The sequence below is a fragment of the Momordica charantia genome, assembly GCF_013281855.1.
Source record: "Momordica charantia cultivar OHB3-1 chromosome 10 unlocalized genomic scaffold, Mcharantia_2.0 BLBB01000010.1, whole genome shotgun sequence".
In the NCBI taxonomy this organism is placed as follows: domain Eukaryota; kingdom Viridiplantae; phylum Streptophyta; class Magnoliopsida; order Cucurbitales; family Cucurbitaceae; genus Momordica; species Momordica charantia.
The window spans coordinates 20275012-20410268 of NW_028275158.1; the positions used below are offsets into that span (position 1 = coordinate 20275012).

The 135257-nt window shown below is 30.4% G+C and overlaps 9 protein-coding genes and 1 non-coding gene across 15 annotated transcripts; 4 read left to right on the forward strand and 6 right to left on the reverse strand.

Moving 5' to 3' along the window:
- Nucleotides 1-28093: 28093 nt before the first annotated feature.
- Nucleotides 28094-31166, forward strand: LOC111021374 (uncharacterized). Its single transcript, XM_022298321.2, is given in 2 exon segments — nt 28094-29171; nt 29173-31166. Coding segments are annotated over 2 exon segments (2328 nt in total). The 5' UTR covers nt 28094-28587; the 3' UTR covers nt 30917-31166.
- A 6967-nt stretch (nt 31167-38133) lies between these two features.
- Nucleotides 38134-41754, forward strand: LOC111021388 (Heavy metal transport/detoxification superfamily protein). The gene is made up of 3 exons (XM_088118934.1): nt 38134-38646; nt 38957-39038; nt 41441-41754. Exons 1-3 carry the CDS (start codon nt 38602-38604, stop codon nt 41599-41601), a joined length of 288 nt encoding a protein of 95 aa, XP_087975060.1. The 5' UTR covers nt 38134-38601; the 3' UTR covers nt 41602-41754.
- A 1878-nt stretch (nt 41755-43632) lies between these two features.
- LOC111021369 (Tetratricopeptide repeat (TPR)-like superfamily protein) lies at nt 43633-50685 on the forward strand. Its single transcript, XM_022298316.2, is given in 8 exon segments — nt 43633-43784; nt 45822-46642; nt 46644-48140; nt 48142-48949; nt 49025-49117; nt 49696-49791; nt 50045-50124; nt 50284-50685. Coding segments are annotated over 3 exon segments (2766 nt in total). The 5' UTR covers nt 43633-43784; nt 45822-45883; the 3' UTR covers nt 48652-48949; nt 49025-49117; nt 49696-49791; nt 50045-50124; nt 50284-50685.
- A 4900-nt stretch (nt 50686-55585) lies between these two features.
- LOC111021390 (small heat shock protein, chloroplastic) lies at nt 55586-57146 on the reverse strand. 2 transcript variants are annotated; one of them, XM_088119276.1, is made up of 2 exons: nt 56860-57146; nt 55586-56298 (listed from the first exon to the last, which is right to left on the reverse strand). In XM_088119276.1, exons 1-2 carry the CDS (start codon nt 57080-57082, stop codon nt 55880-55882), a joined length of 642 nt encoding a protein of 213 aa, XP_087975402.1. In that variant the 5' UTR covers nt 57083-57146; the 3' UTR covers nt 55586-55879. The 2 variants fall into 2 exon arrangements, with proteins under 2 accessions (XP_087975402.1, XP_087975403.1); XM_088119277.1 differs by having other exon boundaries at nt 56863-57145.
- A 1657-nt stretch (nt 57147-58803) lies between these two features.
- Nucleotides 58804-65534, reverse strand: LOC111021387 (Sec14p-like phosphatidylinositol transfer family protein; the record flags this gene model as incomplete). Its single annotated transcript, XM_022298340.2, has 11 exons — nt 58804-59158; nt 59297-59338; nt 59435-59476; nt 60489-60572; nt 61134-61242; nt 61921-61970; nt 62068-62169; nt 62891-62968; nt 63131-63397; nt 64245-64344; nt 65068-65534. Coding segments are annotated over 11 exons (1386 nt in total), but the record flags the coding sequence as incomplete, so codon positions are not given.
- Nucleotides 65535-75587: 10053 nt separating this feature from the next.
- On the reverse strand, nt 75588-77423 carry LOC111021391 (Eukaryotic aspartyl protease family protein). Its single transcript, XM_022298344.2, is given in 2 exon segments — nt 75588-76070; nt 76073-77423. Coding segments are annotated over 2 exon segments (1431 nt in total). The 5' UTR covers nt 77241-77423; the 3' UTR covers nt 75588-75807.
- Nucleotides 77424-87628: 10205 nt separating this feature from the next.
- LOC111021370 (uncharacterized) lies at nt 87629-95354 on the reverse strand. The gene is made up of 7 exons (XR_015788403.1): nt 95180-95354; nt 91117-91259; nt 90794-90849; nt 89509-89632; nt 89306-89413; nt 88865-88934; nt 87629-88777 (listed from the first exon to the last, which is right to left on the reverse strand). It is a non-coding gene; the product is annotated as an uncharacterized LOC111021370 (transcript).
- Nucleotides 95355-102515: 7161 nt separating this feature from the next.
- Nucleotides 102516-110101, reverse strand: OWL1 (DNAJ heat shock N-terminal domain-containing protein). 2 transcript variants are annotated; one of them, XM_088119030.1, is made up of 13 exons: nt 109821-110101; nt 108730-109016; nt 108224-108421; nt 108026-108140; nt 107590-107676; nt 107046-107134; nt 106390-106474; nt 106058-106111; nt 105137-105217; nt 104819-104896; nt 103947-104179; nt 102889-103003; nt 102516-102787 (listed from the first exon to the last, which is right to left on the reverse strand). In XM_088119030.1, the coding sequence occupies exons 1-13, from the start codon at nt 109965-109967 to the stop codon at nt 102731-102733; spliced, it is 1626 nt and encodes a 541-aa protein (XP_087975156.1). In that variant the 5' UTR covers nt 109968-110101; the 3' UTR covers nt 102516-102730. The 2 variants fall into 2 exon arrangements, 1 of the variants encoding a protein (XP_087975156.1); XR_015788477.1 differs by having other exon boundaries at nt 102747-102787; nt 102889-102996; nt 103939-104179.
- A 4479-nt stretch (nt 110102-114580) lies between these two features.
- PGSIP7 (Nucleotide-diphospho-sugar transferases superfamily protein) lies at nt 114581-124292 on the forward strand. Of its 4 annotated transcripts, none has more exons than XM_088118957.1 (6): nt 114918-115048; nt 116046-116207; nt 120057-120315; nt 120409-120610; nt 123290-123437; nt 123524-124292. In XM_088118957.1, the coding sequence occupies exons 2-6, from the start codon at nt 116173-116175 to the stop codon at nt 124065-124067; spliced, it is 1188 nt and encodes a 395-aa protein (XP_087975083.1). In that variant the 5' UTR covers nt 114918-115048; nt 116046-116172; the 3' UTR covers nt 124068-124292. The 4 variants fall into 4 exon arrangements, with proteins under 4 accessions (XP_087975081.1, XP_087975084.1, XP_087975083.1 ...); XM_088118956.1 differs by having other exon boundaries at nt 114919-115059; XM_088118955.1 differs by lacking the exon at nt 116046-116207 and having other exon boundaries at nt 114581-115059.
- A 5120-nt stretch (nt 124293-129412) lies between these two features.
- On the reverse strand, nt 129413-133366 carry LOC111021404 (peroxisome biogenesis protein 19-2). The gene is made up of 5 exons (XM_022298359.2): nt 133170-133366; nt 133027-133075; nt 132661-132937; nt 130018-130334; nt 129413-129697 (listed from the first exon to the last, which is right to left on the reverse strand). The coding sequence occupies exons 1-5, from the start codon at nt 133207-133209 to the stop codon at nt 129652-129654; spliced, it is 729 nt and encodes a 242-aa protein (XP_022154051.1). The 5' UTR covers nt 133210-133366; the 3' UTR covers nt 129413-129651.
- Between the last annotated feature and the right edge of the window lie 1891 nt (nt 133367-135257).

Here is a 135257-nt window from a genome sequence, read left to right on the forward strand (position 1 = left end):
CGATTTAAAACATAATAGTCCCCACCACAAGATGGATGCACCAAATTCAATGAGATGATTTACTTTTGGTCACTATAATGAAAATTACACTACTCGAAACTTCAAACAAACTTGTTACAATCGTATTCGTAAACTTTTAATTTGAGGGATGGTATTTTTTTTGAGTTGACGATAATTCTGATAATAGAAATTAGGGGAAGAATGAGTATTATTTATAGGATTAACGTCAACTACTCGAAGATGGGCAATAAGAAAAAGGGGGGTAAATTTAGTTAGTTGTTCTCCAATTGAGAAGATTGCTTAAGATATAAGACAAGACAATGGTAATTCGAGCTAAACAAATGGAAATATAAGGGTGCGTTGTTATGACATATTTGCGTTAATGTGACACTAACTAAACATGACATTATCGAATAGAAATATATCTTCAAGAGGTAAATATCTATTTTTATACCTAACTAATATAAAATTGCAAAAGTTACTCTTTGTGTCGTTAGGGTTTTTACCTTGTACCCAAAGTTTAAAATTTTTGTTGATTTGTTGATATATCTATGAGTCAGGATTTATTTTCGATATTTTATATAAATAAATATATAGATTAATGAGGGAAGGGTAGTTAATCAACTAAAATGATTTTAAAAAAGTAATCTAGAAAAAAGTCACCCGGCCCAATGGGCCTTTTATTTTGGGTATGTTCAATTTTGCTTGCTTGGGCCTTACCAAACGAGCACAGAGATCTTCGGCCCACAAGAAATAAACCTTCTTAATTAACATATGAGCTCACAAGAGTCCACTTGAATGAACTTTTGCATTTGGATACAAAGTTTCAAAGATGCGCATATAAGTTATCATGCTTGCATATTCACCATTTGAGTCTCGATGTTCACGAGCGATGATGACATTTTTTTTAATACAATAAGGAGTGGGAGATTCGAACTAATAACCTCTTAGTCAAAAACAGATGTCAATTACCGTTGAGCTAAGCTCATTTTGACGGTGACGATACCTTTTTGGTTTTGAAGTATGCACCATTTTTTGTGGAAGTTTCAATTTTATTTTAATATATCAATTTTTAATCAAGTCAATGATGACCCTAATACCCTTCATTAGTGAGATTCCATATTTTTAAAGATTTGTAACTAGCTATGAGTGTGAATGTGTGGAAAAGATAATTCAGGTGTCGAGTACTAGTTCTTCTAGTCGTGTTGGTCTTTAGTGAGGTTTGGGTATTTGAGATGGGGTTTACGAGTTTTTTCAATTGCTTGATTTGTAGCGATGCTTACTTTGAAGTTGGTTTTAATTATTTCTTAATTTTGTGTGACTAATCCATGATCATTTTTCTAATTTGATTTTATTTATACACAAACTCACTAGGTATAAAAGTTTAAGCTTAAATTTGAGAATTGAAAGTTTAAGATAAAAATTGACCCAATAAATTAAATACGAGAGGGTAAAAAATGATTTTTTCCTAATCAGTGAAACAACAAAATCCAAAGAATTTATAATTTTGTATGTGTTTGTAAGGATGAATTGTACAAATTGGATGCTTGCATTTCCCCCTATTCAAAAACAAAGCCACAAATGTTCATTTTCTATGCATATAGATAGAACTATTACTAATTTTGTACACACATGAAGGAACATGTAAAGAATTTTGCTCAAACAATCATGTTTTAATGTCCTTTCCCATTTGGAAAATGAAATTTTTATGATCATATCATATGTTATATTTTATAAATATAGATCCATGGATGAAAAAAAAAACCTTAATTAGACAGACCAACATCGTCTTTTAAAGCACAATAGCCTCCAAATTTGATGTCTTGTCTCAACCCATTGACGACAAACCCTTAAAAAATATAAAAATAAATAAAAAAAACCCAGGCGTAATTTAACTCATATCTTAATAATCTCGATTTAATTTAAATCATGCCTCTAATGGTATCAATTTTTCTTTTCTTTTCTTATATTATTTTATTTATTTAAACTATTTTTGAAAACCACACCTGCTGTGACAGGAGAAAAATATAATCAAAAGTATGTAGCATACAACTAGAACAGGAGAATTAATTATTCCATATGTACACTGTTATTTATATTTAGTCATGTTTTTGTTCTATTTATGATTTTATGCGGTGGGGGGGGGGGGGTCAATTTTTTTTTAAAAAAGATTATTAATACCTTAATTTAGCTAAATCACTTATGCTCAAGTCTACCATAGCAATAATATGTTAATTCGATAACAACATATTAATGCACTATAATATATATATATATATATATATATATATATATATATATATATATAAAGAAGGATCCATTTTGAGTACCCATATAAAAATGGACAAATTTTAGAGGTTGTTGGAAGTTCTTTATAAAATTCATATTGCTTTGTTTTCAAGACAAAAAAGTCAAGTAAAAACATGCTTTTGTAAATTATGTTTTAGAAGTTCATCTTTCCTTTTCCTTTTTTTTTTCTTTTTTTTTCTTTTTTTTTCCTACTTCTAGAACCATAAAAAAATTATTCTTCACTAAAAAACAATAGACTTGTGCTAATTAGTTATATGATAAGGACCTTTTTATATTTATCAATAAGTATATCATAATAATTCTTAAAAAATTGTTTTATTTAGAACTTGGGGTAATTAGGGTAAGAAAAAGAAAATTTCAATAATTAAGAAAATTTAAAAAATATGGGCTAGATTGGAACATATATATATACAATGGTGATGTGTATTTGCAGCCTAGATTTGAAACATGATTCTCATGCTTGTCATGTGTTGATCCATTCACCTCTTGTGATGGCCAACCACTCATCCAAAGACCCTAATTACCCTTCTTATTCCATGTAATTATCATGTGAAATTGTCAATTTATTGCAATTTAAATTAATTTTATCTACAACCCTTCTTTTTTTTCTTTAGGAAAAAAAAATCAAATGGAAATATGTAACCACACCTCTCGAGACTGATGTAAATTAAAATAATAGATTTCATTGGGGTGTTCAAAAAAATCTGATGACCCGAAAATGGATCAATCCGACTCAGTCGGTAAAATTTGGATTGAGTTATAAACTTTTTTGGATTAGATTGAATTTAAATAACTGAAACTTTTATGGGTTGAATTGGTTCAAAGATTCACCTAAAATAAGTTAGGGTTGAACTCAATCAATTCGGACTTATTATTAACTTCAAAACTATTTATTTTAGCCAATATAAAAATTATATAATTTATTTTAATTTTATTTCATTCAATAATTGTTTATGTATTATTTATTTTACCGCGCCTTTTAAAAACCACTTTTCATCGATTTCTGAATCTTGATTCAATTAATGTTAGACAATATATAAATAAATGTTCAATATTTTGAATAAATGACTCGAATAACTCAACCAATCCAATTAAAATATTTTATAGTTGGATTGGGTTGGATTTATTATTTAATAAAGATTGTTTGAATTAAATAAATTTATAATCAACGATTTGGGTCTCAAAAGTACCAGCTTAATCCAAAAATATAAGGCACATGATTTTTCATTTTCTTATTCAAAAATATTTTCACCACTTTACTCATTCTTTTGATCCATATTCATGGAAAAATTATGATATCATTAAAAATAACAATTCAAAAATATTCTCATTACTCTAATCATTCTTTTTTCATTTTCTTGCATAACAAACTATACATTTCATGAACTATAAAGTTCAAATCCAATCACTTATTAGAAAGGCTTATTTAATTTTTTTTTTTTTTTTAAGCATTTGATCCTATGTTGCTTCTTAACTCTCTCCCTCCAAACATCCAAAAACACATTAAATATATCAAGCATTAAAGAAATAAATTAGGGGAATTTTTTTTTTAAATTACAAAAAACCCCACATGGTCATGCCATTGCATGCACTTCTTTTCATATTTAAACATTGAGAGAGTGAGAGAGAGAGAGAGAGAGAGAGATTAAAGCTTCTGACTTTAAGCTTTCATAATATAACAAAATAAGTAAGCTTTCTCATATTGTCTGTTTTTTTAATACTATAATAAAGGCAAACTAAAACTGATTAGACAATAATTTAATTATAATTTAATTGGCTTTTAGAGTATTTGGAGGGAGATTTGTTTAGGAAAAGGGAAAACGCGTCATTAAGATTATATTAATAATCAATTTAACAAGCTTTGTGGAAATGGGTAAAAACTTTAAAGAGGGATTGATTTAAACAGCTTTTAGATTTGTGTTTAACTTTCTTTTTTATTCCACTATTGAGAGGTCGCATCAAATCATCGACTTCTAGAACGACAATAGATCATGCATTATTTATTTAGCTATACAGGAAAGAATGGGTCAAAATATTAAGATCTCCAAGAACATTTTGAAGATGGACGATAATACTGCAAAACAATGAGTTAGCACCCCGAAGTTCTTGTCAGCACACGATTATCAAGAGTAAATTCACAAATCAAAATGTTTGTGTATCTTCTTCTTCCAGTTTCTGGGTATTTATTTGAAAGGAGAGATAATCATTGGAATCGTGTACTCAACTCAACTGTTACCTTCGTGATTTCAAGCATGAGATACGCTGTGAGTCAGGTGATACGGTTGAGCGACTACCATTCAAATATTTTTACTTAGTTCAGTAACTTGTTAGTCGCCCTAGTTCAGAAGTTTGGCATTCATCGCCTCCGAACTTTCTCTGTGGAAAACCACACGAATGAAGTATATTGCTACCTTAATGATGATGTGATCGAGTTCGGCCCTCATTAGTTATCATACTAAAATGGGTAGGAGGATTTGAACTCGTGATCTCTGAATCAAAGCAAATGTAAATTATCGTACATTTTGACTTATATATAGTTTTTTGAATCTAAGTCTTATCATGTTGGTAAAGTTTTCCTACATGACGATGCTTCAAAAGGAGAAAATGAAATTAATTATTTACCAAAATCTTTATGCTTTACAGTTTGCTGATTAAAGTGGTTATGGATATTTAACATTTCATTGAAATCCAGATCGAAATCTATAAAGTTAACCTCAGTTAAACTAATTAATTAGAAAATGTGTAATAAAAGTTACATTAAGCGGTTTTCGCTCGATGCGATGAGATTCTCTCAGTCAATTGATTCCTCAATTTGGAAATGTATAACTTTGAGCGAGCCCTAACAACTATCGAGCTCTTTTTGCCGAAGGCCAAAGGCTGTCTCAAACTGTTGAATTTCACTTTTAATGATGGGGATCAAATATGAACAGTGACATTTTCCAATTAATATATAAGTTTCAAATCGATTTTGTCATGGGAAGAAATACATAGAACGGAGGACGAGAGAGAAGCGTGTAGGTAAGCACCGAAGACCGTCGGCCCGAGCCAAATGGCCGAGAACCCTAGCTCATTCGATTCTTTTCGATTCCTGTGCAGCCCGATCCGAACCCTCGCTTGATCTCGACCCTCGATCCGACGTTAGACTCATAATGAAACACATAGGTCCAGAAGTCCAAATCTCCTAGAGATGTGATGGTTCGACTTCTATAAACCCTAGGAGATTAGGATTCGACCTCTATAAATAGGGGAGTAAGTCACACCCTAAAGATACGCCAAAACACCTTACTCTCCATACTCGACTTCTCCGATACTAACTTAAACATCGGAGCTCGTGTGGCAAAAATCACATCGGTCCTAGTGCTATTCTACTTTGCAGGTCACTCGATCTCTTTCATACTTGGAAGATTGGTGTAAATTTGACGATATGTCATGACACCAAATTTCTAGTCTTTTTATGAAATCTTTTTTTCTTGGGTGGATGGTTGAGTGTAACAACCACTAATATCAAAACGTAGTTCCAGTGACGTTTTTTAATGAATGAAAGTTGCTTTCTTATGTAAAATTAACAAATAATAGTAATAATAAAAACATTAAGCAATTATTTATTTGGATATGTCTCTAACTCAATAACTATTAAATGTTTTATTAATATTAAAGAGTAAACTAATTAAAAAAAAAAGCTTATATTTGAAGAATAACAGCTTCTAGTTCAATTATTTGCCATTAATTTGATTCTTCAATGAAAAGCTTCCAAGTGTGCATAAATCAAGAGCAATAAATTAAAGTGGAAAGAAAAGAAAAAATCTTAGAGAATATATTTTGGTTTTACGTTTAATATTTTAGACATGAAATCAGTAGACAGAGACAATATGGCGGCCAACATGAATAGCATGTATGATGTCATATGAATCAAAATTCCAAGGTTGTTTCAACTTTTAACTAAAGATATTTTTATTTATTTAAATTTAAAAATAACAAGAAAGATTAAAAACATGCAAAAATGTCCATACAAAGATTATTTAAAAATTTTCAAAAGAATATACATGTAAGAGGACTAATCCCGCTATCAACAAAAAAAAAAAAAAAACTAATCCCAAAATAAAGATTTTATTTTATCCCTTTTAATAGCTACCACTAATTCGTGGATGAAGAAAAAAAAACTAGCAAGAATTTAAGAAGTTAGACATGTAGTATGCAAATTTTGTAATATAACGTTGGCTCGAACAAATAGATAATTATAATACTTTTTATCAATGAAATCAAATATGTATGTCAACTTGAACCTAACTTAACTGATTAAAGTGTCTATCTCCGATTAAAAGGACGTGTGTTTGCGAATCTCCACCTCTCACACGTCGTATCAAAAAAAAACAAACCAAATATGCTTTACAACAAATAACCCATATCTTATTAGTAACGACCCTCAAAATGCCCGTAAAACAATCGACGTGTTACACCTAGAGCGTTGATTCTAATATGTGCCACCTTAAATACTTTGGAAACTCATTTTACAAACTTTCCAAATATATTTTTTTGCTAATTAATTTATCCATCTCTTTAAAATTGTATCAAAAAATCATGTTTTTTCCACTATCATGTCTTAATAAGACATTATTATTTGCATCCACTATAAGATTACATTTGCAATTGTATTAGCATTAATTTAGTATATAAATATGTAGAGAAGAAGATCTGAACCTTTGATTCAAATGAAGGGGTTAGATGTCATTTTATGTTGGAATTGCATTATATTCATGAAGATTTTCTATAAAATATATGTGAAATATAAGATAACAATGGGGAGAGAAGTTGCACAGAAATGGATAAAAATAAAAAGTTAATATTAATATAGTCGGTAGTAAATGATCCCATATTAACAAGTTCAATAGTAAATGATATCTACTCCTTCTTCTCTTAAAGTTGGAGGTTCAAATCTTCGTTCTCTCATACTTATTGTACTTTAAAAAAATCATAATAAATAAAAGAGAATTTAATGTTAGAATTGGATAAGTACACGTTAGGTTATATTTGACACGAAAAAAGAATCATAATCCTAATTATTCACTTGAACGATAAACTTATCAATCAAGTTTCAAATTTTTGGTCTCTTTCTTTCTGTAGCTTTTTTTAAGAGTAGAAATTCAAACTCACGATCTTTTACTCGAAGATAAATAACTTGACTAGTTAAGTTATACTCAGATCGCTTTCCTTCTATCGCTAATCAAAATCGTTCTTTATTATTGTTCCACTATCTTTTGAATAGTATTTTCATGTTAAAATTTAAACGTAAAAATTTTATTTTTATTCCTAAACTTTCAATTCCATCATATTCTTCTTAGACTTCGATGATTATTACAATTTTTCCCTTTCATTTAAATTTTCACTAATTTTCCAAAAATTGATGTAAAAATCTCAACAGATTCACTCATCTTAATGAAAATCAAATTTTTAGGGAAAAAAAAAGATTCCATCAATACATAAAATCTCAATCATTGAGTTATTTTATTGAAAACAAAAATCAAACGAAAGAGGGTGACTTGGCATGATCTATTAGTGATAGAGCCAAATGCAATAGTTCCTATGGTTTACCTTGAGTAAAGCAACGGCAGCAATACCAAACCAAATACCACGACTAGTGGGCTTTGAACCATTCTTGATTCTGTTTGTCAAAAGATCCCTATTCTTGATTTTAATTTTTCCCAACTTATAAAGTTAATACTAATCTAATAAGTGAAGCCGTCGTCAGGTCAGTTTGCCTTCGTCTACTCGACGATCCACACTTGGTAGCACCAAAATAACACACTCTTATTTACTTTTTTCTCTAAAATTCTTTCGATTTTCACATCAAAACAGACATTTATATATTTCCAACAAAAAAGTCGTGAGTTCGAATCTCTACCAACATATTGTATTAAAAGAAACCTTTAATTTCAAATATCGAATTAAAACGTCATTTCTTCTTTCTTTCTTTTTTTTTCCTTCAATCCGTTTCAAGATTCAAATCATTGAGAACTCATTTGTGTTACCATTGGATTTTGGATATCCATATATTTTGTAGGCTAGTAACCTTGAGATATATCTTTTTGGAGGCATGCAGGTGGTGAAAAAGCAATAATCTTAAAATAAAAATACATAGAATAATGAGATGAACTTTTTTATTTTTATTTTTATTTTTTGAATAGAAGAACAAGAAAACAATAAATAAATAAATCTTTTAGAAAATGGTTTAATTTGTATAGTACTAAGTCTTACTCCTAAGTGTGAATGGTTTAGAGGTTTTGTTATGGTGGTACATTTTTGGTAAAAACCTATCATCAAATTTTATCAAAGTCATTTGAGTGAAAGAATTCTAACCAAACAACACAATATATTGATCGTCGTAAATGGTATATATAAGGTTGATGATGATTACCATGACGGAAAACTTTTACTAATTTTTTTACCCTTCGAATGAGGTATGATGGGTCACTAGCATGTTCATCTACTCTGTTTAGTGGCGTGTTATGTTGTACTTGACCTAAACAAGTGAACTTAGTCACAGTCGAAATGAAGGTACTTGTTTTATCGCCTAAAATACGTGTTGAGTGGAGAAGTAAATTGATCTAAATCCAAGAATAAATTAGGAAAATACGAATACTTTTGTCAGTAGGAATACGAAATATATTTTTTTAACCTTTTTTCCTTAATGTTACTGAAAGAAAGGGGGGGGGGGGGGGGGGGAATTTGATGTGTAGTTTTGATTGTTACATGTCAACTAAACTGTGAAAGATTTGAGTAGTAGATTGCTAGGCACAAAAAAGTGAAATGAAAAAAAATAAATATATATTCCTTTCCAGAAAAAGAAAAGAAAAGAAAAAATAAATAAATATATATATATATATATCTTGATTTAATTGAAAGTAATTATCATTTTGTGGGTCCCACTTCTCTCCTAATTGAATCACCATTTTCAAAGAAGCATTAGAAAAGGGGGAAACTCAAAAGAAATGTGCGTTTCTATTCAATGGAAAAGATATTTAGTTTTTGTTAAATTCAAATATCGGTAGAAACTTCGAACGTCGAAGTCTTAGTTTAATCAAAATGTCGATATTTATTTATATTTTTTAGAAAATAAATAAAGAATTTCGTTAAAAACAATCATTATTAACTATTTCACGCTTTCTTTTAATAAATTAAAATTTTTTATATTAAATATTGACTTCACCCTAGAGTAAATTTTTGGAAATGAGAGCTTAAACCTACAACTTCGAGAAAATGAGAGCATATTCATATTGATCTAGTGATTTATTGACATTTTTTAATATTTCATTGCCATAATAAAAAATTGATTAATCTTTTATGTGGGATGTCAAGCTCGAAAATATATAGAAAAGCTAAAAGAAATATTCACATGTCACCATAAATTTGGTATTGGCATTAAAAATTTTACATAAGGGATATTATTAAATTTTTATTTAATTTGTGTGTTTCTTTTTATTTTTCTAGATATTGCATTACTCTTTATTTTTAATGTAAAAAATTTAGGGAGGGTTTAATTGGTGATCTAAAACAAAAATTTGGAAACAAAATTTTAAAAAAGAGTTGTATATTTCTTGCTTCCATTTTTTTTTCTTTTTTATAGATGTCTGGCAACAAATCTAGAAATTGAATCTTAATTTAAAAACCTATTCAATATGTGTTTAGTAATATATTTATACGTTAGTGATAGATATCAACAAAATCTATAATTCAATTTTAAATAATATTAATTAATTTATTAATATTTTTATTATAAATTTTGTAAAATCACTCTGTTATAATATTACATAATTTATTTAAAAATATTTTGTATATTTCAAAATTTGTCACTTATTTTTTAGATTTTCAAATATAGCAAAAAATTTCACTTATATCAGTAGTATATCAGATACTCATATCAGTATTATATCAGACACTCATATCAGTAGTATATTAAATGTATAACATACATATTGCACAAACAGTAATATCAGTAGTATATTAGATATAGCAGTAGTCAAATATATTACAAATTTATTACAGATATATATAATATTTTGGTAAAGTTATCATTTTAAAATTGGGCTTTCATTTTTTTTAAGTACTATATTTGATAAACTAAGTGTGGTTGCTATTTTGCTAATTTTACTAAATATTTTTTACATATTTATAGCTGTCCCCATATTATATTTTGCATGTTTTAATTTTAACTAAAATAAATGAAATTAGTTTATAATATGTAATAATCAAGTTTATAAACAAATTTATCAAAATTTTTATTTTTTAATATAATTCGACATTTTAGAGTTTCAAATTCAAAAGCTGAAAATAATTTTTTACTATTTAGATCACGGTATTCGAAAACGTTATTAAAAAACTCTTAATCACTTGTTGCATCCACCTATAAATTTGTACATATTAATATATAGGAAGTAAAGATTCAAAACTTCTACCTATACAAAATATTACTAATTCCTTAATTATATTGAGGTTTAGATCAACTAAATTCTATCCTTTAAGATTTTGTTCTAAATTATACCTGCCCCTACTTTGTTTAGAAGACGTTTTTTTAAATTATTAATTTTATTAGACTAATTATTTTGATGAGACATTAAAAAATAATTTTAAGTTCTTCTATTATTTATGTGGCAAAAAATTATTCTCTTAATTAATTTCTTTTCTTATATAAAACACCAAAACATCTCAACTAAAACCAACACTAAAATATAAAAATCTCTTCATCCTCATCCAAACTTTTTTTATTTCCCCCAAGCAAGAAATTAAAGGAAGAATTTTCCGACCACTTAAAAATTTTATTGATAGATATGTCAATTTTATAGGAATATCGATAAATTTTAAAATTATAAAAATTTATAAAATTTATAAAATATATTTAAATTAACTAAATATTTTTTAAATAAATTTAAAAATTTTATTATTTATATTATGTCAACATTGTAGTTCTAAATATCCGTCGACACGTCGACATTTCCATCTGACATATCCATATTTCCATGGATACGACATCGATATGATGGGTGAATCAACATTTTCATCATAGTACAAGAAAATTAACAAAATATGAAAAAATATCAATAAAATGTCACTAATATATATATTAATATTAATATTAATTATTTTAACTAATTTAGAAATGGGAAAACGTTTATTTGTTAATTTAAATATTTTTTAAGATTTTTTAATTTTTCGAACTTTTACAGAAATATTCATCGACATCAACATTTTATCGATATTTTCATCGATATTTCCATAAAATTGAGACCTCGATATTTTCATCGACGTCAAAATTTAAACCTTGGTCTACATAAATGATATTTTATTATTTTTTACATCTGATTGATTTTTTTATAATATAATATAAATGTTGATTTGCTTCTTATGTCATTACGAAACCTAAAATCATATGAAAATGTCAAAACGTTGATGGAAAATTAAAACATCAATCGGTCAAACCATAAAAATTAATTTCTTGGAGTGTTGTTCATACTCTCTCCCTCAGATAAAAAATAATTAATTTACCACCCTGGTCGAGTTCTAGTCTCCTTCCACTGCTTCAAAGCTGGACTTTTAATTTACTACTTAATCTCTAAATTTTGGATTAAAAAAATCGTAAATTGTTGTTTGTTTTTATTATTTATTTACATCGTATTTTAAAATTTCATACTTAACCTATTCACAATATATATCATCCATCTACTCATGCATGGAATAGATGAACAAAATATGTGTGTTTGTGTAAATATTTTACTAATTTTACGCTGAAATTAGAATGATTGTTAATGCAAAATTTTAAAAAGTAGAACAAAATGATTGAAAATTTGTGGACTAAAATAAAATAATTTGGACAAAATTAGTTTTAACCAACTTTTTTTAATATTTTATGAATTAAAGAGAACTTTGTGTATTGGGTTTAATCTATCTTGGTCTGTTTCGATTAGTAAGGAAATATATATAGAATCTAAAGTTTAATTTGACCTATTTTTCGTGCAAATTTTGGGTAATAAAGTATAGTATTTGTCCTATTTTTTGGCAATATCATAGAGTAAAATCTTTTCGACCTAAATTTTAGAGATTTAATCGCATTATTTGAAAGTTTAGAGACTAAAATATATATCACGTAAAATTTGAAGACTAAAATAAAATATTTGAAAGTTTAGAGACCAAAATTAACAAGACCACAAACATTTAATTAGGACTAAAATAAGATTTAAACTACTAATATTCGAATTAGTTGATATGATTGCAGTCTTGAACTTCCAATTTGAGAAATTGCTTCTTCAACTCATAAAATCATTGTAATTAGACTATTTTGCTATAATTTCATTATCCACAACTTATAAAAAAAAAATTTAAAAGTGCAAACCATCATTCAACTAAAAGAGAAGGTTTCTAGCATTATTGTAGTATATGCATCATCCATTCACAATGTGCCACATCATTAAGTGTTATGCTTCTCCCTATTGGAACAAATTAGAAAACTTAGAAACTAACTTGTAATTTAATCTTATTAATATGATCTTTATACTTGTTTCTTTAGTTCACTTTCGTCACTGTATTTTTTTAAATTTTTGTTGTGGTCTATGTAATTTCAAATTTTGTTCATTTTAGTTCTTGAACTTTGAAAACGTTCATCTCTATAATTTTAAAGAATGACAAATTTGGTCTTTATTTATAAAATTTTATACACAATAGAAAATGTGTTGATACAAATTTATCGCTACATTTTAAGAAATTTATTGAGTGAAGTTTCATGCTAAAATTACTATAAAAAAGACAAAAATGAAAATAAAAGAACCCAAATAATCGCTTTTCAAAACTACAAGAACCAAAACAGACTTTCTGAAAGTAAATCCTCTAAAATGAAAAATAAAAAGAAAAGGGTAGAATGTACATGAACCAAAATAGACATTTTTTTTTATATATATCCGTGTGTCCAAGTCAGCATGTGCATACCTGATCTAATCACATTACAACCATATGACCTTACTACATTGAGTTGTCTAAAAGACTCGTTGGATATTGAATCCAGTTTAAATGTGTCCCTCTGTACTATTCACTGCTCCCACAAACTAGACATTTTGAAATTGAATTTTTTTATAAAAACCAAAAGATACATTTAAGCCAAGGGGGAAAGAAGGGGGAAAAATATATTTGAATAAAGTGGGTAAATGAGGTTTAGAAAGGAAAAGAATTACAAATGAGGGACTAAGGCTAAGAGAGGAGATGGTAAAGGTGGCAGGGCATAGGCCCTCTTATAGTTACAGCCCACCTAACCCTAAGAGAAAGAGCCTTGGTAACTTTTTTTTTACTTTTTTACCTTTTCACCTTTTTTTTTTTTTTTTTGCCCTTATTGTGTAGGACACAGATCTGAGTTAAAAGCAGAGAGAGAGAATGATAAAATTTGAAGTTTGTCTCGAAATCTTCGCTCTGTTTCTTTTATTTATATTTTTAATTTTTTTACCCACAAAAACAAAAACTTTCCAATCTATTAACTTCACCACACATGGCCTTGGGTAATACGCCACCCCTTTTTATGTCTTTTTCCTTTCTTTTTCCTTTATCTGTTTTTCACAAAATTAACAAATAATAATAACAAGGTTTAAATAATTCTTTTTGATTTTGATTCATGTTTGATATCTGCACTCTAAAAACGTTGGGTTTGATCTTTATATTTTATATTTTTGTTCATTTTAATCTCTATACTTTCAAATTGATCATTTTTGTTCATTCATTTAATCTCTTTTATTTTTCCAACATGATTTTAATATAACATCTTAGTCGTTAAATTTCTTGAAATGTAGTCATAAATTTGAATTAAGGAAATTAATCACTTACCTTGTTTATTTCTGTTCATTTAAAGGAAAAGTTTTTAACCACCTAATAAAAACAAAATAATATTTTATTTTAGTTCAATTATCCATATATGAACATATCAAAAATAAGTTCTCAAAATCTAGACAATAAAATGTAAACCTATCACAATAGGCCTGTAAGTCTCAACAATAAAATGTGAACCTATTGAGTCCACAAATCTCGACAATAAATTCGAAAAGTTAAATTTTATAAAACCACGAATAAATAAGTACTGCATATCACTGCAGCTATTTTATCCAATTGCCTCACTTCTTTTTATCGTTTTTCTATTATATCATACAGTTAACATTCGTCCATCTAGTAATCAGTAATATTAACACTAGATACGAAATAGAAACATAATTCAAATAGTAATATAACTCAATATTATAATTTAACCTAAGTAATATTTGTTACCATTTTTGTTTTGAATATACATACCTTCCCTTGTATTTACCTCATTTATTTTTTAACAATATGATTTTAGGCAAACAGATTTTAACCTTTAATAGATTCTCTTTATACAAACTAATTTTTATGAGTTGGATTATTCTCATATGCTATGTTTTTAGTTACTATATACACAAAACAAAATAAATTTATGCCTGCATATATATTAAGCTCGATATGCTAGCAGCTCTTTCTCATCAATAGAAATTTTCTTACCGTCCTGGCTCTTCAATGTGCATATAAAAACTATAGTTGTTTCATTCGTCCAATACTATCACTCAAAACCAGACTTCTACCCAAGATTGTATCTTTGTATCAACTCTCGAGAACAAACTAAAAGAAAATTAATTGGCAGAATATCAGAGATAAGAAATATAGTTACACATTTATAATGTGCAACGAAAAAAAGAGATTCCTTGTAGCCACAAGATATTAGGAATCTCAACAAATCCAACATAATTATTGATGTACCTAAAGAAGTTTGATATTTAATAAAAACTTTGGTCCCATGTGTTATTAAAAATTCTCTAAAAAAATATTGCTTTTAGTTTAAGAGAATTTCATGGTTAATCCAAATTTGGTAACAAATTCCACAAGGGCCTACAAAACAACCTAACTCTCCAAAGGCTCTTTCCTTTCAAAACTTAGCCATTCCCCAATTGCTACCCATTATAATATATTTCAATTAAGTACTAACTTAATCAAATATGTAACATAGGATAAAAATATTCTAACCAATTTAGGTATTGGTTGGCATATATCTTGATGGATAGTGGCAAATCTAACCTAATTTTGATAGAGATATTGTGAAAATAGTGGCTAAAAGATTAATACAAATATAATAGAAATAAGTATATTGTAAATCAATTATTGTAATTAGTCTATGTAGATTAATTGGGTATTTTTATTATTACAACTACGGTATTGAATATTCGTTGACACGTCAACATTTCCATCGACATGTCTATGTATCAATGAGTTCAACATCGAAATGAGGGATAAATTGAAATTTCCATCATATTACAGAAAAAACCGACAAAATATGAAAATTTTACTACTACATACATAAATAGAAAATTTTTTTATTTGTTAATTTAAATATTTTTTACGATTTTTAAATTTCTCTAACTTTTACAGAAATATTCATCGGAATCGACATTTTATTGATATTTTCATAAAATTGAGACATTGACGTTGACATTTAAAACTTTGATTACCGCTAATCAATATCTAGACTAATCATCCATTTGTGTTGGTCATTAAAAATTACATAAAATAAAAAATGATTACTATTATTATAGTTAAGTTTATTGATGATTTATAGATTTAAGAAAATGTTTATTTTTAATTGCGGTAGATAATTATATTTTTATTTAATTTTACTAGAGTAGAGACATTTATCAACATTAAAAAAACAATGACACCACTACAAAATCTATGTCACATTTCTTAAGGTCACAGATTCGATTTTCCAATCATATGTTTTGTTGAACTTAAAATTAGAAGAAAAAAAAAACACACACACAACTTCTCTAAATATAATATATATTCCATATTTTGTCTCATATAAGTAAATTCATAATATGACCAATTTAATTTTTTTAAGAAAACAATAAAAGAAAATATTTTCACATGACACCCTTCAACATGGAAGCTAAGAACATGCTAATTTGATCATCATATAGAAGTAATCATAATTAAATCAAAAGCTAGACTAAAAGGGAGCCTCTAATACCAAATATTATAGTCACCTAATTAATTAATCTCAATAAACAATTAAAACTTTGAAATCTTCAAGACTTCCCCTCTTTAATTTTGACCCATAAAATAAAGTTTCATATTATATTGTCTAATTACATCTTATACACACGTCATTAGTGAATTTAATACTTAAAATTTAATGTTTTTATGGAGAATACAATTCCTTTTTGTAAAATTCTGTACCCTCTATTTTCTCAGAAATAGGTATAAATTTTATAAGAGTTATTATAAGGTAGAAAGTTATAACATGATCAGTGGCCACTTAGTCTCAAATTACCAAGCTTAAATGTGTAATAAATAATAAATAATAAACCAACATTGATCTGAATAGATTAATAGTAAAATTCGTTACCATTTATGTTTCATATACTCAAAGATGACATGTATGTTTATATCATGTGTTTGAGGGTTGAGTTCAATCTTTTTACTCAATCCAAATGTTCCCTAATTCCAAAACAACTTACATAAATTTATTTGATATTTCCCAGATATCCATTCTTTTTTTTCCCTAAGATTTAAGGTCGGGTTGGGTTGGGTTAAGAGAGGTTTTAGGACTAACTCGAAAATATTCGAGTTAGCCATATATAGAAACCGTCGGGTTTGGATTGGATTGGATGGTTAACCCAACTCAATATTTTCGATTGGGTTGTCATGTTGTTGTTTTTTTTTTTTTTTTACTTTTCATTATTGCGGTGATGGAGAGTTGGGATCAAAACTAAATAGACGAATGAGATTAAGATACAAAATAGAATAAGGTAATATGAAAACCTTAAATGAAGGGTTAGGATTAAAAGTAAATGGACGGTTGACATTGAAGATAAAGATATTGTTATTATTATTGTTGTTGGTGTTATTATTATTATATAAAATTAAAAAAAATACACATATATGCATAAATTGGGGTTGGGTTGGGTTGACTCGATTTTTTAAAGGTTGAACCCGAAACCCAACCCAACCCAACCCGAAACTTCATCTAATCCAATCCAACCTTTACGGTTTGGGTTAGATTCCTCGAATTTATCTGGTTGTCGGGTTTTTTGAATGCCTTAGTATGATTTGCAAGATTTACTTGATTTGTAAATTTTATTTATTGTTAAAGTCTCTCGACTTATACCTTTTAAAATAATAATAATAATAAGCACAAGTTAGTTCTGGGATAACTCAAATAGATAAAATATTCTTAATTATTGTTAAAATATATTCACAGGTTTTTGTAGGTATGTCACGCCCCATGTCTATCGAACTAAAAAAATCATAAAAGTTTACATTTATTTTATTTCTATTTTTAATATTTTGAAACGTTTTGTCTTAATTTCTGAACTTCTATAAACAAATTATTTTCTTAATTATTGTTAAAATTTGTACTACAGTTAATAAAAAAATATTAAGCATTTTTTTTATTGATACTAATCTCGATACACGATATACTAATTAAAATCTTTGTTGAATAGATTACAAAAATATAATAATAAAGGCTAAAATGGATTCTTATAAGTAAATTTTATGGACCAAAATCAACTAAATATTTATAGAATTTGAAAACAATTAAATATGGGCTTGGATGAGAAATTTTTTTCATCCTTATTCATAAAATTAATTTATAAAATATATTTTATCATCTTCAATCTTATCTATCTATGATTAAGCTAAATATATATTTTTTTAAAGTAATATGTAGGATGTAGACCTCCAATCTTTTGGTCGATAATATATTTTAACTAGTTGAATCATGTTTAGGTTAAAGGATTTCTATCTCATTTGGTCAGATATCCAAAAGAAAATTTCATTCTTTATAAATTCAAATTATTAATGTTGTAATAGTAGGCACTTGTCAAAAATATTGTTACCTCACCGATTTTCATGCGTCAAATATCATAAAGTCATAAATAAATATAATTTTAAGTTAAATATACGTTTTAGTCTCAAATGTTGGAGTATTTTTTATGTTTTTAACATTTTTCAACTATATATTTATTGTCCGTGAATGTTTACATGAGTTGGTGTAAGGTTATATGGTAGGACAATTAGTGAGTTACATAAATTTTAAAATGTAATTAGGCCATCTAAAGAGAAAAGTTGAAAATTATCTCAATTCATACAAATTTAGGGGATGAACTCAAAACAACTTTCCTTTTTCTCTGATCCAAGTTCACCAAAGATATGTTTGTGAGTGATTTTAGCATGGTTATGATTACTTTTACTCGTGCCAAAATCACTTTGGTTTTAAAGTAGAATGTTGGGTAAGAATTATCCAAAATCACTTTAAGTGATTCCCGGTCCGAAAAATTAAAAATTAGTTTTAAATGATTGTTGTTTTAATTTTCAAAAATTGTATTTCTATTCACCTTGTTTTCACCTTAAATTTTTGATAAATTTTTTTCTCTCCACTTGTTGCTCTCTAACTTTATTTATCTTTAATTTTGTTTTCTCTCTAAAATTTTTTCTCTAAAATTTATGTTCTCATCTCTTTCCTAAATTTATTTCTCAATCTAAAATTTTGTCTCTCACTCCCTAAAGTCTTTCTCTCTAATATTTTTGTTTCTCTCTCTAAATTAATTTTTTTGTCAAATATTCTCTTTAAACTTTAAATACTAACCATTCAAAGTCATTTTTTATTATATAAAAATCACTTTCACATCATCCAACTATCATGAAATCTCTCTTGCTAAAAGACTACTCATTCTAAAATCATTCTCCACGTCCTAAGTATCATGACATATAAATTTATCATCAATCAATTTTAACATTCTCCATCAAAAAAATATAATATATTGAAAAAAATAATTAAAATAAAGAGATTAAACTAAAAAAAACAAAACAAAATATTAGAGAGTAAAATATATATAGACATTCATATATATTTAATTAATAATTTATATACATGATATTTTTAGTTGACTTGGTAATTCTTTGGCCTCCCCATTGAATAAGACAAGGAAAAAGATGATAAAAAAAAAAGAAAAAAGTAGGGCCCACTTAGTGGCTATTTGCTAAGCTTGAAGATGAAGGTTCCATGTTCCCCCGGTGCATGTGCGATCCACTAGATCCGACCCCAAATATAAAGCTATGGTTAATTTAATTTTATATAATATATTTATATATATTATAATATATTTGTTTTTATTCCATGGACCAAAAACCCCCTTCTCAACACACCCACATCTAAAAGTGGATAACTTTCTTTAAAAGCAAAGAATTTCCCTCGATATTTTCCATCATTTTCTAAAATACTCATCATCTCAATATTATCATTTTTTTTTCAAAGGGTTAAACTTAAATACTATGTGATGTATTTTCAACTTTTATTTAATTTAGTTATATATTCAATAGATACCATGTAATACAAATTTATTGCTACATTTCAAGAAATTTAATAGTGAAATATCATGTTAAAATTATGACTGGAATAAATGAGATAAAAATAAAAATGAATATATTTAAATTGTCGTTTTTTAAAATTATAGGAACAAAAAATAGACGTTTTGAAAATACATGGCTAAAATGAACAAAAAGATTAAAGTACGGATACCAAAAATAGATATTTTAAAGGAGCAAAAATCAAAAATCAAAGCCTAAAGTATAAGGACCAAAATACTATTTAAATATTTTTTGATTAGTTAGATTAAAAGTTCGATCTCTAAGTCAGTTTGGTTGGAATCTGATTCTATTTTTTATGTTTTCATTGTTTTCAGATTCAGAATTTGAAATTTTTAATGAATAATTACATTAAAATTTTTTTTGATAAATATATTACTAATTATATAACGTTGTAAAATAATAATTATATAAAACTTATAAAAAATGTTAATAAATTAATTAATATAACTTTAGATTAAAATAAATATTTAGTTTGTAACTACTCCTAATTTACAAATATATTATTAAACACATATTTTTTAAATTAGGATTCAATTACTAAATCTGCTACCAAACACATTTTTTAAAAATACAACTCTGGTTTTCATTGAATCTCTTGTTTTCAAATTTCTGGTTTTTGATTACCAATCAAATGCACCGTTAGAGTCTAATATATTCTTAAGACTTTTAATTTTGTATTTAATAATTTCTCTAATTTAAAAAAAAAGTATCTAACAACTTAAAAATTAGACACAAAATTAAAAGTTAAAAGAAATTTATTAGATATTTTTTAAACTTCATAAACCTATTTTATACAATATTAAAATTCTAAATTAAAATTTATTAGACATTTTTTAAAGTTTAGGAATATATTATACACAACTTTAAAAAGTTTAGAAAAAAGAATGAAAAAAGATGGATCATGCTAGATTCTTACTAAATGATTTATATGGAATTAATGTAAAGGATGTGAAAAGTTCAAGGATAAGAAAAGTGTGTTTTCAAGTTGACAACCGAGAAATAAAAAATAAAAATAAAAAAATCATGTTTAATATTAAATTTTAACATTTTTTTATTATAATATCTAGTGGTGGAGATTCAAACTCACTATTTGTTTCGAATATAAATATTTAAATCAGTTGAGCTATGCTTAAGTTGGTAATTTTAATCTCATTGGATAAGCAATGAGAAATTAATACCTCTACAAACATATAATACAAATATGCTTAAAAAAAAAGAAAAAGGAAAAAGAGGATCTTTCGTTTAAGAAAAGAGAGAAACTGGATAATTGAAGAACTACTTTCCCTTTCCAAGCTTTGAATAAGTCGGTTAGGGAAGTTACAAGTCCAAGGAGAGGAAATACAGCTATGGAGACTGTGATTTGCTTCCCGATGGGCATGCATGAACACACAATCGGCTAATAGAGGAAGTAGAGCACGGATGTCATGTAAATATATAAAAATAAAATAAAAAACAGCAAAATATCTAATATCAAACACTTACGTAAATACTCCAACTTAATCATTGATATAAAATTATCAACATTAACATACTTCCACAAAAATTTAAATTATCATCTTTACATTTTTTAATTAATAAAATTTTATGGTTAATTTTTTTGACTTGTGGATGACCATATGAGCAAATGTTTGAAGTTAGATATAGTGGATTATTGCAAGTGTTAAAACGAATCATGATTTCTTTTAAATAATTAATAGAACATTACTTATGGCACTAAATTAATTTTGGGAAAATATCTATTTTATAACTTTAACCTATGCAGGTCAAATAAATTAAAACTCTAAACTAATTATTCTTTATAAATTTTTAAAATATCAATTTTAATTTAGTTTTGTTATTATTTTGTTGCCTAATGTGCATACTCATCCAATATGCCTTTTCAAAGATGACTCTAATATATGCTCACATTAGAACATTAATAATTCTCTCATTGATTCTTAACCTTCTAAAATTCTCAAATGTATAATTAATGTGTAAATAATTCTCAATAAGGTTGTTTAATAAAAAAATTTGTTCAAGGTTGATATGTCATTCAATTATTATTTTATTAACGTATTCGACCTAGTCATTTGAATGCTACTTGACACATGAAATTCAACTTGCCCATTAACAAAATCAATTTATTCCAAGTGACACGTCCAAGTATTATTATGTTAATAAAACAATAATCTAACGACATATCAACTTCCCATTAACATATTTGTTAATGCAACAATTCAATTGAGAATTTTTAATACAGTAAATGTAACGCTCCAGGTCCAGGATTCGGAATAGGGTGTTACATGAATGAACCGATATCACATTCGAATGAGAGTGATCCTGAGATCATGGAAAAATGGTCAGAAAATGCTTAAAAGAATTGATAGTCACTACCTATACCAACAAAGTGCACATTGCTTTTCGACGGCTCAATCATAAGAACTCTAGAGTTAAGCTTGACTGGAACAATCACTTCATCCTTTTAAAAGTTTAGATATCAAAATAAGCATAATAAAGCAAAATAGAATTGGGTTGAATAACTATTTTCTATTTTTTATTATTTATTATTTCTTTTATATTGACTAAGAAAATAGAAAGAAAGAAGTCTGGTGCTCCTTTTTCTTTCTTATTCTTTACCATTTTTATTTAAAAGAATAAAAAATTATGCATGAAAATAATTTTGTTTTAATTAAATATTCAAAATCTTTATATTTTATTTATTTATTTGAAACCTTTATCCTACATTTTATAAGTAAAAAAATAATAAAATAATACTTTTATTCATATTTTGAAATAAAATTTAAAAAAATGCATATCTTTCAAAAATTTCTATACAATTTTAAATACTTTTTAGTCGTAAACAAAACATATATGACTTTTTATGCTGATACATTTTACCATTATATCTAAACAATTAGTACTCAAAAAGAAGGAAAAAGAAAAAAAGAAAAATAAGCAAAAAAAAGGTGGGGCCCACTGAATCGTCAGCTATATACTTTTTACCCCTTTTAATTATTACCCTCTTTTCCAACCCCCAGTAGTACGGTAAAAAATAAATATATATTATATATATATATAATAGAATTTAGAAGAATGTTAAAAAAAAACACTCACAGCTACAGCCTTGCCGCCACTTTTAACAAAACGCTCAAAAAAAAAAAAAAAAAAGAGATCTGTGTTAGAACCAGTCGCGGTCTAGGGCCGTGTAAAGCACGTGCTACACTGTTGGTGTACAGTAACATCATCGAGGTGGGGCCCACTTGTCTGGAGTGGCCCCCTCCTATTGGAGTGTCGTTTTCAATCGCCTTGAGGAGCGTCGAGCTCGGATTGCTCAATTCCTTGTCTTTTGTTTTTTCTCTCTCCTCCCTCTCTCTCTACCGATCTTTGATCTTGACCACACATCTAGATCTGTGGCTTCCTAATCATATTCAAAATTTTTCTTAAATTTCTATTGGTTAATTAAAGCAATGTTTGAAAATGGAATTCGACCCTTTTGATTATTTCATTTTTATTTTTTTTATCTCGTGTCCCGATCTCACGACGTTTCACTCGTTAAATTATTGAAAATATTATCATAAATTTGTATTGTGTGGTTTTCGTTGCATTTACTTTTTGTTAGTAGAGACCAAAATTTTCATTGTCTGCTTACCATGATGAAAAAGAATTGAAAGTATAGGAAAAATGGATATTTTGAAAGTAAAATGATCAAAATTAATTAAATATATGAACTAAAATAATATTTAAACCTCAAAATCAATTGGTCAACGAGTCAATGTTGACATTTCTACTCCCTTTGTTGAACTAAAAAAAAGTAATAATAATAAATAAATAATATAAAACAAAATTATATCTTACAACATTTTAAATATCGATTAGATTACGACTTTGGTCCCTTAAGTTTTGAGGTTGGTTTGTTTCGTCCTAATACTTTAGTAGAAATTTTTTTAATATGTTCTTAAACTTTCAAAGTTCTATCTCTCTCATTTTTTAGCTTTAAAAGGTTCTTAATAGGTCTTTATTATCAACTCCGTTGGTTTAATATTTTTGTTGAGTTTATTATTCATGAATTACGTAGTTGGATGATTTCGGGCAAGTTTAAGCATTTGGGTAGGTGGCATGTTTGAGCTCGAAACTGTCAAGCTCGGATTAACGTTGGATCGGAACGTACGGGATGACCTATTGGCCGCTGTTCCACACCTTCTCAGACCACTCATGAAACCTGCAAAACAAAGTTAGCACTCCGACGAGCAAGTTAGTTCTAGTCTGAGCTAACTCGTCGAGTTTATCTAGGATTGTGTACCTTGCATTTAAGACAAGGGTTTCTATTTATAGAAATTGAGCCCGACAGGAATTCTGACACACCCTAAAAACGCGGCGTGTTGTCGGGTTCGGAAGAGACCGCGTTACGGACTTTGTCATAGGTCGGCTCGGTGTCCTAGCTCATACTCCATCTGCCGACCTAAGTGTTTTGGTGTCAATTTTCATATTTTGTGTACGCGTTGGTTCTATTCGCCTCTTCGAACATAATACGTGGCAAGCCAGGATTTGTATCCAACATGACATATTTATTGAACATGAAACACAAAATTAAAAATCTTTCAAAAATATATTATAAATCTTTTAAAGTATAAGAATTATACAAATATAACTTTCAAATTCTAAATACATATTAGAAACTTTTTAAACTTCTCATTTAATCATGTTTATTCTTTAACTTGCAATTTGAATTTTTATTTTTATTTTTATGTTTATTTTAGTCTTGTTTGTTAAATATATTTTTGTTCTAGTTATGTTGTCAATTTTTCATTAATGAAAAAAAAATTATTTCATTTTGAACTTCGACATTTTACCTATTAAACATGAGTTCAAATAAAGGAACAAACGTATGTCTTACCCACATTCATGTTAGGTATTCTATAAAATTAAGAACAATTAATACATTTTTTTACATGGACCAAATATAGGTTATTTTAAAAGCTTAAAATTTAAATGATAAAAACTAACATAATCTTATTCACCATTATTTTGAATAAACTGTTTTTTTAGTACGACATGTAGGGTGGGGATTCGAAGTCAAGATCTTTTAATTGGAGATAGGTAATTTAATCAATTGAGATAACTCAGATTGACGAATAAATTGTTTTAATTGTATCAAATTTTCTACCACAAAGTTAAATTTCCTCACATTATTTGATTAATTATATTCATCTAAATATTGGATTTTTTAAATCAAATACCTATTTGACAGGAAACTCCTTTTTTTTAGTTCTCAAATAAAGTGTGTTTTTTTTTTAAATAGAATCACAAAAATTCTTATAACAATTAATAAGAGAGAGGGGTCATAGTCTTAATATATATATATATATATATATATATATATATATATATATTTTGATACACTATAATATAGATAGTGTAACTAAGTTTATAGATAAAAATAAAGAAAGGGCTATTTAAGATCAATATTTCAAAATAATTTTTTAATACAAAAGATTTTTTTATTATTATGTATCATAAATTTTGGTATTTGTTAGTTTTTGCACTGTTTTTGTTGTTCCTAAAATAATTGCTTATATAACTATTGAAAAATTTTGATTGGTTTTAAAGTATTATATAATTTTTAAAATTTGTAAAAGATGCAAATCACAACACAAAATAGCGAATTCCTTACAAACCAAATTTTAAATTAAAAGCAATGTAATTTTTTTCTAGAAAAAAAAAAAGAGAAAAGTTAATCTTTACCCTTTTAACTTTTAACTTTATTCAACAAACCCCTAGACATGAACGAGGGGTGAAATTAAAATCTATATTTCGAAATCAAAGTTTTAGGGAAAAGAAATTTCATATTTATATTTATATTTAAACATTTTAAAATTAAAAAGTAATTAAATATTAATAGAGATAAATATCTATTAGAAAAAGAATAAATTTTACATCAAATATAATAACAATGTTCAAGACAAAATATTAAAAAAAAAACTTGAAAAATCATATAAAACAGCATTTTAAAAACATGAAAAAAAAACTATTAATTAAAACAAAAACAATATTTTCAAATCTAATGATTAAAAAAATGTTGTTTTATTAGTTGGTATTATTGGCATATGAATGAGTACTCGTAGGCCCTGGATTACCAGTTAAGGCTCCCATGTGTAACACATTAACGCTCCCATGCGTAACATATTAAAATGTCAATCAGAACATACCTCAACTAGTTAAGACTTACATCAGAAAAAAAAAAAATTAGTTAAGACACTTATTTTTGATAAAAAAAAATCATGAATTCGAATCCACATCTATATGTTATACTATAAAAAAAAATCCGTTAAGATGAACAAATAAAAAAAGAACCAATGTAACAAAGATATGTCTTATATTTCTTATGGATATTATTGAATTTGAAGTTTTCTTTTTTCTTTTTATATAAATATTTTCTTATAATTAGAAAATATGTCTAAAATTAAAAAACTAAACTTACACAAGACATTTCGATTTAAAATTTGGATTAGCTCATGGGAAATTATCATTAAAAAAATTAACTAATTTACTAAAATTTAAGATTAAAAATACCCCGGATTAGATTGATGAAGTGATTAAAGAACAATAATTGAGCAAATATTACATAAAAAATTGCAATGTTTCTAGTTAAAAATGATAGTGTAGGTTAACTTGTCCAGTATTTCATTATGATTTTGTTTAAATAGTCAATTTGAACATCACTCAATAGATAAATATTATACTTTTTATCTTTGTTAAAATTGAAGGTTCAATCTCAAACCGACATTATTACATTAAAAAATATATTAATTTCAATAAAGTAAAACAATGCAAGAGGTTGGAAGAAGTTAGAATTTTTAATCAAATATATTATGATTATTTATGACTTAAAGTGAAAACTTTAGGCCAAATTATGTATATTTTTTAGTACAACATATGGAGCGAGGGATCGAACTTACAACCTCATGTTGGAGAGATATGTCTTATTAAGTATCATTGTTTCTTTGAAATTCAATTATATAATCTACATTTTTTAGATATTTTCAAAATACATTTAAATTTAAGGTTCGTTTAAAAAGCATCAAATAGATTTATAAAATTTTTTGTCTCATAGATCTGATCTAGACGTTTTAATCTTTTTCCTTTTTTTTTCTAACGGGACTATCAAATTTTAAATTTGTGTCAAATATATTTATGAATTTTAAATAATGTCTAATAAATCAGGTACCAATTTAAAATCTAAAAGCTATATCTTCCAATAATTGAAGGAACTAAACATGTAAATTAACTAAATAATTTACTACACAAATGAAAATTTTTAAACTTTACCGACAAAATAAAGAATTAATCTTAAAATTATAAATTATATTTTAGTCACTAAACTTTCCTAAGTATTTCATTTTAGTCCCTAAAACTTTTAAATATATTATACATCTAATCATCCTTCTAACCACATCTTATATTTCAACATCTCAACATTAATGCGTGATAATATTTCTGTTTCTTATTTTTAGTTTCATCTCTGTCAATTAGAAAAAAATAGTTTAATAGGCGGTTTTTGTTTTATTTACTGTTCTTTCTTTTTCTTTTTTTTTATTGAAAAAGTGGAACTATTTTTTGTTTTTTGTTATCTAAAATTTTAGATTAAAAAAAACAATAAAAGTTCCCTATGAAATTTAATTTTTCAAATTACATATTCAAATTTTTAATGTTATATTATTTTTCTATATTTAGTATACATTTTAAAAATAATACTTCACTCTACGTGTTAGAAAAAACGGAAAACATGAACAAGAAACCAAAAAAAACTTGATTTTATTGTTAAAAAAAAAAGAGAGAAACAGAAACATGTACCAAATGCTATGTTTCCAACGAAAAACAAGAAACAAGCAACGCAAATTTTACGAATCGAGCTCTGAGATGCTCATGAACATAACTCAACTCGTCAAGACATCACTATTTCACGTCCGTGAAGGTTCGAAAGATTCAAATTTCGAGACGAGTTACTAAAAAATGATGAAGTCTCTAAGGACATCCACATTAGTATTTTCCAAGGGGAAAAGGAAAACAAAGACAAAACCCTCCTAAAGCATAGAAATGGGAGATTTGAAGTGGAAGTATGAAGCAATTTGGTGTGGTGGAGAAGTGAGAAGAGAAGAGAAGAGAAGGGAGAAGAAAGTGGTAAGAAAAAACATTTTGGTCTCTTCTAATCTTCAAATTGAGAGGCAGTGGAGCCCTCCCCCTCCCCTTCCCCCTTCGCCTGGTTTTGGGCTTTCTGAAATTAGCGAGAGACAACAGTATCCCACTACAAGGGAGCGAGCGAGTGACACAGAAAAATAAAAAGGGCCAACATTTTAGAATTCACACTAAAAAATTGAAAAACAAAAAAGAAGTCCCAAGAGAGAAGAGAGAAGAGAGAGAGAGTGAAGGGCGTACACTTTATTGCCTTTTTTTATGATGTACGCATCCATGGCAGAACAGAGAAGGCCACAGACCACTGCTACAACACAAGGCTAGAAGAAATCCAACCCAACTCCCCAAGTGATAAGAAAAGAGAGGAGAGAGAGAGAGAGAGAGAGAGAAATAGGAGCTGAAAATGGAGTTAGAGAGAGAGAGATGAAGATGGAAGCGAGGAGGAAGAGGAGGTTCTGGGTTTCTAGTGAGAAGAAGAAATGGGGAATTTGAATCTGTAGTGAAATGGGGTTTTGATTTTGAAGGGATTGGATTCGATGGCATGCAAGGAGAAATGGTGGGTTTCAATTTGAAGAACCCTTTGAGCGAAACCCTGTGGAATTTTGTGTTGTGGTTGTCCGACGACGGCGTTTTTAGGGCGCTCTGGGTATGAGGGGTAGTATTTCGTTTCACTTTCAGGGGAAGAAGAAGGGGGAGTTTGAGATTTCACCTTCTTCTCCGATTTGCTCTGGTTTTGCAGAAAAGTGGGTCAAGAAAGGGCAGAAGCAAGAAATAGAAGACAAAGAAGAGGAAGAAGAAGAAGGGGTTTCTTATTTTCTTTTACCCAACAACGAACCCACCTCCGTTCTTCATATGAGAAGCCCCAGCCCTCCCACATCGGCCTCCACTCTGTCTTCTTCCTTTGGCGGCGGCGGCGGAGCTTTGACGGAAAACACCGGCGGATGTGTTCCTTCTCTTCCCCCGGAGACGCCTGCTACGTCGGGGATTGAACCTCTGGCCGGTGGGACGGCGATTTTTTCCGGTGCGTTAGAGCGATGTGGGGTTGGATTGGAAGATTTGGAGAGTATGTGGTCGGAGACGGCCGGGCCAGAGCAGTCGTTTCTCCGGTGGATCGCCGGGGATGTGGAAGATCCCACTCTGGGGATTAAGAATCTTCTGCAGAATGGGAATCTGGGGTTTGATTTTGAGGGCAATGCTGGTATCGGAATCGTCGATCAGGGTTCCGAATTCGACCCCCGGGTCCGGTAATGTTCTTGCCAACATCAATCCTAATTTATCGTTTCCTCTTCCTGTTTGTACTGGGTTTTCGGACGTTAATGGGAACAAGTCTTTGAGTAGAAGCTCTTGTGGGGTTGTTAATTACAAGAGTTCTAGTTTGGGGATGAACAATCGCCATGGAAACTTTAATGTGCAGAGCCCCATGTTTTCTGGGTCTGTTGAGAATCTTGTTGTTCCTGTTTCTGGTATGGTTTATCCGCAGCAGCTTCAGCCGTTTGAGAGCTTAGATGAGAAGCCTCAGAATTTGAACCCTCAGGTTATGATGAACCAGCATCAGCAGCCTCAGAATCCAAGCTTTTTTGTGCCGTTGATGTTTGGTCAACAGGAACAGCAGCAGCAGCTGCAGCAGCCTCAACTGAAGAGGCACAATTCGAGTGGAGTCGACCTCCCGAACGGGCAGATCCCAAAAGTTCCGTTTATGGATCCAGGGAATGAGATTTTTCTGAGGAATCATCAGTTGCAGGTTCAGCAGCAGCAGCAGCATTTGGGTTATCCGCCAGGGTTGCAGTTTCTTCCTCAGCAAAAGGCATTGTCGCCGAAGCCGAAAGTTGTTGGGCTTGGCGGTGATGAAATGACGTATCACAATCCCCCACAGCAACATGCTTTGCTCGACCAGCTCTACAAGGCAGCGGAGCTGGTAGGGACTGGGAATTTCTCACACGCGCAAGGGATATTGGCGCGGCTCAATCACCAGCTCTCACCTGTTGGAAAGCCCCTTCAAAGGGCTGCTTTCTACTTCAAGGAGGCTCTTCAATTGCTCCTCCTTATGAACAACCCAGTTAATCCCCCTCCACCTCGCTGCCCGACACCGTTTGATGTGATCTTCAAGATGGGTGCTTACAAGGTGTTCTCGGAAATTTCCCCGCTCATTCAGTTTGTGAATTTCACCTGCAACCAGGCACTGCTCGAGGCCCTTGATGATGACGATCAAATTCACATTGTAGATTTCGATATTGGTTTCGGAGCTCAGTGGGCTTCGTTTATGCAGGAACTGTCCTTGAGGAACCGGGGTGCACCATCGCTAAAAATCACTGCTTTTGCCTCTCCCTCCACTCACCATCCGATTGAACTCGGGCTTATGCGCGAAAATCTTACTCAATTTGCTAATGACATTGGAATAAGTTTTGAGTTCGAAGTGGTTAACTTTGATTCTTTGAACCAGAACTCCTTTTCCTTGCCATTTTCTCGAGCAAGCGAAAACGAGGCTCTTGCAGTAAACTTCCCTCTATGGTCCACATCAAATCAACCAGCACTGCTACCGTCTCTCCTCCGTTTCATCAAGCAACTCTCGCCAAAAATTGTGGTTTCCTTGGACCGGGGGTGTGATCGAAGTGACCTCCCATTCCCTCAGCATTTGCTTCAGGCACTTCAGTCCTACATTAACCTCCTGGAATCTCTGGATGCCGTTAATATGAATTCGGATGCTGTGAACAAGATCGAGAGGTTTCTTCTGCAACCAAGAATTGAAAGCACTGTTCTGGGGCGGCTTCGGGGACCTGAAAGAATGCCCCTTTGGAAGACACTCTTTGCCTCAGCCGGGTATACACCAGTAACATTCAGCAACTTCACCGAAACTCAAGCGGAATGTGTAGCAAAGAGAACTTCTGTGAGGGGATTTCACGTCGAGAAACGCCAGGCTTCCCTAGTCTTATGCTGGCAGCGCCGGGAGCTCATCTCTGCTTCAGCTTGGAGGTGTTGAAAAAAGGGGAGATTGGGGTTCTTACCAACTCTTATTATGGCAGAGGTTCCGATTTATCTACTTCTATAATTAATCATCAATAATATTGAACTGTTTTGTGGTATCTCTTAAGTAGCTTTAACTTTCATTACTTGTCATTCTTGCTACAATTTCTGCCCTCGATTCATTTGAGTCCAGACAGACTAGCTTCCTTAGTGTAACTAAAAATCTAACTACAAGCATGTTAGTAGTATATTATTTCTTTTGCAAACACTGGCATTGTTGCTCTGGTATTTCGTCTTCTTCGTTTCGTGTTTTATTGCTATCAAATGCACGTTTTTCTGGCTATGTTGGTTGCTGTACTTGTTCAAGGACAAACATGGAACCTTGTTTGAAAGGAAAAAGAAATTATCAAGGTCAAGAAAGGAAGTAGCGGTGACGACGTGCATTCTAGAAGTGTTCTGTTTTATCGGGTAATTATGTGCTCTTAACTTTTGGTGTGATAAATTTAGTTCTGCATTGGTCTCTGGTTCTCTTTAGCTGCTTTGAAATTTCTCATAAGTGAATAACTTGTTAGAAGATAACATTTGCAAAATCACTCTCTTTGATGATGTGAAGGTGTAGTTAGAACTCAGCTGAAGATAAAAAAAAGTGTAGTTTTGGCTTTAGCTTTCTAACTTGTTCTCACTCCTCACCCTATGCTCATGGCCCACCCTCCCTGGCCATCGGGGAGGCTTCGTCCGCCCCAAGTCTAGTTCCAGGAGATAACAATAGTTTTAAACGAGTAGGTCATCTCAGGTCCTTACTAACAGAGTGTAGCGTCGTGGGTTCTTGCTTGAACTTAGAACATAGAGTCTCCTCTGAACGCAAAATATGAACATGGGCAATCTGCTAACTGGTTGCTTAGTTTTAGTTCTCAGGAGCTCAGCCCCAATGTCGTCGTTTCGAAGGACGAAGGCATCAAATCCGAGTGTATTCACTATAAGTTCATGTACCTCCCCATAAGATGCACTTTTTCTTTCGATGCTGCATATCTTGTAGCTTAGATTTTGCAAACATTGCTAGTTTGGGATCACTACTCCTTAGGGTTAAAGATGACTTAGAATCACTCCAAACCGCTAAAGCGAGTATAGTTCAGCAGTAATTGATGTATATCTCCAACCAAGAGGTTGTGAGTTCGATTCTCCATCCCCACATGTTGTGTTAATTTTTTGATCGACCGGCACACACAATCTCGACTGTTTTGTCAACACAGTTGGGGGGATCCAGTTTCAACTTTAGCCTACTCGTCCTGTTCGGTCGAAACCCGAAAAGCTGATAAACTATAGTTTCATCTCATTCACACTGCTGCTAAATTAGTTAAATGTATATATATTGTTTTTCTAGTTTGAATGGTGTTATAAATTAACAATATTATTCTCTCAAAGTGGTTGTCTTTTTGCACATTGAATATGAGATTTTTCTGTATGGTTATGGGAACAGGTACTAATCAAGCCACATGGGTCTTGTTTGGATGAAGCCTCCTTCAATTCTTTACTCTTTTTCTTTAGTATGTCACTTTGGAGCCTTCCAAAAACACCCTAATTTTCTATCCCCTCTTTTGCATCTTTCTTAATTCTTAAAGCTTAAAAAAAAAAAAAAAAAAAAAAATTCATGTAGCTTCATATTTTATATACATAGCTTCAATAAAGAAACAAACAACTTTATTATTGAAGGGAACATGGCATGTTTGGACAGTGACAAAGATTAATCACATTTTTATTTTTATTTTGCTTCCCTCCCTTTTCTTTGTTGTAATATTATAATTTGTGTTTGGTTTCGGATGTTAGTCGTGCGCTTATTTGGACACCGACTTATCGTCTATCTCTGTCGTGTCCAAAGAAAATGTACGAGGTAAGAAAATTGTTTACGTTGTTGAATGTGTAGGGATCAAATTGAAATTAGATTGTTTTATTTATTTATTTATTTATCTCATTTATGTTTTTTTTTTTTTTTTGGTATCAATCATAACAAGATGTGATACAATGATTCTGTGGGGGAAATGTGGATGCTGTCTAGAGTTATGTTGTGATCAAAATTATAGGAATTGGATAAAAATTTGATCAGTTTTCTGAGAGAAAATGAATGGTTGTGATTTGTTTTGATTATTTATTTATTTTTTTAATATGATTTTTAAAAATAATAGATTTGTTTTTAGATGGTGCAAAAGTACATAGATCTGCACAAGAGAGTTGCTTTCATGAGCCATATATGATTGAGTTTCTTGGGGGGAGGAATGTGACAAGGAGTGATCAAAATGGAAAATATTTTTAATTTTTGTTTCTTTTTCAATAATGAAATATCTATTATTTTTTGTTGCTCTTTATGGGTTTTAATTATTTAACTAGAAATAGAAATGATAATCACTTTTTTCATTTTCTTTTCTATTGATTTTTCAGGATTGCAAATCGAAATCCAAAAAACGAACTAAGTTGAGTCGGTCTCAACTAGTGTCATTTGGTATTTTTTTGCACAAGGTTACGTGGATGTATATTTCTAGAAAAATCATAAAGATTAAGAAATTCATAAAATATATTAAAACGAATCAATAAACATTTCACCTTTTTAAAATAAGATAAAAATTCTTATTTTTTGCCCACATTAGTGATATTTTCTTACATGTCGTTTTTCAATATTGAATATGGGATTAAAAAGTCGATCTAAGCAATACATGGCTAGTGTGGGAAAAAAACGAGGGTTTGCCATCATTCAAACTTAGCTATACACACGTTGAACAAAAACGCGGTAAATCTTGAAGAGTTAGTAAAAGAAAAGTCGAGACTCGATCATATAAAACTATGGGTAATCTTTAGAGGTTGAATTTAAATGTTGAGGTTTAGTAGAAGGGGGAAGAATCCAACCCAAAAATATGAATGTCAGTCACATGAAAGTTTTTTTATTTTTTTTTGGGATGAAAAGAGAGGGGGATTGAAGATGGATAGAGTATGGGATTGGGTGAGCCATTAATTTTGTTGGGTGGGTTTGTGGTCCACTGGGCCACCCATTTGTGAGCACAAACTCTTGGCTTATTTGAAAAAGGAAAAAAAAAAAAAAATTCAAACTTCCACCCTTATCTTCTTGGGCCAATCAGGAAAATAAACAAATATATATATACACCCGCACTATTTTGGTTGGTTGGGCAACTCGAGCATAGTTTAACTGGTTATGATATTTATCTACAACTAGAAGATTATGAGTTCAAATCCTCACTCCACATATTGTACTAAAAAAATATATTTTGATTCATCTACTCTTAACTTCAGTTCGTTTTTATTTAAAATTATGATTGAAATAAATGAGATAAAAATAAAAATGGATGGAATAAAGTTGTCACTTTTAAAAGTATACGACCAAGATAAACCTTTCAGAAATATAGGGGCTAAAATGAACGAAAGTTAAAAATATATGAACCAAAATAAACTGATATCTTTTTTCTTTTGAAAAGAAAGATAAAATTATAAATGTTGGGAGGAAGTTCGGGCCTACAACCTGAAAGAGAAAACATCGGTGCTTGACTATTTGAGTAGAAATTCACCTTTATACTTGGCAAGGTGTATCAACAAATTGAACTCTAGACTTAGATAAGTGTGGTAATTTTTATTAACCAATTCACCTACTAATTTTACCGAAAAACAATGTAAAAATCTCTATAAATTAATCAATTTCAATGAAAATCGGTTTTGTATAGAATTTAGTTTGATCACTACACAAAATTGACCACCGAATAATTCTACCAAAATCTACAAGTTTCAGCAAAAAGAATCACCTTTAGTGTCATTCTTCTTTGAACCCACATGAGAGTATTTATCTTTTTCAATTTTAAAGTAAAAATTGCAATGCTTATCCAAGTTTTAGGTGCAAGTGGCAAAACTGAAAAATCTAAGGTAAATTTGATACACCTTATTAAGTTTAGGGGTAAAATTTGATTTCTTTTCTTTTCTAAACCTTGCATGTACCAGAGATAATTTTAAGGGAAAAATATAATTGGTACTCGAGATTTGAAGTAGCTGTCTATTTAGTTCTTCAAGTTTTAAAATGAACAGTTTTAGTTCTTGAGATTTGAAATATATAAGTTTCAAAAACGACATTTTCTATCCGTGAGGTTTGAGAATGGTTCTAAATGGTCATTTGGCCGTTTGTGGTTTTCTCTCTCCCTCTCCCATCTCCAGCTAGCCGTCACCGCTGACAAACTGCTCGCTGACACTGCACTTTCTCTGTCGTGTCGTTGATGCATCCGTCGATGTCGTTGCGCCATGGTTGTTCTTTCTCCTTTGTAATCTCTGGTGAGATCATGCAGTCTCCCTCTCTCATTCGTTCTAGATCTTGAACGAATGAGAGAGAAATGTCCCCTCCGCTTTGCAGTCGTCGGTAAGAGGAGGAGGTCTCCCTCGTTCAAAATCTGGAATGATAGAGAGAGGGTGATCTCCATTTCCCTTTGCAGTTGTCGGCAAGAGAAGGTTGTCTCCCTCTCTATCTTCTTGTTGGTGCGAATGGCACGGAACGACGACATATGGAGAAGTGAAGTGACGGTGGCGGCCGATGGTGGCAATGATGTTGGTTGGAAATAGGAAAGAAAGAGAAAAGGAAGAGGGAGAAAATCATAAATGGTCAATTAACGGTCAAATGACCATTTAAAACAATTTTTAAAACGTGAGTGAGAGACAAAAAGTGTGCCTTTTCTAAGGTCAAGGTCTAAATAGACACATATTTCAAACTTTAGTTACAAAAAATGTACATTTTAAAACTTCAGGAACCAAATAAATATCTACTAAACCAAAAGTTTATTTTTCCCTCATTTTAATTATAAAAATTTGATCTTCTAAATTTGAGTAATTGGTGGAAAAGTAATATTATATACCCCTGGAAATTTAATTACATAATTACCATAAAATTTAATTAACCAAATCATCCATAAATAATAATAATAATAATAATAATAATAATAATAAAATTAGGATTTAATTTAACAGAATTAAAATTTGAGAATTTTTCATATTTTACCTTTGTACCGGGTCGAATGATTTAATTTTAATTTTTAATTTTATAAAATGGAACTTTAAACTTATAATTTTTTTTTCTATTTTACTTTGTTTAAATAAAAAATCTAAACAATTTTAAAATAAAAATAAAAACTTTTTTTTTACAAATTTTTTTATCTACCTGTAAATATTTTTTCTCTTTTAACATATATCAACCCGAATCTAGCTCAACTAATTCAGGTATATATCACTAACCAAAAAGTTGTGGGTTCGAATCTACACTTTCACATGTTCTTGTACTTAAAAGAGAGAAAACAAAACTCGATTACATGATTTAGTTCCTTAATTTGGTGGTTATGTATCCATTTACAAATGTTGGTTGATTTGGCCGCATGACAAACATATAACAAGGAAAAGTGGACAACTAGGTAAAATAAAGTGAACATATTTTAAAGAACGAAAGTTGACATTCGAACCTCCTGACCTTTAGTTAATTTTAACCATTGATGTTAAGCTTAAGTTGAAAACACTATCTTTGAAGCAACATATCAAATCTCATTTTTTAGGTCAACCACTCAACTGGTGAAAGCATATATCATCAACCAAAAAGGTGGAGTTCGAATCTCCACTCTCAGATGTTATTGAACTTAAAAAAATCTAATTGTTACCGTACAACTGTTTACCTAATTTATTCACTATGTTTAAGTGGGTGGTAGCAACAATCCACTAAATTAACTATCATTAACCTATCTTGAAAAAAGAAAAGGAAAGGAAAAAAAAGTTGAATATTTGATCTCAACACATTCATTTTTTTTCCAAGATCATCAAGTATGAGTGGGTTGAGATTTGAACCTCTGATATCGGAGAAGAGGATTACTTTATATCTCAACTAATTGAGTTATCCCCAATTGTTTAACTGTTTTTTTTAATAAAAAACTCCCATTAATTAAAGTATTAAATTCCCCATACTTTGATTTTTTTTAGTTCCTACCTTTTTGTTCTTTAGAAACGAATTAATATTTTTATAAACCCTAATTTAAACCCCAATTATATGGTGTGGGGGAAATAAAATATATATTGAGGCATGAGATGGAAGGGATGATAAGAACATGAACCCACGATGACATAACTTAACATAGCAATTTTCTTTATACTTTTTTAAAGTTAAAACCCATATCTCTCCCTCTCTCTGTAATTTTGTTTTCATTACATTAAAATGATGGTTATCAAGAAATTTTGAAAATTAACCAATCCCCTGAATACGATAGATTCAGAGGTGGCTAAAGAAGTCGAAGGAAGAAAGAGGAGAAGAATTCAGTTGATTGGTAACCAGAATACCCTATTCATAATACACTTAAAAATATCACAAATGTCAATTCGAAAGACACGAATTATGAAGGACTCGACCTCTCCCCATTGTATCTTTCGTGATTATATATTGAACTTAAGAGAAAGGGTTATGATACAAGTATTTCTGAATGATACAAATTTTTCAGATTAGATGAGAATTTGAGAGTGACGTTGATAATCTATAATACATTTCAATCTAGGTTCATAAATTATTTGTACTATAGTTTTATAATTTTTGTAAATGTTTCCATGATATAGGAAAAAATTAATTAATAACTTCAATTTTTAAAATATTAGCAACTACTCATTTTTATTTTGGAAATAGTTACAAAAATCACATTTAGAAGCAAAAAATTAATTGGTCTCCGGTTGACTTTAATAATTATGACTAAATCGTAAGTATCACAGTAATCATTTTTTTTTTCTTTTCGACATAAATTATCATAACAATCATTACTATCTGACAAACATCGATTAACACAAATTAAACTTAGTCATAACCTGAAAAAAGGGATAAGAAAAGGAAAATGAAACTCAAAAAAAGAAAAAAAAAATATATATATATAGCCTTCATTATTATTCTTGTACGAAACCACGAAAGATGGGTTGTTGAGAGAGGAATTGTTCTTTCTTTGGATTATAAATTTAGAAGAGAGTGAAATTAGAAAAATAAAAATAAAAATAACTCAAGTTGGAATATATTAAGAAAAAGAGATGATCAAAGATTGTGAAAGAAAAAAAAAAAGAAATTTTCAAAAGCTTCATTGGAATTTAAGGCTTTAAAGTAATTGATTAATTTAATATTATTCCATCCCTAGGATTTAAATTAGGCCTTAGAAAAACAAAAAGCAAAATTGAACTGGTCTATATAATTAGGCTGCCTAACTAGATAGAGAAAGAGAGAGAGAGAAGAGAGAGAAGAGAGAGAAGAGAGAGAAGGCTAAAACTTGAAGAACACACTTGGAATTTTTCATCATCTTCTTCACCATGAAAAACCTCCATGGCCTCTTGAGAGCGAGAGAAAGGTGATTGTGGTAATGCGAATCCACCAGGGTTGGCGCGGTATCACTTGTCGATCTTGGCCCAAAGAAATCACGAGATCTCTAGAGCTTGATTGTGGTAATGCGAATTCACTAGTACGTGTTGACGATATCATTTATCAACCTTGCTCTAAAGACCAATCACGATATTCCTAATCCTGACCTTGCCTCGAAGACCAATAACGAGATTCCTGATCCCAACCTTGTCTCAAACAACAATCACGAGATTCAAAGCTAATCCACCCGTGGCAACAATACCAATTATCGATCTTTCTTTACCACCATTAACAAGGAGCGAATGAAGCAATCACTTTTATTTTATGAGAATCTAACACCTCCTTTGGTAAGAATTTCAAATTGCTTTTACTCTCACACACACACACATATATATATATTATTTACTCTCTTCGAAAAATAGATTTATGTTTTTGTGAACAATTCTAATAGAAATGAGTTCGTAATCTCATTGCAACAAGTTTGGAAGAAATACTAACACGATCCAACCGAAACAAAAAAAAAAGTATATAATTTTTTTCTCCTACTTGTTAAAATTTTATTGGTGGTCATTAAAAGACGGTGTTGACCGATAAATACTTAAATTTTTTTTTTCGAATTACAAGAAATTAATTTGATTTTTTTGTGTTGTTTGATAGTTTCAGGTGATTGTTATAAATGCAAATATGGGTTGCAATAGGTGTCGCCAAAGAGTTTCTCAACTTCTTTCCAAAATGTCTGGTAATTAATTAATTATTCCTATTATTTTTACCCATGCCTTTTTTTTTTCTCTTTAAATTTTTATAATCATTACACATTATAATATATATTTCCCCATAATTTTAGGTCGAAAATATATTACACCCACATGCATGCTTTATGTAATTTTCAATCTTTTTTAAACAAATTTGAGGTAGCTTCAATTATAAATTTAATTCACGTGGTTTGAGTATTATGTATATTTATTAGTCTTCTAATTTTAAAACGTTTTAACTACCTTTTCAAGTTGGATTATGCTTCTATTTGATCCGTTGTAGTCAATGCTATTAATAAAACATATGTTGCTACGTCGACATGTCCATTAATCGGTCTAAACTATTTGTCACGTCATATCAAATTCAGCCAAAATAGTAAACATGTCATATAAAAATTTCTTTAAGGAGCTAATTGTTTGGTGGGAGTCCAAGATTCTCATCGGTCGGACATTTGAATTTTTACGTTACAGGATACAAATGGCATCTTGAGATATTGAAATATCTTAGAATGTCCAATCGAGAGGCATCTTAAAGAGTCTTTGATGCTCTCTCTTGCGACATGGGTTAAGTTTCTAAGATTTCTCATCACATTTTTACCTTTTTTTTTTCGTTTTTTCATTTTATATTTTTTCATCAATTTTATATTTTATATTTTATATTTTATAATTGAATTAAATTAATGATATTTACGTATAAAATAAACTTCATTTAAATTTATAACATCCCAATTTTGTTTGAATGGAAAGTTTAGAGTGCTATCTTCTATTTGTTTTACCTTTTCCAATAATTCTTCAATATTTTTGTACTTTTGTGAGTTTCCCCTTTACACATCTATTAGAATTGATCTTGTTTAGTTATTTGGTTGGTAAATTCTCTTAAAATTTATATATTAATTATATATTTCAAAACCAAAATTTTACGAAAATGAATATTGTAACTCTCATTTTTTTCCTTTCTAATTTGATAATGTAGGAACATATAATCCAATAAAAATATCATCATTATGAGTTTCTTTTTTTTTCTTTGTGAAAAAAAGTTCAAGTTCAAATTAAAATTAAAAGTAATAGTTAATATTAAATATTTTATAAAAATCTCAACTTAATATAAATTAATTTATTCAACAAAATAACATTTAAAACCAATATAAACTAAATTGATTAAAAGAATGTTAAATGAACAAAAGTATAAATTACATGAATATTCGTAAATTTTCCTTCAATATAAAGGTTTTATTGGGAACCACGACCCTAGTTATTCAAATATTTTGAGATATCATTATCAATTTTTTTCAAAATAAATATGTCTATTTAAAGTTGTAGGACATCCCCTACGTTATTGGTTATTTTATAAATAGAAATATTTATAAAATTTAGGAATATTATTGAAATTTTTAAAAGCCATAAACTAAATAGTTAGTGCTGAAAGTACCTAGACTAATTTAAAGTGTGTTTAGGGTGAGTTTGACGTACCTTATAATTTAATTATTTAAAAAAACGTATATCCTTCCTAAAATACTTTTTTATAAAATGATTTTAATTAAAATACTTGTGTGTTTGTTTAAGTTTTCTAAAAAGTAATTCTAGTCACAAGTTTGTTTGGTTACACTACATCTAAAAAGTTATTCTACAGAGGTCAAATTACCGTGAAGTGATTCTCGGTAAATCAACTTTATATAATCATTTTTTGGGTAATCAACTTTAAAGTGATTCTTCCAAAAATTATTATAAATCCATTTAATTGTTGTAAAATGATATTTATTTGTTATCAAATACTCTAAATTTTATTAATAAACTTTTTTTTGGCCCTCCACATACAAACACACTTTTATTAAGTTAAGGTGACTTAGATAACTAAAAGTGCCTTTAAAATTTTTAGAATATTTGATAATAAATATTAAAAAAAATAGGATTGTTTTAAAACATTTTCTAGAAAATATACTCGAGAGATGTGTCTCATCCAAAAAGTTATTTTAAGACAATTGACACACTTACAGTTTAAGCATTCGACAGAAGCGAAAAAAGTGCTTCAATTAAAAGATATACCAAACTCACCCTAACTTAGATATAATTTGAACCTTAAACTTTATTTTGAGCACGAAAAATGAAAATTATATGCTAAGAAAAGGTTAGATAAGTTGATACTTGCATACGCATACATTCTCTACGTACATGTATATATATACATACCTACCATATATACATGCATTTGCACTCATTTTTCTTTATCAATTTAAAATTTTAATTCTAATTTATCTCCTTGATCTAAATTTATGTACATCACATTTTACTATATGCTAGAAATGGGGTATTAATTTTGTCTTTGAACTATACATAAATTGCAATTTTTTATTAGACTTGGTTTTCTAAAGCATTTTTGGTAATATGCAGAATTTAATTGAGGTTACCATAGATGTGACAAAAAACCAAGTGGTTGTCAAAGGGAATATCAAGTTTCAAAGCAAGAAAGAAGAAATTAATGTTCATTATTCCCAAGTGAAGGGTGGTTCTCTAAAATCCATCTCTCTCGAACTTTCAAACCATTGCTTTTAGATTTGATATTTTTCTTTATTATATATATATATATATATATATTTTTGGCTCAAATTAGATATATTGCACAAGTGTTTGTATTCAATTTGAAACATTAGGCTAATATTCATCGTTGTTGGAATGATTACCTTATCTAATTTGATATTAAACCTACATTAACTCTTGGTGTGAAATTGTGAGTAGTCTTTACGAAGGAAGGATGAGGGGGAAAAAATTCTCTTGATTGGAGAGTTATGTTCCGTTTGGTGTTTGGAATTGGTAAAAAATGATTTAAAATTCCAAGATTTTAAATTAGGAATATTATTCAGAATTCCTAATTCCTAATTTCCACGATTTTAAATTGAAATTAAAATTTTTTGTTTGAAATTTACGAGAAAGGTAAAGAAAGTATAACATTTTAATATTATGCTCTTAATATTTACCGGATATTATATTATTAATAATATAATATTTTAATAGAACTATTGATTTCAACCTGGAAAATAAAAACAATTCAATCAAATCAACCTAACAAAATTGAAACCAGTCAATATCACCTTTATTTTAAAACCTAAACTAAAAAAAACTTGCAAATGTATTGATTCAAATATTAAACAAAAAAGAATTAAAATCAAACTATTTCAAACACAGCAAGGTGTTTTTTTTTTAATCATAGCTATTTTACTGCTAAAAAAACAAAAGCAAAACGAAAAAAGAAGAAAAATCTATTGAATAAACATAAACATATAAAATATAACAATATTGAGATATAAGGAAAATTAAAAACAAAAAAAAATAAAAAATGTACCTTAATTTATTTGGATGGTAATAAAAAAAAATGTGGAAGAGTCAGTTTATAGGTATTAGAATAAATAAATAAATAAAAAATTACAGCCCACGGATCAAAGTTTGAAACTAGATGAGGTTAGAGTGATAAAGTATTTTTTTCACCAAAAAAAAAGCAAAATAGGAATTTATTACGTTTAAACTTAAAATCCTAGATCCAATATTGGTATAAAAACAGAATTTGAAATAGATTTGAAATTATTTTTTTATTTATCCAAACACGTAAAATGATTTCAAACTTCAGAAAAGGGGTTAAATTGAATATAAAATTATCAACTCCCAAAATGTAGAGGAGATCAAACTTTGACCACATGCCTATTGAAAACGGAGTGGGGATAGTGTTTATAACTTGAAGATGAGAGCACGATACTACAGATTTGAAGTCCTAGACTCTCTCTAATTAAAAATTTATGATGAGCATAAGAATTCTTAAAGTACTACGAGAACTTAGAGTGCAATTTTTTTTCTTAAGATGGAATGAATGGTATATCGTAGCAAACTTGATTTGAAAAACGAGCGAAACGTGATCATATTAATTTTATATTCGAAGTTAATTTTTCAATATGTGATTTGTATGTAATGATCGACTTAATTAACAAAATTTAGTCCATTCAAATATATTATTTTAATTTTTACCTTTTAATTCGATAATTGCAACTTTTAAAAATTCTAATAGATTCTTTTATTCACCAAGCTGTTATCTACCCAAGTTTCACAACAAAATCTTATTCATTATAGAATAATAAGTAAAAAAATATTGCGTTTTGCTTCTGTAATTTTTTGAATGGATAAAAAGTTTTTACTAGTCGAACGTTATCTTAATCTTTTAAGAGTAAAGTTGAGAAAAGAATGTAGGTTTGGAGGAAGGGTAAATAAAGTTTCATAGGAAAGAGAAGTATCCATGCTACTTTGATCAAGGGTATTTAAGCAAAGTCAAAAAAATCATTTTTTATCAAAGGTTACTTAAAAACCTTGAAAAATTTAATCTTGATATAGTATATTTGAGTGAGATTTTTATTTATTATTATTGTTATTTTTTTGGAAGATTGAAAAATATCTTTACTAAGGTTATTAAACATTAAAAAAAATATCATTTTTCCTTTCTCTTTTTTTTTTTTTTAAATCAAAGGTGGTTAAAAACAGTCGGAAAAAAAAAATTTTGTTACAAATAATAATATATATTTTTTTGAGAATACAAATAATAATATTTCTATAATTGTGACTCTAGTACAATCGCCTGCCCCTCTTTAGCCACCCAGCCCTAGAGTCACCGCCGCCCACCGCCCGTCGCCGTTGAGCCGCCGCCGTCCGTTGCTGTCGAGCCACTGCCGCTCGTTTCCTAGTGCCTCATCTCTCAGGTATCTGATTTTCCCATTTTCTTCTCGCAGTCCCTTCCGATTTCCGATTTCCATTTTCATCTGGTTGTTTCGTTGGGAGTGTTCTTCTCAGAGCACGTTCTGCGATAATCTAGGGCGTTACGTAAGTTTATATTTCTACTCTCTAAATCCTACTTCTCGATGATTGGGCCTTAAAACCACACTCCATTAATGGCTGTTTTTCTGAATCTACTTGCCGCCTTCGACTCGACGGTACCACTCTCTTTTTCTACTTCAGTGTCTATGGACGAATCTCTCTCTTTGTAATTCTCTCTTTTCGAGCACTGCATTCCCCTGTCTTTTTTGTTTGTTTCGAACAATTGGGTTTTTTGAGATTAGTTACATCTTTTTTTTTTTTTTTTTTTTTGGGCGATTTTGGTTGAAATGGGACGATAAATCGACCTAAGCACGGAAAGGAGCTTAGAAATTTAATGAGGTTTGAAGATTTTATTGGTTTGTTTTCCTTTTCTTAGTGTTGTAGACAAAGTTCCCAGCGCTGTTTTAGGTTTCTATAATCCGTTTTATATTTACCGTATGATTGCTCAAGAACTTTAGAGTTCTATGGATTTAAATTGGAATACGTCTCAAGCATCTGAGTTAGAGGAAGATTTTGTTGCTTTGAAGTAGTTCTATTCATACTATTTGGTTTATTTTGGCTAAATGGTCTCAATAGAGGTAATGGGAGAAAATCTGGGAGAGTTGCTTATACCTCTTCTTGTTGTAGTTTATCCAAATTCTTCTGTACTTATTCTATCTCCTCTAACTTAGCCAATTGAAGAGAATTGAAGGGTATTTTGTACATTTAGTTCTTGTTCAATGCATATAACTTTTATGCATTCTTGTTCAATACTGTCTTAGTATCTATGATCAGTCCTCTTCCTGCTTAAAAATTCTGCAGGAGTTTCTATGTTTGCCCTGATCTCTGTATGGCTGTAGAGGTGGCTTATATATATATGCTTATGTATCTTAGCTGGACTCTGAAATTCTTTGGATTTAGAACCGAAGGTCGACTTGATGGATCTTGATCCTTAACTATATGTGGAGAGGTGAATTATTTTTATGCTTTATCTTAGCGTGACTTTGATTTTATGGTTTTAGAATGAAATGTGGATTTCAGTGTCATAACGATCATACTCCTTTTATTTTATGAGGTTATATTACTTCTTCATTTTTGCAACATTCAGATTTGAGAAATGGTACCACTTTAATGAACTGCTTGCTTATCAGAACTTTAGTATAATTTGGCATATCAGATTTGCCTTAATCTGCATTGATATTGCTATAAAATTGTGAAAGTTCCTTTCTAAATTCTTTGTTTAACGATCTACTTGATATTACTCTTGTCTTACTAGAAAAAATATTATTTTTGTCTTTAAACTTTTTTTTTACATTTATAGTCAGAACTCAAATCATATGCCTCTCAAGTGATTGATGGTACATTTGACATGAACGAGAATGAGATCTTGAGCGATGTCTTAACTTCAAGAATTTGAACGACAAAGAATAGTTGAGGTACAAGGATTCAAAAATCAAATTATTGAATTAGAAAATCGTTTTGAGTATCGATTTCAAACAATGATTGTTGAGATGATGTGTAAAGTCTTAAAGTAAGGTTAGAAAATTTAGGTGTAATATCAAAGAAACGTGAATATATATATATATTTGTTTCTAGGACTTGAAATATTTGTATTAGTTGAATTAGTTTTAGAAAGACCGTGACGATTTACGTATTTGCTTATTGAATGCTTTTGCAGGAACTATTTAATTATTTTGCTTGTGTAGATATAGTCTAAAATTTATAAATTTTAACTAGGTAAAGTAATTTAATTGTTCTAAAAAGAATTTAATATTAATTTAAAATGCTATTGATTCTACTTGATCTTGATCCTCTTCACTGTCAGTTGTATTTAATCCCGCATAGCCATTATTTGAATAGAATATTGGTGTTGTAATTTCATCCTGTTGGACCATGTCTTTTATGCTACTTCATGTTTCTGAGTCCTCATTGTTCGTCGCCAGGTCTACTACATCAACTCAGTTTGGTTTTAATGCCTTGCTGTCACTAGCATTACGTTTTAAACATGATATGGGGACGGTCCTGTAAATTTTACCTCTCGCTGAAATTCAAGAGATCGGTGACTACTTGTACTGTGCCAATTGATGCTCCAACTACTTTGAGTTCCACTTGTGCTAGTGAGCATAAGACTTTATGCTATTCCTTAGTAGAGCAGCTAATTGGTCGGGGCTTGTTTTCGTCGGCGCAACAGGTGATACAGCGAATCATAAGGCAATCTTCTTCAGTTTGTGAAGCTATTTCTATTGTTGATTTCGCTTCTGAACGGGGTTTGGAGCTTGATTTGGCCAGCCATGGTGTGCTTTTCCGGAAGCTTGTCTATTCTTCTAGGCCCCAGTTGGCTGAAGAGCTGTTTTATAACAAAATTATAAGCGGAGGTGCGTATCCAGATCCTTTGGTTTTGGATTATATGGTCATCTGTTTTTGTAGGCTAGAAAAATTTGAGGAGGCACTGGCCCATTTTGATCAGCTCATTTCATTAAACTATATCCCAAGTAAAGCTTCATTTAATGCTATTTTTCGGGAGCTTTGTGCACAAGGAAGGGTTTTAGAGGCATTCAACTATTTTGTGCGAGTGAATGGAGCTGGTGTTTACTTGGGGTATTGGTGTTTCAATGTCTTGATAGATGGGTTATGCTATAAGGAGTATATGGGGGAAGCTCTTCAATTGTTTGATATTATGCAAATCACGAATAGGTATCCTCCGACACTGCATTTGTTTAAGTCACTGTTCTATGGTCTTTGTAAGAGGGGGTGGTTGGTGGAGGGCAGAGTTGTTGATCAGAGAAATGGAGTTCCAGGGTCTATATCCAGACAAGACGATGTATACTTCTTTGATTCACGAATATTGCAAAGAAAAGAAAATGAAAATGGCAATGCAAGCCTTTTTTAGAATGATAAAAATAGGTTGTAAGCCAGACAATTATACATTAAATACATTGATCCATGGATTTGTTAAGCTGGGTTTAGTTGACAAGGGTTGGTTGGTGTATAACCTGATGGAAGAGTGGGGAGTCCAACCTGATGTTGTAACTTTTCACATCATGATAAATAAATATTGTCAAGAAGGGAAAGTTGACTCTGCATTAGCAATTTTTAATAATATGGTCAGCTGCAACTTATCACCTAGCTTGCATTGTTATACAGTTTTGATCAATGCACTTCACAGGGATAATAGGTTAGAAGAAGTGGATGTATTTTCTAGGAGTATGTTGGACAGCGGAATCGTACCTGATCATGTGCTGTTCTTTACCCTTATGAAGATGTATCCAAAGGGACATGAACTTCAACTTGCTTTAACAATTTTAGAGGCAATTGTAAAGAATGGGTGTGGGTTTGATCCTTCTATAATCTCATCCTGTAAGAAGTTGCAATCATCGAGCAATTTGGAGAAAAAAATTGAAATGCTGCTGCAAGAAATTTTCGATAGCAACTTGAATCTAGCAGGTGTGGCATTTAGTATTGTCATTAGTGCTTTATGTGAGATAGAAAAATTGGATTGTGCTTTGGATTACCTGCATAAAATGGTTAGTCTTGGATGTAAGCCTTTACTCTTTACTTACAATTCTTTAATTAAGTGTCTTTGCAAGGAGGGGCTTTTCAAGGATGCCATGTCTCTAATTGACCTTATGCAGGATTGTGGTTTGCTTCCCGACACTGCAACATATTTGATTATTATAAGTGAACACTGTAGGCAGGGTAATGTAAAAGCAGCATATTATACTCTGGAAAGGATGAGTGAGAGGGGGTTGAAACCAAGTGTTGCTATTTATGATTCAATCATTGGTTGTTTAAGTAGGAAAAGTAAAATTTTTGAAGCAGAAGGTGTTTTTCAGATGATGCTTGAGGCTGGTGTGGATCCTGATAAGAATTTGTATTTGACTATGATCAATGGATATGGTAAAAATGGAAGGCTTCTTGAAGCCCGTGAATTGTTTGAGAAAATGGTTGAGAATTCTATTCCACCAAGCTCTCATATTTATACAGCACTAATCAGTGGCTTGGTTAAGAAAAATATGACTGATCAAGGATGTTTATATCTAGGAAGGATGTCAAGAGATGGGTTTTCACCTAATGTTGTATTGTATACTTCTCTTATCCATCATTTCCTGAAGATGGGGGAGGTTGAATATGCTTTTCGACTAGTTGATCTGATGGAAAGAAGCCAGATTGAACCTGATGTTATCTTCTATATCACCTTGGTTAGTGGTGTTTGCAAAAATTTAATTGTCAACAAAAAGAGATGGTGCATGCTAAGGGAAGAGAAATCAGATGGCAAAAAGTATGTTGTTCCATTTGCTCCATGAAACAACTCTTGTTTCAAGGGATAGTAATGAAATAGTCTCTGCAAATTCTATTGAGAAAATGAAATTCTTGGCATTGAGACTTCTCCAGAAGGTTAAAGATGTAAGCCTTGTGCCTAACTTGCATCTGTACAACAGTATAATATGTGGGTATTGTAGGATGGATAGGATGCTGGATGCCAATCATCACCTGGAATTGATGAAAAATGAAGGGTTGTGTCCAAACCAGGTTACTTTCACGATTCTTATGGATGGGCATATTCATGCAGGTGATGTTAACTCTGCCATTGGGTTGTTTAATAAGATGAATGCAGATGGGTGTATTCCAGATAGAATTGCATATAACACTTTACTAAATGGCCTTTTGCAAGGAAGGAGAGTACCTGATGCATTGTCCCTCTCATATTCAATGCTTAAAAGAGGGTTTTCCCCAAGTAAACTAGCTTACCATAACATACTAAAATATTCTTGAGCATGTGATTCAAGTGGCCGTGCCTTCAAATTTTGTGAAGCATTGATATATATGATAATCTTTCACCTCATTGGTAAAGATGCAAATCAGCTGCCCACATCCTGTGTGAAGAAAATAATTGTATGCAGCTTCTTGTTTTGCCTTTAATTTAAAGGTTGAGAGGGGCAAGCATCAGGACACTAAACAAAGAGGCTTTTGGCAGAGTCATGGTTTTATGAAGAGATGAAATTAGATTGCTCGTCCTGGTATACATGCATATCAAGACAGACTCATGCAGGGAACAGTCATTGAAGTGGAGGTTAGTGGAGGATTCTTATTAGTTCTCTTTAAAACTGTCCTTTTCTCTTTCTAATCACTATTTATGTTATTGCAGATGTTTGGTCATAGTTTCTCGACTTAAGCGTGATCCTTATCTGCATCCCTTTCCCATGGAAATCTTGAAATTTTCAGTGTTTATGATGAAAAGGTAGCTTATTCAAAGCTTACATCTATCAGGCAGTTTGAACTATTAATTTACTTCAAACATCGAATTAAGTTTTGTTTACCAATGTTTGCCTTATTACCTTGTACATGATGAATGGAGTCACATGCCATATAGATTATCTTTGTTTACCCTTGCGCTTAGGTTGTTCTTTTTGTGAGTACTAACACAAGATCTCCATTGTTTCTTATAAAAAAAAGATTATTTTTAAAAAAGAAACAAAAACTCGTCTTTTGAACTTTACACGGTATTAAGTACTTGAGTTGAGTGAAGCTTGCAAGACCCTTCCAGTAATTAGATATATTGATTTACATCTATAATTTGAACAAAAGTAAGACATTGTTACCTGTATTTCAACGGTTAGGTCGGATGTCCTTCATGAGACAGAATGACGTGTTGAAAATTTTAAGAGGGTTTTAGAGCTGTTTGTCATCTCTGTATGAATATCCAGAATTGATGGCATTAAACTCCTTATAATTCTTTTGACATCATGGCTCAATTTGAATTTCTAAAATTGCATACACATTAAAGAATTAAATGATTTTGCTATGTTTATTTTGCAGGAAGAATGAAGTATTTATATTTTGGTTCAAAAAGTAACTCAAGTGCTCTGCATCTCCAGGAGACAAATAAACTTACAAGAAGGAGCATATACACTTGTAAGATATATAAACTATTTAAATATCTGTGTTGCATTAAGAAACACTTTGTTTGAATTTATTTGTTGGTGTTCAACTTGGCATCTATTCCTTCTTTTTGCTGATATATTTTTGTCAGAATATTGAGAAGGTTTATATTTGGTTATTCTCATATTTTAGGATACTTTGATTTGAAAGGGCAGTCCCTTTTTATTTTTTAAATGTCTAGTATATTTTCTTACTTATGTTTTGTCTGATTGTCGAGTTTGCCCAGCTGCAACCTTGAAGTTAAGGTATGGGACAACACTATATAGCAGACATATAAGATCATGCAGCTGGAGTTGTTAGAAGAAGGTAACTAGTTTTTTGTCCATTATATATCTACAGCTTGTGATTGTTTTATAATAACTAGGGAAAGGTTAGGAAGATACCCTCTTTTCTTTTAAAATATTTGGATTTATGTAGCTCGATTATTGGTAGTTGATTTTTGTCATGAACTATATTAATATACAGCGCAAGTAACTTTGGAAGGTCTATCGTGATGCCAAATTTAAAGCCACCCATCACTACAACAGCCGCTGGAGTTGCTTATCGAGATTATTTCTCGAAACCAGTGTCATCTAGTAGCAACTTCATTCCTCTTATTACCCTTTATTTGACAGATACAATGAGCCCTAACAAGATCAAGCTCGCAAGTAAGTCTTGGCTTGTAACATGAAATGAATTAGGGGAGGAAATTTGCTATTAACTTTTTACTATTTTTTTTGTATAGTTGTATCTAACATCATATTTAGTTATTCTTTGAGGTTGTGTTCTATTAGTTTAACATGATGCTTTCACAGGAAGAAGTGGGGCTGTTTATGTTGTACAATTGTATCCTGTTGGTATAAGATCGTGTTGTGATTTATTATCGAACCGATTTGTCTGTTGCACTCACACTGCAAAAATATTGCCATCGAAAGGACTATGATGGATCATTTACGTCATTGTCATCACTTTCTAGCGATGTAAGAATAATGTGAAAAAACGATAGTCCTCGACACTGTTGGATAACGATGAACGATGATGACTATTTCTTCAAACCTATAAATCCATTTGTGCTAATGTTACTGAATACCAGATTTGGAACAATGTCTCACTTTCTCTAATTGTCATGTCTTTGCCTTTACTAAGTTTACTACTAAGTTTTTCTTCTTAAAGGACAAATGTTTGATAGCTTGATACAGTATATGGTCTAAAGTGCTCCCCTTGATTAAATTATTTATGGTCTTGTCATTGATGAATGACAATAATCTCAATGTTATAATTAGTTGATCATTTTCACTTGTGTTTTCTCTCAAATGTTACAAATTGCCATATCTTCCTGTGTCTTTCCTTTCCTTCATTATCTCAAGGGATCAATACTATTAGTGTTAACGGAAGATGATACTTTATAGTATTTCATAGTTTGATAATATGAAGTTGCCTGTCACGAGTTCTACTTTACAATGTTACCTATTTCATATTTAGATGTCATGGAAGGTTTTGGTTGATACTTATTATTATTATTTTTTTGATGGTTAAGAGAGAAAATAAAGTTTTTATGATGACTCATCCCTCACCAACATGTTTAACCAATATGATGGTTAAGAGAGACAATACAAGTTTTTTTGTCCATTATATACCTACCCTACAGTTTTTAACCTAATTTTCTTTTTTCCAATTTATATATATAAATTACTTGTCACTTTAATCTATTTAGTGCTGGTAATTTCAAGACTTTTTTTTATTTTTTAATTTATATGTTGTCGTTAGTAATATTTTTAATATAAATTGTTATATCGTTATCTTTTTTTATTATTTATATATCATCAAATTTCCGAGATTCGACTATTCTTATTTTATACAATTTTGAATTTGAAATTTTGCATTGGACGGCCCACGGTTTTAGTTGTTCAGTGTTGCGGTGTTCTGATTTTTCATATCAAATATGAATAAAAATTAATAAAAAAATATTTTTAGGTTTTTAATAAATAAAAAAATTAATTACATAAAAAACTATAATTCTTATAAATAAAAAATTGTATTTGCTATTTTTGCTAAATCTTAAACTAAGCCCCCTGAATGAAAATGTTGTATTGCCCATCGTAGTGGATAGTCATTTTCTAAGTTATTGGGGATTGTTAGATCAATTAAAGGGTGTGTTTGGGAGTGATTTTGGTCATGCTAAAATCACTTTTACGATTGTCAAAATAATTTCCCTCTCCATTAATCATGTTTGACAAATTAAAAAAATTGATTTTTAAGAAAGCTTGGAATCACTTTAAATTGATTAAAGTATCATTTGGATGGTAATTTAAAAAAATCAATTATACTAAAATCTCTTTTATTAAAATCACTCATTCTACTATCATGGAATGCTAACAAAGATTCATTGGCAAATTTATTTTTCAAAAGAGTTGTGTTATAGACTTATGATTTATGTTCTCTTGTGAAGTTTAAAAACAATAGGAGGCTCTCATTCTTATTGTGTATGAATTTTGTGAAGGATGGTGGCAACGCACGTGTAGAATATGCTTTGGTCTTACCCCAAGTAACTTATATAAACCCGTTAAAAGACATTAGCATATAAAGCATCCTCCCAAATCAAAAACTTTCCATGTGGGACAAGGGAATTTACAAAACATTATTTTTTCTATTGTCATTCCTTAATATTTGTTTTTTTACAATCTCATGATTGGAGGTATATGTCAATTACCACTGAACTATGCTCACTTTGGCTTGAAATATTGTTTATTGGTAAAATTAGAGCTTTACCATCAATGCTCCATAAGAGTGCATGCTGCTAGATTGAATTGGTTAAGGAGAAGTAATTACCGAAGAAAGATGGTCGATTACATTTCTCTCGATTGATACGGTAAAAAAACCAAATTCGTGTTTATGGAGGCTTGCATCCTAGTTATTGAGGATGTCATGGGTATTACGATTGCATGACGCAAGCAAATTTCTTTTTGAATTTAATTTTGTTTATTTTTCATGGTGAAAACAAAAATAAAGTTTGATCTTTTACATATATATATATATTTACTTGTTTGATTTGTACTTGAAGTTTAAAGATATTATATTATACGTATTTTAAAATTTTTAATATTTTGTGAGCGTGATATGAAGTTAGATTCCTTCATGCTTAACTATGAAAATTATCTAAAATTATGGTCTAAACACTATTAAAATGATGGTCCTAACAATTTATAGCTGCTATTAAAATTTAATAATAGCATAATCTAATTTTAATAGTATTAGCATAATTGTAAAAAAGAAAAATGCTATAAAAAAGTAAGTTATTTTCCATAATATCGACTGAAAAAATGCTATGCGATTTTCATAATAACATTTATTAAATTTAAGCTATAAAATGTCTTTCATAGCCTTTTTTTTAAAGCTATAAACGCTTTTGACAATGCTATGGAAAGATTTTATAACATTGATTAACATTGAAATTATGGTATCAAAAACATGCTTTTCATAACATTTGGCATAACATGAAAAAATATTATTGGAAAGTCCATTGCCTACCACCGCCTCTCGAAGACACTATGGAAAGTCTATGATAGGCTTTTTTTAACACTATTGTATGTGACATTTGTTGTAGTGGCAATTGATGTTCGCTATTTAGGGCGTAATCTTTTGCAAACTCATCTTTCTCCTCAAGGTGGAAACTTATAGCAGTTGTAGTTTACTGGAACGAGTTATATGGTTTGGATAGGTCTAAGTATGGCTGGGAAAGATTTTTGAGCTTGCAAAACAAATGAGGAGGGGTAAAATCTTGAGATCTTAATTTTCGACTCAATTATTGTCATATAATCAAAATAAGAGATGAAATTCCAGATTGAATAAATAACCAACCTACAATAAGACGCAAATGGAATTCTTAATTCCATTCTCTAAGACGAACGAATGACTTATACAATTCATACAGACAAGCATGAAAGACGAGCGAAAACCGATGAATTTACCTTCAGCCGCCGACCGACTAGACCCAGTCAACCACTTATGATGACTTCGCCCTTACCTACCTTTACTAGAACCTCTCCTTCACCTTGTAAGCTCGGTAAAGCGGTTGAGATTACCTCATTCACCCCTTTCATTGTTATTTATTTGGCGTGGGACTGAAATGGATGTAAGGTAGATAACTATTTCAGTGGAACTGAGATCTTCCTTCTTGTTGATTAAATTCAATCTTTTCCCTAAACCTCCAATATTTTGTTGCTGCTAAGAAAAATCTTTGCTCTTAAGCGCACTGTTCGTGCAACTATCACAGGCTTTAGTGATGCCGTGAGAGATGATTATTCTCCCCAATTGCTTGATAACTCAGATAACCTTACGACAAATGCAATACATTTACCGATGTGCTCTGATGAATCTCCTGTCTAAACGTTATAGGAGTAACGTGTCTTTTCCCTACCGATAAATAGTTTCAATTGAATGACCATGACTATCTTTTTATTTCGTTTTTTCATCGTCCTTTTATTTAGGATTTTGGTTTGAAAAATAAATGATACCCGTCACAAGTAGTAAAACAGAATGGATATTCCGAGTATTGATCCTCGGAGACAAAAGAAGTTTTTTTAATAAAATGATGTTGATCAGTGACTTTGCAATTGAATTTGGGGTAACAAATATCAAGGATAATGTTAGTTTTGGTATGTTAGGACTCAATGTAAACCCAGTCCAATTACCTCGAATTAGCTAAAAATACGACAACTTCTTCCAACTAGGCGCCTCTATTTTTCATCGATTTTGTTTCACCATCTTCTTATGTCTTAGTGATTTTGAAGGTATAAGTTCATCCCTAATATATGTCTATTAGAAAATTGAACTTAATTTAATAAAATCCAACTGTAACCTAGGTCGAGGTCCTATGTTTAAGCTACCCGAGCGAAATATTTCTCTCCAAATTTAAATCATTAAAGTTGTAAAAATGTATCAACCCTTCAATATTGATCATTGGTTAAAACATTAATTGGTCAAATCAAATTTTAACTTTAGAAAATAACCTTAAGTGATAAAAGAAGAGAAAAACGCGTTCTTGAATGGTTCAAAACATATACTTATATTACATATCCAATTCCAAGAGTTAGGCAGTTTAAAATGTATTTCAAGGCAGGTGGAAGTACATTCTTCTATCTTCCACAGGTTTTGATATTCAAATATGAAGTCCTGTGACTTTTTTCAGGCACTTTTCAGTTACTTTGTGTTTTAGCCTATTACTAGGATGTTTTTATTTTTTTTTTAGAGTTTGGGCCTTTTTCTTACCACAAACTGTTAATTATTTCATTATCGCTATACCCATCATTTTTCTTTTTCTATTTTCTTGGTGGATCAAAGATGACAAGTTATTATTTTATTCTCCATTTTACTTGAGAAAATATTGAATGAATTTATATAATTTTTTTTTCTAATAATATATTGAATGCTTTATTTTATAATGTAATAGATAATAAAACTTTGTTTAATATTATTGCTGTAAATGAATTTATATAACTTTGTTTCTCTAATAATAATATTGAATGTGATGTAATAGATAATAAAACTTCTTTGATGTATGTAATGATATAGTTAATATGTCAAGTTGGTATGTTTTTTTATATATTTATTCAACTACTAACAAAATTTCAAATAAATTTGACTGAAGAAATACAACTAAATGAAATTTTTATACTTCTAAGAAATTTATAATATTCAATTCGAAAATAGCTCGACGAGCACCTAAAAGTTGATAGTTGATTGGGATCTTACCCATACTAACTAACTAAATAAAACAAAACAAAAGTAGTAAATCTCCAATAATAAACCCTATAACTTCTGAAATTTCTGCACTCTGCAAGAACATTTGCTTTTGTGTTACATCGTCAAAAATACCACAAAGATCACTCAGTTACAAAATCCAAATTCTGTCATTATATTTTCTCAAAACCTTCTACACTACAACAACTTCCATGGAAATTCTTACATTTTATTGAACAGTACCGATTCCCAAGTCAGAAGATGGAATGCTAAAAGCAAAGCAAAACCAGAACAGAGATCTCCATGAAACAGAGTTTTTTTTTTCATCTCCTTCTTCTCAATTTCACTCCACAGCAACATGCTTCACATCCTTCCTCTCTTCTTCCTTCACCTTCGGCACAGCCACTTTCAGGACCCCATTCTTCATCTCTGCTTTGATCGAATCGAGCTCGTAAAGGTTTGCTGGCAGATCGATGCGGCTCGAGAATCTCCTCCGGTCATCTTCGTTGTCGGTTTCCTTCGCGGCCTCGCCTTTGATGATCAGAGTGCTCTGCTCCACACTCACCTTCACATCTTCTTTGCTCAGCCCAGGCATGTCCATTCGTAGATACAGAGCGTCGTTGTCTTCTCTCACGTCCCATCCCCTCCTTGAACCTGCTCCTACGCCGCGTGAAGCCGCCAGGAATGGATCCTCCATGAACTGGTCCATCAGATTCAGCACCTGGCTCAGGCTCCGGGTTGGGGAAAATGGATCGAATACATCTGTCAAATCCGCAAACAAGGATCCAGTCAACCATTAACAAACAATCAAGATTTTCTCGCTAAAACGCAACCGATTTCACGTCGACATTTGCTAGCAGAGTGAACAGACAAGGAAGGCTCGTCTAAACAAACAAGCAAAATTTCGTGCCGATTTTTGTCAAGCAGAGTGATCAGAGCAAGATTCTCGGGGAACAAACAAGGAAGATTTCTCGTTCGAACACATTTCAGATTATTTCAACGCTTGCTAGTAGTGAGATTCCTCGCTAAAGCACGACTAATTTCAGATCATTACATGCCGACATTCGTTAAGCGGAGCGATCAGAGCAAGATTCGCGAAGAACAAACAAACAAGCAAGATTTCTCACTCAAACACAACCAACTTCAGATGATTTCATGCCAAAATTCGTCATTCAGTTCGACCAGCAAGTTTCACAAAATCACTTCCACGACTCGAAACAAATCAATACAAACAACAACATCCGAGCAAAACCTAGGTCACAACACAATCAATCAAACAAGAAACCGCAAGATCGAAGTTGAAACACGGAACGAGATAACAACTACCTGCAAAACCAGGGAAGCGATCACGCGAACGAGAGAGAGAGTGGGCGGAGCGGCGATCGACGTCGACGGAGCGGTCGTCGTCGTCGCCGTAGCTGGTCATCTGAGCGTTGGTGTTGAAGGAGCGAGCAGCAGAGGGAAGAACAGAGGCAGAACGAACAGAACCGAAGAGCTTAGCCGTGGAGGAAGCAGCGAGCCTGCGGAGAGCGAGTGAGGAGGCCATTAATGGAGAATTCGGAAGCTCAAAATCAGAGAGATTCTTGGAGTTGGGGTTTATGGAGAGGAGAAACTGGGGTTTTATAGAAGAAGAAACGAAGCGTGGGGAAGGGAAAAGAAGGTTCTAGTAAGATTTAATGGAGGTTTCTAGCGCCACCCCCCCCCCCCCCCCCCCCCCCCCCCCCCCCCCCCGGGCTTTCTAGAATCTTGCCGTTTTTTCGTGACACCCTTTTTTTATTTTTAGCTCAATCAACTTTTAAAGTGTAACCTTTTTTTTTTTTTTCTTCTCAGTTGGGTGAAGTTCGAACTCCTAGATAGATGTCTTAACCACTTAAAATATGTTCGGTTTGACTTTTAATTCGTAACTATTCATTTATAACAATTTAATTACTAAATATTAATATGTAGCAATTTAATTTTTATAATTGAAAATTTTTAACGATTTAATATCTATTATTAAAAATATTATCAAAATTTAATGGATTTCTATGTAAATTAATGATCGAAGTTCAATTGTGTTTAGTTCAGCAATAATTGACACATATCTTTAATCAAGAGGACATGAGTTCGATTTCCTCACACCTATTTGTTGTACTAAAAATATTTATAAATTAAGTTAGTACAAATTAAAGTTGAGGAACTAAATCATTACCAAATTTAAAAGTGTGTAGAATAAATTGAATACATGGATGTGCAATTTAAATATAGCCAGAAATAATAATTTTACAAAAATATAGTGTAATCCAAATCAAATTCAAATTTTAAAACAAAAATCACATTTATCTTACATTTTGGAAAAATAAAAAATTGCGCTCAATTGTCAAGACATATCTCATTTACTTCATAGGTTCAATCTTATCCCGGACAAGTAAAATTTTCAACTACTAAAAGTGCTCCTTATCATGAGCTCATGAGCTCTTGACGGAGCAACTATTTCAAATCAAAATACAAATTTTAAGGTACCATTTTAATAATATTTTATTTTATTATTTTTAAATTCGAAAATAGACTAAAAATTAAAATGTCAAAAACATAAAAAAAAAAAAAAGAAATGGTAAGGAAGCGAACCTACTTTTTATAAACAATAAACAAAAAATATAATTATTATCCAATTTGGAGAAAATATATTAAAGTTGTGTATTCAATTCATTCTATATTTATCCACTATACTTCTAGAACTTGCATAAAATATTATTAATTAAAAATCCAGTATTGGTCTATCAGGACATATATTCGTTAAATAACTTATTGAAGAATTAATGGTAAACACTATTTTTTTTTCCTAAAGGCTAAGAATTAATAAAATGAAATGTTTGGAAGTGGAAGAACTAAAATATACGTATAGCGTATATACATACATATATATATATAGTGATATTGATTGATAAATTTAGATAAATATGTATATAGATAGTGATATTGATCGATAAACTTTGACAAATCACAAATTACCAAGTAACAATGACAAAATTATATGTTATTAAATTAAGACTAATTAAAATTTGATGTGCTTTAAATTAAATTAAAATATATTAAAAATTAAATCAATGAACTAATTAAAATTTGATGTGCTTTAGATTTGGTAGACAATGCATAATAAAAACTATTACTAACCTTCGCATAACACATTGAATAAAGTATCTCTATCTCCACTCGTTGAATCTCCACCTACATTTTGTTCATATTACTAAAAATTAATATATTACACACACGAAACTACTAGTTAAATTTAACCACATCAACCAAACCAAAATTAACTTAATTACAATCAAGAGTTAAAAGTTTTGTTTTCAAGGTTATAAAGTTACAATTTTTTGCACATTATATGAAGAATAGACCGAATGAATGACTTCATATTTTGCACGTATATGTATGTATATTGCAATCCACGTCTATATGAAAGTTGATGAGATAAAACCATCAACTTTTAGATTTTTGTTGACGTAGATTCCATAATTTTCCATTGTCTCCGCCTTTTGATTTTGGACCATTCGGTTTAAAATATGGAAATCCATGCAATTCGATTGGATTTTTCTTTTCACGTTCTTAAGTCGTCTATATATTGTGTAACCTCTCTCAAAATCTGTAGACAAAAATTAAGAGAGAAGTAACAACTGAAAATTTTATAATTACAAAGATTAACTTCTACGTATTAAAATTTAAGGTCTAAATTATTACTAATTTAAAAATACAATAACTAAATCGTTACTTCAAAACTCACCACTTTGGTATCTTCAAGTGCTGTTTCTAATGCCTCAATTTTCTGCAATTTAAAGATGGGAGATTTTTGTTTTCTTATTTTTCATGTCTAGAATTTAATAAAGAAAAATAAATTACTAAATTAAACCATAAAACTTACTGTCTTAGTCTCTGCTAAAGCTTCTTCCAAGGCTTGAATTTTCTGCAAAATAATCTCATCAACATGTATTTAAAGATGTTATGAAGTTTGGATCCGGTAGAATTAGATAATAATTTCTTTTTTAATTTTAGTCCATTGTTCAAGTTGTAAATTTGTCAAACACAAAAGAATCTTAATTAAACGATGAATGTCCTGCCCAAATTGAATAATAAAGTATTTGGTTCGAGAAAGTTAAAATCATCGAGAGTGATTTGTTTAGAATTTTGTTAAAAATATTTAATTAATTAAGATCGGAATTCGAAAATTCAACGTGTCATTTTTTTTATGAAAAATCATAAATAAAATATACTCTTAAGGGATTCAGAAGGAATATTTTCTGAAAATTTTTAGAGTAAAAAATATCAAATAAAATGAAAATCTTATTTATTTTTCTTATTTCTCATTTTCAGAAACATTATCGTATAAAAATCTTGAAAACAATAATGTTCTTATTTCTATTTCCAATTTGTTTTAAAATATAAATGAAAAATAATTTTATCATTCTTGAATCTATGAGTGGTGGGGATATGCATCTCTATTTTTCTTTAAAAAGATAAAACAAAAACAAGAAACGATAATATTACCAAACGAGAATCCTAGAGATCTGTTCGATAACATTATCGTTCCTTATTTCCGTTTCCTATGTTTAATAAAGAAAAATAAAATTTTATGCCTTTAATACCCATCCATTCAAGAATGATGAACAATATTTTTATTTATATTTTGCAATAAATTAGAAATAAGAACACGATCAAACAAAAAACTTATTTTTGTTATTTTCAAAATTTCTATACAATTTTGAGAATGTTTCTAAAAAAAAATGAAACAATTTTTTTTTAAAAATGAAATAATAAACATCAATAGTAATCAAATATTTATATTTCTTAATAAAATTGAAAACGAAAAACAAAATAAATGAAAATATTACCAAACGGGTCCTAAATTTGTTGTTTTCTTATTTTCGTTTTCAATTTTTTTCCAAAACATAAATGTGAAAGCATTAGAATTTGCTTACTCTATTATCTAACCAAGCATCTTCCGAAGCCAAACCGCTTTCTTCTTCATCATAATCACAAGCTTCATCTGCCGAAGAAATAACCTGCTGAATCAAAGAAAATTTTGGTCCAAAACCTTTCTTTTCTAAATATTAAATTCGATAAATTAGAGTACGGTTTAAATACTATTTTAGTTCTTATATTTTTTGTTTTGATTCGTTTTGGTATCTCTATCTTTAAGTTTTATTCATTTTAGTTTTTGTATTTTCGAAAAAAAAAACCATCAAATTTTCTATTTATTTTTAAAAAGTAATCATTTTGGTCCCGTTATTTTTATCTCATTTTTTTCCATCATAATTTTAGCAAGATTAAGGAGTTTTTATTGTGTGGACAACATTAAAATTTTATAAATAGAGACAAATTTTGGTCCCTCCACTGCAATCCCTGTACTAAGGAAAAAAAAAGTTAAAATTGATTCATTTTTATAAATACATTGACCAAAATAGTTTTTTTTTTTAATAGAAGAACAAACGGGGTGAAAGATTCGAACTCATGACTTGTTCTCAGAAACAAGTGTCAATTACTGCTGAGCTAAGCTCGAGTTGGCATGACCAAAATAATATTTAGACGTTACGATAATCACCCATGTCAAGAGGAAGAATGACCTGAAGCAAGGCTAGAATGTCAGGATTGTTCCAAGGCCCCCTATCACTTGATAGGCAACCTCCATATTCAGAACAAACACAATTTCCACCTAGGAAACTTGGTAAATTACTGCAAGTTTAATCATCAATCAATTTGTCAATTAATGGATTTCTTCACTCACTTTGTCAAAAACTAAAACAAAATTGAAAAAAATAGAAATGAGTCTGTCTCTCATGATTTCTATAATGATATAATATTATCGATTTTTGGCGGGTTCCCATAAAAAATAGACCATAATATTTAGGTTTTTTTCAATTTTGTTTTTAATCTTTTAAAATTCTCAATTTTATCATTCACCTATTAAAAATTGTGCGTAAGAAAATTGTAAAAATTTGTTAACAAACCAGTTATATATCATTAAATTATTGTTTTATTGACCTACCATTCTTAAGTCTAACCAGCTTTAATTTATGTCCATTAATAAATTTTATTTCTTTCAAGTGGCATGTCTAAGTAACATGGCCCATGTGTCAAATTATGTTAACAAAACCCTAATTTGAGATGACACATCACTTTTCCATTATAAATTTTAAACAATTATTTAAAAGAAAAACTTAATTGAAATTTTTGAAAGATAAAAGAACAAAAATTCAGAAACACCTTAAAAGATTAGAAACTATTTAATACATTTAGCCAAAAAAAAGAATCTTATCAAACTTTCCATTTCATGAATGTTATAATTAAAACAACAAACACAAAACATTTAGGAGACTTATTTCAATGAGAATGTTACAAAATGTACGTTACCTCGGATCGATGATCACGCGTAGCTCTTGAACATAATTATGTCCAAAAACCTGAGATTATAAAACTTCATACATTGAAATTAAGATTAACAAAAGAGAAAAAAGAAAACATAAAATTAGTGATAATAAAAGAGAAGAAACTTCAAACATGAATCTTAGCTAAGGTTCGTGCATCAAGAAATGCGCTCAATGCTTTCCATAGTATCTTAAACCCTGACCCAGCATTGATTATAAACAATTGATGTAGTGTCTGCAAAACAAAAAATTCAAAACACACAACTAAAACTAATTAGCAATATCTTTTAACCGTTGTATTAATTCCGTCCCGATACGTTAAAAATGAGCATAGCTAAGTGATAAAAACATATTAATTTCTTCTCTTTGAGGTCGGAGAGGTCTCTATACTTTTCAAACTGTTATTCAAACATATTATCTGAATATAGGTTAGTAGATCATGTATTCATTACGTTCTATAAAGTTGAAGGTTGAATCTCTCGTACCTCGTATTTGTTGTACTAAGAAAAAAAGCAAGAGGAATATGATCCTAGGATCTAGGGTCAAAATATTCTATATTTTATATAAACGTTAGTGTGTGTTTGGTGTACATAGTGAGGGGGACAAGTTATTTGTGTGTGAATGCGGAGATGAGCTCTATGATGTGATATTTTCTCTTTATGACACGAAAGTTTTTTTTTTTTTTTCAATTCAATATGTAGGGTGAGAATTCAAACTTCCGAATTTTGGTCAAGAATATATATGTTACACAGAAACTCTTGCTCAGATACCATCATATTAAATCATCCATGGGACTCAAAAGCTTAAACCGATAAGTTATGGTAAATTTAATCAATTTATAGGATATCTAACTTGTTACTCATTTTGGAGTTCAACAACGAATAACTTACCAAGCCAATTTCTACTACTCCTCGTCAAGAACAAAAATAAGATCCAACAATACATCTTCTGCGTACCTCGGGATAGTAATTGCTGTCGATCTTTTGGATTTCCGTAAAGAGATATCTCGCAGGCTTGGAGAAGTTAGCCATCCCCTAAGACAAACAAGACATCTTCCCCAAATAACTTTCAACACAAATCACGTAGGCAAACTTCAAATGAAACGACGAATCAAAAACTTTGAGACGATCGAAGCATATCGAAACTTCTAAAACGTTAAGGATCGAACGAAGCTCACAAGGGAAAGATATTCGTACCACACCACCGACATCTAAAATGCTCGTAGTGGATGCAATGTGCTTCTTGGCTTGTATGGAACAAGCAGGATATCTAATGCTCAAAGTCTTCTCTTGCTCAGACACATGATACTTCACAAACCTCTCAAGTGTTGTCACTTGAAGTAGTGTGTTGAGGTCAACCATCCCAAGCCTTTCAATGTAGATTGGCCTCCCATATCTGTCTACTCCATGGAATCCATGAGGGTAGCACTTCTTCACCTCTTCTCTCTCCTCGAACTTAAACTCCTGCGTTCGGGTTTAATTATACACTTCTCGTTAAGAAAATATAGTTATTGGCCGAGTAAATCAATGATACAAAACCCTATACTATTAATATTTATGGGTTTCATCTCATATGGGGATCCTTAACATGTGCCGTGCCACTTTTGGGTTCTGATACCATATTTATAATATTAATGAGATTTCATCTCAAAACCAATCGATAATGAGGGGATAAAATATTTTTATGTTATATCATGTTAATCCGGACTGGAGAGTAAGATTGAGGTTAAAATAATAGTTCTAAGATTGAGGTTAAAATAATAGTTTGATCCTGTACCTTTGTTTTTTGTTCATTTTAGTTCATGTACTTTTAAAAGGTTCGTTTTGATCCCCGTACTTTCAACTTTAGTTCATTTTAATCTCTATACTTTGAAAATGTTCATTTTAGTCCTGTACTTTTAAAAAGTGACCATTTTGGTCCCTACATTTTATTTTAAATCTCATTTTTTCTATCACAATTTCAACACCACATTACACTCAATATATTTCTTAAAATGTAAACATTAGTTTATACAAAATAGTTTCCGATGTGTAAAATTTGTGTTAAAATCTTGTAAATAAGGACTAAAATTATGACTTTTTAAAAGTACATGGATCAAAATGAACCAAAGTTAAAAGTATGCAGACCAAAATAAACATGACTAAAATTAACTAAGACTAAAATTACCGGGACCAAAATAATATTTTAACTTAAGATTGAACTCTCATGCACATTTATAAATTAGAGTAAATGAAACATATGTTTTATATAAGAGTATATGGAAGGCCTAGGAGTAAAGAAATTAAATATAAATTTGAAAAGGGAAATCACCTTCGAAATTGCATCAGTTCTAAACTCCTCACGCCATTTAATAAATTTCAAAAACATTTCTTTTGCTGCTGGACGATCAAAATCCCTCATGCGTAGGAATCTAAATGACACATCCAAAGAAATCAAAATCAAAAACAAGAAAACTTATTAAATCTTGAACGTACTAAAAAAAACATTTATGTATTAAATCTATGTCGTTAATATTATTACTTAAATATTGGTACGACAATGGCTAATTAGACTAATAAATAATAGTTTAATAAAACGTGAGACAATAAAGATGGATGGACGACACAAGTTTATTTGACACAACGTAATGCAAGAAATAAGCTAGATGGATAAAGAGTAAGCATATCGAATTTTTGTGCTCGTTGCTCTTAATCCAATCATATGATTCCCTTGTACTAATAATAATCTTATATTATGTCAAATAATCACTTTAATTTAATCAGTGCGTCACATGAAACATCGATTGCAAATATTTATTATAATCAAAATTTAAAGATGTAATTAAATATTCTAAACTTCACCGTGCGAAAGTAAAGATATGATTTAATCACTAATAATTTGTCAAACAAGAAAATATGTAAAAATCCCTTTAATTGAACTTAGTCACCAAAGTTGCATTAATTAACCCAAATCACATTTTGTCAAATTCCGACCGTAACTTACATTTTTATCGTTCAAAAGGTTGATAGCAATTCACCTCTCACCTATATAATTGTATTTTTCTTTTCTTTTTTTAGATATGACGATATATAGATGTAGGAGTAAAAATTCGATCCTCAGCGTTTGTGCCAAATTATAAAGGAAAGAAACTCACCTTAGAAGAGTATGATAATCGTTAAATTTGGGCGGCAACTGACAGTCAAGAAAAAGCATTTCCCTTAAAGCATCAACAGCTTCTTCTTCCTTGGGATCATGTTTCCCTTCCATGGCCATCTTCAAGCTCCTCCTCTTTTCCGACGACCTCCGAAACTTGAGCGGCTGAAGCAGCTTCGAACTCAACCCCCGGCTGCCCTTTGCCTCCACCGGTGCTGCCTCCGCCGGCGGCAGCCAGAAAGCTTCAATTGGCGGATATACATTCTTCCTCTTCGAACTCGACGATGGCTCCCCGTCCCCGACGCCACCGACAAGATCTCTCAACCCCTTCCTCATAAAATACTTGCGGAACAGAGTCAAGTATTGCCTGAAGAATGTTAACACAAACGAATCCAGCTTGGGGATTTTTTTTCCCTTTTTGAAACCCAAATGGGAAGAAATGTTGAAAATTGGGCTAATGAGGAGAAGGAAACAGAGGCATTATTAGAAGAAATGGGATTAAATTGGGAACAGAAAGAACACAGATGGAAATTTTGAAGAGGAAGAAACACGGTTGAGACTTGAGAGAGAATCAAATTCTTGTCTTGCAATAAATTTTTGGAATATTTTGAGCGCCAAGCAACAGAGCAACGGCTGACTCGAGTGGCCTTTTTCTTCACAAATGGGCCTTCTCGCTCCTGGGCCCAATTTTTTGGCCTATTTCAGCTCTATCTGGTCGGTACTAGGAGGGTCAATGTCCATAGAAATATTGAGGTCACAATTTTTAGAAATATTGGTAAAATATCGATATAGATCGATATTTCTTGAATAATCATGAAAATAAAAAATTCATGATAGATGTTTAACCTAACCAATAAATCTTTTTTTAGTGAGTTAAAAATTATTAATATTAATATTAAGTCAATGATATTTGGTTGATGTTTTTATATTTGGCCAATATTTTATACAATAGTATAGAATTTTTTGATTCGCCTCGGTTCCCATAAAGTAAATTGTGTAAATTTTGAAAAATTGGAACTCGAAGGATTTGGGAGGATCAAATTCCCAAATAAATATTAAATAATGTATAGAACATGTATCTTTAAATTAAAATTTAGAGGAAATTGATATTTGTGGATTATATATTATTTTAATAATTAACTTTATATAAATATTTAATCATTTTTGTTAATATATGAATGCAAACGTTAATTAAATATAATAAAGAAAAATTAGTAACAAATTTTAAAGATGGGAATGGAGTCGAGGTTAGGGCGGGAATACATTTTCTATCTCCTTACCTACAATTCAGCGTCATTTTGTAGATATAGCAAAATAAATATATATATATATATATATATATAGGTCAAACTCGAATGAAAAAGCCGATTATATAAATAACGGTTTTAGAAAAATGAGAAAATCCAATTAAATATTACAAAATAGTAATTAAGAAAAGAGTTATAAATACCGTAAAACCCTTGGATGTTGGCACAGTAGTAAAAGAAATACACTTATTGTCATGGACCAACATTACTATATATATTGTACTAAAAAAGATATTAGTGTCTATATTAGATTTATGTTAAATATTTTTTATTAAAAAAAAGCATGAATTTAGTCCTTATGTTTAAAAAATTTAAATTTAGTCCTCTTATATTTAAGATTAGTTAGTGATAAGTTTTTTTAGAGAAAACTTTCTAATTATCTCTCTAGATTTCTGAAAAGTTGATAGAAAATTTAGGATTTGTTGGGCATGCAATCCAATTCTTTTTTCTTTTCAAATTCACTAAATCAAATGAATTCAACGAACAATGTTTGACATACTTGTTGTTGAAAACTATTTTCGGATTTTGTGATCCGTATTTTCATTTTGAAAATAATATTTTTATGTTTTCAATATTTCTAGATTATGAATTTGAAACTCTAAAATGCAACATTACATTAAAAGATAAAAACTTTGATAATAACAATGATACAAAATTTATAACATATATGTTAATAAATCATTTAATATTATTTTAGATTTACTATATATTTAGTTAGTAATTACCACTAGTTTAGTGGTATACTACTGACCATCTTGAAGGATTGAACTCACAACCTCTTAGTTGGAGATATATGACAATTACCGCTGAGCTATATTTGCTCTGACATAGAAGTTAAAGATTAAATAAGAATATTAATAACAAAATATTAAAAAATATAAAAAAATCTAGTTATTTTAAGTCATTAAGTAGCATACTATTTTGCCAATATAATTCAGTAGTAATTACCATATATCTCGAACTAAGAGATCAAGAGGTTGTGAGTTTAATATTACACTCCTGCATATTGTACTAAACAAAAGTACATATTATTTTTAGTTAAAAAAAAATTAGCATACTATCCGAAATTTATTAGTTACTTTTACCATTCGACCTATTATATATAAAATCGAAAATCTAAACCTCTATTATAATTTTTTGGAGTATAATTAGAAGACTATTATTATTAATTATTATTATTATTTTTAGTTAAAATTTGATGGTGATGAATATGGCCACACCACTATAATATAGATGTCATAGTTGCATTTGGTCTCACTCAATCAAGTATGTCAACTCAGCATTTAATGCCATCACAAAAGTCATCTTAAATATGTCACTCGTGCATTATTATTATTATACTATTTTAGTCCATAGTTCTTTGGTTTTATTTATTTATTTATTTTTTTTCATTTTAGTTTTATGCATTTAAAATATTTGTTTTGATTTTGGTATTCTTAAAAAGTGATATTTTTGTCTCTTTTAACACAAATTTTATACACAATGAAATCTTTCTAATATAAATTTATAGCTACATTTCAAAAAAAATAAAAAAAAATCATTGAATGAGGTGTCATGTTAAAATAAAATGAAAATAAAGAGACAAAATTAGTATTTTTTAGAAGTATAGAAATCAAAACAGATTCAAAATGGATGTTTTGAGGGTATAATAACCAAAATAGTATTTAAAATTAGAACTCATGTAATTTATTTGTTTTATTTGTAAATTTGTGATTGGTAAAATCTAATGTTTAATATAAAACCTGGGTTTCATAAATCTAAGCTATGTAATTTAGTTTTATACAGCGAACAATGTCAGAAACTCATACCCGACGAACCAAAAAAATTCATATATCAAACATAGACTCGATATTACGAAATCTTATCGTAGGAACGAATTAGAAAATTAAACATCATGAATTTAGTCTTTAAATTTTGAGAATAATGTCTATTTAGCGCTTAAATTTAAAAATTGAATTAGTTATTTTAACTTTGGATTATGTTCATATCTACTTTTGTCTGTTCATATTATTTACAAAATGTTTTCCCTTTAGTACAACTATTATTTACAAAATGTTAAATAGGTGTAAAAGTCAAATAAAAACAATATAATTAAGAATTGATAAGACTACCTAACTAAAAGGTTGTAGTCAAATCCCTTTCAATATTAGCACTAAACAATACATGTGCTTAAACAATTTATTTGGTCAAGTTCAAAGATTGGGTAACCATAATATCAATAACCCAACTTATTAAAATTATTTTATTTTAATTTCCATATTATTGGGGATTATTTCTAAGCTAAATTATACTAAATGTCCTTCATCTATATAGTTTACTTTAATTTTATCCTTAATATTTTGGACGTTTCAATTTTACCTAAATTAATATTTTAATTTGCTAAAAAAAGATGCTTTTAAATATTAGGGTAAAATTGAAACTAAATATATAGACTGAGGACAATATTAAAATCAAATAAATTACTCAAAATATTAATTGTATATGTAGTTTCTTTCCATTTTACTTTCAATAATATTCAAAAAGTTTTAATTTTACCCCTATTGGATTAGTTAATTTACCCAGAAAAATGTTAATAAAGGATTCTTTTGAACCCGACTTAAAGGATAAGAGAGTATAATTGAAAATTATAAAACACTAAAAACAAAATATGAGATTTTATTTTTTATAATTTAACCTAATGTTTTAATTGAAAAATAGAGAGTAAAACAATCCATTTGATTTACTAAGAGACAAAAGAATCTTGTGATAAGAACAAGTGTATCTTCTTGTCCCATAAGTCTAACTAAAGTCGAGTCTTTTAAATTCCAACTTCGATTTTGTACGAAATTTTATATTGTGTCATTTAACGAGTTGTCGAGGTGCGACTTCAAGTCATAATGGAACCTGAACAAGGAATAAACACTCTGACACTCAAGTTAGAGTCAATTCGAACGGTAGTAGATCGTTCTAAGACAGAATTACGTATTTGACAATCAAGGCTTGTTGTTGGAGCTGTTCCGACCGGCGGTTACGGCTGTCGAACCCCCAGTTCGATGGTTGAACTTAAGGTTGGGTTCTTCATAACTCAGTGTGATGTCGGTATGGAGGGTACGTTTTATCCCTTCTTGTGACTTCGAACTGAGCTCGAGCGCACACACGTTGATTCTTGATTTTACCACCAACAAATTCAATAAAAAGCAGTATTGTATTCTACGTTTTCAATGTTTTCGAATTTTGAATATGAATTTGGTAGCAAGTTAGAAATTGAATCTCAATTTAAATAATTGTTCAAGTACGTTCGAGTATATTTATAATTTAGTGGTAGTTAGCAACTAAACATTTAGTTTAATTACAATATAATTAATTAATTAATATACATGTTGTAAATTTTGTATAATTATTATTTTGTAACATGATATATTTTATATTATATTATGATTTACCTGTATTAATTTTTTAAAAAAATGAAATGAATTTATATATTTATCAAAATTTTATCTTTCATTTTTATGTAATTTTGTATTTTTAAAATTTTAAAATTATTAATAGAATTTTCACTATTTAAATCATAGAATCTAAAAATAGTTTTAAAAAAAAATCTACCAAAAATATATTCACTGATTTAGTCAACTAGATATCTATAGTACAGAGTTTTCGTAAAAAAAGAAACATATCTCAAACAACCCTTAATTTTCCTGAGAAACAAACAATATTTAAGGAATTCCAACATTTAGGACATGGCAACTTATTTAAATTGATATTAAAATATGGGCTTTTTTAATGATTTGTAACTTATATCACTCAAAAAAGAATTAAAGATACAAATCAGAAAGTTTTTATAATGAAATTGATATTTTGAAATATTACAAGTTGATTAGTTGAAATGTTTAGGTCTATAAAATTAAATTATTTTATTTAAATTAATCTCCCAATCATTAAGAAAATCTAAGAAAATAATTGACACGTATTTAAAAAGCTTCAAAAGGTAAAAATGTAAAATTTTAAAACTAAAAATCTCGAGGCCCATCTAAACCTCATGAATTAATCAAGAGTAAGTATTTTATTTTTCCGAAAATACAAGGCACTATTATTCTTATTTAACTCGAATTCAAATATAATAATCTATAATATATTAACAAAAAAATATAAACAATATTTATCATCACTTTTGATGTATTCTGGTACTTGCATTTTTAAATTATATTCATTTTTTCCTATTATCTACCCAATTTTAACATGCACAATAAAAACTCTTTATAATGCAATATTATGACCATATTTCAAGAAATTTTGTGAATGCAATATCATGTTAAAATTGTGATGGAAAGAAATTAGATAAAAATAAAAATAAATAAACTATATATATATATATGAATGGAATCAAACGTTTTGAAAGTATAGAAATTAAAATTAACAAAATTTAAAGTTACATGAATTAAAATGAATTGAAAATACAAAAACTAGAAACAAATTCGAAAATACAGTAAATACCTTGGGGTGAAAAAGAAAGGATTGAAAGACGTGTGGGTTGATATATTAATTTTGGGTAGGGGCTACCAAGGGCTCACACCACTTATCCTTCCCCATGTTTTGTGGGAAAAGTTAAAATTAAAAAATAAAAAGAAAGTATTTTCTGTTTTTTATTTTTTGCTCTCCTAAAATTTGAAACAATGACAAGAGAAAATGGTACGTGCATGGGAGACAAAGGACAAGCCAAGAACATAAGAGACAGCAAACAAGACATGTACTTCGAACGAACATTTTCATTGTTTTCCACTATTCAAATACTTACATTTTTCACAAGGATGTGTCTTTATTCCTAAATAATAAATTATTGTTTCTAAAAATATATATACACTAACGTAACTTTTTTGTATTTGAATTTTGAGCTATATATTTGTTTACTTCTCATGTTTCAAAACCATGCACTTTCTAATGGGCTTTTTAAATTCGGGTCAGTCGTTTGTCCCTACAACATTTAGTACCCAAAAACACATAGAAATTAATTTCTAAATTGGATGATCATCACCGAGTATAAATCCACTCCCTCTCAATTTACTCAGCTAGTCACTTTTGACCAATGAACAACCCATGATGGTTTAAAAAATACTTTTTAGTATAAATGAAGTCATTTTTGACGCATTCTGAGCCTAAAATGATTCATAAAACTTATCAAAGTTGTAGAAATAGGTTATAATTAGAGTATATGAATCGATGTGGATATTGGCTAACCATACATTATCGCAATAGGATTTCATACATATATATAACATTAGTGTATCACATGATGAATACCATGATATTAGAACCATCGTGGTCTACTCGAAATAAAGATATCTACCATGTTAGATTTTTGAGAGAACTATAAAAATTAGGTTAAATTTATGTTTTAGTTCTTAATATTTGAGTGTTATTTTCAATTTAGACCTATAGTTTAACAAATTCAATTTAATCGCTTGTACTTTTACGTGTTTTGATTTATTCTCTCACCATTAGTAAATATTAAAATTGGCCGATGACAAACTTACGTAGCATAATACTTAGTGAATTAGTGGAAATTGAAAGGAATAAAAATGTCATCTAAAAAAGAAAATTTCATAACACGTGCCAACCATGAGAGACTAAATTAATAAATATTAGAATATAAGGAGCCAAATTGAAACTTTATAAACAATAATTACTGAATTGGAAAAACATTAAAAAAATATTAGATACTTGAACATAAATTTAGCCTAAATATCTCATTTAGAAATTAGAAGTAAACTTATTTTCATTACCTAAAAAGAAAAAAGGAACAAACTAAGAAGTAAGCTATAGTATCTGACATGTCTTGTTTAAAAAGTTACCCAATATCTTATTTTTGTAAAAATATTAAAATGCTTACACATTAAAGAAAAAAGCCTAATTTTAGGAAAATATTTTTTCTATTTCTAGACTTTAACCTATTGAGTAAAAAAATTCATCTCTTGGGTAGTCATGACATGTCATTGTTGCACTTTGTTTATACAATTATTACATGCAAACTCCTTCGACGATAGATACAATCATAGCTATTAGATCACGACATTTTTTTTAACTTAATGTAGTAACTCTACAGCCAACCTGAACATGACTCAATAAATTAAGGCATTTATGTTCGACCAAAAAAATATGAGTTTGAATCTTCCTATCCTACAATACGGTACAATGTGGTACTAACTTTTTTTTTATTAATAATATATGCCTTAAACATATTAGTTATATTCTAGTGGCTAGATCATGATATTTTATGAATAATGATATTAAATATTTCATATAATTAACTATTATCGGTGGATCATTGGTCCAAAAGGCTATGATTAATTGAGAAGGAATATGCTCAAACTTCATGATGTCACTTATCTTAAGAATTAATTTCTATATGTTCCCAGCACAAAATATTGTAGGGTTAGTCGATTGTTTAATAAGATTGGTCACTAAATTACGTTCATATATTTTCATATTTATTTATTTTTTTGTCAATAAACTTTCCAATGTTCTATTTTATTCTCTCAACTTTCAAATATTCTAAATAGTTTCTAAATTAACAAAAAAATCATTTTAATTCTAAATGGTTAATTTTCATTAATCATTTAACAAAAATCTAAATCAATTCCAAATATTTTCTCATATATACATTTATTTGTCTATATGTACATATTTGGTAAATTACTTGACAGATAATTCACAAATAAAAATTTAAAATGACTAAAATAGTTTTTTAATGTAAATTTTGATACATCAAAAGAAGCCAAACATAAAACGGAGTTTACTAAAATAAGATTTAAACTTATAATTTATTGACTTTCTTATATTACACCGCAAATAAATTTGAAAAAAAAAATCAAACTTACAAATTAATAAGAAATATGACTAATTTTTCTATCCAAATATAGATGAAAAATAATAAAATTTGAAATAATAAATAAAAATTTCAATTAATGCTTTTAAATAAATAGTATAGAAAATTTTTAAGAGACTAAAACAATGTGATTAAAAATTCTACAAATATTTAGAAATTTTTATTCTAGATGTTTATGAACTCGGTTTTTTAACGCAAAAAGTGGTAGAAGGTCGAATTCACACCTTTTTAGTTTATAATATATCTCTTAATCAAGTTCGTCTCATGCCTAATCTCTAACTAATTTAATTGAGAGAAAAAAAATATAGGTTAAAAAAAAATATATATATATATATATATATTTTAGATTTTACCAAAATATCCTAAGTGGGGCCCACATTGAAAGGATGAGGCCAAGGGCATGGCCGTGGGGCGTGGGTAGAGATACTGTTCTCATTCAATACGTCTCCTCCGGATTCGTGCCGAGTCGCGTACAGCTGTATCCCACGACTCACTCTCCGAGTTGACTCGCCATACTGTCAGAAACCAGAATTTTCAATTTTAAACAACAAATTTAGTAAATTTTTCTTTTCCAAAGTAATGTGTTATCATTTTTAAAAATATACACAATTTTGGTATTGGAAAAATTCTATTTTTACCTAACAATTTTTCCTCTTGGTTTAATATCTCACCGATCATCAGTTCAAATCCCTCAACTTTTTATCGTAGGAAGAGAAAGAGAAGGAGCGTTGAATGAATTTACAAATTCAAAAATTAATTCTAAGTCAATAAGAACATAATTTAGAGGTTACAATATTTAAGAATTTGTTTGATTTGTTTGATGATGATACTTTTTTTTCCTTGTTTTTTCATTTCCAATTTCATTAGGAATATAAGTGTTCGGTGACGGTTCATATATCTTATTTATTTTTAATAAATATTTTCTAAAATTATGTAAAACTTTTAAAAATAACATAACCAAGTTTGTTGTTTATTTATTTCCCTTTTCAATTTTTTTTCAAAACATAGATAAAAATATTATTTTATCATTTTTTACTTATAAAATACCTCATAAATATAACATAAAATTTTAAATATTTAATTTTCAAATAAAACTTTTACTTTTTTTTTAATTTAAAATTTTAGGTAACAACAATAAAAAAAGTAATTACAAACATGTTTAAGTTTTTATTTTAATTGAAAAGAAAAAAGGAAACAATTGTTTTTTTTAATATGAAATTAAAAACAATAAACAATAATGTTATCCAATGGATCATACTTTTCTTCAAGGTTGGTGGTTTAAATCCCACCCCACATTCTACTTTAAAAATTCACTAATTTGAAAAAAATTAAAAATTAAAAATAAAATCCTCTCAAAATTTACTAAATTTAACTTGGATGATGCACAAGATTGGTCATTTGAATAAATTTCGCTTTAATTCTAGTGTTGTTTTTTTTCCTAAGGCTTTGTCAATTTTGTACCATACATGTTTTATATATTCATTCAATTTATCTGAGAATACTTTTTAAACCGATTCTTCAAATTGAAATTTTATTAAAAATTAAAAACTGCAACCCTTATTCAAGTTTAAAGTGGTGAGTGTAACACTTATCCAATTTTAAAGTTTTATTTGATGAAATTGAATGTTTAAAAGTAAAATTTAATACATCTTACCGAGTTCAACAATAAAAATGGAGTTTTTTCCTTCTAAAAATCGTATGCTTTTAGATTATTCTAGTATTTCAATTATTGTGACTTTCTATTTTTCATTTTCAAGATTTTTATTTGTAAATTTTTATAATTATTTTATATTTAATTTTTTTATGTGAAATTTTTTCTTAAGGAATTGAAGTAATTTTCATCCACATTGGATATATCGCCTTTTATCTGTTTTCCCATATACCATTATAAATATAGCAACAACATAAAAATTTTAAAAATACCTCATTTCCCTCGCAAAAGGATTTGTGAGGTAACTATTCAAAGACTCATGTTTGTTGGATCCGACATTGATATAAGAGGTAAATCAATATTTTTATAATATTACAAAAAAATTGATAAAATATATAAAAAAAATCACTAATATGAACAATATTAATCATAAAAATTCTTAACTTAAATTTTTCTTTTTGTTTAGGTTCACCAATGTGTGAGAATAGGATACAAACATCCGATTTTTCGATCGAAAATATACACCTTAAGAAGTTGAACTATGCTAAAATACTTATTTTAAAAAATTTATTACAGTGTATTTCAACTTTTATCTCTAAATTTAATACAATATCAAGCATTTCATTCCTTGCTTCATGGATAAAAATAGAGCTTTAGCATACAATATATAGTCTTTTCCCTTTTTTAAAAGAAGAAAAAATATATGCATTTTGAACACTCTTCATATACAAATAAAATTTCAACTTTTAGAGTAATGGTGAAGCAAGAAGTGAAGTGCTGATCCGAATTTACAAATAAACCCCCCTTCAAACCTCAAAATACCTTATTTACCCCACCAAGAGTTGACCGTTGACGGTCTGCTCAAGTCAAAACTATGCAGTAGTGGACCTTAGAAGATGAGTCAACTCGTGGGCCCGGTCCACTCTAGCTCCGGTTCAAACTATCCCACAGCGTAGAACACTGTCGCCGGGCGAACCCGACCCGGTTCTTTTCCAAATCATAAACCACCTCAAAACCCTGTTGTTGATAATTCCCAAGCGTGGCCCCGGGCCCACCGGCCAGCTCTGCCTCATCTCCACCGTTCATCAGCATCAGACACCCGACCCTCCTCTTCATCCCCACGCCATCGCCACCGTCCAAAAACTCGTAAAAATAATTCTTCCTAGGCAGCACCACACTTGATTTTCCCCGACGAAGTGCAGCACGAAACGTGGCACGTCTATAGAGTTCTCGTAGTAATAGCAAGGTCTGAGCCCAGTATTCTCCTCGATCTGACTCGCCCGGTTCAGAACTCGCCCGACTCGGTTCTCGAACTCAACTACCACCGAGTCATACAAACTCGCCGGCAGCATAGTGAAAGTAGTGCCGGAATCCACCACAACGCCGCCGCCGCCGCTCTCGTCCACCCGCTTCAAGAACTCCGGCGCCGGAATCCTCGCCGCGCCGACCGAAATTCCAGCCAGCCCAACAGAGTAGAAATAAGGATGTTTCGGATTCTCGAGGATGGAAGTGTAAACAAACTCCGCCGCCGCCTCGCCGCGATCGTACCGGCCGAGAATGAGCGGACTCGGGCGGCGGACTCGGTCCGCCGCAAACGAGTGAGAAATCAAACAGTAGGAGAACTGATTGCCCAATTGGGGCGAAAAAGTAGCGAGTTGACTCGGCATCGACAGCGCCCCCCGGCCGAACCCGGCGACGCCAATCGGCTCGCCCAGCGCCGTGTGGGAGCACCCGAAAGTAAAATTCCGGACACCAATCGCCGGCGCCGGAGCCGGCAGCCGGAGACTATCCCTATAAAGCTTAGCAATCAAGCTTCCATCGCCATAAGCGTAATAGAACGGCGGGCAAGAGAACTCAGCGCACTCCGAAATTTCAATCGACTCGAGGGGGCACCGGGAAATTGCGCAGAGGTGGGAGGCCGAGAGGGAGCCGCCGTGCGCGGCGGCGCAGGCTGCGGCGCTGCAGGAAACCGATTTGTTTTGGGGAATTTTTGGGAGAGGGGATGGAATTTTGGGCTTTCCTTCGCAGAGAATGCATTCGAAAGGGGAACAGGGGAACCAAACGAGGTCGCTGCCGGTGTCCATGTAAAGAGAAATGGGCTGAGGAGGGGAGGAGCCGAGGTTGAAGGAGAGGGTGTAATCGCCGCCGGGAGAGAGCGGGAGAGAGACCTGGCTTTGGCGGCGGCGGCGGTGGAATCTGGCGGCGGAGCGGGCTGCAGTGGATTTGAGGAGATTATGGGTGTTGTTGTTGAAGTCTGATTTTGACAAGGAATGGGAGAGAGGGAGAAGCAGAATCTGGGATGAGGAAACAGAGGAAGAGAGGAGAAAACAGAGGAGGAGGAAAACGGGGGAAGCCATGGAAGGAGCTTAGAGAGAGAGAGTGGTGGGTTTTTAGAGAGAGAAAGTTGGGGATTGAGGAAGAAGAAGGTTCCGGTGAGAAGGAGAAATGGAGGTTTTTGTATGGGTTTGAGAAGTGGAGTGGCGGCCATTACAATAGGAAGCTTCTTGTTCTTCTTCTCTTTTCTTTTGGGTTAAATTGATTTCTCTGTATAAATCATTGTATCTTACTCAACTTTTAAGTTTATTGTATTACCAACTTTTAGTTTGCTATCTAATTAGTGTTTTGTTGTCAAACTCTCGTAGTAAGATCTCATATCGAAAAGATAAAGACCTACGTATGATTTATAATAATATAAGTAAATTATTTTTTCTCTCGATTTTGAAATACAATCTATAAATTAATATATAGTATGAGAATAAAAAACATTGTAACTAGGAAAATGGAATCTTACCAAGATTTATGAACTAAAAAAGTCAAGATGGTGAGGGGCGTCTAAAAGATTTCACGTTAGAGTTTATAATTTACCTGGACCATATGAGATAGAACCCATAAATATTGATATTCTCGACTCTTGTACCATCGAAACTTAAATATGATGGCTCTTAAATTTTCTGACTTTATGTGTAATGGATTAGTGTTATTAACTTTGTTATTACCACTTATACAATCAAATACCTAAACCTAAATCGAACTTATCATGTAATCTGTTAATAAAATAATAAAATAATAAACATTTAAATACTCTTTTTTGGTTTATATTCTCTTGATTTTTGTCAATTTTGATCTCCGTAGTTGTAAAATGTTCATTTTAGTTCTTGTACTTTGAACTAGCTAATATATTTTGAAACATTCATTTGGGTCATTATTCTTCTCCTACTTCATAAAATGGACAATTTTGATCTTTTTATTTTTTTTATCTAATTTATTTTAATCAAAATTTTACCAACATTACAAAGGACTCAACTCATCAATGTAACATTCCTTTTCTTTTTACAATTATTTACAACACAGCAATAATTTCAGATGTGGAAATAGAGAGAGGAGCCATTTGGCTTGTTCTGACCCATTGAAAAGAGCTCTCTTTATTAAAGCCAATTATATACATATATGTGTATTTCTTTTCTTGACAGTCGATTTATTTATGGTAGAACAGAGCCCAAATTTGTCTTTTTCTCACTTATGTGTCACAATTGTTGTTGAATCAAAATAAAACTAAGATTTGAAATTTTTGAATTTTGAATTTTTATACCTTTTGTTCTTATAATCTTTTTTCAAATAAATTTAAATAGTTTGTCATATTGTATTTCTACTACTGGGGGAGAGGTTTAAAAGTATAGAGATTAAAAATAAAATTTATTTGAAATTTTAATGTGACATTTGATGACTTGTCATTGACAGTTTAGAATGTTAATAATAGATCGTGGATTGAAAATTAAATAATAAAAAAAAAGAGAGGGAACTTTTTATGCAATTCTATAAATTTAGTGTTAGAATTTCAATTTTTACATGATAAGTGTTACTCTCCTGAGTTCTCTAATCATTTAAATAAATCGAGAAAGATTAATATCAATGATATAATAGAATACGATATGTCCTTTGGTTTGATATTCTTTTGGTTAAAATTATTATTACATATAGTTTATGTAATACAAAGTGCTGTGTTCATCTTTTTGTAGGTAATAGTTTAGTGTTTTTTTTTTTTTCACATTTTTGAATTAAAATCTTGATTTAAAAATTTTATGAGAAACAATCTAGGAACAAAATATGAGTAATATAATGAAGTTATTAGCTCCTACATTTTTAAAATTATAAAAATTGATTGCTATAAAATATTATGAGAGCTCGAGACGAAAAAAAACCTGGCTATTTTAACATAAATTTTTTTAAAAAATATATGTTAAATTATAAATTTAGTCCATAAATTTTTAAAAATTGTCTCTGATAGGTCTTTGAACTCTAAATATGTTTGATAGGTATTTAAACTTTTAATTTGGAGTTTAATAGGTTTTTGAACTTTTAAAACATCTAATAGGATTGTTGAATTTTCAGTGACGGGTCCTTAACCTATTATATATTTAAAAAAATTTACTTGGCATATTAAATACAAAATTGAAAGATTGAGGCCATACGAGGCACAAAATTCAATTTTTGTGATCAATGTTAGTCTAATTGAATTGATTAAGATATTAATTAATATCTTTTACCCACCTTGTTATTAAAAATTAAAAAAAAAATTGACAAATGAAATTTCATAGAATTTGATTAAAGGTATGGTTTTGAAAAGAGGGCTTCTTTTATTAAACCCTAAGTTATCTTGTGAACTAAATGGGCTTTCCCTAGATAAGATTATTTGCCATTAATTTTTCCAGCTGTGCTTTGATTCTCCCTCTCCCTCTCTCTTGTAACACTACAAAATAAATTGAGTATTGAAAAATATAAATTAATGAGCATATGGAATCATTTTAAACCCTTTTGCAACCAAAGTGGAAACTTTGGCTATTGCCTATAGTAATTCTTAAGCATTTTACCTTCCATCCCAAGGAAAAATCTACTTTATCTATAGTTAATTTTGTTAGAGAATGAATAACTTCAATTTTGCCAACTATTTTTTAAATTAGCTGTTTAGAGCTAATCTGAGTCTCGTTCAACTAATTTAAACATTTTTTATTGGCCAAAAAATCGTGATTTGAATTCTTACTTCCACATTTTCATATGTCTACGAACTAGAAAGAGAACATATAGTGAAGATTAAATATATAATCATTTATAATCTTTTAAGTTTTGGGGGTTGATTATTTATCGTTGAGATATAGCCCATGTTCGGACATTATTTATAATAATAAATGCCTTATTTCTTTTATTTTTATATATATTTATGAATAAATTTGGTGTGGTTCGAGTTAAACCGATTTTTTTTTCTTAACTCGAGAACCAAACTAAACTGGTCAATCTTAAAATTTTGAATCCAAACCGAACCAATGGGTTGTTCAAGGTTTTCAAGTAATCGGGTTTTTTGAACACCTCTAGTTCTGATAAAATAAAGGTGAGCGGGCAAAAAAATTTTTGATAGAGCATGTGGGTATACATTTTAAATTTTAAATTTTGGTTTTTTCGCTCTAATTTTATTCAACTAGTCCATTTTCTTATATGTCACTTTTGTGATGTCAACATTTAGATAATAACCTTTTGTTTTTTAGTATAATAAATGTGGGATGATAGATTGAACATTTAACCTGAAAGAAGGTAATTGATGTCTTAAATATTAAATTATCCTCGGATTAGTGTTTAGCCATTAATATTAATGAGTAATAATTTATTAGAATGAAAAACAACTATCTCCTAATCTACTTCAAGCTTTTTAAAGTTGCACTATATTTTTATCTAACACTTTTCTTATATGTTTTTCGGTTTTAAATTTTTTAATGTTTTTATATTTTGTTTTAATCTTCTAAAAAGAAATAAGCTTGTTTAATTAACATTTTCTTTGTATTGTAATATATTTTCTTTAAAAAAATTTGGCTAAACTACACGATGTCACTCATCTTTTTGAGGTAATTCTCAATTTGTAGATTTAGCCAAACTTTTTTTTGCTGACGTGTGTCTTAATGACATAGGAGTCTAGTCCGCCACTTCAATAATTAAAGAAAAGAATATGAATTTGGTCTAAAAGTATTTTCGAGCACAATCGATAAATATCTATTAGATTTTCATTATCTTACTTAGGAATTCAACTACAAATAACACATGCCCCCACCTCATATTTGTTACCGGAAAAAATACTTAGGTGTTTACGGGCAACACATATCTTTTACCAACAACCATTAAACTTTTGACAAATAGGATTGAGAAATACAACAAAAAAAAAATTTAACATTTATTTTATGTTTTTTCAAAAAACTAAAAGCTCAAATTTTTGGAGAGTAGATACTGACTGATAAACACCTAAATATTATTCTTTTATTACTCATTAGTCCCTATGGTAAACTACCCAAAAAAAATAATGAAAGTTTTTATTTTGAAAAGAAAAAAAAAAGACTTTTTATATGTACTTACGTGGCAAATGGGCCCATCTAGTAGTGGGCCCTTGTGAAGGCTGGGCCACCGTCGGCTACCAAACACAAAAGAAACATCCGACCCGCCGACTAGGCCCAGACCTAATTGCGAATTTGCCGAATAAAGTTATAATTTTAAAAAAAATATATTCTATTAATATCCAACCACTAAAGCAAATTGGCATTCTAAGAAATTGACATTTATTTATTTTTATTTGATTATAAAATATCAAACTTATGATTGATGGACCAACGATTTAAAGTTATCAATATTTAAACATCTAGAATCATTTGAACAATTAATAGAATAAATAAATAAATTGGGATGTGAAATAAATAAATAAATTTTCATTTTATATTTAATTTTATGATATTTAAATTACATTATCGAATATAGATTATAATATTTTGTTGATACGTGAAGAAAAATGCATTTTTCTCTCTACCTTGGCCCTAGTCTCAAGTTAGGTTCGTTATATATACTTTTCATATATATTAATTAATTTTTCATTTATACATTAATGAATAGTATATTTCCACTTAAAAAGTATATATTAGTTTTATTAGTGTTTTGAGCTCCAAATATATTTCTTAATTTGAAATTACATATAAAATATTCCAAACGGAAACTCAAAAGTTAGTGGTGCATACATTATATATATAATATGAAGGCTTTGCTTTTTGGAAAGAATATTTAACAATCAACAACTAAGACTCATCCCTCTAAATTATAGTTCAAAACAGTCTAAAATAATGTAAATTTTATTAAGATTATATACGTGTGTATTCAATTTTGACCTTTTTTTTTTTTTTTGAGAAATTTGATTTATGAATTGAACTTGATTTTGTATCCTTTGTGTAGTAGCTAGGTACAATCTCTAGTGCATTTTTCTCTGATTCTTTCTCCTAGACGTGAACTTGACTCGAGGACTGGAATGTTTGTTCTTGAGCTTGAATCAAAGTCTTGTGCACTTCGAAAATATTCTAATCTTCAAAGTTTTTGTCTTTAGAGCGTCTTCAATTTGGTGAGAAACTCTTTTGAATTTTTTGACTTTCGAACTTCTAAAATGAAGCTATAAATGATTTTGTTCTCTTTTCCCACTAATAAAAAAGGGATTTTGAATTGGACAAGAAAAGCAAAAATAAAAACAAAAAAGTTGGGGCTGTCTCACTTTGTTTGGTGAGAACTAAAAACAAAACATGAGGGAAAAAAAAAGCTTTGTTGAGGAGAAAGGGGATGGGATTGAACACTAGCAATTATTTTTTAGTCAATAGTGGGGACTAAGATAATCTCAATCTTCTCTATTATTCTAAATTTCTTACAATATTTTCAATGATTGAAATGGGAGTTCAAAAGTCATATAGATATATATATTTTTTCAAGTGGATGGCCCATGGTGCTATCTATTACTTGGAATTCTTCGTCATCTTTATCTTAGAAGATTTTTTTTTTCTCGAAAATAAATGTTTGTGACAAGATAGATCATAAAGACATGCTAAAAACATTTTCTTTTTCGATTTTGAGATGGAGGATAAATATGTTCTAATAATGTCAATATGAACTTTAACTCAATTGATAAGATATATGTTCTCGACTAAAAGATCGTGATTCAAATTTCAATCCACATATTGTAGCTGGTATACTCAAGAATATATATATATATATATATATATATATATATATATATATATATATATTATTAATAATGGTTGATTTCTTAACAGACAATTTAAAGAGAGGCAAACTTACCTTATTTTAACATGGTACATTTCTTATTTAATTTTATTTTTTTGGATATTGAACTAGCTTTAAAGTGGGTTTTAAAATTTACTCATTGGATGCAAAGACAGTACATTAAAATTAAAGGATTTAATTAAAAAAAATATAAAATAAATAAAATAAACCCTTAAACTTTAGAGTAGGTTTGAATAATATCTTTAAACTTTCCAACCCACACGTTCGGTATTAGTAGTTTAGGTTTGTTAAGTCTGTGGGGTTGATCTTAAGGTGTTGTGTAGTCTGTGTTTAGGGTGCAGGGTTATAGCCTGTATTTGCGTAACCTGTGTTTAGGTGCGTTGAGTTTAGGTAGTATGTGTTCGGTGTGTAGAATTGGGTAGTCGGAGTTTGAGTAGTCCGATTTTTTTAACTATTTTTTATCTTTCTTTTGTTTTTAGTAGAATGTTCAACCTTGATATAGCCTAATTAAATTTGTAGATAGCTTTGTAGAGGAGAATTAATCTATTCATTCTTAAATTTTGTATAATTTCTTAATTTATATATTTTTAATTATACCTTTTGTTTTTATGAATCGCCACACAAATTAATATTTAAATAACAAAAAAGTTTCCAAAATTCATCGAACCATTTTTTAAAGCATCTCAGTAAAGTTGAAATTTTTTTTTATCAAACTTATAAATCTACTTTTAAGTTAATTATTTACTTTGAAATTTAGAGATTATAAAGGATAATGTAAGCTTTTATTTAAGTATTAGTTGTTCCCATACTTTGCATATTGTTAAAAATAAAATAATTTCTTCAACGTGGATAATTTAAAATAAAATAGTATTTAATTTCATAAGTTTAAAATAAAATATCATTTACTCTCTTTAGATTATAGTTAATTTGAAAATGTATCATTTTTTTTGTAATTTTAATATGATAATTACAAATTAAATATATTTTTTAAATTTTAATAGGAAAAAGATCATAAAAAAGTTAACTCTTATCTTAAAACTACGATTAAAAATTAAATATATACTTTCAACTAGAAGAATTGAGATTTTTAAGAAAAAGATAATATTATTATTTAGTGTAAAAAACTGAGTTTAAATAAAATATAGGTCATCGGTTGTGACGTTCACGAAGGGTCAACGTCCAACCAAGAAAGGCATGGGAGTCTTTGGTATTGTAATAGTAGCATGCAAGGAGGTGGTAAAGAGAATTTTTTTCTAAAACGAACAAAAAACAAAAATAAAATATTAAATTATTAAAAAAGGAAAAGTGTAGCCCATAGGATTATAGTCGAGGAACCTTGGGTTATCACCAAACACCCCAAAATTTTCATTTTTTACCCTTAAATTTTCAAAAGTTTCACTTTTACTCTTAAACTTTAAATTTGTTTCGAAATTACTCTCCCATTCCAATTAGTTGTAAAGTGACTTGGTCATAATTATAAAACAATAATACATGTGACATCGATGACAAGTTTCAATTATGAATGTCAAAATGAGCATAGTTTAGCAGTAATTGATATATATCTCAAACTAAAAAGTTGCGAGTTCAATATCCACTCCCACGTGTTGTACTAAAAAAAATTCAATTATGACTCTAACTTTGGTGGTGGGTTTCGAAATTTCAAAAATCTTGGACCACGGTCCCTATCTATTCCTAAGAATTCTCAATCATCTATATCTCGAGGATTCTTTTATCATTATTATTGTGTTGAAAATAAATGTTGTGACAAGATAGATATAGTGACATAACGTGACTGCCATAATATAGTTCGCTATAATATGGTTGTCTCCAAATAATTATTAGATGCAAATTTAAAATCTATATGTCCTCTAATAACCATCGGATACATATTTAAAATATATTTTGTAATATTTACTCTCTCATACATCTATCTAACAATGTAAGACTATCAGTCACATCGTAGTAGCCACGTCCATTAATTTTTGTTCTCAATGATATGTTTCACTCTTAAAATAATTTCTAGAATATCTATCTTTTTTATTTTATCTCATAATTAAGCATTTAATATCTTAATTATACAATCCCCACACTGCAACATACTGAAGAGTACTTGGTTTAAACTCTGGCAGAAGAAAAGGGCCGGCTTGGTCTCAACATAAAAATGGGGCAAAGCCCAATGGACTATTCTAATCCTCGGTATCCAAATTGTAGTTTATAACAAAGCCCAATGGGCCCACCTATAACAAAAACTTATTGGGCCGACTGCATAATGGAGATCCAAGATTATAAAAGGGATCTAAAAAGCTAGGGGCAAAAAGTTGATCACATATCCATAACCCAATTATCAATTACTCAATTACATAAATCAGCAATCATGAAGAAAAAAATAATAATTAAGAATTAACTAATTACTATATGATCAAGTTTTTTTAATTAAAAAAAAACTCGTGATAAAAGGCAAATTGATATATTTTAGAATGTAGTGAATAATATATACACGGATTAAATATAAATAAAAAAAAATTTAATAGCACAAAACTGATCATAACATAAAGTAATTTTAGTCTCATTTGTGGACAATAAATATTGTCATTATCATCACTCATAATGCCAACGCAATTAATAGTACTGATGACATCATAAATAAGAGAACTTCAACTCCAAAATGGGGTATAGTATGTAAAATTAATTATGTAATTTTCTAATGATTTAAGATATTAGCAGTTTTGAAAGCTTCATTTGGTTTTGAATTATGATTCATAAAATCGCAATTATAATTGGTATTATGATATTGAATGTGACCTATAAACAGGGTTTCAAATGTCCAGCGACACGTCTCGACAACATCGACACGGGGGAAAAGTTGTTTTTCCCCAAATGTCGTCGACATGTCGACTCAAACGTCGTTTTTTTTTAAATTTAGGTTATTTTATTTTTATCTTCTTCCTACTAACATATATAATTTCTCACCACTTCGATAATTGTAATCTTAGTCTATTCAATGTAACTTTCGCATTTTAATATAAAGATTTAGTAATAAGTATAACTAATCCTGTCATTACCAATGTAAGATTTGGAATTTACTTGTTCTATTAGAAGTAGTTGATTACTTTTAGTGTTTCATAATAGGAATTCACTTGGAAATGAGATAATTACCGATGATAACACCATATCTGGTGGAAGAGGTGACACCAATGCTTACAACCAAGTAGAGGTGGGGTAGTCAAGTAATCCAGGTTAGAAGAACAAAGTTATGGTCAAAGCATTTCTTATTACTCTGGGTATGGTCAAACTGAATACTCACCCTATGGTTATGATCATCACCCTCAACCTTGTAATTGTGTCATTCATCCAAATTATCTACGAATTGGACCCATATTTGTTTCGTATGAGTCATATTCTCTACTCATTTGAGCAACTACCTTCAACACTTTCGATTTAAGATGGCTTGGGGGAACATTGTAATTTATATCAAAGTTATCCTAGATCCTCTAAGTATCAATAAAACAAAATCGGGTAACAATGAACTTTAATTTAATAATTCAAATAATTTTCATGTATGTATACAAGATTTTGTTCCAATATTTTCATTGCAACGATATTTCCATAAGTAATATTACTAAAGGAAATTATAGACAAATAATGTAGGTATGATGGTCAAAAAGTGAACAATAGGCAAATTAAGCTACAATTAAAGTTTACTGATTTAAATAATTTCTATCCATCTTCATTAAAGGAAAAAATATTTTTTGGATATTTCAATCGACGTCGACATTTTCATAGTAAAATGTTCATATTCTAATGGTTAAAGGTGATCAATTATAGACTAATTAAGCTACAATTCAAGTTTGATTTACTAATTCAAAAAAATTTCATTAATTTCCACAATCTCCATGATTTTTCCCAAAATATCCGTCAACATCGACATATTGATAAACATGTCCGTAAAATCGAGATCGACATCATCATTTTAAACACTGCCTATAAACCAAAATGTGATAATTTGATCTCCCTATTTATGTAATTATTTTAACCTTAGGTAACAAATCCAATTTCATTAAATTGATAACAATTATATATTAAATTTGAATTAACTTGGTTGTCAATTTTATTAATTACTTCAAAATTCAACACTGATATTATTTATAAATTTTAATTTGATTAATGATGCCTGCACATATTTTTGACTTCGAACATATCCATCTAAAAAAATACTTTTAAATATAACACCCCTTTAACATCTTCTTGAAAATAGCATACTATATGATTTTTTTAAAACACATCGGTAATATTAAGAAGGATTGCTAAAACGGATCAATCTTCATCCTCACCACAGTTGAAAAATTGACATCTCGTAGCAAGGCAAGTACTTTTCTTTGAAGATATTATGGCACGAACATTATAAAGAAATTATTGATGCATATTGATATAATATAAATAAATATTTTATCAATTAAACAATATTATTCAAAAAACTATTTTGAAAATAACACGTGAACTGCTCCTAAAAATCAATACAGAATATAGCTATTCATGATAATGAAATAATCAATTGGAAATCAGATTTAATTGTGAACCAAAATACTACCTTATTTCAATGTGAAAATTAACCAAAACTTGTCAACTTAATTGCCAAAAAAGAGGATGAGAAAAAATAAAAAGGATAAGAGGAGAGTAGATACGCAGAGATTTTTTGGCTCAATAACACCCATCCAAAATAATTACATTTCTAATTCCTAAAATTGAGTTAAGCAAGTATGTCCTGCTTACCATCGTCCTCATTCTCGTCCTTCGCTTCAAGGCCTATCCCTCGGTGTGGTTAGTGCTTCATGGATTAAACGTTGGTGGTGCGTCTCCCACAAATGGAGAAACATACTTTGGAATACTTTGAGTGGAGAGAAATGATGTTGGAACATCGGATCGCCTAAATTGTCAAATGACGGTTATGCAGGCCAAAAATCGTCAATTGGGTTGGTCCAACCAAGAAAGGCAGTGGAGGAAATAACCTAGGAATCCATGTCGAGTACATGGAAGAGTGAGATTGAGGGATGACAGCACGTTACATTATAGTAGCATGACAAAATGAAGGCAGAAATCCAATTGGACATTCCTGCCAGAGGTGCTATTATGAAATCCGAAGATCATCCACTCGGGACGGGACTTCATTATATGCATTCCTCTTTCTTTGAAAGAAGTCAAAAAAAGATCATCAAGGAGATCCCAATTTTGTTAAGATAACTTGTGACCCATACTCACAACCATTTGAAATAAAATGACCTTTCTTGAGCAAACCTTAGCTCGTCATCAAAAGCAGGCTTCCAATCGCTCGGAAAGATTCTATTTGATCCCTAGGTTTTAAAATGTGGTAAGTTTAGTCCTTGATTTTAAATGGTCCATAGGTTTCGAAATGTCACAGTTCAAAAATCATTTAGAACCATTTTCAAAATCATAGAGACTAAACTGTCACATTTTAAAACTTAAAAGAACCAAATAAAACCATAACCCAAATCACAAAGACTAAAAGTATAATTTATCCAATATTGTTTTAGAAAAATTTACTTTTACCAATGAGCCAATTTTGACCTCAAACTTTCAATTTCATCTGATTCCAAAATAGTCAACCTCTCAAAAATGATCTAGAACGACAAACGCAATCTTTCTTTTGGATGGACTCAAAATCGAGAAGCAGTAATCGATAGGAGGACATTAGTTTGGTACAGAACTATTTAAGAGGTACGTTTCGGAGGAGACATGTTACCAATGAGGGAAATCACTGTGCTCATTGCAAATATATGAAGCAAAGATCCTGTATGAAAGCATATCAGAATTCCAGTGTTAGTTCATACTTGGAGATATTTATTGACACTTGATGAAAAACTAACAAAGAACCCACCGAGAAAAATGCGGATCGTCTCGAAAAGTTCGACCTTCTTTCTCTGCCAATTACTCAGATCCCCAATACCCTAAATGGTTCATGAAATCCAAAACTCAGTTAGAATTAAGAATAAAGTATCATTCAAAACAGACATTACCACATGGAAACTGTGATCAAGGCAGGTTATAGAGTTAAAAATACCCAACATTTTCAAGTGTAGATGCCAATGGTAACAAATCTAACATTGAATCATGGGAGTCCTGACAACTTTACAAGCTGGGAGAAGGCATATTTAATGAAGGGAAACAGGTGCATTATTCCCAATATAAGGAGAGTATTTTAATTTTAATCCACCAATTTAATTTCTCGACTTCGTTGTTATTACTTGTTAAACTAGTCAGCATACATAGCAATTCCAATTCGACTGTTCCCAGATGTGCTCGAATCGGTTTTTCTTACCTCAAACGTATAATTTTCCCTGAGAGACATTAACAAAAAGTAGTAGGAGTGCTATAGATGATGCAATCATATATATTTTCAAAAAACTTGCGCGGCTGTTCCTTCGACCTTCAATAAAACAATAGGAAAAAATCAGCCATTACTGTTGAAGCAGATAAAGACATAAGAAATTAAGTACAGAAGTTAATAGAATAACTAGCAACCTAGTTCTCCCACAATCAGTGAAGAGAGACCAGTGATGGCAGATGAAATAGCAAGTTTATCAAGAGTCTCTCTCTTTGATGTCAATATAAACAAGTATACCACTCCACATAACTGAATTAAAACCTGCAGTATAATAAAACAAACCTAATTAGAGTACAACAATATACAGCACGAGAGGTCCAGAGGTAAGCGTTGGCTCCCGTTTTATTGAACAAGTAGAAACCGACATCACTAAGGCATGCACACATTAAAGGATCATTGGATGGAGTAGTTTTATGTCACTACCAAACTCTTCCAGCTCGGTTCGGCCTGACGTCAAAAAGAAGAGATAAATTTTCATGGGTTTCAATAGAGGAAGATTAGTCATTAGAAAAAGACATTCCAGTCAGCCAAACTAGAGATGGGCGAACTAGCGGAAACAATTGAACCAAGTATTACATGAAAACTTTCTTGATCACAGATCATAGGCCTTCATGATGCTGAGGTAACAAGGATATGGTAACCTTAATCAGCACCACACTTTCAGCGGATGGGCCCTCTGAGATATATATAACATGATATCATTAGCTACAACAAGAATTAATGTGTCTCTCTCAAGATAAGCCCTACATTAAGCTCATATCACAAGAAATTGAAGGCATTCACTATGAAATTACAGATGTGGATCACACTGACACTACTATCTTATGAAAAATGTCACGCCATTTTTTATGGGATTTAAAGAGTCTTCCTTACAACCAAACTTGACACTCCTTAATAGATCCAATTCTGTTAATAAACAAGGCCTTTGCACTACTGGCACGAGAAGAGCATCAACATAGTGTCATTTGACTGGAAATGGGACAGAGGCTACGGCATTTGCAGTTAGGCAATCTGATGCCAAGTCATAGTTTAACCCCAATTTCTTGAAACAGAATGATAAACCTATACGTACGTACTCATTATGGGTTCATTGCATGTATAGGATTGGTTTATAGTTAGTCAGGGTGTATCTAAAATCAATTTTACACTTTTACTAAATTAACACACGTCATTATACCACTAAATTACAATATGAATTATGTCCTGAAAACAAAAAATGGTGATCATTTTGTTCAACATCGTTAAGTATAGACTATGGAGACGTCGTGATGACAAACACAATAAACATTAATATTTGAGGTAAAAGTAAATAGAATGCCATTAGAAGATACTGCAATTTTACATCATACCAATCAAGAAGCAAAACACACTCGAAGATATGAACATACAAAATTTTCTGAAAAAGCAATATAATGTGTGTACCTGAGCAGAAATCAGGGTATAGAGACAAGATTTGCCTTTAGCAACCTTTTGGTACCCTATAATTAGAATAACCCGTCGTAACAATCGAAATTGGTTCCAATAAGACAAGTTAAAATAGCTAAATGAATCCCATTCCGTATTCCAATGCCTGAAAAACTAGAGCTAAATGATCCTCATCCACTAAGTCATCGGCCTAAGCGGATACAGGACATCATTGAGCATCAAACAAAGACATTTATTCCCCGTATTGTTCAACTTTTTGTTCTCTACAAGATTTCCCACCAGCTAAACAAAAATTAGGAGAAGAAAGAGAGGAAGCTTACGAGAATCGACGACCATCCGATAGGAAAAATCATAGCCATCAGTTCCAGATGGCCTTCCTGCAGCCGATTTCCTCTGATTCATCTTCTTCGTGGAAACTGGACACTCAAAACTCAGAACTACAACCCACGACGAACATAATTCACTACAAAAAAATTGAGTATTTTCATCACCTTTGAAAAAGTATAAAATAAACTTTCGATGAATTTTTTTTTTTGAAAGTTAACTCAACCTTCAAAAAGTGTCGAAAGAATTTTCACCATCTGATAGCAATATCAATGCAAATTCAGAGCAAATCTGATATGCGAATTATACCAAAGTTCTGATAAGCAAGCAGTTCATTAAAGTGGTACAATTTCTCAAATCTACATGTTGCAAAAATGAAGAACTAATATAACCTCATACGATAAAAGGAGTATGATCATAGAAATCCATATTTCGTTCTAAAACCATAAAATCAAAGTCACGCTAAGATAAAGCATGAAAATAGTTCACCTCTCCGCAGAGAGTTAAAGGATCAAGATCCATCAAATCAACCTTTGGTTCTAAATCCAAAGAATTGCAGAGTCCAGCTAAGATACGTAAGCATATATAAATATAAGCCACCTCTACAACCATATAGAGATCAGGGTAAACATGGAAACTCCGGCAGATCTGTTAAGCAGGAGGATTGATCATAGATACCAAGAAGGTATTGAACAAGAATACATAAAAAGTTATATTCATTGAGCAATAATTAAATGTACAAAATACCCTTCGATACTCTTCAATTGGCTAAGTTAGAGCCAGAGGAGATAGAATAATTACAGAAGGATTTGGATAAATGATGTAGTAATTTGTAAGGTGTTTAAATGTTAGTGCTTTCTTTGTAATTTAGGTTAAGTATTTTGCTTTTTAGTATTAGTTAGGTTATTAGTTAGTCTATGGTTAACTTTAGTTAACCATTATTGTAAATAAAACCTATTAGCCCATAAGCTAAGCCTATATATAAAGGCTAGGCTTCCTCTTTTTTACACTTTTTTTATCATTAATAAAACAACCAGCCTAAGGCCTTTTCTGCTCCACCAAGAATGGGTATCAGAGCTTGGTAAAATACTATAAGATGACCAACACCAAGAATTCGGAAGCGGTTAAGGGAGAAACCTATTCCAACAAGCTTCATGTGATTGTGCTTGATATTTAACATGCATCCTTCCCTTGGAAGGCTTAACCAATCGAATGGCAAGGATTGAAGAAGTTGTCGAAGAGATAAAAAGGGCTCACGAGGATTATTGAGGGAGAACACAAAGCTTAGTTCAAAATTAGACAAAGGAAAGGAGAAAGTTGAAGAAAAACAGCAACCCAATGAAAACAAAATTGAATAACCTATTGAATTGTTCGCAAAGAAATATGAGAAGAAGATGAAGAATGATCCAAACTACAAAGAGGAAGAAATTGAACATTCATCCAGCCAAGAATCAACAAGTTCCAGTGAAGAAATATTCATGAAAAGGTCCAAGAACCACACAAAGTCCAAGAAAATGGTCCAAGACTCAGATTCAACCTCCACAAATGATCCAATTCCTCAAGTGATGATGACAACTATGCAAGAACAAGGAGAAGACGAAAATATAAAGAAAAGCACACAGGGTACAAGCTTAAATTTGATTTACCTTACTCTGACGGGCGGCTAAACATGGAAAACTTAGATTGGATCAAACAAGTAGAGGAATACACCAGCGAGTGGTATCGATTAAGGAATGATTTGTTGGAATCCAAATATCAACAAGTTGCACGGTACATCAATGGCCTTCGAGAATCCCCCAGGAGGAATTCATGAAGCATCAGCAATGGCCATCAAGATTGGGAAGAAAATCAAGAAAGAAAGACATTAAGGCCATGGACAAGCAAGTTGGAATGAAAATCAAAGAACTCCCATTTGGAGTAGAGGAGGAAGAACACCATCCGGTCAATTTGGATCCACTAATACAAAGGGAGAATTTAAACAAAATAATCGGAATTGGAAAGAAAAGAATGAATCCTACGAAGGAGGAGTTGAGAAACCAAAAGCACCATCCAAGTGGAGATCAAATTATCAAAAGATTGGGGTCGAAAAAGTTAGTGGACAGCCTACGATCAACAAGAATTCAGCCTCCAAGCCATAAAATCCATATGCAACACCTTCAAATTTAAAGAAATGTTATAGATGTGATCAAACCGGTCATTTTCCAATGAATGCCCCGAAAGAAATAAGCTTGCATTGATGGAAGAAGGCACAGAACAAGAGGACAACTGTGTAAAAGAATAGAAATTTTATGGAAACGAAGAAGAAATCTTTGAAGGAAATTATGGTGAACAGGTAATTTGTATCCTCCAAACTTTTGTTAAATCCAAAAATGGAAGTGAATACTACTCAACGATATGCCTTATTTAAGATTAGAGTGATAAGGTGTGTGATGTGATGATAGATAGTGGGAGTTGCAAAAATATTGTGTCCAAAGCCTTAGTCAAAGCTCTTGGATTTGACACCAAGCCTCATCCTAATCCTTATAAAATAGGATGGATCAAGAAAGAAAATGAAGTGACTATCACATAAATTTGCACAATCCCACCCTCCATTGGAAAATATTACAAAGATAAAATTATTTGCAAAGTTATAGACATGGATGCATGTCACATCTTGCTCGGTAGACCTTCAATTATATCTCTCGGCCATTCAAAAAAGGAACGGAGACACATACGAATTTAATTAGCTTGAAAAGAAAATCACCCTACTACCCAATAAGGAAAAGGAGGTAAGTTCAACAGGTACATCTTCTAAACTCTTCTCTATTATACCTGCAAATGAGGTTTTAAGTGAGCACAACAAGAACCTAGTTGCACTTATCATCAAGGGTTATAATGAAGATTTCTTAAACACTCACATTCCACAAGCTATTTCCAATTTACTGCACACTTTTAAAGTTGTAGTCCTTTTGTCTTTCCTCTTGTACCTTACATATATTAGGGGACTAATTACCAAACTTCAGGAAAAAAACAACTTTATTCTTTAAAACTTTTAACTTTAAGGTGTCATGCTTCAGCAAACTGATGCTTTGTTTGTTGTGCATCTCACCTCTTTGCAAGTGAGAAACATGTTGCAAAGAATGAATTTTATACTTTGAAAACACTAATGGAAACTAGATAGCTTCTAATAACTTTAACTAAAGGTACCACTCAACAAAAGGAGAAAAGATTCAATTTTCTTAGTCCTGGAATCTACAGGACTAAGTTGAGAAATTAACTTTTCTCTGCAATTTCACCTTTCGGCTATAGATATTATTGATGCTACCATTCCAATGTGCGGTATCTTACTTATTTCCAAAGAGCATTCCTTTTTAGGTCTAATGATTTGATTTCTAGGATCCTAATATATATCTCACATCTCAATCCAGAAAAGGAACCCCCAAGCCCACCACAATATATGTCTCAGATACTTGAGAAGTATTCCAATTTAAATACAGAAAACTCTAAAGTTCGTGAGCAATCATTCGGTAAATATAAAACGGATTGTAGAAACCTAAAACAACGCCGGGAACACTGTCTACAACGCCACTAATAAAAAAGAAGAAAAACCAATAAAATCTTCAAATCTCATATAATTTCTAAGCTCCTTTCCGTGCTTAGGTCGATTTATCATCCAATTTCAACCAAAATCGCCAAAAAAAAAAAAAAAAAACAGATGTAAATGATCTCAAAAAGCCAATCGTTCGAACCAAACAAAAAACGACAAGGGAGTGCAGTGCTCGAAAAGAGAAAATTACAAAGAGAGAGATTCGCCCATAGATACTGAAGTAGAAAAAGAGAGTGGTACCGTTGAGTTGAAGGCAGCGAGTAGATTAAAAAAAAAACAGCCATTAATGGAGGGTGGTTTTAAGGCCCAATCATCGAGAAGTAGGATTTAGAGAGGAGAAACATAAACTTACGTAAAGCCCTAAATTCTCGCAGAACGTGCTCTGAGAAGAACACTCCCAACGAAACAATCAGATGAAAATGGAAATCGCAAATCGGAAGGGATTGCGAGAAGAAAAGGGGAAAATCAAATACCTGAGATATGAGGCCCTTGGCAACGAGCGGCAGTGGCTCGACAGCAACGGACGCGGCGGCTCGACGATAACGGGCGGTGGCGACTCGCCGTCAACGGGCGGCGGTGAGCTGTGTGGCTAAAGAGGGGCAGAGCGGAAATGTTGTGCCAATAATATATTATATTTTTTAATACAATAAATAAATAGAAATATTATTATTCGTAACAGATATTATATATGTTTTTCCTCCGTTTTTAGTTTGGTAATGTTAAAAATAACGTAGAATTAAAAGAAATATTTGTTTTTTTAGTGCTAAAAAAAATGTTAAGAATAATGTAATTCTAAAAACAAATTACAGACGAATAATGTCGATTCAAACGTAACAACAAAATCAGTTAGATTAAATAAAAAATTACAAAATTAAGTTAGACGTTCAAACTATTTACAAAAATAGGTTAAGTATTGATCAAAGTAAAAAATCGCGTATAATAAATGCGATTTAGGTGTCGACACGTCATATATGAAGTGGATATGACGTGGACATTGGGGAATGAGTCAGCATGGGAAATAATGGTGCCGACACACACGCCATATATGAAGTAGATATTGGAGAATGAGTCAGCATGGAAAATCACTTACATGATAAACTATTTCTATTTATGGAAGTCGCGTATATAAGCAATTTCAATTTATGAAAATATTTTCATTTATGGAAGTTGCAACACGCCAGTTTCTTAAAATATTTATATATTTAAATTTTATAAATAAAATATTATTTTATTAGTATTTTAACCATTTTAAATACATAATTAAAAGGATAAATTCATATCTATACATATACATCTAACCACAAAAAATATATTTATTTTATAGAAAAAAAAAGTCTAATTTATAGAAAAAAAATATCACATGCCTATAATATACGCAATTTCTTAAAATATTTTTTATATATTTATATCTATGTTGTTTTTTATTATTTTACAGTTAAAATATTATTTATTTTATTCATATTTTAACTATTTTGAATATATAAGTAAAGTTAATAGGTCCACATCCACGTTCATAAGAACAAAAAATATATATATTTTATAAAAAATAAATAAAAATATACCTAAAAAGTTGATATGCATACCAACACAAATTAATTTTACCTATGAACTTTTTGGAAGAATATATTATTAAAAAAAAATCTTAAAATTAAAAAAAATATAAGTAAATAATTTTTTAAAAAATTAAAAATCGCATGTCATGCATGCAATTCCCCGTGACCCATGAGGCACTAGCTAGAACCACATCACATAGAAGTCGCATCCATTGAATACGTTTTATTTGAAATCTCGACCTACATTATTTAGGTCATTTTTTAAAAAAAATTATGTACTAAAAAAAATAAATAAATAAAACCAACTTTAAAAAAATTAATTCATATATATTGTTTTAATTTTTAAAAAACTTTAGTAGAGATCTTTCTCCATCTTTTCAAAAAATAATAATAAATAAATAAATATAGGTACTGTAGCAACCTTCTTACTTTTTCGTGATTTTTAATAAAAAAAAAGATATATTTTTTTAAGATTTTTTAAATACTTTTGATGAACGACAACGTATTTTCCAAATGTATTTACACTTTTTTTTTTTAAGGTTTTCAGTATTTGTTGATAAAGATAGATATTTTTAAGGGGACTACATAATATTTCATAAGAATTTGATATCTTTTAAAGGTTTTTTTTATACCTTCGATAGGTAATATATTTTTCAAAGGTTTGTAATAACCTACGATAAAGGAAATAATAATTTTTGAAAATCTTTAACATTTTCATTTATGGAATTTATTGATAAATGCATTTTTTTAAGGATTCTAATAACTTTGACAAAAAGTACATAATTTTTTAAGATTTTCTCTACACTTTTGATAAAAGATAATATATTCTTCATAGGCTTTAAATTTTTATTGATAAATGTATTGTTTTTCAAAAGACTTCAATAAACTTCAATAAAATTGATCCATAGATTGTTTGGTCAATTTTGGTACTTCTTTTTATAGTCTTCTAAAAAAATAATAAATATGGGATTGTTTTGGTCAATTGGAAAGTGAGAGAAATTTTCCAAGAAAATCAAATGGAATATAATGGTTATGTTTGGTAAAAAATAAGAAAATAAAATCCATGAACTCTCCTTTTTCCAAGAAATTGCTAAAAATATATAATAATAATAATAATAATAATAATAATTTTTTAACAGTTCATCCTATGTTGACAACTCACCAAAAGCAAAGAAAAAGGATAAATGTCAAACTATATCTCAAACACAATTTTTATTAAAAATAAAAAAAATTAATAGTTTGATAAAAATAAAGTTAAAAAACACATTTGCACTTTTACTAAAGTACAATTTAATCCCTGAGCTTTAGCCTGTAATGATTTAGTCCCAATAGTTTAAAATTCATAACAATTTAGTTCCTACCGTAAAAAAAATTTATTAAAATGAAGTGTAAATTTTATCATATAACAATTTAAACTTTCTAATTTATAAATATATTTAGTCTATATTAGTTTATCAATCTATACATATAAGAAACTTAACAAAAAAGTTTTACGATTAGGACGAGATCGTTACCAACTTTAAATTACAAAAACTAAATTGTTACATATTAAGGTCCAAGGACTGGATTGTTACCAATTTAAAAGTACAAAGACTAAATCGTTACAAATTAAAATTTATAGACCAAATTGTTACTTTAGCAAAAGTAATGGACCAAAAGTTTTTTTAACTTAAAAATAAAACAAAACAAATTTTTATTTTATGTTTAGTTAAATTTTCAAACCTCTTTACTTACATAAAAATATAATTTGGTCTGGTTAATTTTTTTTACATTATATTTAACATAAATCTAACATCACCCATTTCAAATCCAATATATTTAAGTTAAAACACAACTTGATGCTAATAACCAATTTTGCTGAATATATTATACAAATGAAAGAATAATACTTACCTTCTAGCCGATTCCTACGTCCTACTGACCACGTTGTAAAAATTTGATAGTTATTTAATTTTTTGAAAAAAAATAAATAAATCTCCTCGTTTCGTTTATATATTTTTCTCTCATACTCATTATTGATAGCTATTTAATTTTTTGAAAAAAAAAATCTCCTCGTTTCATTTATATATTTTTCTCTCCACGTTAAAAATATAACAATAGTTAGCAAAAATCAAGTAAAAGGTATATATTATTATTCCAAACTAAATGATAAAGGTTCAAAACTAACATGAAAATTACAAACATGAACACAACTCAACGATAATTTGTATGTACTCTTTCTTTTGAGGTCAAAAATTTGATCCCCCACATCACCAAATTATTGTACTAAGAAAAATAAAGGGAATAAAGGGATTAGTACATTGATGGGCTATTTAAAGATCCTAATTACATAAAAGGATGGAATGTATAGAATTTACACGCTATACATATTTGTCATGTATCAACCCTATTTAAGAGGGTATCCATCATATAAATTACTTAAATAGCCTCTTGTATTTACAAATTAATTTTAAATTCATTTTAATATGTAGAATTGATTAATTGGAAGGTTATAATTTAGATCTCATAATTTTAGGTTAATGATACTTTCCAAAACAAATTATAACACCAAAACATTAAAAACAAAACCCTAAATTCCCCAAAATTGAAATCATAACCTCCCAAAATATTTCCAAATCCCGTCCAAAAATCTCCCAAATTCGAAATCTAAGAACTTTTTTCGCTTCATCCATGATACGTTTAAAAATTCAGTTTTGGAGGACTCATTCTACATTACTATAGGATATATGCGTTTATATCTTGTATACAACTATAAGATATATACACATATAAGATATATACACATATAAGATATATACCTATATATATGAATATAATCGGGAATACTAAGAATATGAGACATTTAGAACTTCAATTTTCTATACACATAAACAAAATATATCCCCATATATACCAATCTTAACGGAAGACTAATAATATATATGTATACACATGTAAGATATATTCACATATATAATATATACCTATATATACGAATATAATCTGGAATACTAACACTGTGAGACGTTTAGAACTTCCATTTTCTGTACACATACATAAAATATATCCCCATATATATCAATCTCAACGGAAGACTATTAATTACCCATGGTATAAACAGAAGGGGACAGGAGACGAGGAACACGCTGCACGACGATGTCGACAGAAAGTTTATTCAGCGACGAAAATTGAAGGTTTGGACGTATTTGGGGAAGAAGAAATCAATACCTCGTTGATTTGGTGTACAATGAACGGCATTGGAAACTTGCAAAGATGTCGACGGGAATGAACGGCGACGAAAATGAACGGCGTTGAAAACGTGCAAAAGAAATAAATACCTTGTTCATAAAAGCCCTGAAGATGGAAAATGAAGGTCTGGCAGCCAACGTCTTTGCACCTTGGAAACGAAGACAACGGTGAAGAAAATCGGTTTTGCACGGTGGCTGGAGAAAATCGACAGCGAACGAGGAAAGAGAATCGATAGCATTTAATTCATTTAACAAAATTGGGAGTTGTTAATTGGTGAGAGAAAAAAATGTTTTTTGAATGAGAGATTTGAGGAATTAAGGTTGAAATTTTGAACGGGGCCACACGAATTAAATGAATATAATTACAAATTAAGGATTCAAATCTTTAAAATTTAAAAATTATAATAAAATAAAAAACAATAAATAAGGGTAGAAACGATATTAAAATAAAATCCTAACTGCAAATATCTAAAAGTGTAAATTTAGAAATCTAAAGACATTCATGTAATTAAGATTTCAAAATAGACCTCCCAGGATATTATCTCAAAAATAAACATGAAAGTTTGTTGAGAGGTTGAATGGCCAAAATAAAGTATTTTGTCAATATTCTCAAATAGTTTGAAACAAATTTAAAAGTTCTTTCTTCATCATTATCCTTGGAGAGATAAAGGAAGCATAGTCTTCCAAAAAAATAAATAAATAATCAACTTTTGTCCTTGATTTTTGAAAAGGGATATTTCGTCTCTTTATTTTCTCTTTTATCTCACTTTTTTCAAATATAATTCCAACCCAACGCTTTATTGAATAAATTTCTTAAAATGCAGTATTAAAGATTTTCGTTGTATATAAGATTTGTTTTAAAACTTTATAATTAAGGATCAAAATATTTAATTTTTTTAAATATAAAGAGCAAAACGGATGTTTTGAAAGTACAAACACTAGTAAAAAAATTGAAAATACAAAGATAAATTACTAAAATATAAAGACCAAAATGAAAAAAAAAAAAAACTAAAATTACCAGAACCAAAATAGTATTTAAACCTTTACTTTTTTTTCAAATATAAGGGAATGAAAGTTAATTTTAAAGAAGATAATTGATATTTTATCTATTAAATTATGCTCCGACATAGCTTTTCACTGGGTGTGATGATAGATTTTATAAATTTTCGTATTGGGCGGGAAGCCCATTTTATAAAATGCTAGTCAAAAGTTTATATGATTAACTGATTAAATTATAAATTTAATGTATGCAGTTTCAAACATTAAGTCCGAATTCCTAAAAATTACTAAAATATTTAGGCATCATGCCCCATTAAATGTACACACCTCTACTAATCTTGCCAGAATCCTATTACATTTGATTGTAACATCCTACTTTTACTCTTAAAAAACGGTTAAACTACAATGGTAAATTTTGTAAGATTTCTAAGTTTATTATAAACTTAAACCTCATTAGATTTTAGTTCCCACCTCATCAAATCTTAGCTTCTCACTCAAATTATAATTTCAAAAAGATCGTTTTTTATCCTTTAAATCAATTTTAACCTTTTTTTTTATATCCGTGTGTCCGGATTCACGGGTCAACCATCTAACCCTACTACATTTGGTTGACAAGGAAACTCGTAGGATATTAAATCCTAGATAGATAGCCACCATGGTTTGAACTCATTCCCTCTAAGTCCTTTGTTATTTACATTGGCCTTTATTGACCACTTAAATCAATTTTAACCTTAGCTTTCAATTCTATCCATTTAAACTCAATTGGGAGTCAAAACTTTGCTACCTTATACCCAAGAGCACCCACGCCTGCCCTAAGGCTCAAACCAGAAAGACAACAAGGACTTTTGGTATTAAACTCATCAGAAGGTTCGAGCTTGAAACCTGAGTTAGTATAACCAAGAGGTCCTAAGTCCAGGCTGCCCCTTGGTGGCTAAACCAAACTCATATTTGAGATGATCTCATGAGATTAGACTTGATAAATAGAATCAACTCAGAATAGGATCCAACTGATTCTTCCCAAATCAAGTAGTAAGATTCATAATTAACAAAGAGATACAGCTTTCCAGTTCCCACCACGCAAGAGTTCTACCATTTCCAAGAAAGAAACACTGGAAAAAGATTTTAATGCCTGTAAATCAACCTACCTCCTCTTTGACCTAGAAATAGCATGCTTCTAATCTCTAGCATCAGGTCTCAACTAATTATCCAACTTAATTCAACTGAAATAAATATTTGATGAAACAGGTACAAACTTCCCTTAGGATAACATTAGGAATCTTGCCTGTTATCTCTCTGTCAGAGAGAAATCAACTTTAAAAACCTTAATCACTGATATTCAAGATTATATTGCCCTACTAAAACAACTCACGCTATTATAGATACATAAATAAGGATGCTCTACCAAATTTTCTAGGAAGTGACGAGTTCTGTTTACCTCCAAATTTTGTGTTCAAATGACAAATTGCCCTTAAAATAAGTCGGCTTAGAGACATGCAACTTACTGAAGCACATACTGAAGTGTCATCAATACATTATAGAGAGTGTTGCTCAATGATGAAGGTCTCGTTTCACTGTTTCGAGGCAATGGAAGTGCTCATTTGGCATATAAGTTAATTTTTCCATTTTGTGAAATATTTTACTTGAGAGGAATATGAGTCCTTAGAGGTGTTTGAGAGATCTTGGAGGGAGGTTGGATGTCTAACTAGGTTCACTGTTTCTCTGCTTGACATTACTCTATGAGCATCTGTTTCAAGGATTTGTTTAGTTATCCCCATTCTTATAACTGGAGCCTATTTTTGTGTCTGTAGACTGTAGTATAGGTTTTTGTTTAGGTTCCTTTGGAATTTACTTTCATTTTTCTTGGTAAAAGCTTGGCTTTTCAGATATTATGGTAAGCAGGCATCATGTACATCTTTTAATTTGGTGAAATTGAAACAAGATCCTAATGATACTTCCCCTAAAGTGAGATCCATAGAAGTGAATTTAATGGAAGAAGAAGAAGAAGAAGGATTTAATGGAATAAATAAGACTTTGAAAAATGGATTTTATTATACCATTAGAAGAAAATTCTCAATGAAAAGAAAACAACCATTACTTGAAACCTCTAAAATACAAAATTTATTACAAAATGAATACGACCATCTAAAGGTATAATTATGCAGTCAAGATGAATTACCTAGAGCAGATGAAGTATGAAAATTTGCTGGAGGTATTTAACCAGGCGTGTATAATCTTATTGTTGATATTAGATTCTCTGCGATGGCTTTGGTATTAGCAACTCCTCGTAATCATCCACAACCACCTACGCAGAAAAACTTCATATTAGTAGCAACCCTAAAACAATTAAAATAACTAACAGTTACTAACCTATAATTTATAAATGTCTGAATTTGGATGTAGTACCTCAAAAGTTTTGCCACCATAAGTGTACTCAATATACAACTGTTTTGGTTCTCCAGGGCATGGGTCACAAAAGCCCATGATACCCGACTTCTTTACCCCATCATGGAGCTGCATCCAAGATAGAATGGCATAATGAAATATCGAGTCCCGAGTGTAAAGTCTATGTACATACGTTAGAAAATTCGTTCTAACTAACGAACAAGTTGCTAAAGCCTATAAGACAATTATTGGTTGACCCAACAACGCTTGTAAAATTTCAAGAGACAAGTGGCCATCGAGATTCAATCCCTCAAAGGGAACTTTAAAGGCTACTTAGCCCTTCCACCGCTCAGCGGCTACACAGTACTTCACTGACATTTAAGTTTTCAGGTAGTTGGTTTTTCATTTGACTTAATTCACATCAACATTAGAACTCAATCAATACAATAACAAAAAGTCGATGTTTTCTGGATCATGGGAATGGGTTCATTCTAGCATTTTGCTAGCACACTAACCATTATTGGTTATGGCCACATGGGTTCTTATTTCTACCGGCCTCTTGCAATATCATAATAGATCAATAATCTAATGCCAATGTGTAAGTGCTATATAGGACTTTTTCAAGTGACGATATGACGATATGGGACCACTTTCTGGAGGCTTTTTGGAATCCAAATGTCTCATAACACTTGATGCTATGATGGAGCTCTATGCAGTCTTGTGGAACATCTGACTTTAGAGAAATAGGAGGCTCTTAACAGATGAGGAGAGCTATTAGGAGGAGGTTTGGGGCTTGGATAGGTTTAAAGTCTCCCTTTGGCTCTCAGTTAATAAGGACTTTGTGATTATCCTTTATCTATCATTCTTTTGAACTGAACACCCTTTTTGTAATTGTAGTTGGGTAGCTTTTTGTTCTTTCTTATAGGCTCCTTTTGTTTTGGGACTTCCTTTTTTCATTGCCCTTGTGTATTATTTTATCCTTTCATTTCTTTCCAATAAAAATAATATTCTTCATATAGGATTTTTCAGAAAATGTAAAAACATAGGAAATAAATAAGTCAAAAAAATTACCTTCAGCAGCCCCGGAATCATTAACCAAGAAATTTAGAGGCAAAGTCACATCTATGATGCTTAGAGATGATTCATCATTTGGTTCGCTTGATTCGTCCCTTTTCTTCAAAGCCTTCTGATTTCCATACATTGCTTTAGTAATAACAAGTCTACCAATTTCAGATTGCCTGTTTCTTTTCCTGTTGGCTACATTTTGCAGTAGCTGTTGAGCTTTCTCAGCTGCGGCTCTTGCTTCCCGCACCTACACTTGGAAATAACGCAAAATAAATCATCAACAACTCTTAACAACAAAAAATTGGAAGTCGCCAATAAAAAAGTTTAAATACTTGAGATAAAAGGCAGTTCCAGAAAAATCTATCTGATTCAGGGAAAAGAAAATGGGGAAAGTATTATGTAATGCGGCAATGCTATTAACAGCATAAAATTTTTATCATACCCATGATTATCTTAGCTAGTTTGCGCACACCTCAATTATTCTCATTGGACAACTTTCTAACCCTACTACAGGTGGTTGACAAAGAAATTCATGGAATAATGAATCCTAAGTAGGTCCATATGGCTTAAACCACTCCCTCTTAACCCTTTTACTATTCACATTAGAATGACATAAATTAATGTTTTAATCTCAAAAAAGCAAGGCTATCAACATCTCCAACTACACTCGTCTAAAAGAAAATAATAATAATATTAGTATAAGATTTTATATTTCCGTAGATACAACATACAGTGTCAACCTCCAAAACTGATCTCTTCCACATAAGTACATAAAGAAAAAATATCCAGTTTTAAAATATTATCTTACAGAAGCAACAAAAAAAAGGGCAGTTTTTACAGGCTACATGTATCCTAAAGCTCCATAAATTGTACAAGAAATCAATACCTGAGCAGAAGTTTTTTGCATGTTCTCTAAAGCCTTTTGTTTTTCCCTTCTCTGGTAATAAGGTTTTACCAAAAATTTCTGCAATCATAGCACAGAAGACTTAAAAATTTAAGAGCCACATCAAATGACTATTACTTTGTTGGAATGATAGAGTCAACTAAAAAAGGTCTTAATCTCCACTTATTCCTTACTATAAATCTAAAGACATAAAGTAAAACATTAGTTAGTCAGGAAACCAATAGAAAAATAAATATATCACAAACCAATTCATTAATAGATAGTTTAGAGATTGATCAAACGCTACATAGTTTAGATAACCTTGAGCAAAAAGTAGGCTGAAGTGGGAAATAGGAATGCACCAGCGGCAAACACAGGGTTCAAATGCCTGGAAATCAGAATCTGCATGAAATATCAAATCAGAAAAGAGATCAAGACATAATAAACAAAGAAGTATAAACTACAGATAAGCGGAAAAAAAATCAAACAAAAATCTGAACCAGCAGAAAATAAAAAAGTCTCTCCATCATTTAGTTGAAGATAACATAAGTGCACAATATATATTGTATTGTGTGTTTGTATTTGTGTACAGCAAACAAGAGCCATATTATATCATTGGAATATCACTACTACTTAAATTTTGAAGAAAATTAAATAAACAAAGCCACGAGAGAAAGATGAGAAGGGAACTGTCCGAACCTAAAGAACTCTAATTTATTTCAGTTCACAATTTTGCTTGAAATTTGAAAACTTCACTACTTGAAATTACATATTACAATTGAATATCCATAAATGAGATTTGGTAGTTGAAAAAGTTACCAAGGCTGTGATTTAGATGTCTACACGTCAATATGGATTTTTTGGTACTCAAGCAATTTTTTTTTTTGTCTCACAAACAATGCTTTACCCGAGTCTTGCCTAGGACAATGCATCATAAATACTTGTGTGTATGTGCACAAGCACACACCAGGGAAGGAGAGAGAGCGCACAAAAAATTTTGGAGCGCACAAAAAATTTTGTCTGAAAAATTAACAATCATGCTTGAAGTCTTCGTATTACCTCATACAAAACCAAGTTTATAGTTCATCCATCATAGCTAACAATTATAACACTGTAATTAGTAAAGAAGTTTTATAGTTTATTCCACAATTCTGTTAAAAAAATGGAGAAATAAAGTTGGCACACAGACTCAAGAATCAAGCCTCTAGAGATTAGTCAGAGAAAATAGGAGATAAAACTTACTGGAATAATCAATTTTTGACCTCCACGGTGCAGCTCAAACTTCCAAAAGATGCCCTGGAAAAGTAAAATAACAGGATAACACCAAAAACTGGAATCAATTATACAAGTTAAGAAACATGTTTCCAATTATGGAAACCACATCAAAGAATAAATCCTCAAAGGAATAGAACGAAAGAAAACAAAAGGCAAAGCATACATGAATCATTAGAAGTCCAATCTGGCATCCAGAAGATTAAATAATTCTTCATTACTCAATAGCAAATAGGCATGCAAAGCTCAAGAATCAGAGCACAACAATTAATTTATTTTTCCACCCATGAATCTGCAACTACCTGAATCCCAATTGAATACAACATCCGAACAGTACTGAATTTGGATAATTTCCTCCCACCACCAAGTTCAAGCTCAAGCATCGTGCTGCAGTATTAGCAACTCAAGTCAACAAAAAAAATTACAAGAGGCAGTCCATGTCCTAACAAGGAGCATTAACACAAGTAGTCGTAAATGGGGAATCATTGCATATCACACATCCCATAAAAAATAAAGACAAACAACCACCAAAATGTTTAGGAGCCTGCAAAAAAATTGCTCCAATTAGCATAAATCAAGAAGGGGAGTAATTATAAAAGCTTTTGAAAAGGAAACACCATCTCGCAGTAATGAATTTAAATGAGTAGGGGAAAAAAAAAAGAATTTACAAGATCTCTGGAGGTACCATCAAAAGTTTCTCTGTTCTTCCATATCAAATTTCCTAAAGACCAACTAAAATAGCATTTTCCATAAAATTTTAGATCTCCTGTTAAAGTTGTGCCCACACAGAATTTGTTCCATGTGCTCCTTGATCAACAATGGCCAACTCCAAGATAAATTAAACTTGGTATCTTGTAACAATTACTATATCATTAACAACTTGAACAGGAAAGAAGAAAGAAGAATTAAGGAAAGATGTAACATTGGACAAATTAACCATAATCCTCCAAGAAACTACCTTCCAACTCTCCCGGCAATTCGGCCATGAGACTTTGGAGAGAAGCGATGAGTATAATGAGCTGATGCCCCAAAAGAACTTGTGCCAAACTGCAAGAGCAACACATAGATAAAGGTAAAGAAAAACGGCAGTCAAAGGGATAAGAAACCCTTTTTTTTGGATAAGAGACAAATAAATTAACACAAAAGGCCAAGGACAAAACAGGCTAAGGCCTAAGGGCAAGGGGATGAGAGGACCCCTCCCACAAAAACTAGTACATCCCTTCCAATCTTGAAGGATAAAAAGTAAGTTGTAATTACAAAACAAAAAAAAAACAAGAATACAAAAAAAAAAAAATTCCTTGTGTTTGAGGCAACAAAGAGATGTGGTAAGAAACATGAAGATTCTTTTTTTCCTTTTGTGTGTGTGGCGGTGGAATTATACTATTATTACGATGTTTGTATCATTATTGACATCTGGTGCCAATCTTATTCCAAATTCTAAAATCCAATGCCTTCAACCTTTCTTTGAGAATAACTAATGATCAGGAACAGAAGAGAAATACCTTAACCTCTCCCGCAGCAGACATTTTCTCTTCTTTCTTCTGCCATCCAACTGCGACAGATGACTCTGGGCCTAAAATAAGTTGTATCTAAAGAGGAAAAAGAAAGGGGAAGACAGTAGTCAGGAAGCAGTGCAAGCAGCAGAGATAAGAAACTAAGTACGGATGATAAACTTTCAAACATAAACTCTTTATTTGCACAAATCCAAGTCAAAATTTTATAGTCCATTCACTTCTCTTTCACAAATTTTCTATGGTAAAATTGAACATGATAAAAAATTGTGACTTGGTATGTAAATCTGAGACTTGATAGAATAAAGCAGCATAAATATGTGAAGATCCTGATTCTATTATGCCTTCAGGTACCATCTGAGCACATATTAACAACCTGATAACAAGAATATAAAACATAACTTGATTGGAAAAAAAAAAAGCATACATTTCCATTTGCTGTTTCGGAAAGTTGGCGAGTCCAAGCATTGGACAGATTCAATGATCCATCCTTCAATGACATCGAAATACCCATTGTTGCCGTTGAGTGCAATGTAAGGTGACTGAACAAATGAGGAGAGAAAATGGGGTGAGAGCTAGTAAGTTTTCCCAAAGTCAGACAGATTCAGGAGAAGCAATTTCTCACCGGGATGCTTGCATCCCAATAAGTGATCTCAAACCAGCTGAAGCCATAAATTCTACAGAAGAAACTGAAGAGAATTGATGACGAAACACTGCAGTAGCAGCCCCACCTCCAGAGTTCCCAGTAACTGCCAAATTTCCTCCTATTCCAACGGTATTATTTTTTGAAAGCTGAGACTGAACTTCACTTGTCATGGCCATTCTGATATTTTGGTACATAAATAAATGAGAAGCTGGATAATAAAATAGCAATAAGACTAGACAAACTTCATTAATATATATTAATGTTCAAATCAGAAACCTCAAAATTTTTCGTAACCAGTAATTTACAGATTTAAGTTTATGATATTCAGAAAGAAAGGACGGGAGAAAGAACCAATAACACAGAGACCATTTCTACTACTTATGGCATGCAGGTAAACTGATGTAATGTTGTGCCTAATGCAATGTTATATTCATTCACTTAAACTGAAGTAGAATGTGGGGCAACAAATTGAAAGATTTTGTTACCCTCTCATGATGCCATCGCCCATCAAAAAATGTGGCAAAGACATATTAGCCAGTATGGTACCGGAAGGTCTGAAATGTGCTGAAATTTTTTCTTGTTCCTTCCTTTTCCGCAATCTTTCAAGCTCTTCCTTTATCTCGTCTGCTTTATTCAGCTTTGGACCAAGTTCCAGACCAGAAGTCAATCCTTCCATGCCATAGATGTCATATATCTGTCTTTTATTCTCATCGGTTAATATTTCGTATGCTTCACAGATCCGTTGAAAGTTCTCTGTGGCAATATCTTTCATCTAAAGAACCAAACATGAGAAACACTGAGGAAGGCTCACAAGGATCATAGCTACATAATACGCAATAGATGCGCAGTTCATTCAAACATTGTTCTTATTATAAAAATAAAAATAAAAAGACAGAAAAAATCTAATGACAGAATCACAGATAAGTTTGCTTTAGTCCCGATAGCATGGAAATTCAAACGATGGAGCAATTACCCATTAAAAAAATAACAAAAAAGAAAAGAAAATCTGGGACGACTTCTACTCCATATATCCAAGTATAAAATAAAGCTACAATCAAATTAAAATATGCTTCTGCGGGTTCTTTCTTCTTCTAAAGATTCTGAAGAACACGAACAGTACTCATAAAATGATAAAACACAATTCCTAGGGTGTCCCATGCTGAAATTATGCACAATTCCTAATAGTACTTTAAAAAGAAAAACAGTATTCACGGAATTACTAATCAGATAGCTCTGCTACCTTAAGGATCCCCAATAAAGGCAAGGCATAACCTACAAATATGAAATTAAACATTACGAGAGGGCTAACCCCACTCAAGAATTGAAATCAAACATATCAAAAAGCCACAAATAAGCTCAATCATACACATTCCACTTCACTGATGATCACAAACTAGGGCAGAAAAGCGCTCAATCAACTATCCCATAAACTCAAATAAGTTCAATGGAAGTGCAAAAAAACACAAAAACATCACTACCACAAACTTAACCAAAAACTGGAGAAAACAAAATTGAAATCCAAAGAACAGAAACTCAATTGACGAACAAAGAATTGTGAGTGTGAATTGGAAAATACCTGAGGAGATTGATATTTATCAGGATGGTAGACTTGGGCCCATTGACGGTAAGCTTTACGGATTTCTTCGTCGGAGGCTTCCGGAGAAATGTGGAGTAGAGCGTACAAATCCTTATTGGGAGGTCCAGCCTTTTCATCTTCCTCCATGGCTAGGGTTTTGCGGCAAACGATGGAGGTTTAGCAGAGAGCAACAATGGAAGAACTGCTAGTTTTTTTTGTGGGTTTTAGGGGCTTTTGCCGAGCCGAGGGCGGAGGAGCTGTCAGCTCAATAAGGTCACCGGCTCGTGATGTTAAGATTACCCATCTAGTGATGAAGGCTTATTCGGAAAATGTATTTTAAAAATCATTTTTTATTAAAATTGAAATTGTCAATTTAATGTATTACTTTTTCTTAATTATGTTATTACGTCAAAAATATATCATTTTATCAATAAAAATTTGGATGTGTAGCTAGCCCACTCCCCCTAATATTTTTAAATAGATTAAAATATTATTATGATCCTTATATTTCAATTTTGATTCATATTTTAATTCATTCCTATAGTTTCAAATGGTTTGTTTTAATTTTTTTACTTTTAAAAATGGACTATTTTTCAAAATATTTGTTTTTTTGTCTTTGTATTTTTATAAAGTAACTATTTTGATTTTTTTTATTTTATTTTTAGTCTATTTTTTATATTATTATTTTAACACATCACTGTACTCAATATATTTATTGAAAAATATATATAACCATGATCATATATTAAAATTAAATGATTTCCGTGATGTGGACTTTGTGTTAAAATTTTGCAAAAAAAAAAAAAGTGTGATCAAAGTAATATTTTAACCTTTTAAATACGGGTGTCTTTTATCAATGATTTATCACGCTACATTTGAATTTTTTCATTAATAAATAAGTAAAATGAGTAAATAATTTCAAACCTTTTCCTACTCGACTCTACAATCAGGAGTTTTCAAAGTGATGGGGTGGTATAGAATTTGTTGATAATTTGATCCGCTCTTTATTAAACATGCATTATACAGCAAGCTTTATATTCATATAGTAATCTTGAACATGTTGTAGCTAGCTAACATAAAAGCATCGTCATTTGGTTTAAATCGCGTTGTTCATTTACGTTTTTTTAGTACTAACTTGTTCATTTACGCTTTTGGTACTTTGTTTTTACCACATTTTTATTTTTAATAAATTGCTTGCCTTCTAAAACTCTAGATAATATCTCACGATTCGGGAAACTTTTTTCGTATAAATTTGATTAGGACTATCTTTGTATTTGGGCGTGCTTGTTACCTTGACTTCCGTATTATATACTTCTAATAAATTAACACCATGTTCTAAATGTTGTGTATTCATGAGCAATCTTCTTGGCACATAAGGTACATAATGAAAGAAAAATAGCATGCTTGGTGAAAATAATACTTGGAATTTATTAAAAAACTACTTTATTTTTATAGTAAAGGCAAGAATATAATTAAATTCAACCTCTTATACGTAAAATTTTTAACCTATCCGTAATGAATCAAATGAAAACAAAACTAACCATCATGGTGGCTCAAAGGAATTAAGATTAGTTAAGAGGAAGTATGTTTAAACCCATGATGACGACTTAAAAAAATTAATTTTTATGTGTTTTTTGACACTAATTAATGTTATAGGGTTAAGCGGTTGTCCCATAAGTAACGGAATATTGCCCTGGCATCAACGAAGGAGAATGCATCAGCGGTGGTTGATCAGCCCCATAAACATGCAAGCTAAGATCGAGAGCCCCGCAAAGAGGCCCTTAGAGGGATTTTCGGCAATTCATAAACGATTTAAATTATTTATTTGGTACATCATAATTGTCAGGCAGCTCCAAAACCTTATTTCGAAAGGTATTAATTCTTGTTTATATATTTTGATAATTTTTGATAATTATTTTGTTGAATGCAATTAATGACTAATTATTATATATAAATACAAGAAAAAAATCAAACATGAAATAATAAGTACAACTTTTTTATTAAAATTATAATTTATGCTATTAAAATTTTTTTTACAATATTTTATTAAATTTTAAATATTTTTAATTTCTATTTAATAGAAATTAAAATTAAAATTATAATTATAATATTATATCTTAATTTTTAAATTAAAATTAAAATTATAATATTATATCTTAATTTTTCAAAAATTAACCTCTAAACTGTAGACTTCTTTAAACTCTAAAAAATCCAAATTAATACTTACATAAAATAAGAACAATCAAATCTAAAAAAATTAATGATTTATAGAGAAAGAAAAAGATACTGGTACAAAAGTAAATATATTACCGATGTACAACTAAAAAGAAAAGTTAGGTTCAAAATAATAGCTAGGGTAATAGTAGCACCGTTTAAAATTATTGAAACTGATCTTCAAGGAAAAAATAATAATTTTAGAAAATAAGTGTTTGGATATCTTTATCTTTTTTTAATAAAATATTTGATATAAAGAAAGAAAGTTTTAATTTTTCTATAAAATAATGATTTCTATTTATTATTATTTTTTTTTTTTGCAGTTTTAAACATTGAGAAATTATATAATAATTATATTACTATTGATTCGAACTTGGGTGGGAAGGAAAGCTAAATAAATAACCAAATTATATATATATTATAAAGTCTAGGGACTCGAGCTCAAGTCCTAATGCGTAATCCATTTATATTTTATGAGGGTTCTCCCCACTTCTTTAGCAGAGTTTTGTTTTCATTTGATTCATTATGGATAGATTCAAAAGTTTTGTGTAAGAGCTTGAATTATTGCTATAAAAATTAAGTAGTTTCTTAATTTTGTTTACTTATCAATTTCCATTTATATTTGATATAAACAATATAAAATTTAAAGAATAAATTGATTAAAAAGTTATAGAAAATAATAAATATTATCTTCTAGTTACATAATACATATCATATATATTTTTGCAGGTATGCTCTATTTCTACCTATTATATATATTACTTTATACCTACTATATATAAGTCAGTGCACTTGATTTTCTAAAAAAAAAAAATAATAATAATAATAATTCAAAACGTTAATTGGCACATAATTAACTCTAATTGAGAGGTTTCGAACTCCCACACCACACATTTACTAAAAAAACCTCTAAAAAAATAAAAATAAAATAAAAAACATTAGTGCAATCAAATTGTATCGTTAGATTGAACTTCAAATCAAATAGGGTCAAAATCCACTTCATCAAACTCGTAAAACTTCGAATAGGATCATTCACCATTTAATTCATCATTGTAACTTCCCCAGTCAACAAGTTCGCATATTTAAATATTTGAAAACAAGCTCTAAATCAAGTTTGCCATACTCAAATAGAGAATCCAAATATGAATAAAAAAAATTATAGTCCACAAATTAAATTTCTCCAATAAATTAAGTGAAGGATATATATTTTTAGAACTGTATTCACCTTTTTATCATTTATACTTTCTTTTTTAACTTTACCTTCAATTTTACTAGAAGAGAAGAAAATTTTGTAGCTCACCATCTAGCTCGAAAGGTTATGGACAACAAAGGCGATGGAGCATCGGGTTTCGATGTGCTGGGCTCCGTGCTACTGTTTATTCGTTGGACTTTTGAGTTTGAGTTTCTACTCTTATTTCTTCTAATTTGGATCAACATCTTGTGTTACTCCCTTGTTCGTGGATTTTTTTTCCCTGGAGTGGATTCGTAACTTCTTTGTGGGGTTCGGCATTATTTATCCCACAACTAATAATAACTTATTTTATAAAAAAAATAACACTAAAATAGTAGGATTATAAAACTAAAACCAAATATTTAAATGTCTAACTATCAATTTTATGAAAATATTGACTGAGATAAAAGATATATGGAAAAAATAATAAAAATCAATAAAGTTAACAAATAAATTAATTAAATTAACAAATAAGCAAAAGTTGTCCTTTTGAATCAAATTAAATTACATTAGGTTGATATTTGTAATATTTTATTATTATTTTCCATATTTCAATTATCTTTTTTATAATAGAATTGAAATGTCAATTCACTACCTATATCATCGAGTAGTTGGTGGACATCTAGAAATATCGATAAAAATTTAATACCTCAAAGTATACATTTAGGGACTATGATATATTTTCTGTTCTTCTAGAGTTATATATAAAAGTATCTCACACCTTGATAGTAAGATACAGAGAAGCTCCAAACAACAAGAAAAACCATAAATAAAAGAAAAAAATACAAATACAAATAAAAATGACAAAGATTCCAATTCCAAAAAATTTCTCGTAAATAACATCAAAGAAATAGCATTCTCATTCCATTAGATTATATTTCGATTGATTTTCATTCCGGTTTTAGTAAATAAACAGGACAAAAAAAATAAGTCACCACCAAGTATAAAAACAAACATAAATATGACTATGAAGTTGGAACGAGACGTAAGATAATCAAAATCCGACATCAACACACCCTACAATATTCTAGAATTACGTTATTTCCAAACAGTAATTACGATATATATTAAAGTTTTTTTTCCTTAAGTACGAGAATTTGAACGTTGACCTAACGAGAGAAGGAGCAGTCCAAATTAAAATAACAATAAAAATGTAATTGCAGTGGTGACGGCTTTATTGACCAACCAAGGTAAAAATAAAGTGGGAAACGCACCCACTGAGGCCGGTCAAACTCGTGCAGGTATTCAAAATCAACGGCCCAGATTCAAAGCCACAGAAAATAAAAGAAAATTAAAAAAACGCGTCCCCCATTTGTTTTGTTTTTATAACGCCATTATTCTCTCCTCCAAGCTTCCTCCCCCGAGACTCACTTCGCCCTTTCATCTTCGCCGGCGCCGATTCCGATTCCAAGCAACCTCTCCCTCCTCCGGCGAACGCCACACCGATTTCGAAAACAGAGAGAGAGAGAGAGAGAGAGAGAGAGAGAGAGAGAGAGAGAGAGAGAGAGAGAGAGTTTTGGATGATCGATCGGCGATGAGACTAGGCGGAGTATTGAGGATTTTGGCGGTGGTGGTGGTGGTTGCGGCGGCAGCGATGGAGGAATCGGCGGCGGAGAATACGAAGAAGAAGCACAGAAACGCTTACGCTTCGATGATGTACATGGGGACGCCGAGGGATTACGAGTTCTATGTGGCGACGCGAGTTCTGATGAGATCGCTGGCCAAACTCGGCGTCGACGCCGATCTCGTCGTCATTGCTTCTCGCGATGTTCCTGCCCGTTGGGTGCGTGCTCTGTAAGATTCTCAAATCTCTCTCTCTCTCTCTCTCCTTTTTTTTCCTTCTTCGTCCTTTTTTTTCGCGATTTCCGTATCTGTGCGGTGGCGGAAACTGAAACTCACGCCGTTAGGTTATTTCCATTTAGGGCTCCGACGGGGCCCATTAGAACTAGGGTTTCATCCTCTCCGTTTGATCAAACCGTTAGTCAACTTTCGTAGTCTGCGTAACACCGGAACACTTCCCCCTCTCTCTCTGTCTCCGGTACCGGCCCACGGCCGGCGGCCGGCCAATTTGGGGTTTCCGTCGTCGAGTCAGAAAAATAAGATTATTAATTTATAATTTATCCATCCATATTGTTTATTCAATATAAGTCTTAATATAATAGCGGAAAAAATTATGGTACTTTTGTAAACTAGCCTTCCTCGGTTCCTACTAAATTTTCTTTTGGAAAACACTTTGGGAAGTAATTGTATCCTTGACTAAATATTTGACAAGATGGAAAAATGTAAAAATAATCTTTTTATTAAAATTCATGAGATTTTGTAAAGTTTGTATTTTTTATTTCTTTTTCTTCCTTTCATGATCTCAATATTCATAAATTTAAATATGACAAAATAATTTTTTTATTCATGTTTTTCAACAAATTGAAAATAGGAACAAGGAAAATAAATTTGTTTGAATTATTTCCAAATTTTTTATACCGGAGAACCAAAAGATATAGTTATAAAATGTTTAGATTTCTTAAAAAAAATAAAAAATAGATAGAAAAAATGAAAATGTTACTAAATGAATCATAAGTGGTCAATTTTTCAATAGTGATGAGAACAAAATTTTTAATTATAGTTAATAAATTAAGTATTTTTCCTTTCTTTTTCAGTCCACTGATTAACATAATCAGCTACATGAGAAATACTAATTTATTATCACGTAAATAAAAAATGTTATAGAGAAAAAAATAGAATTTAAATCATTAATTTAATAGAGGTTGTTTGGCCAAAAACAGCGGGGTCGTGGTTTTAGAAGGCATGGTATGGTAGGAGGGCGTTGGAATTTGGAGTATAGAATTATAGGGAGTGATGTGGCGGTACAGATGGAGGACACGTGGATGATCTAAAGGATGAAAGAGGATCATGCATTGGCTGGGAAAGGTGTACCAAAAAAGCATGTGAGTGACTTTAGGTGATTGTCGTTTGTGTGGTAGTAAATAGTAATTAATCAATACATATGCGCCTTCTTAACAGATAAGCCTTGGCCCATTTTCCTCGATATCCTCTCTTTTTCTTTTTCTTTACTATTTTTTCTAATATTGTAAATATCTGAACCAATTTATACATATGTCGACTAATTTTACGTGACAATTGTGGAATATGTAAAGTATCCCACATTGATAAAAAGAAGGGACCTTACATGGGTTTATAATAGATATGAATTACTCATTTCATTATCAATTTGTTTTGAGATGGAATCCATGAATATTGATACGATATCAGAGTCTTCCACAATAATAAAAGAAGAGATCTTACATGAATTTATAATATCTTATTTACCTCCCAAATCAATATTTCAACTTCTGTAATATAAATGGTGATTTATAAGAAAAAATACATAGAAAATTAATTATTAGATAGGTCTTATCATACAATATTGTGATATAAAAAAAATATTATGGATTTTTTTTGTCTTATTTGTTGTTCTTGTAAATTTGATGCAGTGGGGTCCCACTCTGTCCCAACATTGTGTGTTTGTAGCTTACCTTTCTAATTTCCCATCAACTTTTGTCCACTTACACCAGACAATAGAGGTTTTAATATTTTTCTATTTTTTGTTGGTAAATTTTTAGAAATATATAAGAATTTGATAGTTATTTCCATTTCTTGTAAGAAACGTTTTCAAATAAAATCAAATTTATTGTTCTTTTTCTCTAAAATATATATAGAAACATTATTTTATCATTATTAATTTATAAAATATATAATAAATATAAAAAATATATAATTTTTAAAATTTAAATTTTATGTAAAATTAGTACTTTTTTTTTATAAGAAACAAGAAAGGATTATAATATATGTTTTGTTTCTCTTTTCAAAAAATAACCATAAACAAGAAATAGATACCAAAAACATCAAATTTTTTTTTTTGAAAAATAAGTAATGAGTAAAAATGCGCTAAAAGTTATTAATTTCTTAATTGTGCTTAATCTAGGATCTTGATAGATATCTTCCAACCTACCAAATCCTTATTTAGGCTATGAAATTTATATTGGAATAGTCTTTATTTTATTTATTTATTATCTCTTTATATCATTATGAGTGGGGAAGGATATTTGATTCATCATTTGACAAGTTTAGGTTTGTGTAGTTTATTATTTCTAGTTGGTGGAGGAAAAAAAAAGAGTTTTAAAAGTTTGAGTTCTACTTGATTTACAAGGTTTTAATTTAAGTAGGTTTTTAGGTAGACTCTCCCAGTCTTAAGTTAGATAATTCAAGAGCTATAAATACCGTCAAAGTTAACCATCACATATTGAGGTCAATAAAAAAATATAAGGCTCAGAGGAAATAGGTTCAAATTGTAGGTAAATCTTAAAATAATTTTCTCGAGATTAGGTAAGATTTGTCAATGGGAAGGATGGATAATTTCTTTACCTATTTATTTATTATTATATATTTTTTACTTTTAATAATAAATGTTTAGGATAAAGTGTTGTAAGGGGAGCATATGCCGTATTGTTAATGCGGAATTGCATCGTGGGAATCAAACTTTGTAGGGGTCGCAGAAGCTTCTTGTTGGCTTTGGTTTTTGGTTTTGTCATCATTACCTTTTATTAATGTTAGTGGGATTAGTCAAATAATTTATGTTTACATTATATTTTATTGTTTGTACTTAGTTTCTCAACTTTAATACCGTCTTCAATTTTTTTTTAAAAATTTCTTTAAGTATATTTTAAGATTTGATATTATTAAATCTCATATTTAAAAAGAATGAATAAAAGATACGTGAAGTTTTGTATTAAATAATCCACTTGAAAAACTAATTGCAAAAGAACCCCTGTAAAGTCATTGGAATAAGTGAAGAAAATAAGGACGAATTGGGAATTTTAAGTTATATAGGAGTCGTCTTGTCCATAATATTATAATCTTACGAGTTTAATGATAATATAGGTGTTAGTCAAAATATAAAAACTAACGGGAGTTTTTGACTCGAGTCGGTTAATTTGGTGGTTGATTTTGTCAGTTTGATTGTTCGGTTAATAATTTTTTTTTTAAGGGATTTGATATTGTTGTCTATTTTAGTTGGTTTTAGCATAAATTTGACTCGAATCTGACTTTTTTTCCTATCTTTTTTCTTAACAAGATACAAACTTTTCATTACGAGGTAAAATTCAGGTGATAGGAGGCTTAGGAATGAAAATAAGATTGAATTTATATTTCAAATTATTTCTTATAATGGGTTTCTTAATCTTATCATTTTGAATGGTAATGACAATGACCCTCATAGTGGACGGCTGAAAGTTATTGTGAACTGTCAAATTACGTCTTGTTTTTGTGCTTTGAAAAACCAGAGGTCGGCTTGTATTATTATCATTATTTCCTAACAATTTTTCTCTATTCGAATGAAGATTTATCCTAAACAGTTAACTTTTAATTTAGATTTTCTTAAAGAAAAAGGAAATAAATGCCGAATCCCTGCCCCGATCCTTGCAAAATTCTGCACGGGTAATGAAATGGCAAGCGAGGGATTGGTCGGGGTCACGCCCCGATAACTCTCCTATCTACCCTTATTTTTTCTTTTCTCTTCTATTTTTCAAATAATAAATAAATAAAATGTTCAAAGATTTATTTTGAACATGCATCAGGAGAAAATGTTCCTATCCACTGTTTTTGGTCTGAAAATAAAAAGATTTGATTGAAAACGATAGGAGAGAATAGTTGATGGGGTCGTTTATCTACACTATTAGAACAAAGACTTTTGAAAGATACAACCAAACAAAATTTTCTCCTCTACCTTTTTTTTTCTCTCTGTTTTCTTCTTTTATTTTATTTTTTAAATATTTAATTTATTTGGATAATGTCAAAAATAGAGTTATGGTGAAGAAGTCCATTACACGAGTTTGAAAGAAACAAGACTTTTTCCCTTCACCAACCTTTTGTTTGACGTTTTTGACCAAGGATATTTTTAATTTTTAATTTTTAATTTTTAATTTTCTTTTATTCTAAGTACTTGATTTATTTGATTAATTAAATTTGTAAGATTTATATACTTAAGTTTCTATCTTATTTGTAAGCATTCATGTGGTTTGGATAGAATATTTATATATGTGTGTCATTTTGAGGCTGGATTTGAGTGTTTGGTTGCTACATGCGTGTACTTTTACCCATATACGACATACGATTTTATTGCTAGGTTTGGACATTTTTATGCTTGTTTTTTTTTTTAAAAAAAATCCATTGTATTGATTGAATTTTACGTGACTTATTAGTGGGTTCAAGACTTTGTGGTAAGATTTGAATATTTTCATGATTGAGTTTAGAGGCATTTCTATAACTTGATTTTGAGTGTTTTGTTGGTTGAATTATAACGAAAGCTATTGCATTTGTGTTGGTGGGGGCATAGGTGTTAGAAAACAAAACTTGATATAGGATCTATGCATAGGAGTAGGCCAAAAAAACTATAAGTTATTTTAAATTACCTGGATCCATGAATTGGAGTGCGTTGAGATTCCAAATTGCAATATCTGCGTGGTTTGGGTCTTCCTTAAACTAAAGATGGGCAATACTCCCTATTAGATGGGAAATATGAGACTTAAGGAACATGGTATATTGGGGACCATAACCCCATATTTACAAGTTGATTATAGGGTTTCCCATAATCTCCTAGAATCAACAGGCTGTTATTTGCCCAGCGGGCCACACCACAAATAGGAAGTTTATGGGCTCTAATTAGACCACTTATTTTACCTAGTACATATAATTTATCCTAAATTGTTATCCATTTAATGAATTAATTTCAACCATAGGGAGCAAGAAGATGGAGCGAAGGTGGTGAGTGTAGACAACGTGAACAACCCATATAGGAACCAGTCGAACTTCGACAAGAGGTTCAAGCTGACACTGAACAAGCTATACGCATGGAGCTTGGTAGACTACGACAGGGTGGTGATGTTGGACTCTGACAATCTCTTCCTCCAGAAAACCGACGAGCTCTTCCAATGCGGCCAGTTCTGTGCTGTCTTCATCAACCCCTGCATCTTCCACACCGGCCTCTTCGTTCTCCAGGTAACCTCAAACAATATTTGAGAGGTCGATCAAACCATTTTATGGTAGCGTATAACTTGAATTTGAACGGGTGTTGGTTGAATTTTGATGAAGCCTTCAAAGAGGGTATTTGATGACATGATTCATGAGGTGAGAGTGGGGAGAGAGAATCAAGATGGAGCTGATCAAGGCTTCATTGGAAGCTATTTCCCTGATCTACTTAATCAGCCAATGTTCTATCCACCCTCAAATGGCTCCACTCTTGATGGCAATTATAGACTCCCATTGGGCTACCAAATGGATGCTTCTTACTATTGTAAGTTCTTTCTTCCCTCTTTATGTTTTCTTCATCATCTTATTTTCCCACTATACTCCCCAATTTTTTCTTTAGATTCTTTTAGAAAAAGTCTAAATTGCCCTTGAATGAGGATGGGCAGTGAGGAAGAAAGGAGAATTTTTAAAAACTTGTTTGATAACGTTCTCTCGTTTCTTGTTTCTCATTTCTAATTTTTTAGAAGCAGAAGCATTTGATAATGATCTATGTTTCTCGTTTCTCATTTTCCAGAAACGTTTCCAAAATTGGGTAAAAATTTTGGAAATAACAAAATCGAGTTTTTGTTGTACTAAAAAAAATCAAAATCGAGTTTTTTTTCCTCTTCTTTTTTATTATTTTCAATTTTTCCCAAAACATAAATAAGAAATTTTGAATATTTAATCTGAAATTTTAATTTTCACATAAAATTTATACTTTTTTTAAAAAAAGTTTAGAGAATGAAAAAAAAAGTAAGAAAGGATTACTAAGCCAAGTAACAAAAAACTATTAACAAACACAATTATGTTTTTCTTGATTAAAAAAGAGGAAACAAGAAACAATAAATTAGAATATTAGGACTCTATTGGTAACGTTTATGTTTCTTGTTTCTGTTATTTCATTTTTAATAGAGAAGAATAAATTGCATCACTTCAAGATTTATGATTTCAAATATGATAAAATCACCATTTTATTTATGTTTTGGAACAAATTGAAAATGATAACAATAAGGAAGAAATTTGTTTTGATTGTTTCCAAAATTTCTATACAGTTTTGAGAATGTCCTCAAAAACAAGAAAACAAGAAACATAATTAATTGTAAAATGCTTAGATTTCTCAAGAAAATTGGAAACTAGAAACAAAAACACCACTAAGGTATATTTTATTTTATTTTAATTTTGCTTTTTATTAAGCTTTTTTTATCTTGATTTTTTTTTTTGAGAAAATAGATTTTAGAACTAAAAATTGAGAATGCATGGTTTTGGATATGCATGGATTTGGACATGTATATAGTTTTGAATTGAGTTTTAGATGACCCGTGTATGACTTGTCGTTCTCTTGGTTTTTGTTTTATGCTTTTTAAGAGGAAAAAAATATGTTTGAATTTTACTTGAAATGATTTTTTTAATATAATATTCAAATATATTAGGATAGATTTAAATTTTGTAATATTTATTATATTTTATAAGCTTAAAATGACGGAATAATAATTTTTATCTGGAAAAAGCCAAAAAAGAAAAGGATTTTCTCAAAATTTTATACAATTTTGGGACATTTCTACACAATAAAGTTAAATGCATTTGTTTATGAGGGGAAAAAAAAGTAATATTAACTTTCAAAATATCAGAAGAGTTGTAAAGCAAATAAATTAAAAAGGTTTAAATCTCATTTTTTTGTTTTGGTTCCAAATATATCTTTGGTTTTTTTATAAAAATAAAAGAATAAGAAGTAGTTACCAAAGTAATTTTATTTTTATTTATTAAAAATAGAAAATGAGAAGCATAATTAGGTGGTTACATTTCAGTCAGTGATTTTAAAAAATGTTTATTGTAGTTTTTATATTGCTTTTAATTCTTGACGACATGGTTTTAAGTAGATGTATTGTGTTGTCAAAGTGAGTATAGTTCAATAGGAGGCGATAATTGATATATCAAGAGATTGTGAGTTCGATCTTTCGCCCCAGATGTTGTACTAAAAAAAATACATATACTAGTGTTAATGTGAGTATTAGGCAAATAAATTAGGTGGTAAATATGTTTTTTTTAAACAGAAAACCAAACCTAATTACTTTTTGTTTTCTATTTTTAAAAAGTTATGTGGTTGTAGAGATATGCTAGAGTAAGAAAGAATTATGTATCGTAGAAATGATAACAGTGTGGGAGGAAGTCGGGTTGCCTTCGCCATTCTCGTTCTCACATAAATTTTTAGTCTCTTTCTTCACCTCATTCTCTAATTCTGAAAATTGAGGTCCAAGTCGAGGAGTCCTCATTTGGTGTTAGGGTTCGCATCGGAAATTATAGGTTCAGTAATTAATTTTAATGATTTTAAATTAAAAATTATATTTATTTTATTGAAAAATATTATTTACAATTATGAATAATATGTTTTAAAAATGTTTAATATTTTATTCCTAATTTAATAAAATATATATTAGTTATTTAAAAATTAGACTAGGGGCATAGTAGAAAATGCATTTTTTTATCTTGGAGCAGGAATACGATCCTACTCGGATTTTTATCATTTATGACATGAATATAAAAGTTTAAAGGGACATAAAATAATATCTTAAAGATAAAATTTAGAGAGAACAAAAAAAAAAGAGTTAAAGACAAAAAGTTTTATTGAGAGAAAGGTTAAAAAGAAAATTAAAAAAAAATTAGAAAAATAGAGTAAAAGATGAGACAAAAGATATATTAGGTAAAGAAAGAAAAAAATATAATGAGAAAAGAACTAAGACCGAAAGAAAAATCAAGATATATTTAAAAAGAGAAAGAAAAGTTACATGAAAGAAAAATTAAAAGAAAAATATCTAGACCGAAAAATAAATTTGTCAGCGAGAAATATGTCAAAGAAAAAAAAAACACGAGATTTGTAGGAAAAAAAAAAGAAAAAAAATCTACTTCTAAATTTTTTTTTAATTATACTTGTAATTAAATAAAAAAAATTAATGAAGTGTGTTTACAGATCTGAGACTCCGGTGGAGCATCCCCTGCGGCCCAAACAGCGTAATTACCTTCCCAGGCGCGCCATGGCTCAAACCTTGGTACTGGTGGTCATGGCCGGTCCTCCCTCTCGGCCTCCAATGGCACCAACAACGCCGCCGCACCCTCGGGTAATCCAACTCTCCCTCTCTCCTTCATCTTCATCTTCATCTTCATCTTCAATTTCATTCAATCGTCGCAACCGATTTCGATCCAGATACGACGCCGAGATGCCGCTCGTTCTCATCCAGATCCTCCTCTACTTCGGAATCCTCGCCATGATCCGTCTCGCTCGCCCTAATTTCGCCAAGCTCTGCTACCGCCGATCCGAAAAAACCGCCGTCTCCTTCCAATTCGCGCTCAAATTCGCCGTGTTCTGGTCGATTATCGCCGCCTACGCGGTTCCTTTCTTCATAATCCCGACCACGATCCATCCGCTCATCGGCTGGGGACTCTACTTGCTCGGCTCCTTCACCTTCTCCTTGCTCGCCGTCACCGTGTTCCTCCTCCCGATGCTCCCCGTTCTCGTCCCTTGCATCGGAATCTTCGGCGTGCTTCTGGTTATGGCGTATCCGTGGTACTCCGACGGCGTTGTCAGAGGATTGAGCGTGTTTGGATACGCGTTCTGCGCCGCGCCGTTCTTGTGGACGGCGGCGGTGAGGATCACGGCGGCGATTCAGTCGTCGATTGATCGAGATGCGTTCTTCGCGTTGAAATCAGGTGAGCGATCGCCGTCTTCTAGATTTAACAAATGGTGTTGATGATTCGAACCAGACACAGGGTTTTTTTTCTTCTTTTTTTTTTTCTTTTTTTTTTTTTGTAATAGAAATGAAAGCTTGATTTTGTGTAAGAAAAATGGCTTTGTTATTATACTCATTTTTATAGGTGAAAAGGAATGTGTAGTGTTTCATGTGATTTTCATGGAATATTGTTTATTTAAATTATACATAAATTTATATCCACAAAATATTTTGAGTTTGATTTTATTATTATTCTTTTTTTTCTTTGGACCAACTTTATATTATTGCGCTTGAGGTTGGAGGGGACATAAATTTAACTTAGGGTTTAATACTACGTTTGTAGTGTATTTTTTTTTGTCTTGGTTCATTTTTGTTACTTTCTAATCATTCATTTTCGATTCTTTTAATTTTTGTTTATTTTAATCTATTTTTAAAATGTCTATTCTACTGGACTTTTTAAAAAGTGAGATCTGGGACCTTCATTTTTATGCTTATTTTATTCTTTTTCCATCATAATATTAGCACGGCACTTCAATTATTAAGGATGTGTTTGGTGACATTTATGTTTTTTTCTCTTGTTTCTTATTTTTTATTTTTAGTTTTATTGAGAAAAAGCATTTGCTAACATTTATATTCTTTGTTTCTAATATTTTTTTGAAAATATTTATAAAATTGTATAGTAATTTTTGAAATTAAAACAAAAATTTTTTTAACTATAAGTACTTCAGATACACATTGAAAATAATCTAAATACATTCATAAAATCGGAAAAGAATGTGACAAGTTTGAAAATAAAATTGTTATCAATTTATGCCTAAAAAATAATTCTACTATTAATGACTTTATCTTTATATTAATAATAGAATTTCAAAAGTTATAATCTTTTAATGTTTAAACAATGTTTAAAGAAATAAAAGTATAAAAATAAATTAAAATTAATAATTAAATCCATTCGTAAAATTGAGATGATATAAATGTGAAAGGTTTGAAAGGTTTGAATATAAGAAAGTTTTGTTATTTTTTTTAAATAATTTTAAAATTCATAACTATGGAAAATAGTTTGGAAAAAATCAATGTTTTCGGACAATTTTGTTTCTCAATAAAAATTTAAATTTAAAAAGCATGTACTCACAATTAATTACTAAAAACTATCAAATTATATTAATTTATATTAAACATAAAATATAATATGAAAAGTTTTATCGTAATTTAAATAAATCGATTCCATAGTTATAACTCTAATTATATTCAATCTTTGAATATAAAAAATTTTGGAATTTCAAAAGTTTTGCGGCTCGGACTCTTTTTCACTTATTTTATACAACAATTTGAGTTCTATGTTTTTTCTTTTGCTCTTCTTTCTTTCTAGATTTTTTTAGGTTTTCAAAATTTAAAATACACCAGTATTATTAATAATGAAATTTAAAAGTTTTAGAATTATAACAGTTATGGAAGCATTTGCATTTGTAAAGTTATTTGTCAGTTTTTAATTATTTTACTATACTTTTTACTTTACTTTATTTATTTTTCTTACCTCTTTAAAGATAATATTCCTTTAAGATAGGGATCTGTTCTATCTTGTCTACTAGTCTTATCTTTACTTTTTATAAAGTAGATTCTAACGAGATAAGATTGTCAATCAGGATCTTGTCCTATCAACCATAATTCTTATCTCTTTTGTTTGTATTCAATCATTATCTTGACTAGAGAATTATTTATGTCATTGGAGTACTGTAAGTATACTCATAAGCCTTAGGTCATCAATCATCTTGTAAGGAGATGTTGTTACCATTTTGTCAACAGTTCTTGGCAGGAGGAATTCAAATGCTTCTTCAGGAGGATGGGTAGCTTGGACCACTACTCCGGTTGAGCATTTCCATGTTTGTTCTTTAAGAACGTTGATTTGCTTAGTATCACCTCTAAAAGAATTATTTCTAGGTATGGCAGCAATCAGCAATTGTCTTTGCTACAACATAATCATTACGGTATTTTCCCCCTTTGGAAAACGGTAGGTTAATCTTTAGACGTTTCATTTCTTTAATCCATTGGTCTCTAAAGCTCTGTTGAGCTTCTTTCCCGAATGTAAAGAAGGTGTATCTAACCCTTTTGTTTTATGGGGTATAAATATCTCGCTTGAGAATCTCTCAATTATATTGGAAGTCCTGCGTTATGACGTTGATATGAAATTCTCTATTGGTTCGGGTATCCATATATGTTTGAGTAGGGGATAAATATCCTTCAAATCTTTCATAATGAATATTAGGGATTGGTTTTCCAAAATCCACTCATTTTCACCTAAATTAAGCAGATTTGTCTAACTGTTATTTTGGATTCAGAGGTCTGGATGCAGACGTGCTTGGTCTGCTTTGTATGAACTCTCTCACCTTTGACTGTGGTTCTTCTTCTTCGAAGTAAACATTGACTGATCCATCAAGATGTTCTCTGATTCTGACTACAGTTGGTTGTCTTTTAAAAGTCTTCGTTGCACCTTCTAAATTCCATACTAGATTTTTAGTAATTTGCTCCCATTGGAAAAGCTTTGGAACGGTAACCAAGGATCTCTAGAGGTTAACTTCCATGAGCATAGTTTGTCCTTGAGGGGAGACGTCAAAGGCTCTTGGGTCTAAATTGGTATGAAGTAACTTGTAGTATACACTAAATATAATAGAGTAAGGTATGGCTCCTTCTTCTAGATTTAAACCTTTAGATTTAATATCTAGAGTGAGAGATTTTAAGATATGAAAATCATCAAGTGCGATGTTATATCTTGGTCTGCACCCGAAGTGAACTGGTCCTTTTTCAAGGTTTGATTGAACGATACCTAGAAGAGAATCGAAAAATTCCATATGTCTCTTGTCTCTTAGGGCTATGTAAACAGGATTGTTTAAACCTCTTTTAAATAAAGGATTGACAACAACCTGAATGTACCCAAAATGAAGATATCTGAATTTTGCTCGATGCTCTTAAATTGTCTTTCGAGTGAGCAAATTTAGGGTTGTAAATTCATGATAGGGAGATTCTTCCCCACAATTTCAATAACATTCTTTTGACCGAAATTAAAGGTGTTAATATGATATACTTCCATTTTAGGAACATGAGAAATAGACCAGAGAGCAAGGGCTTCTTCAACCCTTGCTATATCTTTGCTTGTAACACCATGATTGATGATTTCTCCATTGTTTTGGAGTTCTTCCATGAGTTTCTTGCTTGATGAAGTGGGAGTTAGAGCTTTTTCAGTAAGAGCGAAAAAAGCTTAGAAAGAAACTTTGAAAGCATAAGAGAAAAAGGAGGAGAGAATGGGATAACCAGAATAGTAATATGCTTTTTGCCATAACATGACTGAAATAGCTTCATTCAAGACGGTAATTGATCAAGACCATAGAATTTTGCAGTTTTTATCACAGAGAGTCACAACATTTGCTTATACAAATTGTCAAGGAAAATCTATTGAAACTCCGAAGAGATGCTTTTGCGGTGGGATGCAAGGTGGCAACTTCAAGCGATGGATAGCCGTTTTCTAAATCCGTAGTTCTTCATCCCTAATCTCAGAGGAGTTACTGTTTATAAACCCTTGAGTGGCGACCTTGCGAATGAGTGGAAGTTGGGAGACGTCATCAAACTACTTTCCCAATGAAGAGTCGGAAGATGCTTGAAGATAATGCAGATCTATCTTTATTTTGCTTTTGTAAAGTCATTTATCAATTCGTAACTATTTTACTTTACTTTTTGTTTTACTTTATTTCTCGTCCTAATATTTATGAGCCAACCCTCAAATTCATAACTGTGGAAAATAAGAAAGTCTTAGTTTTGAATATAAGAAAGTTTTGTCATTTTTTAAAATAATTTTAAAATTCATAACTATGGAAAATAGTTTGGAAAAAACCAATGTTTTTTAGACAATTTTGTTTCTCAATAAAAATTTTAATTTAAAAAGCATGTACTCACAATTAATTACTAAAAACTATCCAATTATAATAATTTAACTTAACACATAAAATGTAATATGAAAGGTTTTATCCTAATTTAAATAAATGAATTCCATAGACGTAACCCGTTAATTATATTTAATCTATTAATATACAAAATTTTGGAATCTCAAAAGTTTGGCTGACTCTTACCACACCGATACTATTATTCTTAATATTATAATTAATTAATAATGAAAATTAAAATTTTTAGAATTTTAATAGTGATAGAACTTCCCTCCACTCCAACTATGAAGAGCATAGCACAATAGCCTAACACATCATGTTTTATTTATTTATTTATTTATATTATACTTTTATGTATTTTTTTTCTTTTTTTTTTCTTCATACTATTGACTTACACCCTACACTTTTTCTAACACACATCATCTCAACCAACGAGGATACAAATTTAAAATATATATTCACCCACTTCACTGATAATGATATAACTAATTTTATTTAGATAGTTTATAATGACATTTAATTAAATTTATTAAACTTTATTTTCAATAAGCTAAAATAAAACTAAAAACACGTGCAAAGTGAAAATGAGAAGAATAAATGAAAACATTATCAAATAAGCCCTATATTTATTAAACTATGTCCCTCATTTGTTTATTTATTAAAATTTCATTTTAGATAATTCTTACAAATATCAAATATATTTAGAAGTTTATCATTTAAATTTACTAATTTGTCTTATTTCTTTCTTAAACAATAATACTAATTTTGTTATAAAAAAAATAATTATAATATCCTTGTTCATAGTTAACTTTCTTTAAGAGTCATTTAAAATAAATCATAAAAAACAACATGCTTTCGTTGCATTCTGTGGTGTATTCATTTGAAAAATTAAAACATTCGAAAGCCAAAAAATTTCTAATAAACAACAGCAAAGAAATAACATTATCATGTTAGATTGATTTCATCTCGATTCTTAGTAAATAAATAGGACCTTAGTAGTGAACTTCCAACTGCCCGGATAATCAGAAAGTATTATCCATTCAAAAAAGGATTCTCTAACCTCGATCTTAATATTTGTGGCACGACCATAAGAACTAGGCTCATCTTGAAACAAAATTTGTTCAAACAAATAACCTTAATGTTGCAAAATGAGAGTGAACTTATTTCCCATAACACATCATTTAACAACAACACAAACCCATCAATTACATATGATTTTACACACCAGTCCATATATGTAATTATCATGTAAATAAAAAGAAAATTCCTATAACAATTTTTTGCTAAACCAGAATAATATTACCACGTGCAGAAGTTTAAGAACCAAAATGGAATACAGATAAAATTTTGGAATCAAATAAAAAAAAAAAACCCTCATTCATATCTCATTTTCTTTTATTATTACTATTTTTTCCAAAAAGAAATGCAGTAATATGTAGAATCTGTTTTTTATTTGGTAGAGACCACTTCAGATACTATCCCAGAATCTAAGATTGATCCATCTCCCTATTGATGATAAAAGGATTATAACACTAAACTACAACTGAACATTGAAATTGAACACAATGATTATTGGACAAAGTAATTTCTTAGAGACCATAATATTTCTAAGCAAATTTGAGAATAAAATGGAAAGAAGCAGCACAAATCAGAGCATCCAAAAGCACTTTACCTCACATTATACAACAATTTGTCTGAGACTCTAACATCTCTGGAGATCTGCATGCACACACAGAGAGATTAGATTCAGCTAATCTAATTCAAAATAGTCCAAATATTTTGGTTTTCAAATTTTGGCTCTAGATTTTGAGAACGGGTTTGAAAAAGTAGATAACAAAACAAAGAAACTCAGTAGGTAGAAGGAGTGCTAATAAACTCGATTTTCAAAAACAGAAACCGAAAACAAAATGGCTATTGACTAGTGGGTATAGTTACAAAGAATAGACAAAGTTGCGATATGTTTATAAGAAACACTACAAGATAAATGAGACATACGAAGGACGGTAAGTAGTTGACGATCGCGGGTAGAGTATACTCACAGTTGTGCAAGATTAGCGAAATCGACATCGGGTGCAAGCTCTTGCACAATATCATTTGGTGGCTGACCACATTCTTGCATTTTCTGCATGAGCTCAACAATTTTACTGAAGTTATTGGGTTCATTTTCGTACACAACGTTGAGATCTTTTATCAGTTCATATTGGTGAGAATAGCGTTCGTATTCTTCCTTGCTCAAACTCGCTTTATGCTCCTCCAACCACTTAGGATATCTTTCTCCTATTTCCTTCATTGGTTCATGGAGGATCTCCTTGGAGAGAAGTTGTTGCATCATGGTCTCAACAAGGGATCCCATATCCTATAGTTGAAGAAACAGTGCATGTTAAAGTTCATGGTAAGAATTTGATTGAAGAAAACACAAAGTAACACAGAAAAAAACTAGTAACAGAAAATGAGAAAATATACTCACTATTTCAACCAACATGAAAAAATGGCCAAAATAAACTTATTGTTCAGATTAGCATAGAAAAAATAATTATCAAAACTCCACCAAAAATTACCCCAAAGGAATGCCCTAATGACAAAGGGCTTGAGATGTTGACCCCAACTTGAAAACTAAAACCTATGTTTTTCTTTTTTAATATCCGTGAGTGTCTGGGCCAGCTGATGCACACCTCGACTAATCTCACAGGACAACCACTTGACCCTACAACATTTGGTGCCGGGAAACACATAGAAATTACTAATTCCTAAGGTAGGTGGTCATCATAGGGTAAACTAAAACCTATGTTGTCTCCTCAACCTAACTTTGTATTTGAGGTGGGTGAAGCCTCCTTAAAGAATTAATGGGAGTGAGCAAGGAGCATAAAGTTCAAGCGGTGAGATACTGATAGCACAAGTATCAAAAATACTAGTAAGAATTAGATAGTGTGAACATTCCCCATGAAATTTCCACTTGGCTATGAGCTATACACCAGGCGTTATGAATCCAAGGGAAAAGTGCAAGGAGTGAGATCCCAATACCTCGAGTATCAAAAAGACTCTTAGTAAGAATTAGATGGTGTGGACATTCCCCAAAAAAATTCCTACTTAGATATGAGCTATGCGCTAAGCGTTATTAATAAAGGGCTATCCCAATACCCTGAGAATAAAAAAGACTCTAGTAAGAATTAGACAGTGTGGGCATTTCCCATGAAAGTTTCCACTGAGCTATGAGCTATGTGCTAAGCGTTATTAATAAAGGGGAAAAGTTTTAAAGCCACAACCAACTCATTATAACATTCTCTCTACAATCCTACAGAACGAATAATCAAACATCTTAACATTACTTTAATTCTAAAAAAAGGATAACAGAAAGGGTTTTAGATTTCAATGCAGAACCCTGAAATGGAGCTCAGGACTAAGACTACCAGAAAAAAAAAATTGATTGAAGAAAGCCCTAAGCCTTTTCCTATTCACTTCTTACTTGCAGAATAGGGGTTTCTACTTGCTTCCCAGTTCCCCTCAGTGGTTTAACCTCCAATTTGAAATAAAGCTATTTCTTCAATGTCCAAACTGGTCTAGTTGAAATCATCAAATACTACCCATACAAAATAGCCATCAATCTCAATTTTAAGAATAGTTTTTCATGCATCAAACAAAGATAAAAGAGGTCATTATTCACACCATTAACAAAATAAATAAATAAATAATGCATAGATCACAAAAATATATATAAATGATGAAGGATGCAAGAAAGATGGTTGGGAAATCAATAATACAACTAACTATTTTACATAAAAAGTTAAACTTGAGAGATATGTGCACCTAGACCATTCTCCAGTATTTCAGAGCACCTAATATCCATTTAATGCACTCACCGATGGGGTACAAAGTCATCTCTCACAGCAGTGTATTAATAAAGCATCATAGCAGTGACCGACTACAGAAAACTTATTATGTAAAAATTGACATTCCTCTAATATAAGTGAAAATCTCCGTGTAACTGCACTACACATCTCAGAATGCAAAATGTCTGAAGGCAAAATCTTCGATAGTTGAGGACCTACAACAAGATATGATCAAGGATAACCAAAAAACATATTGACACTTGACTGTTTCAATCAAAAGGGAACTAGGGAAGATATTTGGCTTCTGAAAAATGAGGAAGAAAACATTCAGCAACAGACTTCATGACTCTATGAAGGAAATGCCAAGAATAAGCAACCAAATTGTAACCATCGTATTATCTGTATTCTCAGAAATGTTGCAAAAGCAATCGAGTGAGATGACATGAGTTAATTGACAATGAAATGAATTAAGATTTCGAGGGGATTCGGGGCCAAATGCCCAACCTTACAAAGAGGGCAAATGGGGCTTACATCAACAAGTTATGTGAATGTGATATAAGTTAATGAACCAATTGGAATTATGAAACTCCTAGCATCTTTATCCCTTACAGTGAGTCAGAAGCGCTTCTTTTGTAATCATTTTTAGAAGAAACACATTTAACTATGGACCAAACAACACAAAAATCTTAAAAGTACTTTTATAAGCAATAAGCTAAAGTACTTTTCACTCTTCCAAGTATCAAACTCACCCTCACTCAGAATCCAATCACTCTAAGATTATAAAACATTGTTCAAAAGATTCAAAACTAGGAAAAGTATGTAAGTTAGAGGCAAATTAACATTTTAACAGTGTACCTGAGTGCCAGTCATCTCCTCGAACTGCTTCACCCAATCTTCCATCATAGCATCTTTACCAAAATCGTCACCACCAGGTTTAGGAGCAGTCACCGATTCAAGTCCCTTGACGGCCTCTCTAGTCTGCTCTCTGAGTTTATCCAGAGACTCGGAGACATGCGATTCCTTCGAAACCTTCTGCTTCCCCTTTTTCTTGCTCCTCAAGTCAGGCAATCCCATCCCTAAACCTTGAACCCCAGAAGGGGGAGCCGCTCTACTCTCCGCCCCATCTCCACTTCTACAAGAACACAGAACTAAGAACATCAACAAACTGACGAAATACGTTACAAGAAACAAAAGGGTTCTACCAGAGATTGATTGAAAAACCTCGAAACGGAATGATTGAGGTCGAATTTCTGAAAATCGTCCAAAGCACCTGAAACAATTCGAACAGAATTCGTAAAAAACGAAAAGAACAACGGAAAAAAACGAAACCCAACTACGGATTAGAGGAGTTTTTGAAGGCATACTGTCAAGAAGTTCGTGTAAATCATCAGGATGTTCAGCCATGGATTGAAATTGAACTGGGTTTTGAAGATTTTCGGTGGCTCTATCGGTTTAGTCCCAGTTTTCGAGAGATTGATGGGGGCAGAGACAGTGGTAGGAAGTTGCAGAAGTGGGAAATGGGTGTAGATTGCGGGAAGGAAATGAAAATGCCCACAAATTATTTGGCGGTGTAACCAACACGGTGTGCAGAATTGTTGTCAGCAAATCGATCGAACGGTTGCCGTTCCATATTGGATTTGACTCGTTGACCTCGATGAAACTATCACCAAATTTTTTATCGAGTTGCAAATTACTGCATGTATATTCTATTGGATTGGTAGAAATTGGGCAGGAATTGTAATAGAATATTGGCTAAAGTAAAAAAAACTTTTCCATTCTACTATTTTTCCGATATTTGAGTCTCATCCTTAATCTCATATATTGTTGTAAAAAAAAAGATGATCTCATACATTGTTAGAAAAGAAAATACTCATTATTTCCTTTTAAATGTTATAATACTACTATTGATACTTTATAAATATTTTCAAAATACTATTTCAACATAAATTCGTCAATATTTTGGACAAAAATTTGATAGAGAACATCACAATTATTGTTTTTAAAATATATTTTAGGACAACTTTTTGTAGACAATAGAGAGGTTAACTCTCGCAATAGAAAAATAAGACCTTTAAAGTCAATATAAGAGATTAATTGTCATGTAGTTCCACATTCCGTTAGGTGAACTTTACATTCAAAATTTTAACCAATGACTGCTCAAGAATATTGTTGAAACGTTTAGGGCCCGTTTGATAACCATTTTAGTTTTTAGTTTTTGGTTTTTCTTGTTTTTAGTTTTTGGTTTTTCTTGTTTTTAGTTTTTGGTTTTTAGTTTTCTGTTTTTAAAAAACAAAAACTATATATGTTTGATAACCATTTTTTGTTTTTTGTTTTTAAAAAACAGAAAACCAAAACATGTTTGGTAACCCTTTTTAGTTTTTTGTTTTTAAAAAGTTTGAAAATTGAAAATACATATTAGAGAGAGAAAATTTTATGTAGAGTATAGATGATAATGATGTGGGTGCGAGTGAGAATGCTCTCCCCCATTCTCGTACTCATGAAAATTTTTAGTCTTCGTCTCTACCTCGTTCTTGGGTCCGAGAGATGTTCTAAAAAAAAATTATCAGTTTTATAAGTGTTTTTAAGAATTTTTAGAATTTAAGTATAAAAAAAATGTAATAAATATATATTAATTATTTAAAAAATGGAACCGGGGACGGGGACAGGGTCAGGACATGCATTTCTTATTTATTGGATCCGACCTTGCAGAAATTTTTGTCTTCTCCCTAATGTAAAGACATGAAAATACAAGTTTAGAGAGATGTAGATAAACTTTTGAAAGATAAATTTTAGAGTGGTAAATAAAAAGATTTAGAAAAAAATCGTGAGAGAAAAATTAAAGACAAAAAAAGGAAAATTGTAGAGAAAACAAATAAAGTCGAGAGGAAAAGATATGTTAAAAGAAAAAAAAATTACAAAGAAAGAGAAAAATTATAGTGTAAACAAATTTAGAGATAATAACAAGATTCAAAATATAATTTTTAGATAAAATAAATAAATACAATGATAAATAAAAGTTACAGTGAAATAAAATTAAACGAGAAAATAAAATATAATTTTCAGAGGAAAAAATACGAAGAGAAAGAAAAATTATAAAATATGAATTTTTAGAGAGAAAAAAGTTAGGAAAAATATTAAATTTAGAGAGAGAAATGAAACTAGTCTATTAGAAAAAAAAATACATAAAAATTTGGAGAGAAACAAATAACAATAAATATTCAAAATATGAGAATTTTAGAGAGAGAAAAAGAAAGTTTGTAGAGAGAAATTTAGAAATAAAAAAATTTTAGAGTGAGAAATAAATTTTTTAGAGATAAATATGAGAAAGAAAAAAAAAGTTGAGTATTAGATTTTGAAAAACAAAACCTATTTTTAAAAACTACTTTTTTTTTTTGTTTTTGAAATTTACATAAAATTTCAAAATGATTTTTGAAAATGAAAAAACAGAAATA

Bases quoted from the DNA above. Each gene is read 5' to 3' on its own strand.
- PGSIP7 (XM_088118955.1), top strand. From the start codon at position 114,800: ATGAGACTAGGCGGAGTATTGAGGATTTTGGCGGTGGTGGTGGTGGTT. The intron at 115,060-120,056 runs GTAAGATTCTCA...TTTCAACCATAG, and splicing joins GCCCGTTGGGTGCGTGCTCT to GGAGCAAGAAGATGGAGCGA. The intron at 123,438-123,523 runs GTAATCCAACTC...ATTTCGATCCAG, and splicing joins CAACGCCGCCGCACCCTCGG to ATACGACGCCGAGATGCCGC.
- LOC111021390 (XM_088119276.1), bottom strand. From the start codon at position 57,082: ATGGCCTCCTCACTCGCTCTCCGCAGGCTCGCTGCTTCCTCCACGGCT. The intron at 56,299-56,859 runs GTTGTTATCTCG...CGGATTTGACAG, and splicing joins CTTCCCTGGTTTTGCAGGTA to ATGTATTCGATCCATTTTCC.
- LOC111021404 (XM_022298359.2), bottom strand. From the start codon at position 133,209: ATGGCTGAACATCCTGATGATTTACACGAACTTCTTGACA. The intron at 133,076-133,169 runs GTATGCCTTCAA...GAATTGTTTCAG, and splicing joins TTTACACGAACTTCTTGACA to GTGCTTTGGACGATTTTCAG. The intron at 129,698-130,017 runs GTGAGTATACTC...GTGTGCATGCAG, and splicing joins TTCGCTAATCTTGCACAACT to ATCTCCAGAGATGTTAGAGT.
- LOC111021388 (XM_088118934.1), top strand. From the start codon at position 38,602: ATGAAGCAATCACTTTTATTTTATGAGAATCTAACACCTCCTTTG. The intron at 38,647-38,956 runs GTAAGAATTTCA...GTTGTTTGATAG, and splicing joins AGAATCTAACACCTCCTTTG to TTTCAGGTGATTGTTATAAA. The intron at 39,039-41,440 runs GTAATTAATTAA...GTAATATGCAGA, and splicing joins ACTTCTTTCCAAAATGTCTG to ATTTAATTGAGGTTACCATA.
- OWL1 (XM_088119030.1), bottom strand. From the start codon at position 109,967: ATGGAGGAAGATGAAAAGGCTGGACCTCCCAATAAGGATTTGTACGCT. The intron at 107,677-108,025 runs GTATGCTTTTTT...TTTCCTCTTTAG, and splicing joins CCGAAACAGCAAATGGAAAT to ATACAACTTATTTTAGGCCC. The intron at 104,897-105,136 runs GTTATCTAAACT...CTATGATTGCAG, and splicing joins CAGCCTACTTTTTGCTCAAG to AAATTTTTGGTAAAACCTTA.